Source organism: Chelonia mydas, chromosome 12 (genome assembly GCF_015237465.2).
Source record: "Chelonia mydas isolate rCheMyd1 chromosome 12, rCheMyd1.pri.v2, whole genome shotgun sequence".
NCBI lineage: Eukaryota > Metazoa > Chordata > Testudines > Cheloniidae > Chelonia > Chelonia mydas.
Genome location: NC_051252.2, coordinates 17694223 through 17838401, shown reverse-complemented (window position 1 = coordinate 17838401; position 144179 = coordinate 17694223). Strand labels below are relative to the sequence as shown.

The 144179-nt window shown below is 42.7% G+C and overlaps 2 long non-coding RNA genes across 2 annotated transcripts; one reads left to right on the top strand and one right to left on the bottom strand.

Annotated features, from left to right (window-relative positions):
* Nucleotides 1-25282: 25282 nt before the first annotated feature.
* LOC122462546 lies at nt 25283-36343 on the bottom strand. Its single transcript, XR_006285172.1, has 2 exons — nt 36313-36343; nt 25283-25436 (listed from the first exon to the last, which is right to left on the bottom strand). It is a non-coding gene; the product is annotated as an uncharacterized LOC122462546 (long non-coding RNA).
* Nucleotides 36344-44242: 7899 nt separating this feature from the next.
* LOC122462562 lies at nt 44243-124485 on the top strand. Its single transcript, XR_006285193.1, has 3 exons — nt 44243-44598; nt 57850-57931; nt 124067-124485. It is a non-coding gene; the product is annotated as an uncharacterized LOC122462562 (long non-coding RNA).
* Nucleotides 124486-144179: the final 19694 nt, after the last annotated feature.

Below are 144179 nucleotides of genomic sequence, written 5' to 3'. Positions count from 1 at the left end.
AGACACCAGGGTGATTAGAAGAGCACAGCTAGGCGTGCTGCGCATCAGAGAGGCTTTGAAAACCAGTTTCATGACTGGCCAGGCTATGGAGTGACAGTTGTGTGTGTTTCTCCTTGCTCCAAACTCACCCCCTTTGTTGATTTTAATTCCCTGTAAGCCAACCACCCTCCCCCCTTCGATCACAGCTGGCAAAGGAAATAAAGTAACTATTGTTTTGAAATCATGCATTCTTTCTTTATTAATTAAAAAAAAAGTGAGATAACTGACAAGGTAGCCCGGGTAGGGGGGAGGAGGGAAGGACAAGGCCACCTTGTTTATTGTAGCCACACTACAAATCAAAATTGTTTGAATAACAGCCTTCTGTTGCTTGGGCCTCTTGCCTCTGCTCATCGCGGTCACTTAATGCTTTCCTGGCCTCTGCCATTGAATCCCTCCATGCATTAAGCTATGCCCTATCAGTGCAGGAGGACTGCATGAGCTCGGAAAACATGTCATCGCAAGTGCGTTTTTTTCGCCTGCTAATCTGCGATAACCTCAGGGACGGAGATGATAGGGGGAGCATAGAAACATTTGCACCTGCGGGGGGATAAAAAGGGAGAGTAAAATTTAAGATGATACATTTCTGAGAACAAAAGGGAGACTCTTTCACAGTGAATCAAGCAATTCACAGTAGACAGCACATGAGCTTTAGGTACAAGTTCGCATTTTGTCTTTTATATTGAGCACCTGCTGGTATGGTGACACATCACACACGGCTGGGCAACAGAATTCGATTTCCAGGCAGCAATGGAAAGGTTGGCTTCTTCCAACTTCATAACATATGGGAATGGTTTCAAACTGCAGTGCCCCCCTTTCCTATAGCAAGCAATGCCAATTGGGTTTCACATTTAAAAGGAGGGGCTGCGGTTTTTGGGTGGATGTGCAGCACACACCTCCCCCAACCCCACCGCTTGGCTATTTTCCGGGATGGTCCCTTTTAGCCAAGCGCAAACAGCCCAGCATGAACGGGGTCCTTTTACTGTTCCCTTACAAAAATTCCCCTATTTCAACCAGGTGACCATGAATGGTATCACTCTCCTCAGGCTAACACAGAAAGATATAGACCGAATGTCGCTTGAATGCGACCAAAACCCAGGCCCATTCACTGCCATGCTTTGTGCTGCAATGATTCCAGACTGCTTTCTTCTGGCTTGGGGTGGTAAAGTGTCCTACTGTGGAGGACGAAATAAGGCAGCCCTCCACAGAAACCTTCTGCAAAGGCTTTCAGAGTACCTCCAGGAGAGCTTCATGGAGATGTCCCTGGAGGATTCCCGCTCCATCCCCAGACATGTTAACAGTCTTTTCCAATAGCTGTACTGGCCGCAAATGCATCCCAATTCTTCAGAGCAAATCAAACATTAAACACAATTGCTTTTAAACCCTGTGCTGTAGTTACAAATGTGCACTGACCAGAGGTGTCTTCTCTGGCTTCAGGGTCAGGGAATCCCGCCTTGGAAGGGTATTGGCTCTAGGGTGATGAAAAGGTCTTGGCTGCCAGGAAGAACAGATTCACCCCTTGCCTGCTGCTCATTCTCCTCGTCCTCCTCTTTCTCCCCCACAAAATCCTCCTCTGTGTTGCATGAGACTCCCCCCTTGCAGGTGTCCATGGACAGTGGTGGGGTAATGGTAGGGTCCCCCCCTAGAATGCCATGCCATGATCACAGAAGCAGCATGTATGGGACTCTGACCCAAAGCGACTGTTTGCCTCCTTTTTCTTTTGGCAGGCTTGCCTGAGCTCCTTAACTTTCACGTGGCACTGCTGTGCGTCCCTGGGGTAGCCTCTCTCCACCATGCCCCATGTGATTTTGGCATATATATATTTGCATTTCTTCTTTTTGATCGGAGTTCTGCCTGCACAGATTCTTCTCCCCATACAGCAATCAGATCCAGTGTCTCCCTTTTGGTCCATGCTGGGGCTCAATTGCGATTGTGGGGGGACTGCATGGTCACCTGTGCTGCTGAGCTCACCATGCTGACCAAAAAGGAAATGAAATTCAAAATTTCCCGGGGCTTTTCCTGTGTACCTGGCTAGTGCATCGGAGTTGAAAGTGCTGTCCAGAGTGGTCAGATTGGAGCACTCTGGGATAGCTCCCGGAGGCCAATATCATCGAATTGCGTCTGCACTACCCCAAATTCGACCCAGCAAGGTCGATTTTAGCGCTACTCCCCTCATCGGGAAGGAGTACAGAAGTCGATTTTAAGAGCCCTTTAGGTCGATGGAACGGGGTTGGTTGTGTAGACGCATTCATTTTAAAATCGACGAAACGTGGCTAAATTCAACCTAACCCCGTAGTGGAGACCAGGGCTCAGTTGAGCATTCTGGCCATATGGAACAGGCTTATCCAATCAGCAAACCAGAATCAATGTCATATGACTTATGACCATTATCAGCTAGGCAACCGTGTTTGAAACACAGGTCTTGATCCTGCAAAGAGTCTTGTGAGTAACTTTATTTATGTAAGTAGATTCATAGAAGTCAATTGGAAAACTTGCATGAGTCAAGTTAAGTTCATGCATAAATGTTGTCAGCATGGTCTATGGCCTGGGGTATGTTTTCCAGCACCCTATCCCTTTTACGTTTGGAACTTTACTGAAGAGGTCAGAGGGACACAGCTCTAGTGAGCAGCTGTCAGTCACTAGAGTTTGGTCTTTCCAGCAGTGGGGCTTATGCAAACTGTGTTTGGTCCTGACAAAAGTTTTAATAAAGCACTCCAGTTTAACACAGTACCTTAATCTTGCAGTGTAACATCAGGAACATGAAAATAGTGAACATATTTTTAAAGCATCTTTTTATGGTTGTCCTAATAGCTAAAAATCTTCTATGAATTTTTCATTGAAAAATATCTAATTTAAAAAATATGAGTTCCAAAAAAAATCAATCCCAGAAAATGATCATTTGTTGCTGAAAATACTTTACCAACATTTTGTCTTCCCTCAAATGAGTTGTCATTAGCCTTAAGAAGAAAAATGTTTTGTTTTGTTTTTCAGAATTAATGTACTGTAAATTTTAGCATCTTTGTGTTTGTAGGTGCTGTTCCAACACTCACTACACTCATCCTGCAGCTACAGCTGAAATTTACAAGAGTTCTAAAAATTCTGCTACTGGCCACCTTTTCCATGAAAAAAGGGCAATTTAAAATAATCACTGTTTTAAAACTTTCAATTACCTTTTTTTTTGCTGAGCCGATGTCTGTTTCTATGGAAACTGGAGTGGTAATAGTACACAGCTGCAGAGCTGTTAGAATTCTCTCTTGTACATTTTATTTGTGGCTATCTGCAAAGAGCTTCAAGGGCCATTTCCCAGATAACATATCTACAGGTTTTAGTGTATAATAGTGTGTAAGACTTATTTAGGGAAAAATGTAAATCTTTTAAATAATTTTTGTGAAGATTTACATCTAACAAATATGCATCTATACCAGACGCCTCGGAATGTATTACGATACTCGCTTTAGAGATGCGTACAGTAAAGTGCAGAGAGAGTGAGTTACCCAAGGCCACATAGCAAGTCAGTTGCAGCCCCAGAAAACAAAGATAAGCTAGCATCTGTACATATACCCAAGCAGAAGATTACACCTCCAGTTGCAGTGTTGATGTACCGAAGAATGGGATTTTCAGAAGGGTTCAGCATTGATCCTATTGAGGTCAATGGAAGTTTTGCCATTGACTTCAATGGGAACTAGAGCGAGGCGAATGGTGAACACATTTAAAAATCCAGTACAAAGTTTTCTAGATCCCAGTGCTCTGTTGTAAGTACTGAACCAAAATTCATTATGTGCTCATTTTAACATAATGTGAATATATTGGTGGTAATTATGTACTTTTTACCTCAGCCATAAAGGACTCAGTACCAAAGACTGCTGTTACCAAGGGGGCGACTTCAGTGAAATATTCAGTATTGACACGAGTGCCATGGACAACAGCATCGGGAACACCATTGGTGCTTGGATCAGTTCTGTTGTGCTGCCAGTACTTCAGGAATTCTGATATCTGAAAGACCTTATGATCCCAAATGAGTCTGAGTCTCCCCTCTTTGCGACCTCTGGAAACCTCTTGGTACCAAGGTCTGCTGGGTCATCAACTGCTCATGTTTTTGTGAGACTTACCTCTTCCCCATTTTCTACTGTCTATGAAGAGGGGTTGTCACCTCCTGTACAATATGTGGAGGAGCATCCCGACTCAGAACTTTCCATTCAAGGGTCTCCAATTTACTCCAGGAGATGTTATTCCCTGATGCAAGAAAGGCAGAATACCAGACCCCTACCTATTAACACTTGGGATGACCAACGCATAACCTCACCCTTATGGTCCTCCTTAGTGGCCTTATTGGGATCCATGACAATGTACTGCCAGCTATTTTTAAAGGCTCCGATTCAGTCCCATAAGGAACAAAGAAGGCCTCACTCCCTGGTACCCTCCATCCCTCCCCTCTGATCTCAGTCAGCAGACAAGACCTTTGAGGAGCAAGAGGCAAGAATAGACAAGGAGGTTTCCCTTTTTACAAATATATCTTGGTCATCACCTGACGAGGAAATAATGCCACCACTACCATTAGCTGATGACTTTTGGCAATTCCAGGACCTGATGAAGCAGGTCGCAAACACCTTGCAAATTCCCTTGGAAGAAATCTAGGATTCCCATTGCAAGCTCCTGGACATATTGCACACTTCTGCTTCACCACTGGTGGCACTGATAATTAATGAAGCCATTCTTGAGCCAGCCAAGACCATCTGGCAAACTCCAGCAGTGACTTCCCATACATGGTAGTGGGCTGATAAAAAATACTATGTCCAGGCCAGGGATTCTGAATTTTTGTTTTCTTGACCAGCATCAAATTATCTGGTCATGGATGCAGTCAATGAAAGGGACAGGCAACATTCCCCAAAAGCCAATCTATATATTAAGGACTAGAAAGATCTGGACCTTTTTGGTCATAAAAGCTACTCTTCAGCAACATTACAGTTTATGATAGATAATCACCAGGCACTTATGTCAAAATATGACGGCTTGAACTATGAGAGTTTTAATGCTTTTATTGACCATTTGCCACAGGAACACCTAAAACAATTTAACACCATAATAAAGGAAGTTAAGCTCTTGGGTAAGCTTCCTGCAGGTGTTACTTTATGCAGCAGACACTGCAGCCAGGTCTATATCCACCGCAATAGTAATGAGACAAGCTTCCTGGATTCAATCGTCTTGATATTTCCTCATTCACCCACAATTACATTCCTGAAAGATTTTATGTATCTTCTTCTGCCGATTAGAGCCCCTACACCACTTTGGGATCTCAACCTTGTTCTTAACCAGCTCATGGGGGTTGGATTAGATGACCTCCTGAGATCCCTTCCAACCCTGATATTCTATGATTCTTTGAGCCAAAAGCCTGTGCTCACTGCTATATCTGTCTATGAAGATGGCCTTTTTGGTGACCATCGCTTCTGCTCACAGGGTTGCAGAGAGGAGGGCTCTAATGGTAGGCCCTCCATTTACTGTATTCTCCAAGGAGAAGGTGTCATTATGACCCCATTCAAAATTTTTACCTAAGGTTTCTTTTGAGTTTCATATTAACCCAACTATCTACCTTCCAGTTTTCTTTCATAAGCAGCATCAGTTTACACATGACTCTGCCTTCGATATGCTTGATGTTAAGAGGGCATTAGCCTTTTACTTGTACAGAACTAGGCCATTCAGGAAGCTCTTTAGACTCTTTGTTTTTATTGCAGGTAGGTCTAAGGGAGCCTCTATCTCCACTCAGAAGCTTTTTAAACGGATCTCTGGATATATTATTTCCCGTTATGGTTCCACTGAGGTTCCACCTCCCCTGTGAGTGACTGCACACTCTTCTACATCACTAAGTCTGTAGCCCTAGTGAAGAACTGCTAGTTACGGAAATCTGCAAGGCTGCAACATGGTCCTTGGTGTATACATTTTTCACCCTTTATGCTTTGGTTCTCTCTGCAAGATCAGAAGTTCTTTCTTCTGAAACTCCCACCTCTTTAAGGGATTACTACTAGGGAGTCTCCTGAAGTGGAGCACCCACAGGGACACAACTGAAAGAAAAAGGCGATGTCACCTTTTCCTTGAGCAAATAACTGGAGTTCTTCAAGATGTGTCCCCCTTTGGGTGCTCCACTACCCGTCCTCCTCCCCTGTGCTACAGAGTTTTCTCTGTGTGACTTTGCAGTAGAGAAGGAACTGAGCGCAATTTACTCATGCAGCCCTATATAGCCTTGGTATGAGACACAAGGATATGTAGGGCACATACGCAGGCTGAAGAGGCACTGCTACCAAAAGTTTCCTATCAAAGGAGCAGGGTGCATATGCACCTGAAATGGAGCATCCATAGGGCGACACATCTCAGAAAAATCCAGTTACTGCACAAGGTGAATAACCTCTCCTTATCAGTGATGAGGCTGTTTATATAGGGAGTTGTCTTTATCTGAGAATCTACTCTTCTGCAAAATAAAATTGCTTTAAACATTTTTTTAGTAAGGGATAGTTCTGAATAATACAATCTAATTGCCTTTAAAGATCTGAATCTGAGATACAAATGAAACACACCAAGAGTTGCCAGTTGATTGATTGCAGGCATTTTTCAAAAAATGAAGCAGAAATTGAAGAACAGATTCAGGAATTATTCTTAGGCATTGTTCATCTCTTACACATACATTTATTCTTTCTTATAGATTCAGTATCTTAAAGGGCAAACAAATTAAGGCCTCAGTCCTGCAAGGACCTCCTCATGGGCGGATCCGTGCCTCATGCAGAGCCCCATAAGTTTCAGTGGGACTCTGTGCCGGGACAGGAATCTGCCTGCAAAGAACTCATTGCAGGATCAAGACCTGAGATTCAAGTTTTGCCTCTATAAGCACTATAGGATTGGGTCCTACAGTATGTGCAGTATATGTCTTGTTTTATAAATAACATGAATTGCTTATTTATACAGTCAAAAGCCAAGGATTTCATAGATTGCACAGAGGAGATATTTTCTCTTTCTGAGCCTGCCATTCCCAGATTGATCTCCTGTTAACATATTCTAAGTTGTTTATAAAAGCACTAGCATGGCAGGAGTGTTGCAATAATGACAATAAATAGACCCCAATGAACCTATTGTTCTCTATTCAGACTAAAATGTTATCTTTAAAGTAAAAGGCTAAATGTAAGGAATAGTGTCTCTAACCTCTGTTTGTCAGAGGGTGGAGATGGATGGCAGGAGAGAGATCATTTGATCATTACCTATTAGGTTCACTGCCTCTGAGGCACCTGGCATTGGCCACTGTCGGTAGACAGGATACTGGGCTGGATGGACCTTTGGTCTGACCCAGTATGGCCATTCTTATGTTCTTATGTTCTTTTGAATTAATATTAAAAAATTAAGTTCCAGCTCATCTTGCAAGGCATTTGTGAACTCTGAAATAAAAATTCACAAACTGTGGCACTGGAGGCAATGCTCTGAATAAACCAAGTTGGAAAGTTTTTAAAATTTAATTTCTCCTGACTATTAATAGATTGAGTTTTGGGTTTTCTGTACAGTAGGCATAATGAGGTTTTTGGGGGTTTTTTAAACCAATAGTTTTAGTTGACATTGGTCAACTGAATTTAAAATATGGTTTATACCCGTGCACCCAGTGACAATCAGAGAGTTGCATATTTAAATGTTTAAAAATAAATGCAACTCTTAAAACACTTAGGACCTGATCCTACAAGGAGCTCTGCATTGGTACCCCTGTAGCCAAACAATACCCCACTTAAGTCAAATAGTATAACACTGCAGTATATAACACAAAACAGTTGGGCACTATGGGGCACAGGAATCTGCTGATGGGGAGCTCCTCACAGGATCAGGGCCTTACTTAACCTTCCTTTGTAGTTTATGTTTAGGAAAGGCTAAACACTGTTATATATTATGTCATGAAGATTAAGTGAAACAATGTGATTGAACAAGACAAACTTTCAAAAGTGAACTATTTGTTTGTATGTACAAAATACACATGCAAAATTTTAGGGACCCAAAATCTCAGATTTTTGCACAGACATGGAGTAGTTAGAGAACTGTTTTGGGCATGCTAAAAATCTGCAGATCAATTTTTAAGTGACTAAAATTAGAGGTCAGGCTGAGGCCACTGAAAATATAGCCCCAAACGTTTTCAAATTGCTCTAATTTTTCTATTAGCCAACCAGTGATGGTTTGGTCGGGGATGATTTGGGGGATAACTGATTGATTTATTTAAAAATACATCTAAAGTCATTTGCAGTCATGAACCATAGCTGTGTTATGTAACCATGTAAGGTTGTTATTGTTACACTTGTCTTCCCTTCCACCTTTCCTCCTTTTACTTGTCATTCTAATTTGTTGCGCCTTATGTCAAATTAGATTGCAGAGTTTTTGGAGTAGATGTCTCTTAATATGCGTCTATACAGTGCCTAACAAATAGTTGTACAAGTCTGTTTGTGGCCTCTTGGTGCTAGTGTAATGCAAATAATAATTAGTGGTAATATTTCATAAGTGATTAAAAGAGGCAGCTGATATCCAAAAGCCATCTTATTTAAGTAGTGTCCCTATGGGTGCTCCACTGTAGGTGTAGCTGCATCCCTGCACCTTAGATTGGAGATTTTAGGTAGCACTGTCCATTTGGCTGGCACACGCACTCTCCCTGTCTTGTGCTCTGCCTTGAGGCTGTCTACCACTGTGTGGGTGAACCACCCTCAATTCCTTCTCAACCCTGCGATGGCACATTACCAGAGTTCGAGTGACAATTTATTTCTGAACTTTATTTCCGGTTGATAGTATAGCTAGTAGAGTTTCTTTTAGTTAAATTAATACTATCCCCTTTTCCTTCCTTTTTTTTCCTTAAAAAAAAGGGGGGGAGAGGCGGTGTTCGAAAACTTATCTCCTTGTCCTTAGTTGATTTTCGTCATCTCTTTCCCTTTGGAAAGCAAAACTCAAAAAGCGACATGCCCAGCTCCCCTGGATTTAAATGCCGTCTCTCCTGCAGAGAAGCTATTCTGGTCAGCGACAGCCATTCATGCTGCATTCACTGTCTTGGAGGGTCTCACGTACTAAAGAAGTGTACTTTCTACCTGAAATTAAAATCAAGGGCAAGAAAAAACTGAATTGAAGCTCAGACTCCTCATGATGGAAAGTTCACCTAGATCAGACTCCAGCTTGGGACCACTGTTCCCTCTAAATTGTGTGCATGTGCACGCGCACACAGATCCTAAACCCCGTACACACGGCGAGACACCGTGCACACAAAAAATGAAATACTATATCGGAGCCAGGCTGAAACATCATTTACGGGCGACTTTTGACATTGGTCGCCCACCATCTATCAACACAGCCAGATTCTACTAACTGGCAAGGGGGGGAAAGGGAAAGGAGGGCAATGAATTGTACTCCTCCACGCCAGCATTTCGAACGTGGAACATTGATCACGTCGGGACGGTCGGGACCTAAACATCTCCTTGTAGTCTGTTCATTTGGCTGTGTACAAACTCAAGTACGTGCGAATAAGTCAAAATACCTGGCCGTAGTTGCTAAGGAACTTCCCGTAGTTGCAAAGATTTGCCAGAAATGGACAAAGGTAAGTGTTGTTTTCGTGATTGAAATCTTTCAAAGGCATTGGACTACATACATTTACTCATGATGTTTTACCACTTTCCCGCTTTTTTTTTTGCTGCAGATGCATGGACGTGATCGGAGCTATACACAAACTTCTGGTATCCTGATCTGAATTATCTCCCGTTTGCCCTATATAGATGGTGTAACAAGACTTAGAAACAAAAACCCTTCCTTACCAAGCAGATTGCTTAGCATGATTCTTGAAAGTCCAGCTGAAAAGCAGAGGAGGCAAATTCATCTTGAACGCAAGCGCTCAAACCCAGAAGAAATCAAGGAACTTATTGACAGTGTGTTGTTGGCCATTAAAATGAACAGCTCAATGCTTTCTGTTCAGGATATGAATGATGATATGGAAAAGTATGTGCGCATGCCAGCGAGCTGGAGAAGTAAAAATTATGCTTTTGAATTTCTTGAAATTATCAACTGCATTGTCCAAAATGACCTCATGCATGAAAAAGCATTGGCAATGTGTCATACTCTAGTTGATGAAAGCACTGATATATCCATTAACAGATACTTGATATTCTACTTTAAATATAGATCCATAAATTCTGCGGACTATAAAACTTCGTTTGATGGACTATTACGATTGCAAGAATGTGATGCTGTTTCAATAGCGTCTGCAATCAAAGAGTTTTATAAAAAAAACCAACTTGATCTAATGAAAATGGTGATGTTCACATCTGATGGTGCCTCCATGATGTTGGGCAAACTCAGTGGCGTGGCGGCTCAGCTAAAACGTGATATTCCACACTTAGTCCAGCAACATTGCGTTGCACATTGGGAAAACTTGGGGATTTCCGATGCATGGAAAGAGGTCAAGCTGATAAGAGAACTGTCTACACGGTGTTCTGTCGGTCATCCAGGAGAAAATGCAAATTGCAGGAAATAGTGGATGCTTCTGAATGTGAGTCAGTGGCTTTCAAGGCACTCAATGAAGTGCGCTGGTTATCTAGACACTTTTCACTTCAAGCAATTATTCACAACTATAATCCTCTTCTGGAATATTTTGAGCAAGACAAAGATACTGATCCAGTTTCTAAATACTGCCACAAAAAGTTGAATACCATGGAATACCAAATAACATAAGACGTTTTGAATGATGTTTTGTCGGAGCTGGCTTCATTATCCACGCTGCTCCAAAAACGGGGCCTTACACCTCTTGAAGCATTTCACCTTGCCCAAAGTAAATTGAACAAGATCAGAAGACAGTACCTTGGAGATTCAGTCTTATGGAGTGACAAAGTTAAGGCTCTCTTAGATATGAGCTCTCAAGAAAATAATGAAATTGATACCAGTTCCATAATAACTTTCATAAACATCTTGTGTGCACATTTGGCAGACAGGTTTCCAGAGGATGAGGTCCAGGAGTGGTCCGCTTTTGATTGTGCAGCAATAGTTAAGTGTGACTTAAATTTTGGAATTCAACAGGTCAAATCCCTATGTTCAAAATACAAAGACTTTCTTGCTGAAGAGATTGTTATAGTCAGTCAGTACAATGACTTAAAGTTTGCAGTAGCCAAAAGAATCAAAAGCCAATTGGTTTTAAGTTTCCCGGATATGCTGACATTTGCTCACTAGAACGAACAGTTTCAGGATCTTGCAAAGTTGATGGATATTGGAGGAACATTCCTAGCACCAACTGCAAACTGTGAGCATGGCTTTGGCTTAATGAACACTCTAAAAAACAAACTACGGAATCATTTACAAGTAGATCATTTGGACATGCTGTCATGTATTAAGCGTTACCAGCTGGATGGAGGACTGATAGATCTGGACAGAGTTTATATTGAATGGGCAAAGGAAAAAGATCGCAGGGAAAAACAGTAAGGTTAGTTTAGCAGTCTTTGACATTTTGACCAATAAGGAAATTAAAATGCATTTGTAATTACATATCTTATTCTTGGCTGATAATCATTTATTGATATTTTTTAGGAAAATTTTAAATTTAAAACACAAACTCTTGTTTTTCTTTTTTTTACTTACGATATCTCTATCTGAAAACCCATATAAATTGACATAATGGCATACTTATTAAATTGTCTTTATTGTATGTTTATCAAAATCTTTTCAGACATGTATAGAATGAAAGGTGAAAGTGGACACCAGCAGGCAGAAGCCTATGGACTGATAATGATCATGTTTAATATGTGCTTGATATATGCTTGTGATTGTCTATAAAAAAGATCATAAAGTGTAATGTTTAAAACTAACTTCTGCTTCTTGAAGAATGGTTACATTTCCTTTTTCTAAGTATTTAAAAATGACATTTATAAAATAACATGGTGTAAAACTATTATCATCACAAATTGCAAATTAAAACTTTTTAAATGTATCAGCATTTTACTCGCTTGGGCACATTTGCCTCATGGTGCACAAATTTGAACTCTGTTTCAAAAATTTGCACAGAAGAATTTTTTTGGGCACACGGCCTATCAAAATTTAGAGGGAACATTACTTGGGACTCCTCCGGAACAATAGTCCGTGACACAACCATCAAAATCTGGTGATAACAGTATTTGATACCGTCTAATATTCATTTGGATAGGCGTTGTTTGGAAATGGCGTGCCCTTTGGATAGTTCGGTGATGTATACGAATAATTTTGGAGACTTACGAAAAGAAAAAGATTTTGTTCTATCGATATAAAAGGCGAGATCCCTGCAGATGTCCAAGGAGTGGAGTCTGTATTGTATACTGTCTGTATGTGGTTTCGGAAAAAATGGTGGTAAGTATATAGGTTGGTTAAGGTGAAAGGATGAAGCCACATTAGGCAAAAACTTAGGATGGGGTCTCAGAGATACTTTATCTTTAAAAAAGATTGTATAGGGTGGGTCGGTCATAAGAGCAGCTCCCACCCGCCTGGCAGATGTAAAGGCCACTAAAAACACAAACCTTCATAGAGAAATGTAGTAACAAGCTTGTAGCTATGGGCTTGAAAGGGGGCGCGGTGAGGGCGCAAAGGACTAGGTCAAAGTCCCATGGTGGGGCGGGTTTTCTCACTTCCAGATAGGAGTTGGAGAGACCCTTTAAGAAGTGTTTAGTAATGGGATGCGTGAAAATAGAGAATCCATCAACTTTATGATGAAATGTTGTGATGACAGACAGGTGTACACGGATGGAACTCATGGAAAGTCTCGTTTGTTTAAGTTCCAGTAAATAGTCTGAGGTAAGGAGGCTGACACAGGTGCCGGGTGCTGACACCATGATTTGAATAGTTTTCAGTTATGTCCGTATGTGAGTTGGGTAGTTGCCCTACGGCTGTTTAATAATATGTTCTGAACTTCTGTGGAACATGTCATTTCAGATTCCAAGAGCCATGTAATAACCAGGCTCTGAGATGAAGTTTTTGGGGATCTGGATGAATGATGAGACCTGCATCCTGCGATAGAAGCCAAGGCAGAAGTGGGAGCGTGCGTGGGGGACGAACTGACATGTGGAAAAGGTAAGGGTACCACGTTTGTCGCATCCATGTGGGGGCTATTAGGATCACTCTGGATCCATCTTGTTTTATCTTGTGGAATACATGGGCTAAAGCGGGGGGAAGGCATACAGGACAGGATCGCTCCACTGGATGAGGTAGGCACTGCCCAGAGACTGTTGACCGAGTCCTGCTCTGGAGCAGAACTGGGGGCATTTGGAGTTTTGTATGGTTGCGAAGAGGTCTATCGTTGGGAATCCCCACATCTGGAAAATATCTTGGATGACCCATGTGTTCATCTCCCGTTCGCGGTCTTGATAAAACTTCCCACTCAGGGCATCTGCTGTGTTGTTCTGGCTGCCAGGTAGGTATGAAGCTATAACATGGACATTGTGTTTGATGCACCATTGCCAAAGATGCATGGCTTCCACCCATAGCGAGTGTGACCACACTCCCCCCTGCCTGTTTATGTAGAACATAGTGGCTACATTGTCCATGAAGATCTGTTCTGTTTTGTTTTGGATTAGCGGTATGAAATGAGAACAGGCATTTTGAACCGCTTGTAGTTCCAGCAGATTGATATGAAACTGGGACTCCGCTGGAGACCAGCGGGCCTGTATGGAATATGCCGGTAGATGTGCCCCCCGGTCTAGGAGGGATGCGTCCGTGGTGCTGGTGAGTTCTGGTGGATTCTGAAGAAATGGCACGCCCCTGCAAATGTTGTCTGAATTGGTCCACCAAAGCAGGAAATCCTTGACTGCATTGGGCATGGTGAGGAGTTTGTTTATTCTGTGCCTGTGGGGAGCATAATTTGTCCACATTCAGACTTGAAGGCACCGCATGTGTAGCCTTGCATGTTGGACAATGAAGAGACATGAAAATATGCTTCTTTATAGGTCGAGGGCTGAAAACCAGCCCCCACCCAATGCTGATATGATGGTGCCTAGTGTGATCATTTTGAATCTTTGTATTTTTACAAACTTGTTGAGTTGCCATTGATCGAGAATAGTCTCCAACCTCCTGTTTTTTTCTGCATGAGAAAGTAGTGGGATTAGAACGCCTTCCCTCTGTACTCGATTGGTATGAGTTGAACTGCTCCCAGGGATAGGAGACGATTCACCTTTTCCCACAGCGGATGTTTGTGAGAGGGGTCCCTGAAGAGGGACAGGGAGAGGGTGTGGGAAGGGGGTTTGCAGGTAAGGGGGATGGAGTAACCAGTTTTGATTATTTCTAATACCCATGTGTCTGTAATGATGGACTGACAGATAGGGTAGAACGGAAGTAGGCGATCTCCAAAAATGTTGCCAGTGGCAGATGGTGCCAGCATTGAGAGAGATGGGATTCTCGAGACCTTGACCAAGGCTTCAAATCTGTTGTCTAGAGGTTGATGGCTGAGAGATAGTAGTCAAGGAAGTGGACTGCCTTCTCCTCAATGTTTTCTGTTTCCACCCTGGTTGGTCGTAATACCTATTTCGCTGAGTATACGGAGGGGGTTGGAACTGTTGAGTTTGGTAATTGGTCTGCCGTCTCTTGTTCCTAGGTGCATGAATGCCCAGAGACCGCAAGGTGATCCTTGAGTCCTTCAGGGTATGCAATGACTTGTCTGTTTTGTCCGTGAAGAGTTTGGCGCCTTCGAACAGTAAGTCTTCTACAGTGGACTGCACTGGCTTTGGGAATCCGGATAACGATCGCTGTTGCTATGGATCTCGCTGCAGAATCAGTGGAGTCAAGGGCAGTTTGTAGCGCTCTTCTGGTGATAAGTTGGCCCTCTGTGATGAGTGCTTTGTACTGATCCTTTTTGTCATCTGGAATAAAATTTATAAATTCCGAGAGACTTGCGTAATTATTGTGATCGTACTTTGCCAGTAGGGCCTCAAAGTTGGCAATTCTCAATTGTAAGGTCGCAGCTGAGTATGCTTTGCGGCCGAATACATTGATCTGTTTCCAGTCTTTATCATACAGGGCATTTCTATAGTATTGTTGCTTACCTCATTCGTTCATCACGTCAATAACTAGTGAATTCGGCGTTGGATGTGAGAAAAGGAAGTCAGTGCCCTTGGCTGGCACGTAATACTTCTTACCAGACCTTTTACAGGTAGGTGGAATCGTTGCTGGGGTTTGCCAAAGCAACTTCACGGGGTCCATAATTGCATCATTCATGGGAGGGGCAATTTTGGATTAAGTGGATGTGTGTAGTATGTCTATTAGCTTGTGGCGAGATTCCTCGACCTCTTTCAGAGAGATGTCTAGGGAAGTGGTCACTCTCTTGTAGAGATCCTGAAACTGCCTGAAATTGTCCACTGTGGTGGGAGGTGGAGGCATAATTATGTCATCCAGTGAGGAAGACGAAAATTGAATGTCAGCTGGTTTGTCTGGGTCCGAGAATTGCTCCTGTTCTTCGGCCCCTTGTTCAGAGCTGGCAGAAGGTGCCTTTGATGGCAATATGGGTGGTTGAGGTGCATCAGTTGCAGGCAGAGTGGTCGGTACTCCCTGTTGTTGCTGTTGTGGATATGGAGCCCATGGCTGCCAGAACGGCCATTGGGGTTGGAAGGGCATTGTGGGCATCCAGGGTTGGCTGCACCAGGGTTGGTTTGTAAAGTTTGCAGGGAAGCCCAAGCTTGGTGGGGCCTGTGTGGCAGGAATAGCCACAGGAGAAGAAAGCTGTGGCAAGTGTCCTATATCTTCCTCCCCATCGTCCTCCCCATTACAGAATTGCGTTGAGAGATGTGGAGAGCAGGGTTGGTTAAGTACCACGTGTATCGTCTGTACCGAGAAAAGGAGACTGCAGTACCGATGAGACAGATAATTCTGTGTGACACAGGAACTGCTATGACGTGCACAGTCTTGGTACCAGTGGGATGATGGAGCTCGGTACCATGTGCTGGAGTGTATTTATTGGCGCAGGTGTGTGGCTAGAATGCATAATACCAGCAGTAGGTGGCAGCATTAGCGCTGGGATGCTCAGTACCGATGGCTGGCTTGCTTGCTGTTGCTGGTGCCATGGCATAGGGTTTCACTTTCTCCTTAACACCGGTGGCAGAGCTTGACTGCTTCGGAGCTCTGGGTTTCTTAGTACCGTAGGTACCGGAGGGACCTGGTCTGTCAGCCGGTGCAGTCGATAGCGGGAGCGTTTGTCCACTATCGAAGCATCTTTTCTTGGCCAACTCTGGAATCGGGGATGTAGTGCCCCGTTTCTTTGCTGCCTTCTTGGCAGGTTGTTCAGGATCTTTTTCCCTGAAAGAGGGGCCTTTGTCCGAGGAGGCAGTCGGCAATTTCTGGCCAGGAGGGGTTCGTACCTCAGGCTCAGATGCCGGGCAAAGAGATTTCTCCATGAGGAGAAGCTTTATCTGTAAATCTCTGGCCTTTCTCGTGCAGGCTTTCAAGTTGTGACAGTGCGAGCACTTTTGCAGTATCTGTCCCTCACCGAGACACTGGACACACTGAGAGTGTCTGTCTGAGAGGGGTACTGAAAGCCGTCAGGTAGTGCAATGTTTGAAGCCTGGGGAGCCAGGCATGCCCCTGAGGCAGCATATTCTCTCAGTGATGTGGAGAGGAAGAAGACTATAGTGCTGCTGCAATCGGGGAGAACGGAAACTTACGGTCCTATGAGGATAAAAAATTGCTCCTTTCCCTGCTGCTGCCCCTCCCGGTGGGAAAAGGAGCAGAACCCCCAGCCCTCTCCTCTGGCGGGGCTGCTGCTGTGTCTTTCCGGTATGCTGTACCGGCTATAAATAGCTTGCTGGTATGGCCTACCAGAGTGTACTGGCCTACATGCACTGCTGCCTAAAGGAAAGGGGATTATTTCTAGCTGTGAGGCACTGCTGAGTGCTCTGACTCAAGCCAATGGCGGTAGAGAAGGAACTGAGGTAGGAGGGGTTGGTCGCACAGCGCCAGTTAACTGCCTGAAGCGGCGCAAGATGGGGACTGCACACGTGCAGTCCAAACGGGGCACTGCTACCATAAATCTCCAGCTACGAGTGCAGGGGTGCAACTACTCCTAAAGTGGAGCACCCACAGGGACACCATTCGAAGAAGAACCTCTGATGTACGGTATCTAATGTAAACTGATGACACACTGGTCCCAAAAATCATTGCATGATGTATGTATGGATGTGTACAAAGAGTTATAGGAGGAAATATGTCCTTGAACTGTGTTTGGAAGCACATAAGCTCCAGCTTGCCCTACATTGTCATAAATATAAAGGGAAGGGTAAACCCCTTTTAAAATCCCTCCTGGCCAGAGGAAAAATCCTCTCACCTGTAAAGGGTTAAGAAGCTAAAGGTAACCTCGCTGGCACCTGATCAAAATGACCAATGAGGAGACAAGATACTTTCAAAAGCTGGGAGGAGGGGGAGAAACACAGGGCCTGTGGCTGTCTGTATGCTGCTTTTGCTGGGGATAGAACAGGAATGGAGTCTTAGAACTTTAGTAAGTAATCTAGCTAGGTATGTGTTAGATTATGATTTCTTTAAATGGCTGAGAAAAGAACTGTGCTCAATAGAATGATTATTCCTGTCTGTGTGTCTTTTTTGTAACTTAAGGTTTTGCCTAGAGGGATTCTCTATGTTTTGAATCTAATTACCCTGTAAGGTATCTACCATCCTGATTTTACAGAGGTGATTCCTTTACTTCTATTAAAAGTCTTCTTGTAAGAAAACTGAATGTTTTTTCATTGTTCTAAGATCCAAGGGTTTGGGTCTGTGGTCACCTATGCAAATTGGTGAGGATTTTTACCAAACCTTCCGCAGGAAGTGGGGTGCAAGGGTTGGGAGGATTTTGGGGGGAAAGACGTGTCCAAACTACGTTTCCCAGTAAACCCAGTTAAAGTTTGGTGGTGGCAGTGGATCCAGGGGCAAAGGATAAAATTAATTTGTACCTTGGGGAAGTTTTAACCTAAGCTGGTGAAAGTAAGCTTAGGAGGTTTTCGTGCAGGTCCCCACATCTCTACCCTAGAGTTCAGAGTGGGGAAGGAACCTTGACATACATAAAGGAATGTCTTTGTACTTGTCTGACCAGCTTGATCACTAGCAGAGGACAATGAAAACGCATTTACACATAAAGTGAACAAAGCCATCAAGTTAACAAGCAGGGGAGAAGACTGCTTAACGATCACACCTGGGGACAGAATCTGTATTCTTGAAATAGAGACAATAGACTTTGGGTAATATAAGGGGGGCGAAGAGACATTTCAGTTATCCTTCACTTAGGGGATGATAGCACACAGCACCCTTTTAGCCTATAAAAGCTGAATCTTCTTGGACTGGAAGGCAAGAGTTGCTGGAGACTTAATGTAAGTGAGAAACCTGCTTACACAAAGATTGTAACTTGTTGAAATTACGTTTTAGTCACTACAAAGAGTATTTTGTTTTGTTTGTAACCATACCTGTGTTCTATTCGTACTTCTTGGGGTATCACATTAAATCTCTGTTCTAGAGAGAGAACACAAGGGCTCGCAATTCTGGGTACCCCAAGCAGAATGTCACAGCATTATTCCTTCATTTTTTACATTTTAATTGCCTCATCTCCCTTTTCTCCCTCCCTCTGCCCTTCTTTCCCATTTAAAAATAGTGCCTATTCCGTCTGTGTATTTAGAGTATAAAGACACTAATTTTTGCTTTTCATTTAAAATGTTAGAAAATAAATTCAAAAAAATTTAGAATGGCAGTATGAATTACACATTTCACATCAAATCAGTGTCCTATGCTAGGTAGGAAAAAAAAAGTTTGAGGCACATCTGCTTTTCCATTCTTCAGCTTGTTGAGCTAAACATGGAGGACCACATGGAGTACTTTGTTTACCTGAGTAGGGATGTCCTTTTTATCCTCTTGAGAGATCTCCGTGAAACTTTCATGGAGATCCTCTGAAATCCTCTGCTGAACATTTATAGGGATGGTAGCCTTGTTTCTTCCTCTGAAAGAGGAGACTTTCCGATGAAACTCTGCAATGAGTTCCGCTTGCGCCAGTGCAATAGTCAGGTTGGCAGCACACAGGCCCAGGCAGCTTCAGGATGATTTTAGCAGCTGGTTCTCTGCAGTCTGTCAGGAGTGAAATATCAGCAAAAATCACCACTACCTCTGAAAATATTAGCAATATTCACTGCAAATTCCTTATACTTTTACCCAAGGAGACCACCATCTAAACCTTGCAAATTGCCACTGCCCATCCACCTGATGGCTTCAGCTGCAGAGAGGTACTGTAGCAATGTGCTCCAAAGCTAAAGTGAAATTAACATTTCTTATTAAAGGTATTTATGGGAAGAACATAAGAGAGTTTTGAGATTTATCTTTCCCTTTCCATTGTTACTATAAATCTAATGGTATATCTCTGTGTTTTAATCAGCTGTGTCTGGCATAGTGCCCTTGAGAGGAGCCCCTGCCACCCCTGCCAAACATCTGACTCTGATCAAGTGGAGAAAGAAGTGGACCAGGAAGAATATGTTCTGTGTGACCCACCCGCCCTCTCTCGATGCTGATAGAGAATACAGGGCTTGTAGGGGCCATGTCTGTGATGACAGAGGACCAAGTTTGGAGAGAGCAATTGCTGCAGGAGAAGGAAATGGACTGAAAGATGCAGTGGGAAGTGAACCAGGGCATCCTGGGTTTGCTCAGGCAACACATTCAGATATTGCAGAGCGTTACCAAACTAAATGCCCAAAGACCCCAGATGCAGCCTTTCTAATCCATGGAAAGCTCCCTGGTTGCTGCTCCCTGTAATCCCCCAATTTATCAGGGGCAGCATAGTTTGAACTCTTACTCCTACCATTCCATGCCAGGGGAAAATGGGAACTATAACTACACACACCCTGACTTGTGAAAATCACAGGATTAGCCACAATGCACGATGTGCTTTGTAACATGACTGAAACATTGTAATATGTTTAATACATAAACTAAATATTTCTTGTTTACAGATGCTCCCCGACTTACGCAATCATTCCGTTCCGGAAAGCCTTGCAGAACTCGAATTTTGTGTAAGTTGGAAACGTATAACCAAACGTTATGTAAAAACAAACAAAAAAAACCCTAAAACCCTCCTATTTCTAGCTTACGCAACTTTTTCTGTAAGTGCAAATTTGAGTAAATCAGGTCTTGCATAACCCAGGGAGCATCTGTACTTGCATTTTATTGGGTTTTTAGTGCTGCAAAAATATTTTTACCTTGTGTATTTGCACTTTAACTTTGTTTCCTGTTTCTCTGTACACAATAAAGTTTTATTTTCGGAAACTCAGAGTTTATTTATTAGTTTACACCAAGCATAACTGTCGCATTAAATAATTTATAACAGGAGTTATTTAACATAAAATATTTAAGCTTCATACACACAAAAGTTCACTATTCATAAAAGCATCACATAACATTACTGTGGCTGACAGTTAATACAATCTTTTAACGCCTCCCTCAGTCATATAGCTTCATGGTTGGCTCTTCTAATAGCTTGAGTCTGGCTGTTCAATTCAGCAGATAGCTGGTCCACCTCTCCCTTCCACTCTGGCAGTAACCTTTCCTGCGTCACCTCACAGATATTATGCAGTACACAACATGCAGCTATAACAGTGGGTATGTTTGCCTCACTGAGATCCAATCTAGTCAGCCAATGACCCTTTAATCTATCAAATACACGTTCAATAGTCATCCTGACCTTGCAGAGTGAGTAGCTGACTCTCTCTTTGGTGCTGTCCATATAGCCAGTCCACAGCTTTATGAGCCAGAAGAGAAAGGGGTAGGCTGGATCCTGCAGAATCGCTACTGGCATTTCAACATCGCCAATCAGAGAAGAATGTGCCTACTTGGAGCTTTTGGAAAAGTCATATAATCTTAAAGATGTGAGCATCATGCACGTTCCCTCACTAGTCCACACTGATATTAGTGAAGTGTCCTCAGTGATCCAATAGCACTTGCATAATGATGGATAAGTGTCTCTTTCTGTCTATGTACTCTCTTGCAAGGTCGAAAGATGCCAGAATAGGATATGCATGCCATCTATCAGCCCACCACAGTTTGGGAACCCCATTGCTGCAAATCCATCCACCATTTCCTGACATAGCAGAGAGTCACAGTCCTGTGCAGCAGGGTGCATTTTATGCACACTTAGATGACAACTGCTCCACTGTGGATATTCCAACTCCAAAATGATTGCCCAATTACCAATGGCAATCCAATGTTGCAAGCTTCCAGACCATTATCGCCACTCACTTCTCCCCTGCCAATGAAGCTCTCATTCTGATGTCCTTGAGCAGTGGGGCAAGCTCAAAACACAAATTCAGGAATGTGGCCCTTCACATTCAGAAATTCTGTAGCCACTGCTTCTCATCCCAAACCACCAGTATGATGCAATCCCACCAATCAGTGCTCATTTCTCAGCCCAGAAGCAGCGATCCGTCATGTACAACTGTTCCATGAATGCTAGCAGCAATTTGGCAATTTTTTTTTTGCAGCCCATCATTGTGGTTGAACATCATCTCCTCCTCACCCACTCAGTTGCAATCATACTAATTGCATATCCCGTATTAGCAAAAGTTGTGATGACAATTGCGCTGACTCTACAAGGTCTGTGCTTCTGCCAGAAAGATGGGCAGAGATTGAAAAGCTGTGCACAGGATTGTGGAAGTTTTTAAAAAGGCACAAAAATTATGGCTGGAACAATTATGAGATTGAGAAAGTGGAATTACGGGAACTTCACCCAAGTTCAAATTGCTGGTATCCCCAAGAGAACTGCAAAAATGTCCCATAAGGGACTGTGCCGCATGATGGTCTAGAGCACATTAGGACACCTATCTTTTCATTGACACAACTGCTTGTGGTGAGCACAGGCAGTGCCAACATAAGCAGCCAAGTGTGTGTGTACCTGAGCAATATAAAAAAGTTGGCAGCCATACACTGACATAATTTACATCAATCAAACTTTGCAGTGTAGATATAGTCTGATGCTGATCACTTCCTTATTTTTACACATTGGAGTGGCAGTCATGGTGACATAAGGAAAAATTTTCAAAAGTGCCAAACTTATTTAGGAGCCTAAATCCAATTTTCAAAAGTGACTTAAGAACCTAACTCCAACTGAGTGACAAGTTTTTAAAATGCTTATATACAAATGCTAGAAGTCTAAATAATAAGATGGATAAACTAGAGTGTCTCGTATTAAATGAGGATATTGATACAATAGGCATCACAGAAACTTGATGGAATGAGGATAATCAATGAGACACAGTAAAACCAGGGTACAAAATATATCTGAAGGACAGAACAGGTCATCCTGGTGGGGGAGTGTCACTATATGTGAAAGAAAGCATAGAATCAAATGAGGTAAAAATCTTAAAGGAACCAAACTGTACCATAGAATCTCTGTGGATAGTAATTCCATGTTCTAATAATAAGAATATAGCAGTAGGGATATATTACTGACCACCTGACCAGGATGGTGGTAGTGACTGTGAAATGCTCAGGGAGATTAAAGAGGCTACAAAAATAAAAAACTCAATAATAATGGGGGATTTCAACTATCTTGACTGGGTACATGCTACCTCAGAACAGGAGGCAGAGATAAAGTTTCTTGACACCTTAAATGACTGCTTCTTGGAGCAGCTAGTCCTGGAACCCACAAGAGGAGAGGCAATTCTTGATTTAGGCCTAAGTGGAGCACAGGATCTGGTCCAAGAGGTGAATATAGCTGGACCACTTGGTAATACTGACCATAATATAATTAAATTTAACATCCCTGTGGTGGGGAAAACACCACAGAAGCCCAACACTGTAGCATTTAATTTCAGAAAGGGGGACTACACAAAAATGAGGATGTTAGCTAAATAGAAATTAAAAGGTACAGTGCCAAAAGTGAAATCACTGCAAGCTGCATGAAAACTTTTTAAAGACGACCGTAATAGAGGCTAAACTTAAATGTATACACAAATTTAAAAACATAGTAAAAGAACAAAAAAAGTGCCACCATGGCTAAACAACAAAGTAAAAGAAGCAGTAAGAGACAAAAAGGCATTCTTTAAAAAGTGGAAGTTAAATCCCAGTGAGGAAAAAAGAAAGGAACATATACTCTGGCAAATGAAGTGTAAAAATATAGTTAGGAAGGCCAAAAAAGAATTTGAAGACTCAAAAAGGAATTTTTTTTCAGTGCATCAGAAGCAGGAAGCCTGCTAAACAACCAGTGGGGCCACTGGACGATCGAGATGCTAAAGGAGCACTCAAGGAGGATAAGGCAATTGTGGAGAAACTAAATTAATTCTTTGCATTGGTCTTCACGGCTAAGGATGTGAGGGAGATTCCCAAACCTGAGCCATCTTTTTAGGTGACAAATTTGAGGAACTGTCAAAGATTGAGGTGTAATTAGAGGAGGTTTTGGAACAAACTGATAAACTAAACAGTAATAAGTCACCAGGACCAGATGGTATTCACCCAAGAGTTCTGAAGGAACTCAAATGTGAAATTGCAGAACTACTAACTGTAGTTTGTAACCTATCATTTAAATCAGCTTCTGTATCAAATGACTGGAGGATAGCTAATATGATGCCAATTTTTAAAAGGGCTCCAGAGGTGATCCCGGCAATTACAGGCCAGTAAGCCTGACTTTAGTACTGGGCAAACTGGTTGAAACTTTAGTAAAGAACAAAATTGTCAGATACACAGATGAACATAATTTGTTGGAGAAGCGTCAACATGGTTGTTGTAAAGGGAAATCATGCCTTACCAATCTACTATAATTCTTTGGGGGGGCAACAAGCATATGGACAAGAGGGATCCAGTGGATATAGTGTACTTAGATTTTCAGATTTAACGAGGTCCCTCACCAAAGGCTCTTAAGCAAAGTAAGCTGTCATGAGATAAGACGGAAGGTGGTCTCATGGATTGGTAACTGGTTAAAAGATAGGAAACAAAGGGTATGAATAAATGGTCAGTTTTCAGAATGGAGAAAGATAAATAGTGATGCCTCCCAGCAGGTCTGTACTGGGACCAGTCCTCTTCAGCATATTCATAAATGATCTGGAAAAAGGGGTAAACAGTGAAGTGGCAAAATTTGCAGATGATACAAAACTTCTCAAGAGAGTTAAGTCCCAAGCACACCGCAAAGAGCTACAGAAGGATCTCACAAAACTGGGTGACTGAGCAACAAAATGGCAGATGAAATTCAATGTTGATAAATGCAAAAGTAATGCACATTGGAAGACATAATCCGAACTTGACATATAAAATGATGGGGTCTAAATTAGCTGTAACCACTCAAGAAAGAGATCTTGGAGTCTTTGTGGATAGTTCGCTGAAAACATCCACTCAATGTACAGTGGCAGTCAAAAAAACGAACAAAATGTTGGGAATCATTCAGAAAGGGATAGATAATAAGACAGAAAATATATTGCTTCTGTATAAATCCACGGTATGCCCACATCTTGAATGCTGCATGCAGATGTGGTCACCCAATCTCAAAAAAAGATATATTGGAATTGGAAAAGGTTCGGAAAAGGGCAACAAAAATGATGATGGGTATGGAACAGCTTCCGTATGAAGAGAGATTAATAAGACTGGGACTTTTCAGCTTGGAAAAGAGATGACTAAGGGGGGATATGATAGAGGTCTATAAAATCATAACTGGTATGGAGAAAGTAAATAAGGGAGTGTTATTTACTCCTCCTCATAACACAAGAACTAGGGGTCACCAAATGAAATTACACCTCTACCCCGATATAACATGAATTCAGATATAATGCGGTAAAGCAGTGCTCTGGGGGGCAGGGCTGGGCGCTCCGGCGGGTCAGCGTGTCTGGCTCCGACATGCTGCTCTGAGCGGCGTGTTAAGGGTACCGGGCCTGGGCCGAGGGGTTGGATAAGGGGCAGAGGGTCTCGGGGGGCAGTCAGGGAGCAGGGGGGGTTGGATGGTTTGGAGGTTCTGTGGGCGGTGCAGTCAGGGGACGGGGAATGGGGGCGTTGGATAGGGTGTGGGAGTCCCGGGGGGCCTGTCAGGGGGCAGGGGTGTGGCTAGGGGTCAGGGCAGTCAGGGGACAGGGAGCAGGGAGGGGGGTTAGATGGGTCGGGGGTTCTGAGGGGTCAGTCAGGGGACAGGAAGTGACTGTTAATAACAGAAATGCTCGAGGCCAAAGCAAGGTGGATATGACGCGGTTTCACCTATAAAGCGGTAAGATTTTTTTGGCTCCCGAGGACTGTGTTATATTGGTCTAGAGGTGTAATAGGCAGCAGGTTTAAAACAAAGAAAAGGAAGTATTTTTTCATACAACACACAGTCAACCTGTGGAACTCCTTGCCAGAGGATGTTGTGAAAGCCAAGACGATAACAGGGTTCGAAAAAGAACTAGGTAACTTCGTGGAGAATAGGTCCATCAATGGCTATAAGCCTCTGTTTGCCAGAAGCTGGGAATGGGTGACTGGGGATGGATCACTTGATGATTACCTGTTCTGTTCATTCCTTCTGGTGCACCTGGCATTGGTCAGTGTCGGAAGACAGGATACTGGGCAAGATGAACCTTTGGTCTGACCCATTATGGATGTTCTTATGAGTTTCAATGACACATAAATTTCTAAGTGACATACATGCTTCTGAAAGTTTTACCCAGGTCTATTAAATTTTCCTTCTTCATTAGGACAGAAGGAAGCTAAAATAGCCTTTGTGTACTAAGCTGGGGTTCTCACTGCTGTGAAAAAAAGGAAGGAATGGATTCTTGGCAGGGTCTGATAAGGCTCCTTAGAAGAGGTAGCTAATACTAACATGACTGGCAAACTAAGGCAAAGATGATTTTTTTTGCCATGAATTTCAAATGCTCTGCTACCTATGGAACAGAGACATTGACAAAGTAGGGAATGTACTCAGTCCATGTGAGCACGCTTCTTGCTAGTGGTAGATACCAGTCAGGATACAAGACTATTATTTAGTGGTAGACAACAGTGATTCCTTTAGCTTATATGATGTGACAGGGTGTACCAGGCCTTTTAAGGCCTCCTGCTGGAGACTTTGAAATCCCACTACATCCCGCACCAGAAAAGGAGCAGTAAAGGTGGGTCCTCCAAGCCTACTTACAGAGGCTGCAGGGAAGCAGCCAATCAGAGCACAGCAGGCTCAGTTAAAAGGAGCTGCACGGACTGAGCAGACCAGTTGCTTGCTCGGACCAGAAGAGTGAGGAAGGACTGGAAGGCTGTTAGACTCTCCAGGTCAGAAGGCCTGGGAGAGACCCTGCTCAAGCAGGGAACAGATGGAGAACCATGAGGTAAGGGTGAAAAGTACGGCGCTATGTAGGAAGTGGCCCAGGGAATAGCAGCTGCAATTATTATAGGAAGTAACACATGGCTGCTATGTATAGGGTCCCTGGGTCAGGACCTGGAGTACTAGGCAGGGCTGGGTCTCCCCACCCATCACTATAGAAGTGGCATGAACCCTGAGAAAGGGATAAGGCTTGTTCAGAGAGCAAGTAAAGGGCAGGACTTAAGTCTACAGGGAGAAAGCTCTGGGGGCAATGCTCTATATCAGGGCAGAGACTTAAAGCGAGCCTAGAAGGGGCTGTGAATTGAGCCCAGAGACAGGGCTGCAGACACCAACAAGAGCACAGGGATAGGCCCTGTTGGACCTTTTACCCTGGTCCATGTTCGTTCATGTGTTAAGCTATGCATGACTTAGCCAGAAGACTGAGCCACTGAAGACCACCTGATAAGGTTAACAGCCGACAGAGGTTGCCAGGAGTAGAGAGTGCAAGTACACACCTGACTGACAGAAGGCACTTACAAGAGGTGAGTGGCCCCTGTCACAGGGCTTTTGATGCTGAAGTTCTCTGTTTCACTCCCTGATGACTCCTGTGATCTCTGTACCATATGGCAGCCACGGTTCATTAGAATAAGAAATGTTAGTTGGTCCCTCCAGTTGCTAACAAATATACCACAATCCAAAAGTGTGCATTGAATAGAATCAACACAAGTGCATTCAGTTGTTACAATACTAGTCCTCAATTATGTCTAGAAATTTACAGTAATCCTAACACACCCTTCAATCACCCCTATATTCTAAACACCAGTTAGGAAAAGCAATAAGGCACTCCCTTATAATCTATTAACACCTTAAAAAGAATGTAAAATGGGTACCTTGTCCTGAATATACAGTGTCTGCTGCCATTTAGGTGTCTTCTCTCAATAGACACGTGTAACTCTCATGAGCACTAAGGCAAGTTAAACATGTACCTAGTCAGAGGTGAATACACATCTGTACCTTCCAAGTAATGTCATATAAAATACTGACATGTCATATAAAATATTGTATATAAATTAAGTGTGGGTGGATTAGTTCAGATACAATAAGAATGTATCCGAAACTTTGCTCCAAACTCACATGAATCAAAATAATTTGAGATTAACATTTTTCTTCTGATAATTTTTCAGTTTCACACACTTTTGCACTTCCTGGTTCCATTAGAAAGTTCTGGCAGTTCTTGTGAAACATTTTCAGCCTAAACAGAAACAGGAGGTACCAGACCGTTCAGAAACAAGATTTTTCTCCCCATACTGCCAGCTGATTTAGCATACCCAAGATGGTCAGCTAAGATCAGAATTTTTAGGAGTGTACCACAGAACCTCTGACTTTAAGGTTTTGGGTTTTTTTTTAAACAATTTCAGTCCAATAAAGTATCATGAAATTTGAAGATAAAGCTTAGTTTGATTACATGTGAAATATAGTACATAAGTGCATTAACTTACCCTGGGTCTCACTTTGACTATGCTTCTGGGTTATTCCTAGTAAAGTGCACACCTATGTTGCTACCAAACGTGTCTCTGGGTATGTCTACACTACGAAATTAGGTCGATTTTATAGAAGTCGATCATTAGAAAGTGATTTTATACAGTCGATCGTGTATGTCCCCACTAAGTGCAGTAGGTTGGTGGAGTGCAGCCTCAATACTGTGGATAGCACTGACTTATGGAGTGGTGTACTGTGGGTAGCTATCCGACAGTCCCCGCTGCCCACTGGAATTCTGGGTTAAGCTCGCAATGCCTCATGGGGCAAAAACATTGTTATGAGTGGTTTTGGGTACATGTCTTCAGTCTCCCCTCTCTCCTTCCCTCGTTGAAAGCAACGGCAAACAATCATTTCGCACCTTTTTTCCTGGGTTACCCATGCAGACGCCATAGCACAGCAAGCATGGAGCCTGCTCAGCTCAGCGCTGCTGTTGTGAGCTTTGTAAACACATCACACATTATCCTGCAGTATGTGCAGAACCTGGAAAGAAGACGCCAGCACGAGGACGATTGTGAGGAGGACATGGACACAGACGTTCCTGAAAGCACGGGCTGTGGCAATTGGGACATCATGGCGGCAGTGGGGCTGGTTGATACAGTGGAACACCAATTCCGGGCCCAGCAAACAAGCACAGACTGGTGGGACTGCATGGTGTTGCAGGTGTGGGATGATTCCCAGTGGCTGCGAAACTTTCACATGCGTAAGGCCACTTTCCTTGAACTTTGAGTTGCTTTCCCCCACCCTGAAGTGTAGGAATACCAAGATGAGACCTGCACTGACAGTTGAGAAGTGAGTGGCGATAACCCTGTGGAAGCTTGCAATGCCTGACTGCTACCGGTTAGTCAGGACTCAATTTGGAGTGGGCAAATCTACCGTGGGGGCTGCTGTGATCCAAGTAGCCAAGGCAATCAGTCACCTTCTGCTAGCAAGGGTAGTGACTCTGGGAAATGTGCAGGTCATAGTGGATGGCTTTGCTGCAATGGGGTTCCCTAACTGTGGTGGGTTGATAGATGGAATGCATATCCCTATCTTGGCACCAGACCTTGGTGCCAGTACGTAAACTGCAGAAGGGACTTCTCAATGGTGCTGCAAGCACTGGTGGATCACAAGGGACATTTCACCGACATCAACGTGGGATAGTCGGGAAAGGTGCCTGACACTCGCATCTTTAGGAACTCCGAGCTGTTCAAGCAGCTGAAAGAAGGGATTTTCTTCCCAGACCAGAAAATTATTGGCATTTCAACATCCCCAACAGTAGTTATCCTTGGGGACCCAGCCTACCCCTTGCTCTCATGGCTCATGAAGCCGTACACAGGCAGCCTGGACAGTAGTAAGGAGCAGTTCAACTATAGGCTGTGCAAGTGCAGAATGGTAGAATGTGCCTTTGAACGTTTGAAAGCCCACTGGCGCTGTTTGCTGACTAGGTTAGACCTCAGCACAACCAATATTCCCTTTATTATTGCTGCTTGCTGTGTACTTCATTATATCTGTGAGAGTAAGGTGGAGATGTTTATGGTGGGGTGGGAGGTTGATGCAAATCGCTTGGTGGCCAATTTTGAACAGCCAGACACCAGGGCGATTAGAATAGCACAGCTAGGTGTGCTGCGCATCAGAGAGGCTTTGAAAAACAGTTTTATGACTGGCCAGGCTACAGTGTGACAATTGTGTGCGTTTCTTCTTGATGCAAAACCGCCCCCTTTCTTGAATTTACTTCCCTGTAAGCCAATCCTCCTTCCCCCTTCGACCACAGCTGGCAAAGGAAATAAAGCAACTATTGTTTTGAATCCATGCATTATTTATTAAAAAAAAAAAAAAGGGAGATCACTGACAAGGTAGCCTGGGTGGCATGGGGGAGGAGGGAAGGACAAGGCCACTTTGCTTATTGTTGCCACACTACAAATCAAAGCTGTTTGAATGACAGCCTTCTGTTGCTTGGGCCATCCTCTGGAGTGGAGTGGCTGTGTGCCTGGAGCCACCCCTCCCGCGTTCTTGGGTGTCTGGGTGAGGAGGATATGGAACTTGGGGAGGAGGGCAGGTGGTTATACAAAGGATTCAGTGGAGGTCTGTGCTCTTGTTGCCTTTCCTGCAGCTCCACCAGATGTCTGATCATGTCCGTTTGCTCCCCCATTAGCTTCAGCATCTCCTTCTGAGTGCTCACTGAATGCTTTCCTGGCCTCTGCCACTGAATGTCTCCATGCATTCAGTTGTGCCCTATCAGTGTGGGAGGACTGCATGAGTTCGGAAAACATGTCATCGCAAGTGCGTTGGGTTTTTTTGCCTTCTAATCTGCGATAACCTCAGGGACAGAGTTGATACAGGGAGCACAGAAACATTTGCACCTGCAGGAGTGATAAAGAGGGAGAGTAAAATTTAAGAAGATATATTTCTGAAAACAAAAGGGAGACTCTTTCACAGCGAATCAAGCAATTCACAGCAGACAGCACATGTACTTTAGGTACAAGGTCGCATTTTGCCTTTTATATTGAGCACCTGCTGGTACGGTGACACATCACACACAGCTGGGCAACAGAATTTGGTTTCCAAGCAGCCATGGTAAGCCAAAGCGTACACGGGCTTAGCTTCTTCCATCTTCATAATATGTGGGAATGGTTTCAAACTGCAGCGCCCCCCTTTCCCATAGCAAGCAATGCCGGTTGGGGTTGCCGTTTAAAAGGAGGGGCTGCGATTTTGGAGTGGACGTGCAGCACATTCCTCCCCCCACCGCATGGCTCTTCTCTGGGATGATCCCTTTTAGCCAAGTGCAAACAGCCCAGCATGAACGGGGTCCTTTTACTGTTCCCTTACAAAAATTCCCCTATTTCAACCAGGTGACCATGAATGGTATCACTCTCCTCAGGCTGACACAGAAAGATAAAGACCGAATGTTGCATGAATGCGAACAAAACCCAGGACCATTCGCTGCCATGCTTTGTGCTGCAATGATTCCAGACTACTTGCTACTGGCTTGGTGTGGTAAAGTGTCCTACTGTGGAGGACAAAATAAGGCAGCCCTCTGCAGAAACCTTCTGCAAAGGCTTTCAGAGTACCTCCAGTAGAGCTTCATGGAGATGTCCCTAGAGGATTCCCTTAAAATAATAAGTTCAAGTCCCCCATCTGCCTTACAAGGAGAAGGGATTTGAACAGGGATCTGCCACCTTTTAGCTAAATGGCCTAATATCACTAGGCACTATGCAATAAAATATTGTTATGTGGATCGCCTTCAATCTTTCCTACAGAGGTTGCCATTCCATCCCCAGACATGTGAACAGACTTTTCCAGCAGCTGTACTGGCTGCGAATGCAACCCAATTCTTCAGGGCAAATCAAACATTAAACACAATTGCTTTTAACCCCTTGTACTGTAGCTACAAATGTGCACTCACCAGAGGTGCCTTCTCTGCCTTCACAGTCCGGGAACCTGCCTTGGGAAGTATTGGCTCCAGGGTGATAAAACGTCCTGGCTGCCAGGGAGAATGGATTCTCCGCTTGCCTGCTGCACATTCTCCTCCTCTTCCTCCTCCACAAAATCCTCCTCTGTGTTGCATGAGACTCCCCCCTTGCAGGTGTCCATGAACAGTAGTGGAGTACTGGTAGGGTTCCCCCTTTAGAATGGCATGCAGCTGATCATAGAAGAGACATGTATAGGACTCTGATCCGGAGTGACCGTTTGCCTCCTTTGTCTTGTAGTAGGCTTGCCTGAGCTCCTTAACTTGCAGTCGGCACTGCTGTGTGTCCCTGGTGTAGCCTCTCTCCACCATGCCCTATGTGATTTTGGCATATATATTATGATCGGAGTTCTGCCTGCACAGATTCTTCTCCCCATACAGCAATCAGATCCAGTGTCTCCCGTTCGCTCCATGCTGGGGCTCATTTGCAATTCTGGGACTGCGTGGTCACCTGTGCTGCTGAGCTCGCCATGCTGACCAAACAGGAAATGAAATTCAAATTTTCCCGGGGCTTTTCCTGTGTACCTGGCTAGTGCATCGGAGTTGAAAGTACTATCCAGAGCGGTCACATTGGAGCACTCTGGGATAGCTCCTGGAGGCCAATACCATCGAATTGCACAACGCTGCATCTGCACTGCCCCAAATTCGACCCGATAAGGTCGATTTTAGCGCTACTCACCTCGTCGGGGACAAGTACAGCAGTTGATTTTAAGAGCCCTTTAGGTCGACAGAATGGGGTTGGTTGTGTAGCCGCATTGCTTATAAAAATCGACCTAACATGACTAAATTCGACCTAACTTTGTAATGTACACCAGCCCTCTCTGTGCTCTTTGCCTCCTGCCTGCACCACAACACAATAGTTCAATATCAATAAAAAGACCAGAAACATTCCTTTCAGCCTTCATGTATACAGAGCATGGACAGAGAAACACACACTATTGTTTACTTTAATTCAAACCACAATTCAGTTACTAAACTAGTGTAACTTACATTACTGACAAATAAAACTTTCCATCTGTTCATAAGAACTACATGCCTACCAGAAGAAAACCACCACATTTAGGCCACCTTATTAAACAATGATTATCCCATCCAAGTATTCAACATCTTTAATAAAGGTCAGCCATAAGTTCATTTTGACCAAATAAGTCTCTTTTCTTACCCAACTAGTCCTCCTACACCTGGAGACTTGAATAAGATACTAATTTGTATCCTCAAGTTACAAGTCATACTGGTAGCATATCTTAAATCCAGACTTCAGATCTCATTACACTAAGTTAGAAGTTTATAATTTTTCTGATAAATGTAATTTCCACTGTATGACAAACAAAAGAAATACTTTAAGACCTGACTTGAAAAACCAAACCAAACTATGAATTATGTAAAATGATTATATGGAGATAATGTATTCAGTATGGAAAACTCTCCCTTCTTTTTACTAAAGCTGCATCCATCAAAAATGATCAGTGCACTGAAACTTGCAAATGAGGATATACCACTGTATGCAGTATAGGTGTCTGGAGATTCAAAATAAACACGTAACTGTTGAGTCTATATTTTCTGTGGCCACGACAGTTCTGTTCTCTCTGATATTATTACACTGGGATTAAAAGTGGAATAATACTTACTATTTTTCATCTTCAAAGTACACTGCAAACACTACAGTAAATTCACCCCCTCTAGTACAGGGAGGGGGAGGACCAAACTGAACCCTATGCACTAGCAGGGGCTGCTATGCCTTTGGGGTGGGGTTCATTCTTATCCTCTCAATTTATGTTTACATCTTTGCCCTCATCAGGCTTCATGCAGATGAGAGAAGCTTGTGCACAACTGTACAGGAGGGTCACCAGTGATGATACATAAAGGATATGCTGAATCAGCACATTTTGGATGCCTTATCACTTCCTGCTCACTGGCTAGGGCTGTCCACTTTGGAGGTGCACTGGATGGCTCCAGGCCCTCTAGTGGAGCTAGGGCTGTGGGTACCTTCCACCATTCAGATCCCACACCTTCCATGACATCTCCACATTTTCATGTCTGTGTGGTAGAAGATCCACTCCTTCATTCATGTTCCCCAATCTGTCTGGAAATTCCTCCATGAATCACTGGTGATCTTAAACTCACCCCCCCCTTGTAAACTTACTCCTCTCCCTTTAGCTTCTTCATTACTAGGACTCTTGCTCTCCCTGCAATAACATTACTATGTTGTTTTTTTTAAACAACCAATTTGTTTGTCTACTACTTTGGGGGTAGGAAGGAAGAATGTTTAAGAAATGAGAACTGAGGGTTTGGTTTCGCTCTGAGAAACTGTAGTAAAGAACCTTTGAACATGGTGTTTTCAGGAGTAATACAATCCAAAAATCATCACTCAGGTGTAGAGGTAGACTCAATAGGCAAAATATCCAAAGATAGTCTCTGATTCAAATGCTGAAATTGAAATAAGTAGCACTTATCTGTGCCAAAAAGTGCTGCTGTGGGGCTCATTGTCTCCCCTCTTTCCACCTCTACCTCTGTCTTAAGAAGAAAACAGTACCTACTGTTCTAAGCGTTCTTTTTGGTAAATGCTCTCTCCCTTTCATCCTGTCTTCTCCTATCAGTTTACTTAGTACTCAGGCCCTATCTCACACATACTTTATCCAGGGAAGCTCTAATATGGGACAACATAGCATCATGATATTGTGATGACAGACAGATTATAAATATATGTGAGAGCAAAGAAACTAAAAAAAAAAGGGTCACAAGAAACGCTATGCCGCAGAAATGTTTAAATGATGTGGAATTAATTCCTTAAGCATGAATAATATTCTCTCTAGACTGATTCATCATTCCTTACTTTCACTCAAATATTTTTTCATTCTTAATATAAATAATTTAAAAGCACAGGCCCTATATCTGTTTTGTGTTGTAAAGAAGCAAATTTGGGCTTAAAAGGATAGATGCCTATAGTAATAAGAGATTTTTAAGAACAAAGCAGTAACAGCACATTGAGAACATGAACATAACTTAGTAATATCATGCTAGTACTGGAAGACTTCAGCCACTCCATGATTTTTATATTGGTAGCAATCAGAATTTCCCAGGATTTGATTGGTATGACTTTCAAAAGATGCTTTATGCATACTGGGTCTCATCCAGTAGCCATTGAAGTCTACGGAGAGACTGACTTCAGTAGGTTTTGCATTAGGCCCATTATTTATTGGGAATGCACTGGGCAAATGGTAATAACCTCTGGAAGCTTGAATGGAGTTGTTAACTATAATCTGATTCTCTTTAAATATTTTACTGCATCATAGCTTGTTTTGTTTTGCTTTTGAAAGACTATAGCTATATTTCTTCTATCATTTTTGCAACGCAGTTTTCTGAGCTGCTCATTTCAGCACTCTGCTACATAAATGAAAATACCAAAGCTCACAATCAAAACAATATCAATAATATGTTTTAGTCTGTAAGAAAATATTTTTTAAGATTAATTTCAGCTTTATTTTACTGCATCACTCTCATCCTTCACTTTGTAAGGTTCTTAAATCAGGATATTTATTACCAAGTAATAGCCTGCTGTTAAGAATTGTTTTTCTATGAGCCTAGAGCAATTCTCTGTGTACATGTGTGCACAAAGGAAAACTGGACATTTTCTGCACAACACAGAAGCTACAGATTTTATTTCTAACCCTCAAAAGAATTAAGTGAACAGCAGAGTCCCCCAGAGCTAGCATACAAATCTCCTCAAAATGCATCTGAGGGGAGAGGTACCTATCTTTAATATTAATAGGCTACTGTTTGGATCTCTGGAAGGATTTTTACAGGCTTGTTCCCTTAAACAATGTTTGAATCCTTCAAAATAAAATATTATGAAAACAAAATTGTTACTAAGAAGACAGTGCATATTTCTTAATTCTTTAAAATCTAATAAATATCAATGCTCCACATCTTACTATTTTTATTATACCAAACCCCCAAGAAAAGATGTTGCATGGAATATGAGCATATAGGGTTTGAAACCCAGGATTAGTTATGAAAACAACAACTAGAATATTTGGGGTCGAATGCCTTTGGCAAAACAATGGGTTCCATTAATCTTACATGTGATATGTATTAAAGGTATTTCATTATCAGTGTTTGCTTCTGAGCTCATCACAGTTCTGGACTGGTACTAAATAGCCATGGAACTTTCAAGTTTAGAAATTACTTCTTAAGCAGTACTCTTAAAAGTAATTGTTGCAAAATATAATAAGGCACAGAAGTATTTTGTATTCTTGCACGACGGAAAACTCCAAAATGCAGATACATCAATAGGGAAGGGGGGCAACCCTGTGTAATCTAGAGGCACCTCCTCTAAGGGTAAGAGGCACGAGTGGTTGAACTAACTACCCTATCAGTCAGTGGCATCTCTACTGAGAGTACAAACATGGTTGTCAGTGCCAGTTATGGAGCATGGTCTCTCCAGTTCCACATCATAGAACTGGACAGACCACCAAATCAATTTCATATACGCCACCATTTTGCATACCTTGACTGAACCCCTCCCTTGGGTAAAATGAAGCCAATCACATCCATCTTTAACTCTACCATGTATTCTTAAAGACCTCCCATCTTCATTTATATATCTTCTGTGAACCACTTCCAGCTATTTCATTGTTTCCTCCCCAGAAGGGCACATGCCACACTTGGGGAAACACTAATATAACCCAAGCAATGGATTACTACTTTCAAACAGTACTGATATGGGCTGGTGTGGAGAACATGGGAGATTTCTGCATTATTTTTATGAAAAATTCTGTTTCTCGGTTTATCTGTTTAATCTTGCGCTGCTCGTTATCTGACCTCGGGGGGTTAATGTCTTCCCAGGGACGCTCTTTGGGAGAAGGGAATAGGCCAGGGGTGGCCAAACTGTGGCCCGTGAGCCACAGGCTGCTCTTTTACCATTGAAGTGCGGTTTAAGGAGCCCCCCATGTCCCATCCCCATTCTCCACCTACCAGACTCGCGGGGTGGGTGGGGGAGCTCAGGACTTCTGCCTTTCAGCGGGATGGTGGGATAGGGGCTTCTGCCCACCAGGGTGGGCCCTGGTTCCCCTCAGCCACTGAGGAAGTGGCACCATAGGGCAGTAAATGGAAAGACTGCTGAAGAAAGACTTTGATTCCCAGGAAGGGGGAAACACACATAATGACCTAGTCATAGGGCCAAGTCATGAAGAAGGAGCAGCCAGAGTCACAGAGAGAGGGCATGCAGTGAGTAATGGTGAGTGGACCCCATGACGTGGATAATACAATTCTTATGCTAAAGAAAATGGTTAAGCCAAGAAAACTCCTTCTGCCAGGAAGGCTGATAACCGAGTAACAGATCATCTGATCGGGGACTATGATCATCAGAAACATCTGATCTGGGCATGACAGAGGCAACATGCATTTGATAAAAGGGCAGAAGTAGCTCTAGTCACTCTCTCTGGCCAATTCAAGCACCCCTGCTTTAGCTCGGAGAGCTTGCTACAGGAACCTGAGGAGACAAGGGAGGATCCTGCCTACCTGAACACAGATGGACCGCTCAAGAAAAGGTGAGCTAGAGCAATGCCCTTGGCACTTTGGTGTTTGAGGTTGTTTTCTAAATGATCTGTGACCTTCTTGTGCTGTACTGCTATCTATATGCAACGTGTGCATTTGGTTTAGAATTCCTTTTGCAAAGTCTGTCTCTATTTGGTTCAACTATAACATGTTCCTGAAGGGACAAACTTAAACCAGGGTGCCCCAGAAGTGGTTCTCTAGGAAGGTTAAGCTACTGAATAGTTAAGCTTCTGAATAGTTTGGGGGAGTCAGCACTAGTCTCAGGGCCTCACCAGTTGGACTGAGGAGTCCTAGCTCTCAGAAGGGTATGCTAGGAGAAGGATCTGTACCCCAAGAGCGTGCCACACAAGTTGAGGAAGTTTGTTTGCCAGCATTTGTCCTACAATACCCAAAGAGGCAGTGCCTGGACTCTGAGCACACTCAGCAAGCCACATACATATGGGTCCAGCATGTGGAACCAAACACACTAGCCTAGTGACTATCCAGCGAGGGGAAACCTGATCAGGGCTGTGAGAGCTGGATTTGATGTGATGAGCCAGAAGTGAGAAGAACAATGCCATTACTAATTCCTTCAGTCATCTAGTTCCCCATCAGCAAACAATTTGTAAAAGCTAAGTGTACTAGAGTCTATAGCTTAGGTAAGCTTAATTTAAGTGTCAAAAAAATGAAACACCAAAATCAGTCCTGGAGGAGCCATAGATGATAGTCTTCAGTGACTGAAGGGATAGGATGTTTCAAGGATACAGAATGACATGCAGGGACTACAATGAGGTAACAGGACTGGTTTACAGCTCACAGAACAATCCTCAAACAACAGAGCAAAAATAATTATAGACGTCCTGCTTGATAGTCTTCAAAGGAACACCAAAAATAGTCTCTCACTGGTATTACTTACAATTCTTCACCACATTCCTGTCCAACTTAGGCTTCTTAAAAGTAGTTAATTTTTCACTGATAAAGAATCCTAGATATGTATTTTTTTTAAATAAGCATCCTAAACATATCGTCTTGCACGGTCTCCACTGATAAGGACAAACACAATTGTCACCACCAATACTTCCTCTAGTACCCTTTCTGATGAAGACACTACTCCTTTATGGTGCATGACTTTCCTCCCACTCCTCATCAGAAAACAAAGCTCAATACAGTGATCCTATTCTGAACATAACCTTTCATTTCAGTAGCACTGTTGGCTCTGATGCTTTCAAAAATGTAAACGTAAAGCTGGATCTATGCCTGGAATATTAACCTTTTCCCCCCTCGTCTTTGTTAAATGTCCCTTCGGTCTCAAGCTGAAGATGTAAACATCTGCAATCCTGTGACCTTTCAAGACATTATTCACCTAGGCATAGTGAGTGATTAAAAAAAGAGTGTTGCAGTTCTAATCAGTTATATGGAGTACAAGCTACCCTAGCGGCCTGGTGACACTCACTGACCTTAACAACTTCAATGAGCATATAAAGTTTTTAAATGACTAGGAGATGGACTACTAAGCATGTAGGCTGCTGAAGACTGACACTGCTAATCAGTCCCATGTTAGTTGTGGGGGAAAATGTATAATATTTTTGAGGACAGGGACACTTGATTTGTTTTTCTGTTTTCACATTAAAGAAGTAAAATAAGTTTTCATCCTTGGTTTCACTCAGTTCTATTTGCTTTAATGTAATTGTCTGTTCGGATCCACTGATGTTGAAAATTGCATTTGTCCTGATCAGTAGAGGTAGTCTAAAAAAATAAAAATAAAATTGAGAATTTCAAAAGACATACAGCTTTAATCCAAATAAACTCAGTTTATCATCTTTAAACTGATACATCTTACAAATCCCCAGGAAAAGGCAATAATGCATTTTTAGATGTACTGAACTGGTTGTTTATAAAATAACATATTATATGCAAGCCACAAAAGTTTAGGAAGTTGTTTGTTTGCTTGGAATACTACATTTGTCCTACAGCACAGAAGATGCCACAGGCCCAAAACTTTATGGTACCTGTTCAAGCATGGACCTCTTCCTGTCCACCTGAGAGGAGTGGACATGAAACCATATACTTGCCAAGGTGACATAATGTCTCTTGTACTACTATAACTCCTGCAACATTATTATAATTTTTATTTTAGTAATCCTGGTCACGGACCAAGAACCCAATGTGCTAGGAGCATTAAAAAAAGAGTCAGTCTCTGACTGCTACAAATGACTTTATACTTCAGCAGATAAGGGTGAGAAGTTCAGAAGGAGTATGTCAGATAAATAGAATGGCATTTTTTCCACTGTTCTATCTGTCTATTGATTTGCTTGGCTCCAAATATATATGATACTTCAGAGGTAAATGTTTTGTGTGTTGCAGTATTGTTTCCTTATCTGGTATCTGATACCACTGTTATTATTCATGTGGTTATTTAAACAGCTTGTACTGTGTCAACAGTTCAGTTTTATTTTTAATAAAATATTAGCTACTAAGAATGCAATGCTTCCTGTAGGGGGAGCTACTCAAATATCTGTATTAAACCAAATCCTATAGGGCTTTAGTAACTCCTGTGATTTGTTTATGGTTGAATTCATATTGTCATTACACTTTTTCCAAGTCATACTGAGTTCCACTTGTAATAAAAAAAAATTTCCTAAGGCTAAATCAGTTACTCTGTTAACGTCGTTCAAGTGGAAAAACAAATTGCTTAGATGTAAGCAAAAGAAACTCATTCTTTAGTTGACTTGCAGAAGGTTTGTTGATCCTTGTTTTGCATAAGTATTGTTTAGCAAAATGATTGCCCCATAAGCCCATTATATTTTCAAGAGAATGCCCCCATTTCTCCTTAGGATAGATTCAGTTGCAAACAGTCATGTGAAAAATTCATGCACCGTCAGCTGATCACTAGGTATAAAAGCTCTCCTTTTGTTAAAGATCTCAAACTTTATAGTCTCTTCAATAAATCGTTTCAAAAGCTTATTAAGATGGAAAATAAGGATTTCTCCCTGGGCTCCTTTGCCAGCACTCTTAAATAGTGGTAACTTATTTCTTGCCTTTAATTGTTAACAATTGTACGTCCAAGACAAAGTGGATGCAGAATGACCATTGTGCAGAAGGAATCATCGCTGTAAATGGGAAAAAATCGAGGAGGTTGACAAATATATTTACCTGGGTAAGCAGCTGAGCAGAAACAACTTGTTTGAAGGGGAATGCAGTAGGAGGCGAAAGGCTGGGTGGGCAAGTTTCAACAAAATAAAGATGTCTTTAACAGATGATGAACTGCCCATGAAGAAAAGGAAAGAACTGTTCTGCCAGCAATGATATACGTAGCAGAAAGTTGGTCAACGACAAAAGCGGAGGAAGAAAAATTTGCTGTCACCCAGAGAGCAATGGAAAGGTGAATGTGTAAGATATTGCTCCGTGATCATATACCGAATGAGATCAGAAGGTGTAGAGGTGACCGATGTAGTACAGGCAATGTACGATGCAAAGCAAAGATGGGTGGATCATGTAGTCCGCAGGCAAGACAATAGGTGGACCACCCTCATCAGTGACTGGATCCCCAGAGACCACAAGCAACCACTGGGCAGACTGAAAACGCACTGGGCCGATCCCATGACAAAACTCTTTGGCCAGAAATGGAAAGAATGTGCTCGCAACAAAATGGTGTGGCGTTGACTTGCATTCATGGACAAGGACAAGCTGGACAAAGGACAAATTGTTCACAAATATTTTACATGAGTATTTATGAAATCTACGGTCTGAAATAACTCTCTCAGCTTTGACTAATTATTTACATTTAATTTGACTGGAATACATAGGTTTCATTATCTTAAACTGAGACATGCATCACAGGCTATGCTGGGAAGATCTGAAATTAAAACCTGTATCTCCAATTGAAGACTTCCTCTATAGTAATCTAAGGCACAGCAGGCATACTCTATCGCAAAATGACCTGGATCTCCCTGGGAAAAAAGTAATGAAGGCTCCTAAACATGGATTGGAGATTCAGAATTAAGCTGATTCAGAATAAGCACTTTTCATGATCATCCCATCTATTTTGGCACTTTGCACCCTGGAAGGCCAGTGGAACTTTCCATTCCTGAGAGCACTCACAAAAATGTACAGCTCACTGTTTGGAAACCATACAGTTACTTTCTGTGTAACATCAAGAATTATCAAGAAAAGGCTTCACTGTCTGTTTAAAATCCAGGTTTGGGGTGGTGGTCAGGAGACAGGGAGCAGGGGGGGGTTGGATAAGGGGTAGGGTCCTGGGGGGCAGTTAAGGATGGGGGTCCCGGGAGGAGGCGGTCAGGGGACAAGGAGTTGGGGGGGGGGTGGGGTTGGATGGGTCAGGGTCCTGGCAGGGGTGTGGATAGGGGTTGGGGCAGTCAGGGGAGGTTGGATGGAGGTGGGGGGGCGGTTAGGGACGGGGGAATCCCAGGAGGGGGCGGTCAGGGAACAAGGAGCAGGGGGTGTTGGATGGATCAGGGGTTCTGAGGGAGGCAGTCAGGGGGCAGGAAGGGGGAGTGGGAGGGGGAGGGGGAGGGGGAGGGGGCCAGGCATAGCCTTCCCTACCCAGCCCTCCACACCGTTTTGCAACCCTGATGTGGCCCTCAGGCCAAAAAGTTTGCCTACCCCTGTGCTAGAGGCTGTGTGTGAACAGCCCCCGAGTGGGGGTTCTCACAGCAGAGCAGAGTAAGGCTGGCTCCCTGAGTCGAGGATTGGACTGACCTAGCAGATCACCAGTCCAGATAACACCAGGGGAACGTCACACTCTCCTCTGGATATGAATCTGCACCAAATATACCTTCACTTCATAAACTACTATGCATTACACAAGGTATCAATCAGGTAAAAGAACAAATAATGAACTCATAAAAGTTATTCAGCCGTAGAGCTCCAAAAGCCTTGAATAGTCAAGAGTCTGACATTATATGGTCCTGAGAGGGGCATATTCCATTTGCTGAGAGTGACCATGACAGAGTCAGATTATATATAATTTAAAAAAAAAAAAAAAAAAGACTGATCTATGCACTCTGGGCATGAAGACCATTTGGAAGAACCACCTTGGAAGTGAGAGAGGGTTGTTGTTTGTTTTTTTAAACAAACATTCGCTTTTCAATGCCTGGGGGAGGGATGGGGATAGGAAACAGGGTATTTTTCAAGTTTGTTCCATTGGTTAGTGTTTCTAGAGCATCCTGAGGTGCCTCAGTCTCTTCTGCACAACAGTCAGAAAAACATTCACTCTTTTAATCTTAACTAATGTACTAATAACGTTGAATATAACAAAAAATTTGTGCCATGCTTTTGCTTCCATCTGTGACTTTTGTCAGTCTAGAACCTGTGGCTTGATTGCGGACACATTTATTATCAGAAACATTTAGCTCACAGAATGACTCTGACAACAAATGATTTCCTAAACTGGTGAAATGCTTGACTTGTTCGTTTTTAAATAGTTTGGTTGGTCTGTGACTACGCAGCACGAATACTGTCCCCTTTAGCGGGACCAAACTCTGGCTGCCTGGCTGAGGCAGCTCGGAGAGCATTTCATGCAAGTGACTTGAGCTAATTTATAAACTTGCACTTACAATCATTCAGCTTATGGTCAACACACCCTGCCCCACACATGGTGCGGGGGAAGGGGGCACGACGGAACCGCGCGAAGCATGGCGAGCTGTGGGCAAGCTGGCTGAGGCAAGCTGGCGGTTGCCCTGGACAGTTGAAGTGGAGGCTGGGTGGACGCCGGGCTGTCGGGGGAGTCACTGGGTGACAGTTGGTTGCGTGGGGCTGGTGGCTGCTGAGGGACAGCGGGGCTGCGTAGGTAGGTGGCAGTTGGAGAGTACTAGCAGTTAGTGTGCGGCGGGGGGAGGGAGTCCGGGTAGGGGAGCGACTGCCCCGTGTTGGCGGGCTTGGGGGGAGCTGGGGCTACGTGGGTAGGTGGCAGTTGGGGGGCACTGACAGTGTGCGGGGGAGAGGGTAGTGCGGGTAGGGGAGCGACTGCCCTGTGTTGGCATGCTTGGGGGGAGCTGGGGCTGCGTGGGAAGGTGGAGAAGCCTGGCACCGCTACGCCCCCACCTGAGGCGGCGGCGGCGGCTGCTGCTGTTGCTGCTACTACTACCACCACCACCCTCCGACCGCTGCCGGCCGCTGCCCAGGGAGCAGCACTAGCGAAGGCGGCGGGCGCCCGGCAGCCTGCTCCGCAGGAACCACAGCGCCTTCAAGCGGCCAGAAGGCTCAAGCACAGCTCAGAGTCACCCCCAGTTTAGCCCAATGCTGGAGACTTCCCGGCGCAGCCGTGGGCCGGCTGTGAGATGAGTGACGTTTAGCGGCCCCGCCAAAATGGCTTCCAGGGGCTCAAATTCATTTTTCTGCTACACCGGGCCTCAACTCCAGAGTATCTGAAGTTCTGTGCTCGCGTGTGCACAGCTAAATGCCTTAATTTGCACCTGCATCTTTGGCTATTTGCATGAGCAATTTGCCTGTTAGATGCATACTTTGTCCTTTCCGCATACAATTACTTGTTTGGCATATACACCTGTGATAATTACACAGGCAAATTAGACACAACTGGATGTCATTTTTACACATGCACAATTTACAGAATCCTCAGCTCATTAATTTCTTAGCAAACTCAGTACTCATTGCTTCCTTCTAATAGCAGCAGCACAACGAAAAAGGTGTGCCACTCCCATCCAGCAAACTGGAAAATCTAGCTTCTATAGACTGAGAGCGCATAGAAGGTTCTGTGGTTCCAGTTCTGTTCTTCCATCTAGAAGCAACAGAAAAAAGGAGGAGTAATGCAACGTTTTTAGGGTAATAACTTCTTTCCACCAATAAGAAGTATCTGACAGACAAACTAACACCCCCCCAAACAAAAAGAAAAGTTACCAAGATCTGGGTGCAGTAGCCATTATTATGTAAAGTTGTGGTGCAGGGGTATAAAGACAAAACAATAGCCTCCATTTTGGAAGGCTGGGTTCTGGAGAACAGAATGGAGGGCAGCTGGCTGCTGTTAACAGCAGGTGTTTATTGGTATGTTTTTCACTGACAAACAAAAATCTTAATTAACACAGTTTATGTTTCTCCAGTGGTGCTACATGCCCTTTGAGTACACAGAATTCAGCTGAACTCAAACTCCAAACTAGGAAATGAAGAGTTAAGGTGATACAAGCCTAAATCTCTGAAAAGCAGAACATATGTTAGTGGACATGTCCTCCTCCCTGGCAACACAATCTTATTTCTGCCCCCTAGAGATGACTACAGTGCACTTGTGCCCCTAGTCAAAGGTGGTCACAGACCCCACAAATGAAATGTCCACAATTCCACCTAAGCTGCTGAGAGGTGCACATTTCCTCTCTGTCTTGGGGAAACCTCCTCTGATTGGCAGCCAAGGGGAAAGCAACCAATCAGGACTGCAGCAGAGGAAGGGGCACTGATTGCCACTGGCTACTGCATGGGTATGCAAGAGAGGGGAAGAGTGCAAAGAGCTTTACCTCCCCCTGTCTTGTGTCCCTGCCCACAGACTAATCAAAGCTGCAGGCTCAGTGTTTTCCTGAGTGGAGAGAATGAATGTTCTCTACCACTGCCCCTCAAGACAGGAGGCACCATTTGTACAGAAGGCAGGAAGGAGTAGAAAGAGTTTCAGTGGCTTGGGGTTACTTTGCTCTTCCCCTTCTTCTGCTCCTGTGACAAAGGGAGGGCTCTTGTGTCTCTCCCCTTCTCTTCATCCCAGCACTAGGGCCATCCTTAGGCATACAAAGTATACTCAGCTGTATAGGGCACCCGAAAATTTGGGGCACCACTGGGACAGCAGGTAAGAGCGTGTCGGCTCTCGCACACCCACCGCACGCTGCAGTCTCCTTGGGCAGGGGCCGTATTCACAGAGCCAAACGCGCTGGTGCAGCACATCCTTCGTGAGGGAGAGGGTATGGGGCTCTCTGCGGGGAACTGTGACTCTCCACGGCAATGAGGTGTGCCGGGCAGCTCAGTATCCTTTGCTGCCTTGTCCCTTTCCCCCTGGGCTGCTGCAGCATCTGCTGTGTACGAAGCTCGATGTATGTCAGCAATGGGGATGGGGGTTCTTCTGGGGGTCTGTGGGCGGGGGTGGTGACCGTGCCCCAAGTCAGACATAGGGGCACCAGTTTAATAATACTGTGTAGGGCCCCATAAATCCTAAGAATGGCCCTGCCCAGCACCCCCTCTCCCTGACCTGTGAGTGGGGGGGTTAAGAGCCCCAGGAACTGCAGAAGGAGGAAAGGTGAGATAGGATGAAGAACCAATGTGGGATAGAATTGGGAGGGGCAGAACTGATGTGGGGGCTGAATTGATGGAGGTGGAGGCACAGAACAGATATTATATTGCCTTCATTTCTGTAGAAAGTGATAAGACTCCCCACTTCTTTAAGGCCCCTTTTAGCAGTAGCTACTGGGTATGGTTGAGGAAGGAGGGGTGCCATTGTAATTGCTAGGACAATGTATGGTATTTGGCTTGTGTTCCACAGATTTGAATTGCAGCCTTTATTCTTATACACTTCTGCTGTTATTCACTATGTTAAGTGCAGCTGTATTGAATGATAGATTAGTTGGAGCGTGTTGGCAGAGATGTTACTGAGAACGATGAGTCACCTGTGTATATATATATAAAGTCAAACATTTCCTTATTTCAGTATGCTTTTTCAGTAGAGGCACGCAATCGTGCTATAGGGATTGTCAGTAGTCTGGTGGTATACATGATAGTGGTCTGTGGGGCTTAGTGAAGGATAAATGAAAGCAATATCTCAGAAAGAATTCTCAGGGCAAGGGTGAAGTGGTGATACAAACCACCCTCAGACATGCAAAATCTGTGTAGTGAGTTCTGTGTTTTGAGTATTGGCCAATTCCTGTCACCTGACCTAACTCCAAGTTTGCCATAGTAAATAGAAAGGATTGTAGTTATTTCTATACTATAGCTATGGTGCTGCAGTAGTGCCATAGCATATGCTTCCCACAGCAATAGAAGGGTTTTTTCCATCGCTGTAATGTTCCCTCTAATTTTTTACATCCATGTGCGGAATGAATTTTGCTATGTGCACCAATATGGAGGTGATGTGTGGCAGGGGTGGGGCCGAGGGGTTTGGAGTGTGTGTGGGGGTGAGGGCTCTGGCTGGGGGTGCGGGCCCTGGGGTGGAGCCAGAGATGAAGAGTTTGTGGTGTGGGAAGGGGCTCAGGGCTGGGGCAGAGGGTTGGGATGCGGTGGGGCGGGGGCTCTAGCTAGGGGTGCGGGCTCTTGGGTGGGGCCGGGTTGAAGGGTTTGGGGAGCAGGCTCTCCCCAGGCTGCGGCAGGCAGAGAGTACTATACCCAGCCCTCTCCTCCCAGGGGGAGAGGCACCTCTTGCCACCTATGTGGCCCTTGATAGCCTGCTACGCGGCTGTGTAGCTTAGAGGGAACATACTATTAATTCACTTCTCCAAGAGGAGGTAACTAGGCTTAAGGCGGTAACTGAGCTGATGGGAAGAATTCTTCCATTGTCCATCTGCATCTACGATGTTAGGCTGTTTAACTAAGTTGCTCAAGGATGTGAATTTTTCTGAAATTTTTGTACACCTGAGCAAGGTAGCTAGGTCAAGCTAACTTTTAAATGTAGGGAGGTCTCAGACTTTGGTACAGTGCTCATGTGTTCTGTAGCATCTGTAAGGGTAGCGTGCTAGTACATGTGTTATTGGCGTGTTGGGGCATTAGAAGGGGTGGCATGTACATTAACTCTATATTTTCTGTTTTTCAGAAGTTTGTGTTCAGCTGAACTCATTGTTCTGGAAGTGCATATGGCACCACTGGGCAACTGTAGTTCTGTATTAGTGACTGTCCAAGAGTTTTGTTGTTGTTATTATCATTTTGTGGTAGATAGATATCACGTAGGTTTGCAGGTGTAACTGAGGCTACATAAAAGATGTTATGTGGTTCCTACCGAACCATGTCCATAGCTGAATCTCTTGATCCCATATCAGCTCTATCAGGAGACAGCACCTCTTCCTCCCACACCCAAGAGAATGTAGAAGGGGTCCCTCCTCTACTGTCAGTAATTAGCCACATGTCAGGACATAGGATAGGTTATGTCTCCCTTACCTGCCCCAAACAGCCTGATGCCTTTGTCTTTATGTCTCCTGTTTCCAATCACTTTGCACTATTCTGGAGTGGACCTTTTCAGGCTTTGTCCTTTCCTAAAGCACAGCAGGAACAACAATACCTTGCCCAGTTGTGTGAAGAGCACACTTTTTTCATGTCCTGGGCCTCTGTCCTATTGTCCCCCACCCACCTCCAGATTTTCACCAAGTTACTATTCAGTATAAGAATCTTAGAATTTAATGAAAATGGACAGAAAAGTGAAAAATACAAAAGAAGGAAAGTCTTGTTTTTGGAGATCAGGCAGTTATTGAGATTAAAGAAAGAGGCTGCCTGGTTGGCTTTGAAAATGCCAAAGGTTCAAATAGGGTTAGCCAGTTTACCAACTACTTGAATTTTTTTCTTCTATGCTCACAAAACAGAGCAAATCTTTAATTCAGGCTCAACTGATTATGAATGAATCTTTCACGCATTTATAACTCGTTTCAGAATCTACTGCTGTTTTAACTTTTAAACTTGTGGTATTTGCACTAATAGTGAACTACAATGGATGTTTTCTGAGTGGCCGTATTCCCACAGATAGCTGCCTCCTCTTCCCCTCCCCTCCACTACAGCAAATTAATACCTACCCATACCTTTTCAGGCCCTAGTCCAGCAAAGCACTTAAGCATATGTTTATAGTTAAGTACTTGAGTATTTTACTGAAATAAACAGGATGGTTTATCTTCTTAAACATGGGTTTTAGTGCTTTGCAGATTTGGAGCATTAATGAGTCATTTGCTTGACAATTAATTATCACAGAATTTCATACAACTTGTCACTTGGATTATTCTGTCAATTTTTTTTTTAATGAAATGCCTACAGCAAGTTTTTCTGAGCCAAAATCCAGACTTGCTAAATGGCTCTTTTAATCTCAGCTCATATATAACACATTCATTACTGTAGCAAATATAACTGAGTAATTTAGATATCACAATCTGCAAAGCAGAAAAGGATAGCAAACTTAGAGGACATATGTCAAGATCATCCAGGGTCATAATCAAACAAAAGAAAAAAACCACTAACGTTCAAACCGTATTAAAGGTGACTATAATATGGGTGTTATTTGTACCAAGAGTAGCCTATCTCTACCTCCATAATGGTTTTAATAGCATATAGACGTCTATAATTTAACTTGCTTGAGCATGTTATCGTTCAAAAACAAGCAAATTATGCAAATAAGAATATTATTAAAATGGTACTAATTTGAGTCTTCTAAGAATACAAAGGTACAGCTCAAATGTTATGTTCTCATTAGTCACACACAGTAGAACATGATGCACAGTAGGTATTTTCTCTCTCACAAACAAAACAGCTTGAGCAAACAAAAGATTGCCCATCAGTTCATTGGAAAAAAAACTTGTCAGCTTAAAGGAGTGGATCCTATTAAAAAAAATTAGTGATAAAATGAAAAAAAAAAAGGTTGCTACTGGAAAGGACAGTCACTCACACTCTCTCCACAGAGAAAAACCCAAGTGCCTCTATGCTCAAATAAATTTGTTAGTCTCTAAGGTGCCACAAGTACTCCTTTTCTTTCAGCTGTCTTATTATTTTACATCAAACATAGAAACCCAAAACTTGCTATAAAGATAGCCCTGCTTTTATAAGTACTCCATCACTCAGTGCAAAACGAATGCAGGCAGACTCTCTGTAGCCTTAAAGAATAGCTAATTTACTTCAAGCCCTAAAATTAACAGCTATGACTGTATCATTGCAATAAATAAGTAGGAAACTACAGTGACTATTACATCAAAAGTAAATAAGACCATAGACATCTACTATAGAAAACTATGAGCTTGAAATGGCACACCATTATTCTCTTACTCATATCTGAAAAGTGGCTCATTAGTCTTCCAGTGGGAATCTTATTTTTTAAAAAAATATTTCTCTATATTGAATTCTGAGCTAAAAAATGTTTTATTTTTGAAGCTGATTGTCATATTTAGCAGCGTTTTAGTGAAATGTTTCATAAGACAATGTTAATTTACTGAGAATTGTTGCAGATGTTTGGGAGAAATTTGTGCAGATGTTCAAAAATAAAAAATTATTATTTTAGGAAGAGAAAGTAATGGATTTAGCACATCCATGAAAAAACTGAAAATCTTTTGTTCTCTGGTTTTGCTTTCTTGGCTTATGCTATTGCACAAGAGGTGCTGTGGTGTTGTTTCAATATAAATGACTACTTGCCTCACCATTCTTTTTATGTGAATTAATGAGAAAAATACATGGAAAGAGTTATAAGTCCTCTTTAGAATGATGTTAGTTCTTTATTAAATGTGATTGCAAATGCAGAGGATCTGCTCCAGAGCCCTATGGAACAGCTCCAGAATGGAAGAGGTTCCACAGGCTAATATAGATTATCAAGTATTTTGCCTTTTCATCCTGTCTTTGAACTAAAGACACATCCCTTTTGTTTGTTGTCATTCCCAGAAGAATAACTCTCCATAGATACACTTCTAGGAGTAGCATCACTTCATCTGCGGGCCACGTGACATCCTCTGGAGATATAATGCCTTCCATAGAGTTGGCATGCTATACCAGGGCAGGGCCACAGGATATTTCCAGTGCGATTAGTGAGAGAGAGTTTAGAGCAGGTCCTATTTCCAAGAATTAATTTTTAACTCAGTTAATGAACCTCTGGCATCAATCAGTATTTATTTAATATAAGTACAGCATTATATGAGTGCTAAGTATTAATAATAAAGTTGTGACCAATCTAGGCAAATTACATTGGTGTATGCAGGTCTGCTGTCACATCAAAGGCAGTAATAACCCTTAGCATGTATTCTAACACAAACAATTACATTAAGGTGAAGTTAAGGTTGCAGGCACATACCAGAATGGATGTTGCCCTTCCACAACAAACCACAGAACTGCACTCAGATAACTACCACATCCTTAATTACCCTAGTAGAGTTAAGACAGTATGGTATTCTCAGATAGATTTAAATATATTCAGGAAGATTTTGTGTTCAGTTGGGTATCTTTAAGTGAGAGAAGTCAGTTAAAGAAGTGCTGCTGAAAATATTATGCACCAGTTGTCCAATTCTAGTTCATTAATATCTGGCCTGGAAGGTTATTTGCAGTTGTTTTCTGTGGGTTAATTCCAGTATAATAAGGCCCACTGATGATGACTTTAGACATCTGTAACTGCTAGCTTATGGAGATTGGAGAAATGGTACTATAAATCGTTTCTGTTTTGTTGTATGACTCAGTCATGCATTTATGCACGTGAACCTTGTTTTTAAAATTATTTCTTACTACTTAAGAAAATACCTAATTTTAATTAAGAATTCACACAGTGTTGCTCCATTTGAACTTTTAAAAAGAGGACCAGAGCACGTTTCTGCTTTGTATTTTAAAGTGGTTTTCCCTGTGTGCACCTTGATGGAATGTAACATAGTTTTTGGATGTGTGTATGGAAAGTGAACTGATTATGAAGTACATCTTAAAGTATGTTTATTACAGTTACTCTTCAGAGAACCCAATTTCTAATATATGGTTATAACCACTTTACTTGCACTTCCGGCTATTAGTTGTAATGGCATGCTGTCTCCCTACAGCTGTGAGTTTTAGCTTTTGTTGTCTCTGCTGTTAATGTTCTGGTGGTTATGTGAGGGTGAGTGTAGCTTTCTGTGAAAATGCAGTTGTGACACTTCCCAGGCATACTCATGATTTTGAGAAACCGCACCACCACCTGCCCTTAGTGTGAAGCAGTCTTGCCTGATGCTTGCTGTAGCTCTACTCCCTGAAACCAGAGTCTCTGGCCACAGATAAACACTGACTTCCAGGTCTCCATAGACCTTGCCCTCTCTCATGCATGCTAGTGACACACACTAACTCATGAGCCATTCTGCGAGCATCCCCCCTGTGTAGTATCCACTCCCTGTCTCTGGACTGTTACAGAAATAACCAGGTAAGCTGTCTCTGAAGAGACAGTATAAGCGAAGCTTAGCTGGCATAACTCAGGATCAGGTCACTTATAACAACATAGCATTCAAATCTACTTATAGTGAAAACAAATATAACTTTATTTGCAAAGATTAAGATTTAAGAGATATTGAGTAAGGATAATACCAGGTTATGTGAAAAACAAAAGGAATATCATGATTCTTAGATCTAAACTTAATGTTAGCAGGCTAAAATCCTTGTCCAAAACAGTTTCTCACCTAAAGCAACCTCCCAGCATCACTAGCCCTTCATGTCCCAAATCCAACATTCATGAATGCAAAAAGCACTGTCTTTTTTCTTTTCTCAGTGAAGGATAAGAAAGGGGTACTCTTTCCTTCCTTTTATATCTCAATAAATCTTTCAAGTGCCCCTTCTGACGTATCCCCAGATAACTCTTCTCCCCCATTGCTTGTTCTCTGGTATGCTCCCCTCTGTTGGTTTCACGTCCCCTGTCAACCTGTTTTTCCTGTGTTGGCTTAATTTACATGTGGCAGAGAGAGGTCTCTTGTCTAAGGAAAACACTGTTTGTCAACTCTGTCTATCTTTCAGTAGGTGCAGATAACTCCTTACACACCAACCATACATATATCACCAATGCTTATGATCAGTAATATATAAGCTTTCATTTGATACCTTAAATGACATTCTTTAGAGATAGCAATGTGTTAAGTAGGGCAAGTTTGTTGAGTAGGAGTTGCTGTAAAAGGACACTGAACCCTTTGCAGTTGGCACTGAGGCGTTCTTAAGGTCACAGCAACCTTAACTCTGAATTTTCTGGCTTCCTAAATATTCCCTTCAGCTATCAATTTTCCAGTTCTGGTGCCTTCTGCAGTATTATCTATCTTTCTTGTTCTTCATGGTAATACCAATTAGGCAGTGGTGAGCTGGAGCCGGTTGGTTGTTAAATTTTGAAGCAGTTTTAGAACCGGTTGTTAACCCGCTTCCCTGCAGGGGGTGCTGAGGCTTTGATGGGCTCCGGCCAGGAAGTGATGTAATTCCTCCTCCAGCCGCCAAGGGCGCTTTGCTGCGGGAGCCATGTGGGCTGCTGCCTGGCCCTGGGCACGAGCCCTGTTGCTGCTGTTGCTCCCCTGGCCCTGGGGCTCCCGATGCTCCCTGGTGGGTCCCCGGCTGCTCTGCTGGGCCTGGGCTGCGTCCTGCTGCTCTCCCTGTGAGTGCCCACCACCCTGCCCGCAGCCAGCCCCTGCCTCCAGCCACCCCCGCACCCCCTACCTGCAGGCAGCCCCTGCCGCACCCCCTGCCCAGCCCGCACCAGCCCCTACCGCACCCCTTGCCCTGCCCGCAGCCAGCCCCTGTCTCCAGCCAGCCCTGCATCCCCCTGCCCTGCCTCCAGCCAGCCCCTGTCTCCAGCCAGCCCCTGCCCTGTCTCCAGCCAGCCCCACACCCCTTTGCCTACAGCCAACCCTGCACCCTCCTGTCTCCAGTCAGCTCCGCACCCCCTGCCCTGCCCGCAGCCAGCCCTGCACCCCCTGCCTCCAGCTAGCCCTGCCCCACGCCCCTGTCTGCAGCTGGCCCCACGTCCACTGGTGCCCTGCAGTTCCCAGGGCAGTAACCCTGCACACCTGCTTCAATGAGGGGGGCAGTGAGCAGCTGGGACCCACACATGTGCACATCCTAGGGTGACCAGACAGCAAGTGTGAAAAATCAGGACGGGGGTGGGGAATAATAGGAGCCTATATAAGAAAAAGACCCCAAAATCAGGACTGTCCCTATAAAATTGGGACATCTGGTCACCGTAGCACACCCCCAGGTAGTGGCGGGGACCCACACATGTGAAATGGAGCTCATTTCTAGTTCAGGCCCATCTTTTTAAAAAAGAACTTTAGGCAGAGTTAACGTACATCCGTATTTTCCCGGACAGGTCAGGCTTTTTGGTTCTTAAATTGCCGTCTGGGAGGAATTTATAAATTTTAAAAATTCCTCCCAGGAAAATACGGACATATAGTAACCCTGTTGGTACAAAAAATACATACTGGGGCACATCCCTTAAATCAGAACTTTTTATAGAGAACCGGTTGTTAAGATTTTGGCAGCTCATCACTGCAATTAGGTAAGAAGTTTCCAAGAAGGAAAGGTCTGTTCTCTGCAAGCTATGAGATGTCAGGTATAATTCAGACAAATGGTGGTGAATAGAAGCCACAGAGGAAATATGTCTCTCATATTTAATTCTTACACCAAGTTTCTTCTTATATTGATATATCAAAGGTTGTTCTTTTTAATGTGGTTGCAGATTTGGACTGATTATCCAGCAATCATTGCATGGACATAAATCAGTTGTTCATCCTAATAATCTCATCTATATCTACTTGACAAAAGCTTCATCAATATTCCTAAACAAGGTCCTGCAAAGAACAGAATATTTCAACATCGATGTTCAGACTGTCTTGGGCAAGATATTTTCATAAATTAATTCAGCAGAGTCAGTATCTTATTTGTCATTTGGACATATGTAACTTGACATTTCCTCTGCATGTCTTCATCAGCAACATATCTGATATCAGGCCTTTTGACTTTATTTAGGATTTTTCCTAACTGGCCTTAGATATGGGGTGTTGGCTTTTGTTTAGTACAACTCAGGTGCTTGACCTGTCTCTGTGGTTTTTTTTGTTTTTGTTTTTTTTATTACCATTGCAGTAAAGTTGTTGCCTTCCTTCATCCCACAGATAAGGGACAAAATCTGATTTTAATTAAAAACAGTTCAGCTCAGATCCAGATTTCTTTGTAGCTGTCTCTGATAAATTCTTGCCCAGTATGCTGTCATCTATATACATGGTCTATCTACTTTTGGTGTAAATCTATGTATGTAAAATCTCACCTCCAGACTTACACCATCTGTTCTGATTTGCTTTTGCCTTGACTACAAGGTATCTAAGATTACTATTGCGGTTATACTGGCAAACCTGTCAAGTTAGGGAGTGCATGCTACCCCTGAGGCCATGGAGCCAAACTGCACAGAATAGAGCTAACCTTAGATTAGTTGTCAGAGCTATTTCATTAATTTCCCTTATTCCATGTCTTAAATGTCTGCCCTGTGAGTTTTCTCTGAGAGTCTTGTTGTTTTAGTTCAAGTACTCTAGAGGCAATGCCATCATCAGGGTAGACTGGCTCAAGGTGCTTAGCATACTGAAAGCCTCCTGACCTGTTGTGTAAATGGCCTGAATTTTCTCCTGTGTGGGTACAATTTTAACTTAATTTTTTGATTGTTTCCAGTCCGACAAATATATAGGCCATTCCCTGTACAAGGAAAGATGCCTTTAGGGGAATCGGTATCAGGGAGAAGGCTTGTTAGAGGTCCGAAAGGGTGAGGATCTGCACTATGAAGAAGACATTTTCATTGTGATTTGTATTTGTAGCAAGCATCCTAGCCTGTGACACAGACAACCTGCACTAGCCCACTATCCAAGAGATGAGGTTTTGGTAATGAATCCGTCTTACTTCAAATTCTTTAGGGACAAAGAATAACTTATTTAATTAAATGCTATCTGAATTTCATATCCTGAAATAGTAATACTATTGACTTCAATTCCACCCTCTCCTATATCACTTAGGTCTAGAGAAGAGCTGCTGTTACACAGCTTGGATGCTTGCGGGAGTTAATTTTTCTATAATTCTTAGGAAGTGACATGTAAAAATTACTACTTTGTTATTTATTTTATGAAAATTCTTTAGAAGCAAACTGATCAGTGTCTAATTTTGTTATGCCAAAGGACAGTAAACTTTTGTGTAATGCTGTGTCTTATCCTATATAGTGGGGGTAGTCAATTGGATTTGGCCTGCGGCCCCCTTGACTGCCAGATGCTTTTGAACGGACCCCAAAATCATTGTATTTACTCATTATTGTTGTTTTTTCTTCTCTGGAGTCTGGACCTTGACTATACCTTGGCCAAGAAATTTGGACCTTGACAAAAAATAATTGACTTCCCCTGCTATGTAGCTAAGCTCCATCTATAGCAAATTGTTGGTATCATTTTTATCTTGCTCATGTTTTAATATTTTATTTCTAAAGAAGGGAGCATTTTGCATTCTTTGCTTCCTTCCGTATGCAATGTGAATGCACATTAAATGAAAGCAGTGCATTCTGTATTATGTCACGGATTCATGACCTAAATGCATATTGAGTAGATCCATTCACAGTACATAACCTTTATGATATACATTGTCATGAATATCTGTTAATAATTTCAAATTCAGATACATTTTAATGGATATAGTTCCCAAAGGATCTAATTACTTGAGGATAACAGGTATGTTTGTTTATATAAAAATATGTAGCTTGCTATCTGTCTCTCTTAATAGAGAGAGATGGTGGTATGTAACAGTTTTATTGGCACAAGTGTGGGATGGCTACATTACTCAGTTAGGCCCCGATCTTGTGTGATCCTCAACTCCTCATGAAATGGTTGGAGATTCTTAATATTATGCAGATTATCCAGTACAATTGCTAATAAAAACCTTTCTTATCCACCACTACACACAACCATGTATTGGGGTGGGGGAGAAATGTTTTTAGAAGGTGCTTATCATTTTAACACTTTTTTTTTTCTGTATGCCTCCACCGGTAAAACCACGCTGTTTTTGTTACTGTGGGTTCAATTCCTGCAAAAAACTGAGCGCTCCCAATTCATATTAGATGTCAGTGGGAGTTGAAGGTATACACAGTGCTCGGGTTGAGCCACGTGTGATGGCATCACAGCGAAGGAAAAAATATTCCTTATACATTTGTAAAATCTCTTTATTTTATTGATTTAAATATTTTGAGTACCAGGGTGCTGCAATTTTACTGTTTGATATCTGAGAGGACTGGAGAAGGGCATGCATAGTACATGTTGTTAAAAAGCGAAATAAAGAGGACCCGGTCAATTAGAGACAAATCAGCCTAACTTGGATACCTGGAAAGATACTGGAATAAGTTATTGCATAATATGCTCATAAGAAGCTAGAGGATAATAGGGTAATACAATAGCCAACATGTAGTTGTCAAGGACAAATCAGACCAAACCAACCTCATTTCCTTTTTTTGACAGGGTTACTAGTCTAGTGGCTATGGGGGAAAGCAGTAGATGTGACATATCTTGATTTTCGTGAGGCTTTTGACACAGTGCCATGTGACATTCTCATAAGCAAAAAGCAAACTGGGGAAATGTGGTTTGGATGAAATTACTATACGGTGGGGGCACATCTGGTAGGAAAAAAATTCTCAGAGGAGGTTGTCAATGGCATGCTCTCAAACTGGGAGGTCATATCTGATGGGGGCCTGTCTTGGGTCTGGTACTGTTCAATATACAGAATTCATTAATGATTTGGATAATGGCCTGGAGAATATGCTTATAAAATTTGTTGATGATGCCATGTGGGAGGGGGTTGCCAGCACTGTTAAGGATGAAATTAGAATACAAAACAAACTTGACAAACTGGAGAATTGGTTTGAAATCAACAAGATGAAATTAAATCAAGTGTAAAGTACAGCACTGAGGAAAGAAAATCAGATGCACAAATTCAAAATGGGGAATAGCTGGCTATGAAGTAGCACGGCAAGAAAAGGATCCAGGGGTTATGAGTCCAAATTGAGTTACAATGTTGAATATGAGCCTACAATGTGATGCAGTTGTGAAAATGGCCGATATTTCAGAGTACATTAACAGATGTGTTGTATGTAAGACATGGGAGTAACTGTTCCACTCTACTCAGCACTGTTGAGGCCACAGCTGGAGCACTGTGTCCTGTTCTCGGCGCTACACTTTAAGAAAAATGTGGAAAAATTGGAGAGAGTCCAGAGGAGAACAAAAAAATTATAAAATGTTGACAAAATTGACCTATGAGGAAAGGTTGTTGTTTCTTTTTAAAAGTGGGTGTATTTAGTCTTGGGAAAAGAAAACTGGGGGGAAAGGAGCAGGGGGTGGGTGGAGCCTGATAAATCTTCAAATATGTTAAGGGTTGTTACAAAGAGGCTGGTGATCAATTGTTCACTATGTCCACTAAAGGTAGGACAAGAAGTAACTGTCTTAATCTGCAGCAAGCAAGATCTAGGTTAGATATTATAAAAAAATGTTCTGGCTATAAGTACATGTAAGTACTGCAGTAGGCTTCCAAGACAGGTTGTGGAATCCCCATTACTGGAATCTTTTTAAGAACAGGTTAGAGAAACACCTATCGGGGATGGTCTAGGTCAGTGGTCACCAATGCGTCGATCATGATCTACAGGTCGATCCTGGAGCCTATGCCAGTCCATAGCAATCTCCAGGCTGCTAAAAGTCCAGTGGTGCAGCAGGGCTCAGGCCAATGGGAGCTGTAGGGGCGGTGCTTGTGGGTGCGGGCAGTGCATGCAGACAGTGCATGGAGACCCGCTGCCCCTCTCTCGCCACAGAGGCATGTTAACAGTCAGCCACTTCCGTGAGCGGCGTGGGGCCATGGCAGGCAGCCTTCCTGAGCCCCTCTGCGTTGCTGGCGGGAAGCTGCCTGTGATAAGTGCCTCCTGGCCGGATCCTGCACCTCACACCCCCTCCGGCACCCTAACCCCCTGCTCCAGCCCCGTCCTGCACCCAAACTCTCTCCCAGAGCCCTCACCCTCTTCTGCACCCCAATACTCTGCCCTAGCCTGGAGAGACCTCCTGCACCCAAACTCCCTACCAGAGCTTGCACCCCTCACTCCTGCACCCCAACTCCCTGCCCTGTGGACCAAAACAGGAACTAGAATTAACAATGGCCAGGAGTCTCGGTCTCTGGTTCGCCTCCCTTCCCGAATCTATCAGTGGGGGTTTGTGTTCCCAGATATGACTCAGACAGGATAAAGGTACAACAAGATTTATTAATGGGGTGGCAGGGACTCCCCAACTACCAAGGTGAGACACATAATAAAACAAGGCAGGCTGTATCAATAGGGATCTATACACAAGGATCGAAGTGACAATGACAGTACCATCTCTGGCAGCTTGATTCAGTGGTGTCTTCTCCTCTTCAGGATGGATGCAGCATGACAGGACAGCCGGATCCCTCAGATGGGGAGAGGACCTCAAGGCAGGAACAGATGAGCATCCTCTCAGGTAAGACGAGAGTATTCAGGTAGTTAAATCCCTCCCCCTCCCTGTATCTGCGTCGTCGTGCGTGGAACAAGCGATCACTATAGGAGATGGATTAGGTGTGTGTAGGTAAGTATATTCCCTGCTTAAAATGACCCTTGTGGGGTGAATGGCCTACCCTCAGTCATTTGCTCTGCCTCAAACAGACAGCAACAAGACTCTGCCACTCAGGCGGGCAGCCCCGATCTAATCTGAGCACCCCCTTTTATAGATATAGGGTTGCTAGGCAGATTACCTGATTGACAGTAACTATCTTTTCCCGCCTAAAGGTAAAAAGGCGCCAAACTCAGAGTGAGGAGGGGACAAGAAGGGCTTACAAAATGGATGCTTAGTTGTCTTTTAGGGGATCCAAGATGGCCTTGATATTTTTACCTCTATAACCCCGGGCTCAGCCAATGCACACCCCACAGTTGAGAATGTTACACTGATTTGTGATGACCCCTGAAGGATTTTGGCTCTGTAAACCACAAACGACGCTAATAAGTAAAATTCATGAACTGTCCAGTGAATTCTATGAGATTAGGTGAGGTGTGACCCTATGACCCCTGCGCCCAAACTTCCTCCCAGAGCTTACACCTCTCACTCCTGCACCCCTGCCCCAGGCTCAGCCCGGAGCCCCACCCATACTCCAAACCCCTCAGCCCAGCCCACAGCCTGCACCCCCCTCACACCCCAACTCCCTGCCGCAGCCCATGAAAGTGAGTGAGGGTGGGGGAGAGCGAGCGACAGAAGGAGGGGGAATGGAATGAGCGGGGCGGGGTCTCGGGGAAGGGGCAGGATGGATCCTGGGTTGATCTTAAATTCAAAAAGTGATCTTCTGCGTAAAAAGGTTGGAGACCACTGGTCTAGGTATACTTGGTCCTGCCTCAGCCTGAGGGGTGGGGGATGGACTAGATGAAATCTGGAGGTCCCTCCCAGCTCTACATTTCCATGTTCTTGTCACACATCAGAGCTAGAAATACGTACTGCTGCTTAAAATTGGAAATCCAGTAATTTCAGCCTTCCCACCAGACAAGCAGATGTTTGATTTTTCCCCGCCCACTCTCCCCAAAAGATCCCACACTAAAATGGAATTCAGGGTGAGATTATGTATAATTTAAAGGCAAGAAACTTTGCAGGGATGTTGTAATTAATCCAAAACCCAAGTGCTGTAAACCAGGAAATTCAGAGTAGAGATTACAGTTCAAAGAAATCCAAACGTGTTCAGGTGAGAAATGCACAATTTAAGGCAGCCAAACAACCTTAATTCTGCCCCATGGAAATAACCATACCATTATGATAAGGTATTTGAGGATTTTTTCATATTTTCTTCCCTCATGGGATCATTGTGATGAGTCCCAAGGTGTCTCTGCTTTAAGGGCTCCCTTTGCACTTCTGCCTGATTCCCCGTAGCAGTACTGCCTATGTGGAGCTGAGGAAGCAATGACATAGGGAGCCTTTCCATCACTGATTGATGCCTAAACAAGTAGGCACCCACAGAATCTGTAAAGGATATTGATGGTAGGGTCATATAATTGTAACCCTTCTGCCCGTCAGAGTTGGCAGCAACAAGGGCCGGGTTCAATATCTAGGGGATCCATTCCAATAACACAATGCAAACCGGCTCGAGCCCCCACCCAGTGATCTGGGACAGATATATACCACCCCCGCTGGGCGCCTTCAAGAGGCAATACTTCCCCTCTTGCAAGCACATAGTCTGAGTGTAGCAAAAAGCCTTTTAATAACAGAGAGAAACAATGTGGTATTATGTTGGGGAAACACCACCAACAGGATTCATAACACAACCCATGAGCAAAAAAACCCCACCCCAAGCAAATTGGGGCATGCCCCTTTCCCTTTGGTTCTTGAGTCCAGCAACCCCCAAATCACCCAAAGTCCCAAAAGTCCAGTGACCCAAAAGTCTCTGTCCCTGGTCAGGGCAGCCCCAGAGTTCGAAAGTTTATCTGCGGAGCTTTACCTCCCAACCTGGGTGGAGATGGGACGGGGGTAAGAGGCACCTTACATGATCTGAAGCTGACTGCCCCACAGCTCCATAGGCCTTCGCTCCACTCTGCTCTGCTCCGCTCCGCCAGCCGCCCCACGAACTCCTTCGCTCTGCGGCCCACAAGCAGCTCCCGCCGTCCCACGAACTGCTCCACCAGCCGGTCCACAACCTGCTCCGCGTCCCACCAGCAGCTCCCGCCGTCCTACAAACTGCTCCACCAGCCTGTCCACAAGGCACTCCAGCCGTCCCGCAAACTGCTCCACAATATATCTTCAGACTCCCCCACTACTTAACACAACGCTCAGTGATTTCAGCTCTTAGGTGAATTCAGCTTGTAGTAGGGGAGCCTCAGTGCTGGTGCACTGTTAGCCCAAAGTGAGCTCAGCAGCCTGTAACTAGACTTCTAATGAAATCAAAATTAGCTCTGATATTCCACAGTGGAGAGAGGAGGAAGTGCAATTAGCATGTAATCACCAAGGGGCCCATGCCACCAAGTATTAATACTTGTCCCCAGCCTCTCTCAATTCACAGAGTTTTGGAACCCATGACCCTTGCCTAGCGAGTGCCACTTAGTTGACGGTGAGTCCCCCCATCATAAGAAAAGGCCCAGTACAGTTCCAAGCACAGTTCCCATAATCAGGGTAATAACAATTTATTCTTCCTGCCCCAATAACAGAGAAACTGGGGATCCCACAGCAGCCAAAGTGACCATTTGGGCAGCTATGGCCTCATTCTAGGCGGGGTGGGTGTGCCTATGCAAATGAGATCGGCCCCTGAAGTTCTTTTCCATAACTTGCCACACCTCACCACCAGATGTCAGGGTGGAGCTCATCCTGACACTGCTTACATAATCTACCAGTGAAAACACTTGACACACATTTCCAGTCTCCATCATAACACTAAGTCAGTGGTTCCCAAACTTGTTCTGCCTCTTGTGCAGGGAAAGCCCCTGGCGGGCCGGGCCGGTTTGTTTACCTGCCGTGTCCGCAGGTTTGGCCGATCATTGCTCCCAGTGGCCGCGGTTCGCTGCTCCAGGCCAATGGGAGCTGCTGGAAGCGGCGTGGGCCAAGGGACGTACTGGCTGCCACTTCCCGCAGCTCCCATTGGCCTGGAGCAGCGAACTGGGGCCACTGGGAGCCGTGATTGGCTGAACCTGTGGACGCAGCAGGTAAACTGGCCCGGCCCGCCAGGGGCTTTCCCTGCACAAGCGGCGGAACAAGTTTGGGAACCACTGCACTAAGTCATTACAACTAACACAATTGTTACATGCAGATTAGTTGCTTCTGAGGATATAAGAATGGTTATACTGGATCACACCAATGGTCCATCGAGTCCAGTATCCTGTTCCAACAGTGACCAGTGCCATGTTGGTCAGAGAGAATGAACAGAGCAGGGCAGTCACTGAGTGATTCATCCCCTGTTGTCCTTTCCTAGCATATTGGCAAGTAGTCATTGATGGACCTCTCTTCCATGAACTTACCTAATTCATTTTTGAACCCAGTTACAGTTCTGGCCTTCGTAACATCCCATGGCAATGAGTGCCACGGGTTGATTGTGTGTTGTATGAAATACTTCCTTATATTTGTTTTAAACCTGCTGCCTATTAATTTAATTCACTGACCCCTGGTTCTTGTGTTATGTGAAGGAATAATATTCACTTTCTCCACACCATTCACAATTTTATAGACCTGTATCATATTTCCCGCTCCCCCAAGTCGTCTCTTTTCCAAGCTGAAAAGTCCCAGTCTTTTTAATCTCTCCACATATGAAAGCTGTTCCATATCCCTAATCATTTTTGTTGCCCTTCTCTGTACCGTTTCAAATTCTAATATATCTTTTTTGAGATGGGGTGACCAGAACTGCATGCAGTATTCAAGGTGTGGGCGTACTATGGATTTATATAGTGGCATTATGATATTTATTGGCTTATTATCTATCCCTTTCCTAATGGTTCCTAATGCTCTGTTAGCTTTTTTGATTGCTGCTGCACATTTGAGCAGATGTTTTTAGGGAACTGTCCACAATGACTCTAAGATCTTACTTGTGTGGTAACAGCTAATTTAGATCCCATCATTTAGTATGTATAGTTGTAATTATGTTTTTCAATGTGCATTACTTTGCATTTATCAACACTGAATTTCATCTGCCATTTTGTTGCATAGTCAGCCAGTTTTGTGACATTCCTTTGTAATTCCTAGCAATCAGCTTTGGACTTAACAATGACGCCAGTTGTGAATTACCTGGGATGTAGACCTGAACATGTCTATAGCCTACACTAAAGTGACACATGCTTTCTTGCTCATATAGACCAAGCTGGCAGGTAGTAGGAGGGGCAGGAATGCAGTCTCTGTCCCTGAATTTGTAGCAGTTGTATAGGATATTGCTACTACATTTAAATTTAGTAGCATGTCATCTATTCCACTTCTCTTCTTCTCTTTGTTGTTTTATCAATTTCATATTAATTTCTCCTTGACAGTGCCTGTTTGGTGCTGCAGAGAGAGGAGCTGGAGCATTGTGACATGTGAAGTATCTCAGCCAATCATCCATCACTCCCCCAGTAACACTAACCTTCACTTTAAACTGTAACTCTGCATCCTTGTTGTCTCTCCCCTTGACAGTGCCCGTTTGGTTCTGTAGGTGGAGGGATCTCTCTGCATGCAGCCCCAAATTAGTGCTGTTCACATTAACTAAAATAGATTTTGCTGGGGAATGATCTTGCCTGAATCAGGAGTAGCAAGGAGGGACACACGATGCAAATCCCTAGCCTTGCTCCTACTCAGCCAATATAGCTCCTGATCTGAAATGGCTCTCATTATTCTAATCCTGAACCCTGGCTCTCCCCAACGCTGTCAAAGTGCTTCAGTCCTGACCCACAACTCATTTGCTGACTCATTTCAACCAATGGGATTGAATCACACAAATGAACTAGAGGGAATGAGTAGTGACTGGATGAATTACCACTGATGTTGCAATGGTTCTCTGCCTGCAGTACCAAATGGGCACTGTGAGAAAATCAGGCTTTTCTGGTGTTCTGGTTTTCCAGTTGTTTTCTTATTGATGCCCTGAAATTCCCTAGAACATGCCCTGAAATTTTTGAAGTGTTCAGATGCAACTTTAAAAGTTGTTTTACAAATAGACAAACAGAAATGCCATTGAGTTGATTGTTAGGTCTCACTTTGCTTGGCCAATATCACAGCAATTACATACAATAATTAGTAATAACTTAGTGTAATGACACTCTAATTTCTTCAAATATGGACTATGCAAGATTTAAATTATTTTTAAGTATGTGGAAAATATAAAGTGTCTGTTCCAAATTAAGGTAATTTGGGACACAGAAAAAACTGTAGTAGTCAAATTTCTTAAAGGACCGTTTAGCTCAAACCGTCAAATTCATTTGGTACTCAAAGAGTAAGTGCTTCAAATCTTGGCAGGATAAATTTTACTGTTCATACAAAACAGAGGTTGAATCCCTGCTTTCAGTGCACAACTTTAACTATGAAATGATAACATCAGACCTTCAAATTGTCACATATCTATATGAGAGTTCTGGTTACTACATATGGGTATATTTATGGAATGTCATTCTGCAGAAAAAAGAAAAGGAGTACTTGTGGCACCTTAGAGACTAACCAGTTTATTTGAGTATGAGCTTTCATGAGCTACAGCTCACTTCATCGGATGCATAAGATTCTGCAGAAAAATAACTTAATGGAGAGAGAGTCTGGTAATAGCATGCATACAACTTTCATTGATATAAACTCAAGTACAGCACAGAGACTGAGGTTCGAATATGGCTCCAAAACTGAAACCCCTTTCCATCCCCACTGAATACTGTGGTACAACTTAGATTTTTAGACAGTGGGTAACTGTCCCACCCCTACTATTCCATATTGTTGCCTATTAACTTACACATTTCAAATTCTAATTTGTCTATCTGTTTTGTAACAGTAAAATTTTCTTGGCTCCAGAAATACTCTGTTCTGCCATATCACTGTTATAACATTTTCTAGTTTTCTTATTCCTCATTGTTTTACATTTCTACTAAAGAACACATACAAGTAAAAACTCAAGGCAGAATGATTACCACTACAGGCTTGATTCTCTTTTCACACTGGTTTATACATCAGGGTAATTGCACTGATGTCAATGGAATTATACCTGATTTTTACACCCATGGGAGATCAGAATCAGGCCCTAGGACCCAATCCTGGTCCCCTTTGTGACCCTTCCACTGCCTATTTCCACTGTGCCAGCTATATTGGTCACAAGTCACACCTCAGCCTGTCCTTGACTGACTTAGCTATGCTGGCAGAAGTTTGTAATGTAGACCTAGCCAAACTCTCCAGCTTAGTAACAGTCATTTTGGCAGAAACGCTGACTTTAGAGCCTCATCTGTGATATATCTCAGGCTTCAGACTCATTGCCATGCACTGAATATGTTAATCTCTTAGCTTTCTATACAAATCCTCCAACATTAAATCATACACGGAAAGACAATAGTTGCAAAATAGTGATTAAAAGGTTTTTACTTACACAAACTATATTATAAGCATTTTATTCCCACAGGACAATGTGCTCCATATGGGAAAATAATAAGAATGCCTTTCTTTGTACATCAGAGAAACAGCTCAATAAAATTCAAGTATACAGCTATTGACAAAAACAGCTCCTACTGCATCATTTTCAGCTGCAGGTTCCATTTAATATATGCTAACAACAAACTCAGTTAATTGTAATCAACATGCATGCTACATCAATTCAGCTCAGATGTATTCTTTGTCCATTCAGCTTTCTAGCTGTTTTGACAAATGTCTTCAAACAAAGAGTTTGAATGAGATAATTAGAAATTATGCTAAATGCTATTTTCCTCAATACTTATGCCTCTTTACATCTGTAACAATAACTGTATACACTAGATAAAGTAACAACTGATCACGTTAAGCCACAAAAAATATGTCCACAAAGAGAGGAAAATTCATAATTAAGACCAAAACTTTCAGTTCACTCCATCATGCCTAGAATTTACAATACACTGAATGTGTCTAGTTACCCACTGTCTAAAAATCTAAGTTGTACCACTGTATTCAGTGGGGATGGAAAGGGGTTTCAGTTTTGGAGCCATATTCTAACCTCAGTCTCTGTGCTGTACTTGAGTTTATATCAATGAAAGTTGTATGCATGCTATTACCAGACTCTCTCTCCATTAAGTTATTTTTCTGCAGAATGACATTCCATAAATATACCCATATGTAGTAACCAGAACTCTCATATAGATATGTGACAATTTGAAGGTCTGATGTTATCATTTCATAGTTAAAGTTGTGCACTGAAAGCAGGGATTCAACCTCTGTTTTGCATGAACAGTAAAATTTATCCTGCCAAGATTTGAAGCACTTACTCTTTGAGTACCAAATGAATTTGACGGTTTGAGTTAAACGGTCCTTTAAGAAATTTGACCATTACAGTTTTGGGTAGTGGGGGACAGGAACTCTCCAGCAATCCTCGGCTCCTCTAACAGCCCCTTGGGGTTGTGGGCAGTTGGCACAACTTAAAGGACCCCTGAGTTTCCTCTATATTGTGTCTCAGGATTGGTTCCCAGGCTTGGGAGAGCATAGAATTGTAGGACTGGAAGGGATCTTTTAGACAAGTCTCCTGCACTCAAGGCAGGACTAAGTATTATCTAGACCATTGCCTAACATGCTCTTAAAAATCTCCAATGATGGAGATTCCACAGTCTCCCTAGGCAATTTATTCCAGTGCTTAACAACCCTGAGAGAAAGTTTTTCCTAATGTCCAATCTAAATTGCCCTTGCTGCAATTTAAGCCCATTGCTTCTTATCTTATCGTCAGAGGTTAAAGAGATCAATTTTTCTCTCAGCTCCTTGTAACAATCTTATGTACTTGAAAACTGTTATCATATCCCCTCTCAGTCGTCTTCTCTTCTCTAGACAAAACAAATCCAATTATTTCAATCTTCCCTCATAGGTCATGTTTTCTAGACCTTTAATCATTTTTGTTGCTTTTCTCCGGACTTTCTCCAATTTGTTCACATCTTTCCTGAAATGTGGCGCCCAGAACTGGACACAGTACTCCAGTTGAGGCATAATCAGCGCAGAGTAGAAATAAAGCATAAAGCCCTCTTTATGCAAACATCCCTTCTGAGCTGTGCTGGGCACAGAAGGGCTTGCCCTGAGGATCTGGTCCATGAAAACTTCCAATAAATACTGTTCATTCAAAAGTTACTCAGTAACAATTACATTATTAACCACAAATCCTGTATGTGTGCTTGTTGGGAATTAAACTGTTCTACTACAAAAATGCTGGCAACTTCATATTAATAAGTTTACACGTTTTTATAAAATTAATATGAAGTCTTAACATAAAAATGATTTTTGTAAAGCTCATTTGCAAAACACCATATACATAGTTCCCTAAAAGAGGTCACATAGGCTTTGTGTAGTTTTAATAGTCATCATCTTTTGTTTTCCATTCCATTAGATATTTTAATGCATCCAGAAATGCTGATGGAGGAAAAGAATGCCTCTGAATGATATTGGAAATAAGTGTCAACAAATTAGAATTTGTATTTTCTCACACATGCTGCATACAAAACAGGGTTAGACAAAAAAGTGACTTCTGTAATAATACATGCACAGTTAAAAAAAAATAAACATGCATAGTCATTTAAAGGAGTCTTATACAAAATAATTTACTTGTATCCTGCTTTGTAAAATTATACATAAATGGTACATAAGCCTTAGAATCCACTAAGGTATTTTTTTCCTGCATGCTGTTCCAAGGGGAAAGGCAGGAAATAAAACTCAATATAAAGGTAATATTTAATAGAATTGTCTGTTAATTCTGATGATTGTTGTTCCAGATAGGAGGTTCTTTGTGCATTTAATGAGCAGAAAAATGTTTGTGCTCTGCAGTTGATGGATTAACCTCTAAACAAGCAATGTCTGGAATTGTCAGCTTTTTCCTTTAAAAAAATTATTTCTCTATACACACCAGAAGTCGTACTACTGTACTGCTGATGAAAAATGTTGCAGAAAAAGTTTTCTTGTCTTTTTAATTTGCTTTGCCCAATATATTACACTAAGCTGTAGATGCTGGTAGAGACATTAGATTAAGGAAGGTTGTTGTTTTTTTGTTAGGTTTTTTACCTGTACAGGTATAAAACAAATGACTGTCAGTCCAGTGGCTCAGCATGGCATGATTTCAAGATCATTTTCTTAGTTTTGGTATCTGTTTGACAAGCAATTTGATTATTCCCTTCTCCCACTTACAGAAAATTTGCTTGTCCCCGAAAAGTCAGTTCTCAGAGCAATTGTTCCAACAATGGCTCATCATTGTCAGGGTTTCTCTGTCTGAAAATCTTCAGTCTTACTACCTTTCCACTATAGCCAGTGGATGATGATAATGGCAGATAGCACAAGAAAGTGGAAATCTGAAAAAATAAGATTAGAAAATCAAATTATATGAACAATACATTTGTCTACTCATATTGAGCCAAATTCAATCTTGGTATGACTCCCTTGACTTCAGTGGCCTTACACCGGGTGGGAATTTGGCTCATTAAAATCTTCTTAATACACTTTTCCCTTAAATATACCTTTGTCCTACAATTTACTCATAATTCCAGTATTGTTCATCTTGTGAAGGAGGTACAAAGACCAATTAGGGAGGAAAAGAAGATGCCTCGCAAACCTAGTTACCAGAAAGCAGTGCCCTTTCAGGATTATAGCATGCCACAGTTATCAAGGTTATGTCAGAAATTCCATGACAAGCCCTCCGTTTTTAAGAATTAGTTGTAATGAGGTTGTAGAACATTATTATTTATATAGCACTATAGCCGTCCATGATACTTGACCCATATAGGTCTCGGTTCCGGGGTCTGGCTGAGTTGTCTTTGGTGCAGGAGGCTGGTGGGATGGAGGGAAAGGTGATGCTAAGCCACCTTTTCATTTCCTGAATCTTGGAGCTGTTCAGTGGGAGATTGAGCTCTCAGAGTGATTTAGAGTACCCTGAAGGCCAATACAAACCACCTGCCTGTCTGCTAGGAGTCACCAGGTTGCAGTGCCCTCTGGCTACATCCCTACTTTACCCTCAACATGCCTAGTGTATTCAGGGTGGCCAAGGTCAGATGATACAGAGATGGTTATGCTCACTTCACACTATCCAAGGATTTCCCTACACCAGAGGAGTCTCTAGATACCCTGCTAGGGCAGCTTAGCAATGCTTCGATAACATAGAGCGATTGTTGTTTGTATTACCAGTGTGTCTGGGAAACCTAGTCATGGGCTGGGACCCCACTGGATTAGGCACTGTACAAGCAGAACAAAAAGGTGGTCCCTGTCCCAAAAAGCATACAGTCTACGTATAAATAAGGCTGCAAGTCTGTCACGGAGGTCATGGAAGTCACGGATTCTGTGACTTTCCATGACGTCTGCTGGGCCAGTACCAGCAGTTTGGGTGTGTGAGTTGGGGCTAGGGCAGGTGTTTAGGAGGTGCAGGGAGTGCTTACCTGGGGTGGTTCCCAGCCAATGGGAGCTGCAGCAGCTGGCGCTCGTGGTGGGACCAGCGGAGGAGCTCTTGTCCTGACCCCTGCCTCTGCCACCTAGGAGCTGCAGGGACGCGGAGCCAGGTAGAAAGCCTCTGCCAGCACTGCCAACCCCCCTAGTGGGGGTCCCAGGTCACCTCCCGCAGCGCCCCCGGACCGCCCCCATCCCCCTCCGCCAAAGTTTTAGTCACAGTGGGTATTTTAAGTAAAAGTCCTGGACAGGTCATGGGTCTCTGAATTTTTGTTTATGGCCCGTGACCTGTCCATGACTTTTACTTAAAATACCTGTGACTAAAACATAGCCTTACATATAAGACAACAACATACAGAAAATCAGATGGGGTAGTATAAGATCACAATGAGACAGTATTGGTCAGCATGATAGGCAGTGTCATCTCTGCACAGCAGTGGCCCAACCATTGTCAATTTTTTTTCTTTGGGAAGCATCACAGCAAAAGATAGTTTTTAAGGTGGGATTTGAAGGAGAATAATTGAGCTCCTCCCATGGCTTAGGGCAGCATGGGAGAACACATAAAGGTGCTTATTTGAAAATTTAACAAGTGGTCAATGGAAATTGGCCTGACTGGAGGTGGGAACTGACATTTTGAAACTGAAAGAGAAGTTAAAACTAAGGTGAGGGTAGACAACAGAAAGGCTTGAAAGTGTAGACAGGGCTGGAGGACCTGGCCCATATACAGAATATACGAGATCCCTGTCCTGAGGAACTTACCATCTAAATAAATCTGCAGTGAAACACAGCCAGGCGTGAAAGTAACATTGAACACTTACTGGTACGGAGGCCGGCTCCAGCCCCCAAAAGGAGCAGGGCCTCAGGTAGAAGGGGCTGGGCTGGGGTGGGTCCATGTACCCCAGCCAGCGCATCCGCACCGACCGGGGCTCCAGCGTTGATTTAAAGGACCTGGGGCTCCGGCCGCTGCCACAGCAGCCTGGGCCCTTTTAAATCGCCAGCCCCAGGGCAGCTGCTCCTTTTGGGCCCCGCCGCATTGGTGGCCCAGGCGCAAAAGGGGCAACAACATTAAAGCGGCAGGCTTTAAGCAGGGTCCTTTGCTGTGACAGCACTTTAAGGTTGCTGACCCTTTTGCCCCCCCCCCCCCCCCCCCCCCCGGTTGCTTTAACATGGGCTGAGTACGGGCCGGTACCAGCGGCCGCTTTTTACCGGTACACCGTACCGGCTTACTTTCAACCATGAACACAGCATATATGATTTCAGGTTGATGACAGTCATTTGTTTTAATTTTATGTAATATATAGCCACATGGTGATAGGTACAATATAAATAAATGTTTGAATCTAGAAGACAATATTGAAACCTTGTATTTCTAATTCACTTCCCCTTGAAGTAATTATAAAATCAACTACATAGTATAGTATATCACTACAAGAAACGTTTCAAAATAATATAGAAGGTTTCATATAACTGTCCCCTTTCTATTACTGATGGTTTCATATTAGTGCTGCAATATCAAGACATACTGTATTTTCAATCTCTATTTAACATTTTCATTTTTAGTTGTTTTTGATAGTTGCAAAACTCCTATATTTTTCAATATCTGCTATAATACTTTTAGGGCCCATGGTATGACAATCCCAAAATCTCTTGGCATTATTTTAAACAAATGTATTTGGTGTCCTTGCAATCAGAACCCCATATTATAGCAAATTAACATTATCAGGTGTTGGTTTTATGCCATTTAAAATTATTTTACTCTCTGGGCTGTCTGTAGAATAGCCCAGGCAATCCTGGGCCATATATAGTCTTTTCTTATTCAGAAGGAGATTTTTGTTCTAACAATAAATACATTTTATTCTAAAAATAAATTTACATTCACAATGGAGAGACGGATACTGTTGACCTGACAATCGATGCTCTCAATCTCCAGTGCCCCATTAATAAAGAAAGGCAAGAATGGTGCTGGTTTATTGGGCTCTCAAATAGAAATTATGGGTGAAAACTTAGTGTTCATGGCTCTTAGCAGAAGCTGTGCTACATTTATTTTTCATTTTATCCTCTCAGCTCCTTTGGAAAGACCTTCTAAGTCAGATTCAGATCTGAGTTAAAGTGATGTAAATTTACTTCTGTGGGGTTACTGCAGTTTACACAGCTGAAACAGGCTGCACAGTATGGTCCATTATCTTCACATTGCCCCCTTTCATGCTGTTAAAATCTTCCTATATGACCAAACATCTGATGTTTTTAGGTATAAACAGAATAGCTGGCTGCAGAGATAATTATTATTTGGGGGACAGAGCAGTTGATATTTCCCATAACTGAGAGGGGATCCCTTGCAAGAGTAAGCTATCTGGCTAGAAACTCTCCATACTCAGGAAGCCCATCTCCAAAGCACAGGTTGCAGGAAGAAGCATACTGGTAAGGAGACAAGCTTCCTGCCTAACCAGCCAGAGAGGAAGGCAGATATGACCTAAGAAATTGTAGAAGTGGACCCAAGAAAGGAGTAGGAAAAGATTACTTTTCTTTGACTCAAGGTGAGGGTGGAACAGGGCTGAAAAAAGCCCTTTGTCCAGTGTACCATCCAGGACTGGCTGTGTCAAACATTCTCCTAAATAAGGACCAGAGAGACTGCATGAAGAGAGCCTGTGTTTCTGTTGCATCTGTGGCACTGTAAAGGACAATTAATATTTTGTTGGTGTTTGACTAGTATGAATGATTCAAGGGAAAGATTTCTTGACTGTATTTTCAGTTGTTTCTATGTACAGTTAATCTGCTGTATGTAACTTCATTAATATTTATGAGCAAGCAATAGGCTGCCCAAAAGGAAGAGCTCTTAGTGGTGTAAGTAATGCAAATGGCTAATGCGGCTGATTGTTAAAGAGCAGAATAGAAATAGTGCTTTTGTTTTCACAGTCTGGCTCTGCAATGCAGTATGAAGTCATCTTTTCTGATCACCAGATTGACATTAAAAATTGATTCATTTGACAGTTTATCGTTGCTACAACCTCTAGAAGCAAAGCAATTGAATTTGGGTTTTGATTATTTTTTTAATTATAATCAGTGAGCAGTATGAGGATGTTTTTAAGCTGAAATTTCATTAGGGATGGGAAAGATGTTTGTTAGTCTTTCCTATCTGTGAAGCATACCATAGCTATGGTGCTGTAGTTATGCTGCTGTAATCCTGTAGTGCAGATCAAGACTGTAGTGACAGGATTTCTCCATCACTGTATGGATTTCACCTCCTGAAGTTGCAGTAGCTAGGTCAACAGAAGCATTTTTCTGCCAACCTTGTTGTATCTATACCAGGGGTTTGGTTGACATAACTATGGTGCTCAGGGGGGGTAGATTTTTTTTATTTTGCACCCCTGAGTGCTGTAACTATGTCAACCTAAGTTTTAAGTGTAGACAAAACCTTACTAATGAAAGCTGCCTATGTGTGACTTTCCCATTCTTCTCTGGAGACTTACAGGTTGCAATTGTTCTTACTTAATCGTTAAAACTCAGCCGAATATTTGAACTCTAGATAGACATAAAGAGATTAGGTTAGTTAAGAAATCCTTTTGTCGGTATTAAAATCTCCAAGTAACATAAATTTGAGTTTCTGGGAAGAAGTATTGGCAATTTATGAATAATGAAGACTGGAGCTATAAATGAAAATTAATTCGGAAGTCCAATTCAATGTTAAATATTGTTAATTTGGTGAAAGGAGTGTGTATTATAGTACTGATATTCCTTTCACTTACATTGGTGTAAATCAGGAGTAACTCCAATGAAGTCAATAGAGCTACAGTTTTGTAACTGAATGAGAATCAGGAGTCAGTGTTCACAGGGGCTCTGTCACACTTGAAACTACATATTAATTCTCCAGAGTTCTGGATAATTTTTGAGGCAGGAGTTACCTTTTATGTTGTTCTGCCTCTTCTCAGTTGCTGCCTCGAAAAAATATCTCTATAACCCTGCCTGCCTTATTTGTAATCTCCCTTGAAATGGTTATCAGTGTTGTACATCAGAGAGATACATGAAGGAATCAGTGAAACTTTCTAAAAGGTCCTGAGAGAATATGAACAAAATAGATTGGACATTGGAGCCTGTCTGTGTTCAGAAGAGCCCATCTAAGCCCTAAAACTGATGTCTCAAGGGAGTGCTGCAAATTCTGGAGTTTGTCTAATTACCATTCTTTATAAAAAGAAAAGGAGTACTTGTGGCCACAAGTACTCGTTTTCTTTTTGCGAATACAGACTAACATGGCTGCTACTCTGAAACCTACAATTCTTTATGTAATTCATATTTTATTTGAAGGGGGACGTTTATCCTCAGGAATGCACATTAGTCCTTGATCTCCCTTCTCCTCCCCCTTAACAAATTTTGGAAAACTGGATAAATGCAGAGTTTAGTGACAATATAATCTGTGAGTTTCCAGTAGGAAATGGAAGGGAGACCCCATATTCTGACTTTGTGGTTGTGTTTTGTTTGTCTTCTGGAAAGGAAGTAGGAAATACATTGCAGGAAAATTGGAATGCTTTTAAAATTCTTCAGAACACAGTCTTATTAGTGAAAATAGGGCAGCTGGCAAGCTGTCCTTTCAAGGAAAAGGGCTAACATTCTTTTTTTATATTTAAATGAAAGTTGGGGTTTTCCGTTTTTATTTTAATCTCCCCAGAAGTTGGGAATGCCAGTGTGGCTTTGTGGGCATATCAAGGCCTACTCTGGTTTTAGATGAATAGTGGCATCTGCATATTGGATTCTACTGTCTACAAGATAGTCAATATCAAAATGACTACACACAGTGGAGTATCGGGGGCAACGAAACAAAAAGAGACTTATCCTAGTCAACACTATAGTTTCCCCAGAAATGAGCATAATGCTGTGCAATGTCTTTCCCCTAGCTTTTTGCATTTTTCATAAATGAGCTTTTTAAATTGCTGTTTTTCAGAAGTGAGGTTTGGGTGGGGAAGGGGGTTGTTTTTGTGTGTGGTGTTGTGTAGTTTTTATTGGGTTTTTTGGTGAGCCTGACATACGGTAGACAACATAATGAATCAAACTCAGACTTGGAAAATGTGAGTGAGAATTCATTGGCCCTCGGTGGAGTTTAAGCTGCTTACACCAAGCCTAAATTTGGCCCATTATTGTAATTACATTTTAAAAACGTTTCTTAAAAGAATACTTACATTGCAAAGTCAAGCACTCAAAAGTTAAAAAATTCAAAAGTTAAGGTTACCCTCTTTGTGCGTATGCATTATGACCATCTTTAATTACATGATCACATACCACTTTTTCTGCAGAAGGCACACCCCAGACATCAGGGCGCACTGCTGCCAAATTTCAAGTTCCTGCTCCAAAGCATGGAGGCACTAAAGCTTCTCAGTGAAACAGTTGTAAGAGTTTTTTTAACATGGGCAAAGATGTGGCTGGACCACTTTAGCTGAACCTTTCCAAAAAAGTTCAGCCTGAGGCAGACAGCATGGAAAATTTCAGCCTGAATGGTTTGTTTAGCAAAGTTGTAAGTAACTGCCTTATAATAAGTTCCTGTTTTCAATCCTAGCTATAGACATTGCTACCTGCAAAGCCTATAATTAAGGACTAAAACTGGCCAAACACTGGAAGCTAGATTCTTGTGCTGCTCTGGCCACTTTGCATGGCTAGAACGCAGTTAGATCTGGAAAGCTGAGGATTGCCTCAGAGTAGAGGAGCTCTTAGTTGGCGCACAGCTGATGTGCAGCTTGCAGCACCTTCCCACACAGCTGCAAAATAGGCTGCTTATGGGGTGGGATAATCACTCCAGCTATCCTGTTTTAATGGGGTCACCAGGGCTGGTGTTAGATTTGCTGAAGCACGAGTCCCACCGCCTGGGGCCAAAGCCCAAGCCCTACCACCCAGTGCTGAAACTGAAGCCCAAGGGCTTCTGCCCTGGGTGGCAGGGCTCAGGTTACAGGCCCTCCACCTGGGGCTGAAGCCCTTGGGCTTCGGCTTTGGCCCCTCTACCCGGAGTGGTGAGGTTTGGCTTTTGGCCCCCCAACCTGGGGCAGCAGGGCTTGGGCAGGCTCAGGTTTCGGTCTCCCTTCCTGGAGTCATGTAGCAATGCAATGAAGTTTGAGAACCCCTGCTCTAAGGTGATATAGGTTTGGGCTTATGGCATTGTTTTGGAAAATAGTACAGATGGCCAGAAGTAGAAAAAGAATTGCAAATCTGCTAAGTCTGGGTTCTGATGTTCTGCAATAAATGGAAATGTCCAAACTTGCAGAACCCCAGTCCTCCAGTCTTCTCCTCTTAGTAGCTGTCACCAGCCCCAGAATCTCCTAATTTAATGTAAGCGCCCTTTGACTGATCCTTCCCACTGCAACACTCCTTTACATTCTGCCACCATCGTCACCCCCTGCTTTGATTTTCTGCAGGATCTCACAAAATTCTTCGCACAGAAGTTTGTATAAGTGCCAGATCTTGTTCCTATTTTAATCAATGGGAAAACTGCCACTGATTACAGTGATGAAGGATTGAACAATCTAATCCGTATACTAAGACCTGTGAAAATTAGCACTTTACAGGTATAAGACCATATGAAGAGAATACTAGAACAATAACAGTCACGCTGTCTGTATTAATAGTAGGCTAGCTGCCCTGGGGTGACATGGGCTGGCTGTGATAGGTGCATCACATAGTAAGTGTTAAGAAAAAGGTCTTGACCTTGAGGGTCTGAGAGACTGGTAGCTGTGAGAAGATACAGCTTGTGGAGAATAACTGGAACACAGTTTGGCTGCTAACAAAGGGGTATAAAATTGGAAAACAACTGGGAAGCAATTTTCCACAATAAGACTATTTGACAGAAACACTGAGTATAATATACCTGTTGGAGACATTAGTACATGAACTCTGTACTTCTGAAACTGCTTTTGTAGGTAATTGAATGTGGAGATTAACTATTGTTAGCTTACTGTGTCATTTCATGGATGAGATTTGATTTTTAGCCCAAGTTATTGAGGCATTTCTTTGTACTGTCAGGATTCTATTGAACTCACTCTTTCTTACATGTCATCTTCTATTTCTGTAATCACTCTTTTGGAATGCCTGCAGTACAGCACCATACAAAGGAAACCAAGTTAGCATGATGATGATTTTGGACTTGCTGCACTTACTTTTATCTTTCAGGAAGGAACTTTGCATCTGAGACATCTACGTAGGTGTCCAATACTGTTGTCTAATAGAATTTTATGTTAAACAGACAAGCAAGTGAATGGAGTGAGAAGAATATTATTTTGGATTTTAACCCTAAGTATCCCCAAAAGGCAATAAGCCAGATCATTTATCTAAAATATTGTCCTTTATGCTGCCAGTAATGCAAGATGATGGAACAGCACCAGGGGACTGGTACAGCCAGTGTAAGTAACAGGAGCCTTGAAACTACTCTGAGTTATGCTGAGGGCTAGTTTGACCCCCAGTAGCTCCAGGGATCAGGGAATGCAAAGATAGCATATAGCCACCTTTGTGGCAACTCATTCTTTGCAGGATCAGAGACAAAATATCAAAGTATACTGAAAACTTCAAATAAAAAGGGAATATCGTATACAAAAATCCTGCTAGACTTGTGAATCTGCCATTCCAGTCCAGGAGAAACTTCATCTGTGACTAGAGCTGGTTGAAGTATTAATAGTAAACAGTTGATTGGCTTTGACCCTCTTTTCTATTCACTCTTTGTGAACCAGTCATTACTTTTATGTATTTGTCATTGTAATTGTTTGAGGAATAGTTTTGATGAACGTATTTAGACCTGTGGAGTTGTTTCGTGTATTTGGCAAACTACACATGGTGCAATCTATTTGATAGTTGGTCTGTGTGACTGACTAAGACATTTTATATATTTTCTGTTCCATAAATGGATGGCCAAACGTTGTAAATAGCAACAATATCTAAAGAAGCCATTAGAGGTGAATGTGGGTACCATTTTAAAGTGAGAGCGACAGAGGAGATAAGTGAGCCTTGGAAATTTTAGAACACTTCGTATTTCTTCCTATACTCTTCTGCATTAAGGGGATAAAATTTGGGAGTATACATGGACACCAGAGTTAAAAATAGTTGAGTTCTTTGCTGGGGGGGGAGGGGGGAAGCAAGAAGCCAGATTTGTTAGCTGTTCAGATGACTCTGTGTTCAGTTTCCTCTTGTCACATTCCTTCCAAGTGCTACAATTTATGTCTGTATGGTGAGTGACTGGGCAAGCACTCCTGATGCAATCAGTTACACTTAAGGCTATGTTTTAGTCACGAGTATTTTTAGTAAAAGTCATGGACAGGTCACGGGCAATAAGTAAAAATTAATGGCCCGTGACCTGTCCATGACTTTTACTATATACCCCTAATTAAAACTTGGGCCGGGGGGGCCACGGGTTCTCTGGGGGGGTGAGCCGGGTAGGGGGCGGCACCCAGCCCGGGACCCCTGCTGGTGCTGGATGGCAAAGGGTTGGCAGGGCTGGCAGGCTCCCTACCTGGCTCTGACCGGCATGTCCCTGGAGCTTCTAGGCAGAGGGGCAGCCACGGGGGCTCCGCGTGCTGCTTCCGCCACAAGATATATAGTGTGTGTTATACAGAAGACAAGACCCCCTTGCCTATTCTGTCCCCATATCTACTCTAGTGACACCATCAGAGGACCCAACCGCATCAGCCACACCATCAGGGGCTCATTCACCTGCACATCTACTAATGCTTTATATGCCATCATGTGCCAGCAATGCCCATCTGCCATGTACATTGGCCAAACCAAATAGTGTCTACGTAAAAGAATAAATGGACACAAATCAGACACCAGAAATGGTAATATACAAAAGCCAGTAGGAGAGCACTTCAGTCTCCCTGGACACTCAATAACAGATTTAAAAGTAGTCCTCCTTCAACAAAAAAACTTCAGAGAAACTGCAGAGCTACAATTCATTTGCACACTTAACACCATTAATTTGAATAGGGACTGGGAGTGGCTGGCTCACTACAAAAAGCAATTTTCCCTCTCTTGGTATTGTTACCTCCTCATCAATTATTGGGAGTGGACCACATCCACCCGGACTGAATTGGCCTTGTCAGCTTTGGTTCTCCACTTGTAAAGTAACTCCCTTCACTTCATGTGCTGGTATATTTATGCCTGTATCTGTAATTTTAACTCCATGCATCTGAAGAAGTGGGGTTTTTTATCCATGAAAGCTTATGCCCAAATAAATCTGTTAGTCTTTAAGGTGCCACCGGACTCCTTGTTGTTTTTGTGGATACAGACTAACACAGCTACCCCTCTGATATTTGACAGAAGACAAGATTTCCTAATGAAAAACTATCATAGGATATCAGCATTAGATCTTGCAGAGTTTGTGAGCTGTTCTGGAAAGAAATGCCTCCCCAACTTCAGTTCTTTACAGAGAAATCTAATTCATTGTCTTTAAACTGATGACCATTGCTGAGTGATGCCATCCATTAAAACTCTGGTTTGCATGAGATCTCTTAAATCAGAATTACTCTCATTAAAATAAGAGCTATTTCATCAGACCAAAAAAATCTAAATATGATCTTGCTGCTCACAGCTTAAATTGTTGTTCCCATTTAGTATTCAATACTAAGTTTGATTTTTATCATTAAAGCAGGCTCCATTTTGTCTATTAGGCATTTGGAATGGAGCATCATGTCCTTTCTGAGAGTCAGAGGGAGAATCCATCTGAGAGCACAAAAGCACCCTGGCTCAAATAGATAAATACCCCCTTCCCAGTGATGTTTTGAATTGTTTCCTTTTGTTTTACTTGCTGCGGTTTAATGGCTGAAAGACATAAGTGGCCTGGGATCCTAGGCTTTGAGGTGCATGGTATGTTTTTTTTTTGTTTTGGTTTGGTTTTTTGTTTTTGTTTGTTAATCCTGTTGTTGGCCTGCAGTTTTGTCCTTCTTTAGGCTTTAACTTAACTATGAAGTGTCTCTAAGCCAGGGGTCTCAAACATGCGGCCCGCGGGGTTCTTTTGTACGGCCCGCCAAAGCTCCCCGTGCCCCCCGCCCCTCTGCCCACCTCCAGGCCAGGGGTGGGCAAACTACAGCCCGCAAGCCCCGCGCCGCTCCCTGAAGCGGCTGGAACCATGTTCCTGGGGTGGGAGGGTAGAGGCTCTGTGCGTTGCTCTCGCTTCCAGGCACCGCCCCCCGCAGCTCCCATTGGCCGGGAACGGGGAACCGCGGCCAAAGGGAGCTTCGGGGGAGGTACCTGGAGGAGCGACAAGAGCAGCACATGGAGCCCTGTGCCAGCCCTCCCAAAGGGACATGGTTCCGGCTGCTTCCTGGAGCGGAGCAGAGCGGAGCGGGGCTCCAGGGCAGGCAGGCAAGGAACTTGCCCTGGCCCCGGTGTGCGCCGCTGCCACCCCGGAGCCACTCTAGGTAAGCGGCACCGGGGCGGAGCCCGCACCCCTCACCCCTCCTGCACCCCAACTTCCTGCCCCGAGCCCCCTGCCGCACCCTGCACACCTCCTGCACTCCCTGCTCTGAGCCCCCTGCCGCATCCTGCACCCCAACCCGCTGCCGCACCCTTCACCCCTCCTGCACCACACACCCCAATTCCCTGCCCTGAGCCCCCTGCCGTACCCAGCACACCTCCTGCACCTCAACTCCCTGCCCTGAGCCCCTGCCACACCCCGCACTCCTCCTGCACCCCCTGGGGGCAGGGAGGGGGCAGAGTTGGGGTGGGGACTTTGGGGAAGGGGTGGGAAGAGGCGGGGCAGGGGTGGGGCCTCATGGATGGGGTGGAGTGGGGGCAGGGCCAGGGGCAGCAAGGGTGGGGTGTCAGTGATGCAGCCCTCAGTCCAATGCACTAGTCCTCATGTGGCCTTCATGGTCATTTGAGTTTGAGACCCCTGCTCTAAGCCATCTTGACTGAGGTATATCATGCACTTAAGAACCCAAATCACTATGGTGATAGTTTCAGAGTAACAGCTGTGTTAGTCTGTATTCGCAAAAAGAAAAGGAGTACTTGTGGCACCTTAGAGACTAACCAATTTATTATTATTTATTGGTTAGTCTCTAAGGTGCCACAAGTACTCCTTTTCTTTATGGTGATAGTGGAAATATTTCTGGGGAAAAGTGTGATCAAATGTCCCATTTACGTCTTAGAGGTCATCTGGTCACTTGCAACTACTCCATGTTTCTCTCTTCTACCATGTGCATCTCTAGGTTTCTTGAGATCATAACTAGGAAAAAAAACTGGCAAAGTGAGCAACGTATCAGATTTAGCTGAATGTGGTGTTAATATATGGAAGGAGGAAGAAGCTAGACCTGACCTCAAACTAGCACATGAATTAGAACAGTAGCTCTCCACCTTTCCAGACTACTGTACCCCTTTTAGGAGTCTGATTTGTCCGACATACCCCCAAGTTTTGCCTCACTTAAAAGCTACTTGCTTACAAAATCAGATATAAAAATACAAAAATGTCACAGCACAATATTACTGAAAAATGGCTTATTTTCTCATTTTTATCATATAATTATAAAATAAATTAATTGGAATATTAAACTATACTTAACTTTCAGTGTATAGTATATAGACCAGTATAAACAAGTCATTGTCTGTATGAAACTTTAGTTTGTACTAACTTTGTTCATGCTTTTTATGTAGCCTGTTGTAAAACTAGGCAAATATCTAGATAAGTTGATGTACCCCCAGGGGTACGTCTACCCCTTGTTGAGAACCACTGAATTAGAATACAGGACAGCATACATGTTATATTAAGAAACTTGGTCTAGAAACAACTAGTTTTGAAGGGTTTGTGGTTTTGGCTGAAAAAGACTTACTGTTAAACTATGTTTTCCTACTTACAGCATAAATTAATGCAATATCGATGCTGCTGTTACAGCAGAGAAATTTAGTTTTCAAAAAAAAGTTGAAATTCTTTGCATGACTAAATGATTGCAAAATATCCAGATAAATTCTCTGGTGGTTAAATGTTCAGGCATTATGCACAGATTACCTTTTCCTGGTAAGAACACTTAAAAATATTCAATTTAATTGTAAATTCATTGACCAAAGATCTGTGTGTATTTCACTGAGTTACTGTAAACACTGACAGACTGTAGTCATTGGCGGGCAGGATTGAACTCTGAGACCCCTGGAGCTTAGTGTATGAGCCTCTACTGTATGAGCTAAATGGCATATGGCTATTAGCTAAGGCTGTAGAACAGATTCATAATCTCTCTAAGTGGTGTCAGTGCCACTAGATGGGACAGAATACCACAACCAGGAGGTGTGTTGGATACATAAGCACATTTGTTTATATATCAAGGGTGAAATCCTTACCCACTGAAGTCAATGGCAGTACTGCCATTAATCAGTGGGGCCAGGATATCATCCCATGCCTCCTTAGTACCCATAGCTCTGTGTCCTGCCTCTCTATAATGCACTTATAAGTGTTTCAAGGAGCAATGTGGTAAACAGGCAATCAAAAGTCATTTAGAGAGTTTGGTGTCACGATTCATCCAAAACAGCCCTACAGATATTTGAAGTGGCTAAACTAAGTAGAGTTCTCAGGAAGATATTACCCAAGCTCTTTCAAAAACCTGAAATTTAAGTGCTTCCTGCTTATTATCGGTCTTATATGCGAGGAAAACAACAATCCTAGTTCATTAGACAAAGAGCAATTATGTGATGAGTCATTAAGTGACTGCCATTTAGTTGCAGTCTGTGTGTATGTGGGGGGAATCCCTCTCAAAGATTTGGAGTCTAATTCAGATGCTTATCCAAATCTTTGAGGGTTGTCATGGAGCCCTTACCTGCTCCCTGTGTTAAGGCAGCTATTGCCTCAGTTCCTGTCTTGGTATTCTAATTGGTTCATATCTCCAGCTAAACTGAAACTTGACCCTTTCTAGATTAACAGAAATCCAAATGAAAGTCCAACCTTTCATCCATTCTCTCCATTGGTCACAGCCCTTTCTTCAAGAGTCAGTGTCTGTCTTCAAAACTTCTCCTCGCTCTTTGTTTAACAGAGACCCCCTTCCCCCCCCATCCCCCCAGCATCTGTCCCAGCGGAAGGAGAACTTCTGCTTTCCCTGTTCCAAAGATTTCAGTCTTGAGCCTTAGACAACAAAGTAGATATGAGGTCTGAGAACTGTCCCCACTTTTCTTCCCCCTCAGCTACTTCCTTTGGTGCGGCTATAAATCATTAGATTCCTCCTGGGGAACCAGGAATTGTCTACGTCTATATCCCTGTCTAGTGACAGATGTCTCATTAGGGCACTTTACCCAGCATCTGGCTGTTTCTTAGGTCCCTCCTATGCCCTTTCATTGGTGCTATACATTAGAGTACCTCCTCCCTGTACTGGGCAAAGTGAGCTGCTTATATACAGTCTCTCTTTGCAATGAGGCCTACAAGTCCCAGGAACCCTCCTGGACTACAGTCCCAGTGTGCTTTGTTGCTAGAGTTGCCAATTTTGGTTGGATGTATTCCTGGAGATTTCATCACATGACATAATCTTTAATTAAAGATTAATCTGTAATTTCTGGAGACTCCAGGAGAATCCTGAAGGATTGGTAACCCTACTTGTTGTAGGAGCTAGGATTGCCCCCTGGGATCTTTTTTTTTTTTTTTTTTTTTATTTAAGGTAGGCTCTCCTGAGAAATGTGTAAGTGTGCTCAGTACACACTGCCAGCAGGGTGGATAAAAATCAATGATTTTTTTATTTAAATCGGATTTTTTTGATAAAAGGTTTTTTCCTCAAAAAGCATATCTAAAGATAATTTTAATTAAGATACCTTATAGCTCAAATATATCTCATCACAGAATAGGGATTATAAATTCTAATTCTATAGTATGAGACAATATATTCATGTAATGTTTAAGAAAAGTTTTGTAAATGAGTTCTAATATTCATGGATTAGGGACCCAATCTTATGAGGTTCCAGGGGCTTCTGTATAGATTATTTAGGTTAATCTTTCTATCTACCCAATGGGGCTCAGTGCTCAGTCTAGAAGATACCATCAGAGATGCTTAGTTTTGCAGTTCTCAAACTGTGGATTTGTGTCTCCAGAGATAAAATGCTTGTTAACAGCAAAAATGTTTTTAAATAAATAATATATAGAGGTGAGAAATAACAGACCTCAACCCTATTGTCCCTCTGCAAATTTGTGCACACAGAGTCAAGCCCTTACCTCTCTCTAAAAGTGCAAAGTTTCAAAAAGTTAAGTGAATAGAAGATTGTTGGGGGCGGAATAGATCTGGACAAGGAGAAGAAGTCTGGAGATAAATGTGAGAAGGGAGGGACAGGCAATAGAAACAAAAGTGAAACTGTTTGAGCAGCATATTCCAGAAGTCTTGAGGTTTTTCTGAGTGGAGCCTTCATTGATTTGAGATCTACCATACCATTCTCTCACTAGAGGGAAAACCTATAATGGCAGCAGGCGGTAAAAGAGACCCAGTGTGGGAATATTTTAATTAAGTTCCTCTACCTGTGAGTAAGACAGACATACGTGCAAAATGCAAACACTGTAACAAAGAAATGCAAGGCCTGGTTGCCCGAATAGAACAACGACATGAGAAGTGTTCCTTCTCAGGAGGAAGCTGCATTGAAGATGATGAAAGAAACATGTCTGAACATGTAGGATCTTCAGGTTGGTAAACTTTTTTATTTCATACTTCTTTCTTAAGGACTGCCTGTCTTCCTTCTGGGCTGTTCTTGAATTCTCATGTTTGAGCAAAAAATATCATTGTTACTTTATGGTACTAGCATTTTAGATGCAGTTGTGATAAAAAAATAAAGAGCTGAAATAGGCAGATCTTCGTTTTACAATTTCACCTTTAAAGTAGTACTGAGTGTCTGTGAATGCAATGAGTAATGCTAAATGAGCAGTATGGTGGTAATAATTAAATAACTGCATTGACTTATTTTGTTAGGAGAATCCATCTTCAACGTACAGAATTCTGAAGCTATCCACCTTCAAGATCACCATCATTTTCTATAGTTTCAGAGTTATCTGCCAATGATAGTATTTCAGTCACACCATGTATGTCACATAGCCATAGTATATCACCTGTAGCGAAAAGAAAAAAATATCTCCATCATCCAGAAACAACCATAGATAAGTTTGTGATAAGAACCAGCAGATTAGAAAAAGAGGTAATTGATGAAAAAATTGCCTGGTTTGTTTATTCAACAAACTCTCCTTTCTGTATGATTGAGAACCCACCCTTCATTAACATGGTTCAGCCATTAAGTCCAGGATACAGTCCACACCACAGAGCAGATGTTGCAGGCAAATTCCTGGATAAAGTGTTTTGAAAGAGAAATTGAGTAGTATGCAAAAGGTCTAGAGGGTGAAATTGTTAACCTGAGTCTTGATAGGTGGAGCAATGTCCACAATGATCCTGTTGTATGTGCTTGTGTGACAACAGAAGAAGGGAATGTCTTCCTTATAGAAACAATTGATACATCAGGAAATGCACACACAGCAGAATACTTACAAGAAGTAGCAGTAAAAGCTATAACAAACTGTAAAAAAAAATGCAAATATCTAGTACGCAGCTTGGTTACAGACAATGCTGCAAATGTATCCAAGATGAGAAGAAATTTAGAAGAGAGTGAAGAGAGTCCCAAGCTAATAACATACAGTTGCAGTGCTCATTTGATGCACCTCGTAGCCAAGACTTCCGTGTTCCAGAAATAAAGGCTAATGTTGTTGAAATTGCAAAATACTTCCATAACAACTACTTTGCAGCAATTGCTCTGAAAAAAGTGGGAGGAACAAAGCTAACTCTCCCACAAGACGTGTGATGGTCGTCAGTAGTGGACTGTTTTGAGCGCTAGATCAAGAACTGGCCTAATCTGATGACAGTTTGTGAACAAAATTGTGGAAAAATAGATGACACTGTCGCAGCCAAAGTTCTCAATATTGGGCTTAAGAGAAATGTTGAACACACGCTGAGGACCCTGAAGCCTATTTCTGTAGCCTTGAACAAAATGCAGGGAAATAGCTGTTTTATTGCTGACACTATTGAAATTTGGAAGGAACTGAGTGAAATGTTAAAAAGAGAAATATGTAATGACCGAGTTAAATTACAAGCATTAAAAAAACGAATGGGACAGCTCATTTTCTTGCAAATATTCTCAATATTCGGTACCAGGGTCAAACCTTAACTCCTGAAGAAGAGGAGTTGGCTATGACATGGACATCCAGCAATCATCCCTCCATAATGCCAGCTATAATAAACTTCAGAGCTAAGGGTGAACCATTCAAGAAATATGTTTGCTGATGATGATTTAAAGAAAGTCACACCAGTGAACTGGTGGAAGTCACTTAAGCACTTGGATTCAGAGACTGTTGAAGTGATGATCTCACTTTTTACAGCAGTAGCTTCTTCTGCCTGTGTAGAAAGAATATTTTCTTCCTTTGGACTAATTCATTCTAAATTGAGAAATCGTTTGGGACCTGAAAAAGCAGGAACGCTTGTTTTTCTTTTCCAGATTATGAACAAACAGGAAAATAAAGGTGAAGACAACTGAGTTAGCTGCAGAAGCCAATATTTTAAGTTTATCATGTTGACGTGGCTGATATAGTCAATTTGAATTTTTTAAAAAAGTTTCATTTAACTCTTGTAGTTTAAAAACAATTTTAACAAAAAAACCCCTGATTTTAAAAAACTTGAATGTTTAACTAAATTCAAAAATTCATATACTTGTTTTTTAAAATATTATATGTTTGCTGTTGAAGAAAAAAATCCAGAATACATAACGTTGTTGCTTTAGTTAAATAAAACAAATGTCTGTCTGGTGATCTCCTCCTTATACAGCATGGCAAGAAAATCCTCCAAATATTAATGATTAACCTGTTGAATTGGAGATAGTTCACCTCCCAATGACTTCATAAATATCTGCTTGAATTACCTTTGCTAAATGAAATAACCAAACAATCATTCGTTTTCTCATATTGCTGTAAAACTAATCTGAAAAGTTTTTTCAAAATGAATCACTTTAAAAATCTATAGTGTGTACCTTCTAAAAATAAATCCTACATCTATCTCTGAGTTGTAAAGAATATGTATATGTTATAACAACCAACAAGAATACACTTTTATGTCAAAATCCATGATTAAATTGAGTCTTCCTGACTAGTGATTTAAATCAATTTGATTTAAATAGTGATTTAAATCAATTTGATTTAAATGAAATCCACCCTGGTTTTAGGGGCTCAGGATCATCCTGGATGTTCAGGTTTTTTGTACCTCAGAAGTGGCGGCCCTAGCAGACACATGATAGTGCTGGACTGTAAGCCTGTCTTAAAAAGCCAGAGCACCCTGTTACAAAACTCCAAAAGAGACCATATTGACTCTGTTGTCCTTCTGTTGGTGAGAGAGACAAGCTTTCTAACTTACATAAAACAACCCTCGTTTGTCTCTCACCAAAAGAAGTTGGTCCACTGAAAGATATTACTTCACCCACTTTCTCGCTCTCATTACATTGAATAGTTATCCCAAGAGGAGTTCCGAGCTTATTTAAAAAAATTTTTAGCACCTATAAAACATTTACACTTCTAGGATTAAACAAGAGATGGGTTCACTCAATAAAATGTGCTGCTTTTCCTGAAGTAGAACAGAGACGGTGCTTTTCTTTCTTTCCTTCTTATTGATTTATACAACTATGGTTGATTCTTTTTTTCCCCCTGGATCATTCTTGTTAACTAGAAAAACGCGACCCAGCAATCTAATGGTGCAACCTATATTTTTGACTATTCCTATTAGGAACTATGCTGTACTGCCTGAAAAGTAGTTCGATTTCATTTTATGCTTAGTTGCTTACAGATTTTAATAAAGAGCCCATAATATCATTATATTCAGCAAGGGATTTTAAGAAGCTTGAGGAAATGTATACAAAAGAACAAAGATGAATTCTATTCAATGGACTGTTAACTTTTGCTAGTATACTAATGAAAAATGACAGCCTTACTTGAAATTTCAGTCCCTTGTGTCCTTTTTACTTTAAAACACTAATTTAGTTCATAGTTGAATGTTTCTGTAATTCTGTACCATTTGTCTTATAGAAGACAATGAAAGGTGTTTATAATTGTATGCATGGAGTAAAACCATTTAGCTTTTAATAAATAACAGTACCCTATAGAATATGACAATTGTGGGTGTTCAGGCAAGCTTATATAATACTTGCTTATGAATCCTTATCTATTTATCTAGGATACTTATATGGCTTGCCTTACCATAGTATTGGAGTGTTTCATAATCCTTAATGTATTTATCCTTACAGTACCCCTGTGAGGTAGAGAAGTGCTGTTATCCCATTTTTACAGAAGGGAAAGGAAGGCCCGGAAAAGCTAAGTGACTTGCACAAGGTCATGCAGGAAGTATGGTGCAGCAAGGACTAGAATGTGTGCATCCCAGTTCTCAAGCCCTAACCAATAAACCATTCTTCCTCTCGTTACCCAACTGGAATGCAGTGAGATTACCTGAGCTACCTGTGATATGCTGATCTTGAAATACTGTTCTAGAAATGACAGGTTTCAGAGTAACAGCCGTGTTAGTCTGTATTCGCAAAAAGAAAAGGAGTACTTGTGGCACCTTAGAGACTAACCAATTTATTTAAGCATAAGCTTTCGTGAGCTACAGCATCCGATGAAGTGAGCTGTAGCTCACGAAAGCTTATGCTCAAATAAATTGGTTAGTCTCTAAGGTGCCACAAGTATTCCTTTTCTTTTTGTTCTAGAAATAAAAGTCCTAATTTGTGTCAGAGTCCATGCTACAGGTGTAGTGTGTTGCATTAAGCCTTTAGACCAGGGGTCTCAATTTACATTAGTACCAGTCCTCAAATCCTCCCAGCGGGCCAGTGACGTCACTGAAGATGGTGTTCAGGAAATAAAATGTTTATATTGTATTTTTTATTTAGAATTTCTTAGAAATAATAAAACTGTCATACAACTTTATACAATTCTTCACCTGCCAGAGAGTTTTTAGTGTTTGCCAGACACCTGGCAACGCTTCAGTTCTGTCAGTTTGTTGATGTTTGGTCTCAGTGACTGAGCAGTTGAAACCTTCAGGATTGCAGTAAGGTATGCATCAGATAGTTGTGTTCGGTATTTTGACTTGTTAAATTATATTCATTGTAGAAAAAAGTGATGCTGCCTCCATGGATGGCTTGGCAACTAATGATGGTGCCTCTATGGATGACTGTGCCCGGCAACTAGTGATGGTATCTCTGTCCCTCTCCACCAGCCAATGGGAGCTGCGGGGGGCAGCACCTGCAACAGAGATTGCCGGCAGCGTGTCAGCCGGAGTCTCTCCTCCGTGGGCCGCAGTGGGGAGGTTCTCGTGCTGCAGATGGCCCGCGGGCCGGGACTTTGAGACCCCTGCTTTAGACCCCAGTCTTGCAAATGCTTATGCATGTGCTTCTCTTTACACGTGTGAATAGTGCCATTTATTTCAGTGGGGCTACTTAAGTTAAACACATGCATAAATGTTTACAGCATCAGGATCTTAGTGCCATTCAACGTACTGTGTACCAAAAGAGCACTGTGGATGGATACCATAACTTATATGTAGAAATAAACCTGAATGCCTTTAAAAGCCATGAGCTTAGGAGCACTGTAGCATAAGGATTTGAGTTGTACAGTAAACATGATATTTCCGTAGAACATCCAGCTCTCAGAGTGGAGGCATGTATTGTGTCCAGGTGGGTAGAAGTGATGGGGACTCCATCAATAAAATAATTTGAACCTGAGAACATCTGCCAGAGAAAATCACTTGGTTGAAGGATTGTACACTTTCTGATCTTTACTTGTAAATGCTCATCTATCCAGTGGTATGTTTTTTTCCCAAAGCAGTGAAAAACTCACTGAGAAGGCAGGTACCAATACTGGAACACCAGCTCTGCCTGTTTCTTGCAATCTCAGATCTGCATCCCTCCCTCTCCAGGCTCTTTGCTATCTACTGAGAGAGCACTGCTGCTCACCAGGGAAATGTTCAGCTGCCAGAACTATGTTGCAGCACATACAACTTATCACTTGACATGCATCCCCCAACTCTTCTGTGTCCGGCAAGTTTAATTTATGTGAAATGAAAAACCAGTTTTTACTGGCAAACCTTACTGTCCACTAATGGTGAAAATCCAAAGCTCCTCTGACCCAATGTTTGTGGGTTTGGTTTTTTAGCATTGAAAAGGTGTGTGTGTGGGGGGGGGAGGAGAGAATATCAGGGAAAAACAGAGAGCTGCATTAAGATCTGTGAGTTTTCCCTGCTGCATCTAGCATATTTATGAAAAAATCTTCATTTTTGCAAAGTAGTAAAATTCCCTATTTATTTGTTCCAAAATGAAGGCCCAATTCTTCTTTCACTCTGTTCACTGTTGTGAAGTCCCGCTGAAGTCAAAGATTTGTCTCTTGCTTTGTTAGGAACAGGATCTGGCCCTGCCTGCTATAATTTCAATGAGACTCAGGGAAATTCACATTGCATTCCACAGACGTTTTAGTTCAGTTGCAATCATGCAGTCATAAAGAACTAAAGACTGGAACGGACCCTTGCTTTATATTTTGTTGTGGCATGAAAGGAGGGGATAAGGAAACATGACTTTCACCAAGCATACCTGTTTTCCCCTTATAGGAAAGAGAGATGCTATGTGTACCCTGCCACTAGGATTGGGGGAAGGGTGTTTTTTGAGCTTTTCTGGATGGGAAGAAAAACACCTGCCGTGCCCAAAGAGAGTCTGGGCTGTTATTCCTCGAGGGAGGGGCTGACAACTGTGCCTCATTAGGGAAATAGACCTTTAAATGAAAATGTTTTGCTCTGAGAGGATCATCAGGCTATGCCAGGATTCTAGGCCAAGGGGACATTTCCCCCTGAAGTCTGGGCCTGACTGCTTAGAGACTGAGAATCCACTATCAGCTATAGTACTGTTGGTATAGAGTCCCTTGAGTGTTCAGGAATGTTCATGAGTAGGGCCCTACCAAATTCACGGCCATGAAAAACTCATTACAGACTGTGAAATCTGGTCTCCCCTCGTGAAATCTGTTATTTTGTGTGCTTTTACACTATACTATACAGATTTCATGAGGGAGACCAGCATTTTTCGAATTGGGGGTCTTGACCCAAAAGGGAGTTGCAGGTGGGTCACAAGGTTATTTTAGGGGGGTCGCAGTATTGCGACCCTTACTTCAGCGCTGAGTTCAGAGCTGGGTGTCTGGAGAGCTGTGGCTGTTGGTTGGGCGCCCAGCTCTGAAGGCAGCACCCCACCAGCAGCAGCACAGAAGTAAAGGTGGCAATACGATACCATGCCACCCTTACTTCTGCGCTGCTGTCTTCAGAGCTGGGCAGCCAGATAGTAGCAGCTGCTGACTGAGGGCCCAGCTCTGCGGGTAGCAGCACAGAAGTAAGGGTGGCAATACCATACCATCCTTACTTCTGCGTTGCTGCTGGAGGTGGCTCTGCCTTCAGAGTTGGGCTCCCGGCCTGCAGCCATCCCTCTCCAACTGCCTTTATCTGCAGGCAGTGCTGCTGCGAGCAGTAGCGCAGGAGTTACGGTACTAGTACTGCAACCCCCTCCCTCCGAACACACACACACACACACAATAACCTTGCGGACCCCATGCACAACTCCTTTTTGGGTCAGGACCCCTACAATCACAACACCGTGAAATTTCAGATTTAAATAGCTGAAATCATGAAATTTACAAGTTTTTAAATTCTATGACCATGAAATTGACCAAAATGGACCATGAATTTGGTAAGGCCCTATTTATGACTTAACAGCTGTTTGGTATTCCATACATATAGCTGTGCAGTGCCTGGGCATGAACGCTGTATCAGATGCACCCAGAGACCATGGTAGGGCTGCCACACACCTTTTATCCCACAATAATTCATTGCAGCAATTCCATCAGCGTATGATGGATATTTAAAGTAATAGTTGTCGTATACAAGTATGAGACACTGTGGGTAATTCAGTATACTTTCAAACTAAAGACCAGTCTTATCATAATTTCTCCTGGTTCTAATAATTTTCCACTCATTTTCTCCACTTCTGCTTTTTGCTTTTTTTTTTTTTTTGGTAACAGTTTTTTAAATTCATATTACTGCTGCTTTCAGACCATCTGTCTCCTGGGCATGGAGTCTGTTCTTCCAAAAATACCATTTCCCATCAGTGTATGATTTATGATCTTACGAAGGGGAGATGGTGATTTCAGGACTGCAGGACCAGTGTCAACACAGACACCCCAATGAAATATGCCAATATATAAATAAAAATATTTGCATACCATGACAACTGGCATCACAGATTTAAAAAAATATCTGCAATGACTTATTCACACAGAGCCTTAATGGGAAGCTAGGCAACAGTAGTAATGTCTTTTTGTGGCCACCCTCAGTCATCAGTGTTAGCATTTTTGCTTAGCTTGCTTTACAGTGCGCAAGTTGGGTTTATCTGATTGTGCACAAGCTCTCATCCTTGCTGGTGTGCTTCCCAGAATGGTATGAAAGGGTGATTAACCGGATGGGAGCCTATGCAGATGCATACTTTGAGCTCCCACTGAATTCTGTAGTTGCTGTATAAGAGCCCTTCAGTCTGAGGATAGAATTAAGCCTTTTCTATGAAGCATATATTTTATAGTTTTGTTTTTCTCACTTATTTTTAAAGCTAAACTCTCTCCATTATCATCCCCTTGATACAGCCAAGTAACACAACTTGATGTAAGAGACTCAATGTCAGGGAATCCATCAAAGACAATAGTCTCCTTTACTAGTTCCCCTCCACTCTACAAATGCCAATAACCTCTGGATTCATGGAGCAGATGATCTACTGGCCTCACCTTCACTGCTCTTTGTCTTAGCCTTCTAAAAACCAGCAAGATCTCTTGGAACTGGGCTCTATACACCCAAGTGGACTGGAACCTCTCACTAAATCTTATCTGCCCTTATTCAGGGGAACAATGCTTTGTTCTGCTTGTGCTGTATCTGGGGCCCTTGTTGTCATGGAGTAGGTAGAAGGATTCTGCAGCTTTACATTATTTCTGAAGCTTCTTGATCACCTTCTTACTCATAAACATGACCCTCAAAATCAGGATCAGCTGTTGCTTTCATTGGCACTTCTCCTGCATAGTACATGCTCTGGTTTTTCAATTTCACTTTTATTAAATCAGCAGCATATGGTTTGTAAGGTCCCGGTAAGGAGCTACTGCACAGTGCAGCTGTGGCAACATCACCTGTCATAGTGCTTTAATTACATCCCTTCTAAATCAGGAGATATTTAAATATGCTAAATGTAGGTGTTTGGATTCAGTAATCCAAATCCTCCCTATTCATGAAGTTGTCTGAGTTTGTTTTACAGTGTGCAATCTGATCTCTGGTAAATAACCATAGAGGTCTAACAACATTGAATAAATGCTAGTTAGATAAGGAGCAGGTGTGGGATTTTATTATGTATGTAGTGTGCTAGGGGCTTTACAAAGAAAAGACTATTGGGCCAGAGTCTCAGCTGGTTTAAATTGGCATATTCCATTGACTTCAGTACCGCTGCACTGGTTTACACCAGTTGAGGATTTGACCCACAGTCGCTGCCCTCAGAATTTACAGTCTAAGGGCCTGATCCTGCAAAAACTTTTGGGCATAGAGTTTGCCTCCACCGTGAGTAGTTCTGTTGAAGGTGTTAATGTGGGACTAAGGTTCAAAAAGCATTATGTCTGATCCAGAGAGACTTTTTCACATGCAATAGCCTGATGGCTAAGTTACTGGCTTGTGGAAGGGCCGTGCTCAAGTATGATCTGGGATGAAAAACTGCTTTGAATACGTGAGAGCTGGGACTTGAACTTGAGTATCCTACATCCCAGGCCAGCACCCTAACTTCTAGGAGAGACATGTGTATGCACGCTCTTTCTCTCAGGCGTGTTGACACTTTTTCCCAAATCGAAAATGGACATTTCAGCAGCATTCTTTTTTCACAAAAATGCTTAAAAGGTTTTGTTCAAATGAATTTCTGGATTCACTCCTGTGATTTTGATACTTTCCGGATGGTCCCATGCTTCATTCCCCCAGAGATCAGTGAAGAAGGGAGCGAAACAATAAAAATTGCCATAAGATGAGACAAAAGAAAAATGGTTCTCCAGCATGTCCTCAGGGAGGAGCACTATAGAGGGTCAGCAGAGGCAGGGACTAGTAAAAGGCACAGATTATGCTGAAATACAGAAAGCTCTTCCAAGATGTCACATACACAAACAAAGGTGCTATTGCTGTCACTGATGGTTTGCAAAAAGCTTTGAATTTTTGGAGACTGGTTTTGTTTTTACCACTGACCAAAAGCATTTCACAAAACACTGAAAGGCTGTGTGTCCAAATTTATATGATAATAGAAAAGATGAGATGGTAATTGGGTATAAGATGGAAAATTGAGGATGTTCTTGCACTTCTGTTTATAAACAGCAGGAGAATGTCCACTTTACAGCAGCTTTTGTTTCACTAACACTGGTTTTCACCTTTTTTTCATTTGTGGACCCCTAAAAAAATTTCAAATGGAGGTGCGGACCCATTTGGAAATATTAGACATAGTCTGTGGACCCCCAGAGGTCTGCGGACCACAGGTTGAAAACCACTGGACTAACAGTTCTTTAAAAAATGCTTTCAATGAGTCATTTATACATACTGATAGGTACACAAATCATTTAAAAAAGGGTGTATTTGAAAGCCAGTGTGCCTCATCATGGCATAATATAATTTTTTTGACAAATGACATGGCATCACGTTGCCTTTTTGGTGCATCAAAATTTAAAGTAATCCAAGCCATTATTTGTTCAGATCATGGGATTGTGCATGCTCCCTAATTTAAGTTCTTTCCAAGCTGTTTAACTTATCTCCATTCAAAATGTTAAACCTTTAAGCATTTCACAATAAATCCATCAGTACTATCTTTTTTAGAGATTAATTTAAACACTCAATCTTCATCAGCTGCGAAAAGTTATGTTTGGACAACATTTGATTAAAAAACAGAAGAGGGATTTTGGGTTTTGTTTTTTTTTAAATCCATTGTATTTTCACAAGGCTTTGGAGGAAATTAACATTGACAAATGTACCTCAGAAAAAAATTTGGATCACAAAGATTATGTAACTCACTCTTTCCTTTAATCTTCTTATTACCTTTTTTTTTTCTTACCTGAATTTCTCCTTTAGGGAAGCCCCTGGATACTATGTGTTAAGCAATATCTGCTACTCGTGGGAATTTGTGGGAACAATGCTTTATTCCTCAATAGGGTTGCCAGGTGTCTGTGTTTTCAACCAGAATTCCCGGTTGAAAAGGGACCCTGGGCGCTCTGGTCGGCAGTGCAGGAGGGGGCCAGGGCTAAGGCGGGGCCAGGGCTAAGGCAGGCTCTCTGCCTGTCCTAGTTTCATGCGGCTCCCAGAAGCGGCCGCCAGATCCCTGCAATGCAGCCCTTAGATGCATGGGTGGCCAGGGAGGCTCCGCACACTGCCTCCACCCCTAGTGCCGGTTCCGCAGCTCCCGTTGGCCCAGAACCGTGACTTACTGGTAAGCGTTGCTGGGACCCCGCAACCCAATCCCTTCCCCCAGCCAGAGTCCCCTCCAAACTCCCTCCCAGAGCCTGCACCCCCACCAACACCCAGCCTTAAGCCCCCTCCTCTCACCCCAAATCTCTTATCCCCAGCCCACACCCCAAGCCAGAGCCCTCTCTCCCTGCACCCCAACACCCTGCCTCAGCCCAGAGCCCCCTCCTGCACCCCAAAGCCCATACTTCCTGCTGCACCCCAACCCCCTGCCCCAGCCTGGTGAAAGTGAGTGAGGGTGAGGGATAGAGTGAGTGAGGGTGGGGCCTCGGAGAAGGGGCAGAACATGGGCAGACCTCGGATCATGGGCGGGGCCTTGGAGAAGGGGCAGGGCAGGGGACGGGGCAGGGGTGTTTGGTTTTGTGTGATTAGAAAGTTGGCAACCCTATTCCTCAACCCAGCTACTGTGCTTCAGTACTGTTGTTTTAGTGTTCACCTCTGTGCTTGGACTTGTGTCACATACTGTGCTTTCAAATAGCAACTTATACTTCTGTTTCTAAGTGCAGTCTAGTGTTTCTAGTTACATAAAATCACTTTTATTGAAGGAGGTTACTTGGTGGCAGTGATAAAATCTTAGATCTTTTCAAGGGAAGAAACTTTGAGAGGCAGATTCTCAATAGATATAAATTGATATATTCTGCATGGAAGTTAATGGAGCTATGTTTATTTACATCCACTCAGAATCTGTGTCTTAGCTTTTATGGCATGTCTAAACATTATTCTGTTCAAACTACTTATTTCATTAAATTGAATAAAAGAAGTCTGCTTGCAGAAGGAAGCTGTGTGGCTTCTGTGTTTCGAAAACAATATAGTATTCAAAGTGAAGAAGGGAATTATAAAGGTTTAATTTAATCTAAACAGAAAACACAAATGCACAATATGACAATAATGGAGAAATCAAGCAAGATCTTAGTTCACTCAGTCAAAGTTTGCACCGAATTATCAAAGTGAAGCCTGGTTTTTCACCTTGGAGAATGAAATTCCTAAAACTATAGAAATGTGAATAAATTCAAATTCCTCATAAATGTGCATTGAAGATATTTTTCAGTTTGAAACAACTTGCCATTTAAAATAGATAGCAAGTGCTTATTTTAAAAAAATCTTGAAATTAAAATGACAGAAGCTATTGTCTGTTGTAGAGCTTGTTAGTAGGAGGTATTTCTGTACTTGAAGGAATTAAAAACAGGGTCAGGCCCCCAGGTGGTGTAAATCAGCAGGGCTCCCATTGCATCAGTGGAACTATGCTGACTTACACCAGATAGGGATAGGTCACCAGATCATTACACTTCTCTATAACAGATAATTGAAGAAGAAATCATAAAACTATGAACTTCTAATGTCACTCTGTATGTATAGTTCTATGAGAAACAGCTTCTGAGATACACCTTTAAACAGTAATTTAATATTGCAGTATCTGTCTGCAGAAGAAAAAAGATCATTTCAAATATTAGTATGTGGGTGCTGGCAAAATTATATAAGATATAAATCTTGAGTTTTGTATTCTATAAAATGATGAAGGGCCAGATTCTCAGTTGGTATAAATCAGCATTGCTGCAGTGACATCAATGGCGCTATGCTTGCTTACACCAACTGTTTTTAATTACTTCAAGTACTGGAATATCTCCTTACTAAGAGATCTGACTAAGGGACATATACTGAGCCCTTGTTACTGCCATAGAGATAAAGTTGTTGCAGGGGAAACAAATACATATATATTTTTAGGTCATCATGTCAATAAAATGTATATAGGTATACAACAGTGGGAAAAATATTACAAAATGCTACATGTACATTAAGTAGCAGAAAAATATAATATACTATATTTGAGAAATAGTATAATATACTATATTTGAGAAATAATATTTGCTTTGATGATTGACTATCATCATCCATACACAAAAAGGGGTAGAGTTAAGTTCTTCTTCGAGTGATTGCTCATGTGTATTCCACAATAGGTGTCCATGCTCGCCACATGCACCGGTGCCGGAAGTTTTTCCCCTAGCAGTACCCGTAGGGGGGAGCGCCCCCTGCGACCCCTGGAGTGGTGGCTGCCTGTCGCAGTATAAGGGGAGCTGCGCGCTCCCCCCACCCTTAGTTCCTTCTTGCCGCCAGTGAAGGTGCGTCGGAACTGCTCTGCTCCAGCTTTGCTCTAGCTCGTCCCCAGAACTGTTCATTCAGCATTAGTACCTGTAGTTAGTTAGCTGTTCAGTTAGTGAGCCCAGGCCGGGGCATGCCCCGCACCCCGGGGTTTAAGTCGTGCGGCTCTTGTAGGCCTTCTATGCCAAGAAGTGACCTGCACACAGACTGTTTGCGCTGCTTGGGAGAAACCCGTATCAGTGAAAGGTGCAAGATTTGCAAGTCGTTTAAGCCTTGGACCAAAAGAGAAAGGGACATTAGGCTCCAAGCCATCCTGATGGAGTCAGCGCTGACCCTGACCCCGGCATGCCACTCCGAACTGGTACCCGGCACCGCGGTGTCAGTACGTGGCATACCTCCAGTGCCATCGACCAGTCGGCACTGCTCCCCATCCACGGGGCATGTCAAGAGGGCCAGGAAGACTCCCTCTTTGCAGCAGCACCGAGGGAAGTCTGGGATAGACTCATGTCGGGCAGTCTTCAATCCCCACCGGGCCCCAGGCCTCCGACTCATGTTGAGCGGAGTAGCCCAGCCCTTTTGGAACAGGTCTCTCCAGATGTCCAGATGCCATTCACACCTGAAGCTCTCCAGACGGCTCAGGATGTTATGTCCATGCCGGTGCCCGGAGTGCTGGTCGGCCCTGCGCTCCAGAGGCAAGCCGCCACTGGGATCTCCACAGTCGCCTCCGGCCTGGTACTGGTCTTGGTCAAGGGACTGTTCCCGATACCTATCATTGCCCAGCGATCGCTCAGGGCAGAGTCCAGGTGGATCACCCTCGATGCCGACCAGAATGTCTGGCTGGGTTCCGTCCGGCCAAGGAGCGAATATCGGCGGGACCGCAGCAGGCGTCGCCATTGGTCCTCGTCTTGGAGAGGGTACCGCAGTCGACCACGGCACAGTCATCGATGCCATTCCCACTCGGACTCCCGCTCCAAGTCTCCACCAAGACATCGCAGCCCCGGGCATCGATCACCGGCATTTCGTCGTTGCAGGTCCTCCCGTCGAGGCCCTTCATGGAGCAGCTGTTACCACTGGTACTAGTCCTCCCGGCACCGCTGCTCCTCCCGGTCCAGAGACAGCAGCAGATCTTACACCAGCCCAGTCTCCATTCGTAGCCGTCCTTTGATGGGCCAGGCCAGCCAACCCAAACAGCCGACTCTGCCAGTGCCACAGCAGGTGCAGTGGCACCGAGTGTCGTGGCTGGCCTAATGGTACCAGTGGGCACCGTGGCCTCTGGCACAGCTCCCGGTGGGAGCTCGCTCGGTGCCTGGAGCTTCAGAGGCGCTGTCGGCTTCCCTCTTCAGACCCCTGAGAAAGGAGGCGGTGGGACGTGTGTGCTCAGTACTGTGCCCGGAGTCCGACCAGGTGGTGGACCCTCCAGTGCCGGTCGACACCCAGAGCACCGCACCAGCCTCTTCGCCCTGCCCGAAAGAGGCGATTGTGGCCCCGCATCCCTCCGTCCTGCAGGAGGACTTCAGGGCCCACCAAGAATTCTTAAAGAGGGTGGCAGCAAGTCTCCATCTCCAGGCAGAGGAGATGGAGGATCCCTCCGACTCCCTGTTTAACGTGTAGTCCCCATTGGCACCGGGTAGGGTGGCCTTGCCTCTCCATGAAGAGGTGGCTAAGATTTCAAATGCCCTGTGGCAAACACCGGCCTCGTTGGCCCCCATCTCTAAAAAGGCGGAAAGCAAGTACTTTGTACTTGCTAAGAGGCATGAGTACTTGTATACCCACCCGGTGCCCAACTCCCTGGTGGTCGAGTCAGTCAACCACAGGGAATGGAAGGGTCAGCCAGTCCCGACCCCAAAGAACAAAGACTCTTGGAGACTGGACTCTTTTGGAATGAAAGTTTATTCATCTTCAAGCTTCCAGTTATGAGTGGCAAACCATCAGGCTCTCCTGGGCTGGTACGAATTCAATCTGTGGGGCTCCCTGCGCAAGTTTGAGGACTCCCTCCAGGAGTGTGATAGGAAGGAGTTCAAGGTGCAAGTGGAGGAGATGGGCGTCATAGCTCCTGCTCTCTGGGCTGTCCAGCGAGGAGCAGTCTTCCATGCAGGATCTCCCATTTTGACAGGAAAGCTCTGTTTGTGGTGGAAACAGATACAAGGCTGCACGGCATGAAAGACTCCCGCGTGACCCTCCAGACTCTGGGCCTCTAAATCCCGGCTCTGGCAAAACTAAGTTCAAGACTCAGCAGACTCCTGCCCAGGCCACCCTCCCAAAGTACGAGGCCAACCATAAGAAGCAGTGGGACTATAAGAGACTACCTCAGAGGCAGTCTCGGCCTGCCCCCTAGCCTGGGTCCTCCAAGGGCAAGCAGGCGGGGGAAAGGCGTTTTTGACGGGACACTCGGGGGCACCCCACCAGTCCTCATCAGGGATCCATCCCCAATAAAGCTTCCCTTCTCCAACTGGTTGTGTGCTTTCCTCCCAGAATGGTCATGGCTAACCTCAGACCAATGGGTCCTCAACACTGTGGCGGAAAAAATGTCCTTGTGTTGTGTTTGGATCAGAACCAGTTTGAGGCCTTTTATTTCAAGCAATGCGCATTGCAAGGAGAGACAGGCAGGGCTGCTCTGCCAAATACAGAAATACAGGAGCTTATATAGTTTAAAACCACAACTGGTTACACATACTTTTGCACTGATATTTTGTCTTGTTAGGAATCTATCAAAACAAGCTTCCTTATTTGCGGTATAGAAAAACAAGCTTTTTCCTGTTATTCACAGGTGTTTCTTTTGTGGTTTAACACTACTGTTGTGGTTACACTTTAACATGCCTGTCTGTTACAAATTGTTCTGCTTAAAACTTTCTATTTTGCCTTCCCTCCTGCCCCTTATACACAGAAACAAGCTTGACCATTATCTAAGGCCTAGACAGGCTTGACCAAAGTCTGAGGCCTATTAAATTTTCCTTCACAACACCATCTCCTGGGGTTACACCATCCAATTTACTTCCTCCCCGCCCAACCACCCCCAGCCCCCTTGGGGGACCCCTTGTACGAAGATCTGCTCGAGCAGGAGGTCGGGCGGCTCCTAGGTCTAGGAGCGATAGAGGCAGTGACTGAGGAGTTCATGGGCAAGAGGTATTACTCCCATTATTTCCTTATCCTGAAGGCCAAAGGGGGGCTCAGGTCCATCCTGGACCTCCGAGGTCTGAACCTGTACATGGTGAAGCTCAAGTTCCGCATGATCTCCCTGGCCTCCACCATCCCGCCAGACAGATTCGAGACGCTGAAAGATCTCATCAACTCTGTCACAAGGTTCCCTACAATTCTTGGGTCACATGTTGGCATGCACGAATGTGGTCCATTACACCAGACTCAGGATGAGGCCCACTCTGATTGGCGTCGAAGTTCTCCCAGGCCACAGACAGGATGGACAAGGTCCTCACCGTGCCGGACTCTGTGATCACCTCCTTACGGTGGTGGTCCGCCTCAAACAACATGCTTCAAGGGGTCCCGTTCAGGGTCAGGGCCCTGTCGTTGGAGCTGGTGTCCAATGTGTTGGACCTGGGTTGGGGGGCCCATGTGGGGAACTTTCAGACCCAAGGCTTGTGGTTGGCTCAAGACCTGACCTTACATATAAATGTCAAGGAGCTCAGGGCAGTGTGGCTGGCGTGTATGGCCTTCCGCTTGCACCTGGAGAGCAAAGTAGTCAGGGTCCTCACGGACAGCACGGCCTCAATGTTCTATATCAACAGGCAAGACGGGGCCCGATCCTCTGCCGTGAATCCCTCAGGCTGTGGGATTTCTGTATAGCCCACGACATCCACCTGAAGGCCTTCCACCTACCAGGCACCTGGAACGAGAGGGCAGATCACTTGAGCAGGGACTTCTCCTCGCAACACGAGTGGTCCCTCCACCCAGAAGTGGCCCACCGGCTCTTCTGAAGGTGGGGAACTCCCCAGGTGGACCTGTTCGCGACTTGGCAGAACCGGCTGTGCTCCCGGTTCTGCTCCGGGGGGGGGCCTGGGGAGGGGCACTATCTCCGATGCCTTTCTCCTGTCCTGGTCAGGTCAGCTTCTCTACACCTTTCCCCCATTCCGTCTAATCAGCAGGGTCCTGGAGAAGATAAAGACGGACAAGGCCCAGGTCCTTCTGATTGCTCCGGCGTGGCCCAAGCAGCATTGGTACGGGACCCTCACGGGCCTGGCGGTAGCTCCGCCATGGCCGTTGCCACTCTGCCCGGACCTGCTCTCTCAGGACCAGGGCCGCCTCCTCCAAACCAACCTGGCGGCTCTTCACCTCGCAGCGTGGCTGCTCAGTGGTTAGGTGGAGAGGATAGGGCGTGCTCAGAGCAGGTTCAGTGCGTTGTCCTCGAAAGTAGACGGCCCTCCACTCACTGCGCTTCTTTGGTAAAGTGGTCCCGGTTTTCTAGGTGGGCGGTGGACCAGGGTGTCTCCCTGGTGACTGCCCCGATCCAGCTTATCCTTGATTACTTCCTCCACTTGAGGGCCCAGGGCCTGGCACCCTCGTCAGTCAGGGTGCACCTGGCAGCCATATCGGCCTTCCATCCACCGGTGCAAGGGCACATGGTATTTTCCCATGCTATGACTGGCTGGTTCCTTAAGGGTTTGGACCGTCTTTTTCCATATTCCATATCCCCGGTCCCGCAGTGGGACCTAAACCTGGTGTTGGCTCGTTTCACGGGGCCCCTGTTTGAACCACTGGCCACGTGCTCCTGGTCTCACTTCTCGTGGAAGGTGGCCTTCCTGGTTGCAATCACATCAGCCAGGCGAGTCTCGGAGCTCAGGGCGCTGACCTCCGACCCGCCATACATGGTCTTTCATAAAAACAAGGTCCAGCTCCGCCCACACCCCACGTTCCTCCCGAAGGTGGTCTCCCCCTACCACATGGGTCAGGACATTTTTCTACTGCTCTGCCCCAAGCCCCACGCGTCCAGTGGGGAGCGCCGTCTCCACATGCTCGATGTGCGGTGGGCTCTGGCTTTCTACCTCAAGTGGACCAAGACATTCAGAGGGTCCTCACAACTGTTCGTCTCCTCGGCTGAGCGCGCTAGGGGTCAGACGATTTCCACTCAGCTGCTTGCCAATCAGATCACTTTGTGCATCCGTTCCTGTTATGAGCTGGTGGGTGTTCCCCTGCCACCCATTGTGAGGTCACACTTGACTCAGGCGCAGGCCTCATCGACTGCCTTCGTGGCCCATGTCCCCATCCAGGACATTTGTAGGGCCGCCACGTGGTCTTCGGTTCACACGTTCACCTCACACTATGCAATCGTCCCCCAAACCAGGGATGACGCCAGGTTCGGCAGGGCTGTCCTCTGTCCTGGGAACTTGTGAACTCCTACCCACCTCCAACAGATATAGCTTGGCATCACCTATTGTGGAATACACATGAGCAATCACTCGAAGAAGAAAAGACAGTTACCTTTTCCGTAACAGATGTTCTTCGAGATGTGTTGCTCATGTCTATGCCACATCCCACCCTCCTTCCCCTCTGTCGGAGTTGTCTGGCAAGAAGGAACTGAGGGTGGAGGCAGCGCGCAGCTCCCCTTATACCATGCCAGGCAGACGCCACTCCAGGGGTCGCGGGGGGCTCTGCACCCTACAGGTACTGCTAGGGGATAAACTTCCGACACTGGTGCACGTAGCAAGCATGCTCATCTATTGTGGAATAGACATGAGCAACACATCTCAAAGAACACCAGTTACAGAAAAGGTAACTGTCTTTTTGCAGAAACAACCTTTACATTGTTATTTCCTGATTTTGCATGTTTTAACAATGCAACTGTAAAGTTCTATTAATGTAGGGGGGTTTGTATGGAATGAATATATATTATACATATACATATTACATTATGGAATATATCAGGGAATTATTTTTGAGAAACTATAAAAGACATACTCTGACTTCTTGAGAATCTGCTGTTATATTATAAAAGTGGAAAGTTTTTATTGCTTTCCAAGTAGCAAAAAGGGCAGTATCTTTAATAAAATTTCCATAGAACGAACTTTATCATGCATGAAATATTTATCATTTACAAACTTTAGAAGATTATTTTTTTCCTCTAGGAAGTCATGAGTGTCGTCATTGGAATTCACATTATTGTCAGAAATTATGTTACTGTTCATTGGGTACTTGTTTTTATCATATTCCTTTTTCATTAAATATTCAAGTTTGACAAGGCACGAAGGCAAATGTCACTTAAGTAGCTAATGTTGTCAGATGCTAGAGAAGTGGCTGAAGCAAATTAATATAAACTGGATCATTAATGTCCTTTCTCTTTTGATAACCAAAAGGCAAAGTTCAGTACAAGAGTCAGGCTTTGCAAATATAGCCTCTTTGGATAATTCTAATTAGCAGTGTGATAATTAGGTACACATGGTTTAGAGGTGGGAGATGGCAGTGGTCTTTTTTTTAAGGGTTATGCAAGATGTCATCTACTTTTTCCATCCTAAAGAAATGCTTTGGGGGACTGAGCCAAAGCCCATTGATATCAGTGGAAAGATTTCCCTTGACTTCAGAAGGCTTTGGCTCAAGCCCTAAATTCTGTCACTATACATAGTAATATTTTTCTGTACAGCATGGAGGAAATAATACGTAGGATTGAATGTTCAAAGCATTGTGAGAACATTAAGAGCCAGATTCTGCTGCCTAGCATGTAGGTGCTACTTAAGATGAGTATGGTTTATGGAATCTAGTCCTTATTAATTAAAGGCTCAGTCTGCCCTGCTTACTCACACTTAGTAGATGCTATTGTGTCGTCCTCAATGAGTCCCAGAGTAGCACCAAAATGCTAGAACCTGACTATAACTGGCTAGTCACCAGACTATTACTGAAATTCTAGAGTCAGACTTTCAGATATATAACCAGTCAATTTTAAATATATCTGTATATTATGTAGTAGAAAACACTGACAACTGTGTCTGATGGTATTTCCTATATCAGATCTCAGTAGATGTGTACCTTCTCATAAAAGTGTAAGGAATTAAAAGAAAAACAAGAGTGAACAGTTTTATCTGAATGGAGTATGCGTGTGCTTCTGTTACAGGGATATACAGGCCATGTATGAAAATAGGATTCAGTTAGGAACATAACACAGCCATTTTCTTAAATCCACTAAACCAGACTGACATTTGTTGGGAAGGTACGGTTAAAATATATGAAGTGATACCAAAGAAGTCTGTCTCTGACAGAGCAACAAAAATACATTATCTATCTGATAAGGCAAACTGAACTCAAATGGTTGGGTTATCAATAACGTATTTGCAGATATGTACCTGACTTGTGCATGCAGTTATTGAGACTGCAGTTGCACTTTTGCATGCACAATTATGCATGCTTCTCTTATACTCAGACCCCAAATGTCCATCCTTTACGTAAACAGTTTTCAGCTTTTATCTTTAGAATTTAAGACCTAGTGTAAAGAGAACATATCCATATCCATAATTATACACAGTGAGCTAAGATATTTGGGGTCTTTTCTCACATTAATCAGATCAGGTTATTTCCCATTCATACAAAACATGGGTAAGAAAGAGACTGAACCCTTCCTCCCCCCCCCCCCCCCCCCCCCCCAAAAAAAAAAAAAAAAAAAGTATTGCATGAATTATGTCAGCTGGCAGTGAAATAGTGGTTATTAAACACGTTCTTTCTGATCCTAAAGGCCATTTGCAATAAGGCATCCTGTAAACACTTTTCACATGTTTCACTTTACACACTATGAGTAGCCCCCCCTGAAGTCAGTGGGGCTATTCACAATGTGTAAAGTTAAGTGTGTGAGTAAGTCTGTGGGACCAGTCACTAAAGGTGTTACTTAGCTAGTCAAAACAGCTGTTAGGAGAATTATATACAAAATCAGATTCCATTCTCATTTACACATGTGTAAATTAGGACTAACTCCATTGTCAATGGAGTAATGGGTGTAAATAACTGGAGATTTAGGCTCACAGTATCATTCCCTGTGTTCAATGAGTAAAATATCTATTGAATTCAGGAGTTGGGTGATATCTTCACTTGGAAAAGTATCTAAAAATGTATCTGAGCTTGGAGTTTCCATAAAAATGTAAAATAAATTCTTCTCTGAATAGCCTGACTCCATTCTACCCCCTGGGCACAACTGTAAAATGCAAAACTATAAAGTAGCTGCTCCACTAAAGCACTTTAAATATTTTTGTAGGAACTTGTAGGAAAGCTGAGAAGTCGTCTACGCTATCATTAAGAAGCAGCTACATAAATCTGTGCCAAATGAAAAGCTTTTAAAAGGAAGCAATTAATATTATACTGTAGAGTGTTTCATTCCTTGTATATAAGTCACTGGGGGATGTAGGCTTTTTGTGGATTGTATATCAGTTTGGAAAGATTGATCTAGGTTGGAAAAGCATCAAGGTTAGAAGAACTGTTTCATACCTTTATAGTTTTTACTATCATATATTTACTATATATAAAATTCACATTGAAAATAATTTGAAAATATTTATTCATAAGTAACTGGTTATTTTTTAAATTAACTGCAGTTGAATTTTAGCCTGATCAAATGTGTAAACTTCCTAGCAACTTTATACCTAAAATACAGTATAAATTGTTAATACTAGGATACCTGTCAATGCAGAAATTTATTTTACAGTAATGTGGTATTCTTCAGTAGAAGTCACCCTGCAAGACAGATATAATGTTAAGTCTTTCTCAAAAGCTTCCAGAGAATACTTTTTCCAATTTCAGTAGACCAATTAAAATAATGAATGGCCCCTCAACACACGCACTGTATTTCATGAGCCAAATTCTGCTTTCAGTTACACCTGTCATATGAAGGATATGTTGATGTGAGGAAGTCCTTCTATGGAGGAGATAGCAGCACAGCTGTGCTTCTAGTATCCCTGGCTAAAGGGGCCTCACTGACCTAGAAAACTTGAGTCCTGCCCCGCACACACCCACGCTTCTGTTCAGGGTGACTCAGAGGCATACCACAAAATCTGTCATTTTATAAAGCTTTCTCCCATAAAACAGGATTAATAAAAAACCTATTAAAATAATTAAATAGATTAAACTTTATAATACCTGATCCATGGGGTTTAATTTTTTTATTTTTCTTTATAGCTGAAAGTGTCATGGCCTGGGGAGCAATGTTTGGCAGTGTCTGTTACTTTATGGGCCAATCCTGCAATTCTCATGAACAGATCCATCGGGCCAGATACAGTATAAATGAGCGAACTGCAGCCCCATTGAAAACTGGGATTGGGTTCTTTGACTTTAATAGAATGATAGGTACAAGTAAGGCCTGGTAGGACTGGGACCAAAGTGTGGAGACTGTTTTTAGCCCAGACTTCATCCGCCCTCTGCTGATCGTCCGTATCCTTTTCGATAGAACTGAGCGAATAATTGATTTTTTTTAAGTTCGATGAAAAAAATGGCTTTGAGTCTACCCAGAATAGAATTTTGTCAGTTTTGCTTGCTGAAACAAGAAACTGAAGAAATTTTGTTTCAGGTTGAACAAAACATTTAATTCAACCTGAAATGTATTTTTCTTTTATTTTTCCTTTCCTTTTTTTGTTTTGTTTTTCAGGTGTGCTTTTAAAATAAATCTAGCTAAATTTCTAAATGAAACATAGGTTTGAAATGAAAAGTCAATGATTTTATTTTAAAAAAAGTCACCATAATTTTTTTTTCTAATTTTTTTGAGCTGAAACAGTTTGCCAAATTCAGCTCAAATATGCAAATAGTTTCAATTGATCCGAAACTGCAGTTTTCAGTAAATAAATTATTTTTCAAAAAAACTTTCACCGAGCTCTACTCTGAAGTCCTTGTCTATACAAGAGAGTTGCACCAATTTAACTTAAATTGTTTTTTAAAGCAATTTAATTAAACTGGTGAAAACCCCTCTGTAGACACACTTATTTCACTGCTCAGTTTTCACTGTGCTTTTATCTTGTGATAGCTCATGTCCATTCATTACTCTGAGGTAAAAAAATACACCTTTTTAGAAGTGTAGACAGAGCCTTAGACTCCAGTATCAAGATGTATCCACTATTGCTGATGTGGGCAGGGCAGGCCGGACCTGATCTTCTGACACTGACATGTCTCCATCGTAGCAGCAAAGATTTCTTGTTTAAAATTATAATTTAACATTTATGAAATATCCTGCGCATCCCCAGTGCTTTACAAATGCAGAGAGGCTTTGGGCAGATCCTCAGCTGGTATGAATTTTCATAGCTCCACAATGGAACTATGACCATTCACACCAGCATGGGATTTGCTCCTTTATGTCTGTCCTGGGGACATCACAGGATAACAATTCAAACACATGATGATTAGGGGCTAAATGCTGAAAATGTAACTTAACAAATGCACCTCATCCCACCCACGGTGTTGACCTGACAAACAGAATGCAAATGGTGTTATTGTTTTAAAATGTATCTTTGATAAAGACTTTGCTGCACAGTTACATTCTGACAATGTCTAATCAGAAGTTTTGAGCTCTCTGCTATTCCTTTCTCCTTATCTTCTGCTGCTTTCCTTCTCCTCTCAAATTCTGTCTTATACAGTGAATCCATATACTGTTAGCTACTCCTCCTATCCCCCCCCCTTCTTTTCTTTTCTTTCTTTTTCCTTAAAGAACACTTTGTGCTGTTACCTATTGTCTGTCTTCTAATATGTGGGCATGCTGCGGAGTCAGTTTGGGATAGAGTTTGTCTTAACTGAATTGTCTTGCCTTTGAGGTTGTGAGTGTGTGTGTGTGTGTATATATATATATATATATTTTAAACTTATTACTTTGTCAGTTTCTGTGGCTTAACACTAGTATGTGGAAGATTACACTTTGCTTTGATATTTATAATATGCATGCAGTGACAAAATGGTCTTGTCACAGCATATTTTAGCCAAAGAGATTTTTGTTCCATGTTATTTTAACAGATGGACTTCTCATTAAATATTCACATCACATGTACTGTCATTTTTGGATCAAGACTGAAATTTGATTCTAGCTGCAGATAATTACTCTTGGACTAGCCAGGACCCTCATATCAAAGATCAGCACTCAAAACATATCAGATCCTCCTCCTCCTTCTCTAACACTCCCCCTCAGCATTGTTGAGAACCCTTGGAAAATATGCTGAATTTCTCATCCATTAACATCTATACAATTTCACATAAAAGTTTATGTATAGATTAAAAATGCAGAAGCACAAAAACTTGGAATCTATATGGCTCAGTGAACAGAGCATTGGACTGGGAATCAGAAGACCTGGATTCCATTTTCCACTCTGGCTTTGGGCAGATCACTTTTCTGTGCCTGTGTTCCTCTCCCACCCTTAATCTGTCTTCTTGGTTTACAATGTAAACTCTCCAGAGCAGGCATGGTCCATTATTATATTATATAACAAAATGTGGAGCCACCAGAGAACATGAGTTTGTTCCATCCCCAGAGTGGCAAATTCAAACCCAAATTATTAGTCATGCCCCCATGAAGGGAGCATAATTTATTTCCTCAAGCAGCATCATAAGTCACAATGCATAGCTGCCCTGGTCAAACTCAGATTTATGGAAAGTCTGGATTCAAATGGGTACACATGGAGCCAAGTTTTCAAATATGGGCACCAAAATGAGATGTCGAGTTCCTTTGTTAGAACACATCAATGGGCACCTAGACATGTAAATGCCCATTTTACCTTCCAAGGGTCTGTTTTAAGCATTGCAGTTAGAGGCTGGAATGTCCCACTAAAGTACCTATATTTGAAAACTGAGCCTTATGTCAGTTCTTACTACTTTGATGGTGATTCCGAACTGTGTGAAGGTTAGTGTGCGTGTGTGTGTGACTGATGTGCTGTTCTGGTGCCAGTCGGAGTTATAGAATTGTTTTTTTTTTAGTTTTAGAAATTTTCAGAAAGGAAAGGAGTGTCATTTAAAGCAGGTTGATTAGAATGTGGTTTTTTTCTTTTTTCTTTTTTTTTTTGGAGTGAAAGTGTTCCATGCTGAATGGAAGGGAGGATTGAAAGGAAACACTCTCTTGACAAGCTGAGCACAACATTATTGCAATGAGACTGAAACAAACCTTGGCATTAACTTTTCCTGGTGTTCATTAACTTCTTTCGGGATAGGTCTTCCTTCTGTACCTACCCTTGATTGCCCTAACTCCCCCTCTTTCCCTCCCCTTTGCATTAGGCTTTTCTGACAGTCCAACTGTTTACCTAATAAAGGGGAAAAGTCCCTTAGTTATATTGAGAGGTCCAGTTTCACCAGCCTCTGCATCTCATTCCCTCCTTCTTCTTTCCAAGTCAGCTTTCCCTGTCCCAGAATGACACAGTTGGTCTGCCAGACAGCTTCATCCTTTCCCCCATCCTCCCTATAGTCCAGTTTGGAGCTACATATCCCATTTTTAACTTTCCCTTTGAACAAAACACTCATCCTAACACTGTTTTAAATTTGTTTCTAGGATATGATTAACTCTTTATAAATAAATAGCACGGCCTTATAAGAATCATGTCCCAGGCTTGTCTACAGGCTGGACCTAAGGCATGAGCCTATAATAAAAGCTCAGTAGTCCCTCTCCTAGTGTGAATAACAAGTGAGACTGTGGGTTGGTTTGTTTGAGGCTACAAAAGGATAACATCTCCATCCTCAAGGTAGGGAGACAGTCACAGTTCATGAGCTTAGTTAGGGACCAGGTTACTGTTTACAGTCCAACATCATAAAGTTCTGATATGTGATTACATGTTAGTTCTTATGAAAATATATCTATTTGTTCTTTCAAACCTAGTTTATTTTTTCTTTTTTGTTTGCATGTCTTTGTATTACCCATTACAAGTGTAGATAAATTTGATCTTTTAGTCTGTTTTCCCCTATCATATGGAGAATTTCATTTAAAAAAGTCTCCGTATACTCAGTTTGTTGAGCGGTGAGGGTATGCAAGAAGTGTCTGCAGTAACTGCCTTCAAAGTGTGCTAGCCCGTATTATATGGGGATCTAGGGAGATACCATTAATCTTGGAAAATGTAACAGCTTAAAAATAAGGGTTAAGTTGGCAGGAGTTACATTCCAATTTATTTTATCCTGCACTAAATTTCATTGTGCAGCTGGCTGATTAGCTGTGGCCAAATTGTGCCTGAAAGGCACAGTACTACACAGTGGGCCATATTTCCATCTTTTCTGTGCTTCTGCTATCCCCCTTTGGGGTGACTTGCACTCCAAGGGGCACTGAAAGAGGGATCAGTCTTTGTATTCTGGAGAATGTGCACTCCTTTCACTCTTGTTACAGGGGCCAGGCACCATCTGGCCCTTAGGAATCAGAGGATCTAACATGCAATGTTGCTGATAAATCCTTAGATCATCCTAATTAGTCATGTCCTAAGTGTGAGATAATCAACCTTGGGCTCTTGCCCACCTCCAGAGAGGGGGCAGGTATAGGAGATGCTTCTTTGCCACTTCGTTATCACTACCGCAGTTGTTAGGAAGACTCTGTGGATGTCTCCCAGTTGCTATAGAAACACTGTTCTTGCTTATCTTTGTTTCTCTGGTAACAATCCCCTACTTTCTGACTGCAGTCATGCTCTCTGTTGCTGTAATAGTCCCTAGTGTGGCTTAAGTTGTATGTTAATCACTTATATTGGGTCATCCCATAGATTCATGCTCGTAGCTTCTTCCTTGTACTGTGGATTATGGGGCTGCTTGTTTAGTGTTATTTCAGAAGCTACTGAGACAATAATAGGAAAAGTTACCTTGCTACAGTTTACAGAGGAGTCTGGCAGTAGAGCTATTAAAAGCTAGATTTCACAATTTCTTGTGGTACGTGGGTCTAGGATTCATTTAGGAGAGTAGCCTGACTTGGGGCCAGAGAGCCTGGAAGCCTTTAAGGGAGTATTATGCTTGAGTTCTGGTTATCTGGGATTTCATGAGGAGAACATCCAGACTTATGTCCTGAGGTCCTGTGACTCCTTGAGGAGAGCAGCCAAAATTGAGGCCTTAGGGCTTGGGATTCTGTGAAAGGTGTTTCAAATACAACTTGCTGGATTTAATTGAATGTGAGGATAATGGGATTATTGCTGGAAATAGGGATTGTTGTACACGTTTGTAGATGGTTACATGGCTAGTTTTTCATAGTGCTTTCCATGGTGCTGAATTTTCAATTCACTGAAATGCTTCTGACATGCTTCATTGTTAGAAACAATAGACCAGATTCTCAAGTGTTTGTGGTGTCTCTCCACATTAGTGCCACTAGCAGAATCTGGCTCTCCAGCTGTTCTAAGGAGCCAGATTCTGCTAGTGGCACTAAGGGGCCACAAGAGGGTTACCCTACTCAAGGGAGATACTTTGGTGGCAAAAAGTCAGTGTACAGATGCCTATCTCACCCACCTCTGAGACTGGTATAAGAGGCATTCCTTACATTCCCTCCCCACAGTCCTTAGTTGCCTATGGCAGATGATGTAACACTGGGGGAAAAGCCTTGCAAAAAAAGCCAGGATGAATGAAAAAGTGAGCACTGTGTACTCCTTCCCCCATCCTTTGCTGTGTACACCTCAGCTGTAGGTGAGGATCTGGTGCAAGGGGTTTAAAAGGAGAAGGAAAGAGATCTTTTGATTATGATTAGAGTTAATGTGGGCCTAAACTCTTCAAGACAAACTGAAAATTGATTAGCCTATAGTATTCTCATGAGTTTTAGATAAGGAATTCATTAATGAGTTGTTATGAATAATTTGGTAGTTTAAGAGGATCTGGAGATTTTTTTGTTGTCTTTAGTTAGCAGACATTTTAGTGCCCTTACAACATCTCTTACTTGGGTTACCTTTTATGGAGTTCATATTTAGGTGACCATTGTTAATGTTTATGGGAGTCATTTGTATTAATCTCAGTGTTCCATTCACTGAATTTACCACACTATCCTGAAAGTAAAATACAATTTACTCTTCATGTACCTATAGAGAAAGGCATGTTTACCTTCATGTAATTCATTGAAATGTTAACCTTTGGAGAGATTAAACCACTATTTTTAATGTTTATATATAGTTTCTCTATTAGCCCTTTTGGAATTTATGGGTGGATAGATGCTGAATATTTATATATTACTGCCTCATAGCTCAAACAGTTTATCATTTAACCCTTTTATCTGAATTAAGAGTAATATGCTTCCTCTAATATCAAATCAAACTTGGTATCCACTGTATATGTAATATAATTGTATTAAGATAAATTTGGGTGAGTTTGTGAATTAATTTCTTCCATTTTCACAAACTACTTTATCTTCTCCATTATCACTGTTGTCTATGCTGCTGTATTGGGTCTGTGTCCGGTACAATTATGTAGACTGAATGGGGAAAAAGGTAAGAAATGAACTAATAGAGTAGTTAAATTTGTTGTTCAAATAGATAGATGCTTGCCACCAGTATATTCATTCGATGCTACAGGACCATTGAAAACAAGTCATGTAGGACAATTTGGCTACACTTACAGCATTGAAGCTGGTGGCACTATTTGGAGAAGTGAGGATTGCTTACATACGTTTTGCAGAATTGTGTTGCTTTTAGGTTTTATATATATTGGTTTAGGAGAACAGAAAATAGAAGAGATCAGCATATTTGCAGATTTGTAATACTAAATCAGATTTATTCCGTTATAAATGAAAACATTCTTCTGTCATTCTGTCAGGCATTCTCTTCTTATTTTCCATGACACACAGTACAGTATTTACCTGCTGCTGTGAACTACCTCTGAGCATATCTTTTTGTGTCATCTTTGCCTATCTACTTTCCCATGTCACCAGTCTCAAGTGACATTGATTCATTAAGTAGCAAATCCTGGGAGGATGTTCTGTCAACATGTAGGGCCCAAAAGTATCTCAAACGATATGTTGGCTCTTCAGTGGGCAAAAGCAGCAGATATCTTGTGAAGGTCGCTGGGTGCTGCAGGTGAGATCTCAATGATGCAAGGTATAGGTGGAGTGTGGGCTGGCCAGGTGCATGTGCACTTTGCAGATCTACTGGGCCATATCCATTATTTTCCCCATTACAAGCTCATGGTAACTGCAGCCCTTCTGAATGGACTTTCTGGCTAGCTGGAGCTGAGGATTCCATTTCTCAGGCCTGAGACACTTTTACACTGAGAAAAGCCCTTATACTGAGGTTTGTTTCCGTTATCCAAGATCTGCCCTTACATGCAGATGAATTTAAGTTATTCTTTATACAAGAGCAGCCAAAGATGCAATAGCTGATAATGCTGTAGTGTCATCAAGATGACATTTTACAGCCACTGTATATTTTAGAGCACACACAAATCACCCTATTCATATTGCCACAACTTCAGTCTTCAGTAAAAGCAAGATCAGAGCATAGCTATTGAATGAGACATGAGAGTCACAAAATGCCACTCCCATGATTTGAAATAGTAGGACAATTAAATTTAGCCCTCTCCCCCAGGAATATGTTTGCCTGTCCAATCCAAGTATCTTAAACATGCCCAGGAGTATGGTTTCTGAGCACAGACCATGTAAAATGGCAATGTTTAAAAAAAGACACTTGTTTAATATTATGTATTGTAAGAGACTCTTAGAAAAAGGTGCAGCTGTCACAGTGGTTCATATGAATTTTGCAAGATTTTGGAGAAAGACTCCTAGCAGTTTATGAAATACTTTTTTTTTTTTTAAAGTAACGGGGTCAGGATTTCACTTTGTGTCTTACTGGGAGCATCTGCAGTGATTTTGCCTTATCTCCATTCTTCATCAATGTGATTTTTTTTCTTTGACAAAATGTTTTGTTTACTTGCAGAGATCAAAAAATACATAGGCCTGATTCTTCTTAACACTAAGGCTCCTTTACACTGCTCTAGCCATGTACAGAGACCTTACAATGGGTGCAGATCTAACTTGTGACCACTTTAAGGTCCCCTTACACAGCCAGAGGGTATAATGGGTCCTTAATGCAATGAGATTAAGGTTTATATATCTTTTTCTGATCCTTATGGAGCAGGTTGTTCTAGGCTCCCTGTTGTTCTAGGCTCCTCTCTTCTATACAATGAACTGTAGAATACCTACCAAGATTCACTTGGCAGATAACCCAAATTTCATATTTCACAAATGTCAAATCTGTCCCTATACTTAACAAGTTTTCACTGTATCCTCTGATAGGTTCCAAGCTTACATATACCAATTGCAATCTCTATTGAAATCTCATTGGGTTTTTAGGCTTGTTTCAATTATGCAAGTGTTGTTTCTAACATACTCTCCTTGTTCCTTGCTGTCTATAGTTACAAGTCCCAGTTTACAAAGAATAATGGTTTTATCCACTGGAAATGTTTGTGCTGAGTGCAGCAACAGTTTTTTTTTCCCCCTTGCCCGTATAGGTTTTAAAGCCAGGTGACACAAGTCACTTGTAATCTTAGTCGTGTGATTTTTGCAGACTATCTTTCTTCAGAAGGGGCATCAAGCAGGAGTGTGCAAGCAAACTGTTGGGCATGGTACTCTGTATACAAGTCATATAAACAAATGTTATGTGTGGGATTGCCATGAAAAGTATTTACTGACCTTATGGATGGTATTTCTCACCTAATTTTTTTTTAATGCTAGTAATTCAAAGCACTATGTAATATTGAGTTGTCACATGTACCAATCACCCACTTCCTTTTCACTGATGTTTTGGGTTGGAAAAATCCTTTTTTAATATGGATAGTCATCAGAAAAAATCAGAAAACCACAGGGCTCAACTCTCAGCCTGGCTCTGGTCCATTTGCACTACTCCTAGAGCACAGAGAGGCCAGAAAGTATTTGGATCAGGCCAGTGGGGAATTCCTAAACCAGTATGTCTGTTTACTATTAATTTTACTGCCCTGATGGTCCACAAATCATTTATGGTAACTAACTTCACTTCTAATGATGATAGCTCACTAAATAATATTGCTCTTTTTATCTCACAAAGTCCCTCATGATGGTTTCCATTGTGTAAATTAGTGGTTCTCAACCAGGAGTATACATACCCTGGGGGTACACACAGGTCTTCTGGGGGTAAATCAATTCATCTAGATATATGCGTGATTTTACAACAGGCAATGTAAAATGCATTAGTGACGTCAGTACAAACTAAAATTTCATACAGACGATTACTTGTTTGTAGTGCTCTATATACTATACACTGAAATGTAAGTACAATATTTATATTCCAGTTGATTTATTTTATAATTATATGGTAAAAATGAGAAAGTAATCAATTTTTCAGTAATAGAGTGCTGTGACACTTTTGTATTTTTATGTCTGATTTTGTAAGTTTTTAAGTGAGGCGAAACTTGGGGGTACGTAAGACAAATCAGACTCCTGAAAGGGGTACGGTAGTCTGGAAAGGTTGAGAGCCACGGGTATAAATCATCCAACAGAGCTGTGATTTCCCTTACAGAAGAATCCTACAGAATTTAATAGTGATTAAATCAAAAGGATTCTATAGAAATTAATTGTAAATTTGTAGAAATCACTCTAAAACCGATAGAATGGCATCCTTTCTATAAAATGTATGTCAGGGTATAAATTTATAGAGAATTATACCTCTGCAATACAATCTATAGATATTAAATTCAGTAGGATTTTTCTAGAAGGGTTTACTTTCTATTGTATATTGTTTCTAATCCCTTTCATTGTCACTTGGTGTCTTCAGGGTACAGAACAGCTCACTTTGTTAATCAACACTGGGAAAAAAAGACTCCTGTGTTCCACATATTAAGGTTCAGGAGTATATGTCATCTTCTCTCATTTTAAAACCATGTTCAGGCAAGAGGCATCAAAATAATCTTTAAAACAAGTTAAATTCCTAGACATAGAAGGCATATTTCTGTAACAAGTAGCAAACTGAAAGCATAAGTCATTACCAAGGACAGACTGTCAGTCGCTTAGGTCGACAGTACTTGTAATATATAACCAGTACTGACATTATTGCAGATTGGAGTCTGAAATTGATTTTTTTTTTTTAAATCCAGGATTTCTTATGATGGAACAAGTCTATAGTGAGGCACTTGATTTATTGCAAAAATTGTACTGGATAATAAAAATGGAAGGGTTTTTTTTGTTTTTTTTTAAGAGCGATATATACTAATTGAAGTATTTCTCCAGAGAGCTTAATTAACTGTCTCTTTAACTTTTTATTATTAAGATGCTGATTCTGCAACTTGATCCACATGGGTGGATGCCATGGGTGGACACCTGTTCAGGTGCAGAGCACCATATACTGCAGTGAGAATCTGTGTAGGGGATGAGGGGCTCATCTGCATGGATTGGATTGCAGGGTCAGCCGACTAATGAGGCTGAAACACACTGGAAGAAAGTGGCTTATAGAAGCCAATGGGCATCTGACAATGACATGAGTGAGATGCAAATGTATTAATGATATTACCTGGAGCTTGTTTGTAATTACTTTTCAGCATAGAGTTGGAGATTTTTCAAGGGCACTCAGTGTTCACCTAACTCTGCTCTCATTGAAGTTGAAGAGTTTTACCATTGACATCAGTGGCAGCAGTTAAACAAATGCTTTTTGAAAATTATGAAACTATATGTTCTGTGTAAATGCCACAACCTTTAGAAATGATCAGGAGTGTGAATCAAAAGGGGAAAACCAAAGAGAAACTTTAAATATCAACTCATCTGTTTGCTAAGCATGTATGTTAGTGCAGGACCTTATAGGGAATTATTTTGAATTTCAGTTAAGATCTATTCATTTGGCTTTTTCATTAGGTTTCTTTGATAGACAATCTGCAGAAATTCAATCTAACTTGAGACCTCCATCTGTGATTCATTTGATTTAATGTTTTGAAAGAGACTTATTATTTTGACCGGAATGATTTTAAAATCCAAATAAGAGCAATTGAATGAGTCAAGTTTGGGTCTCAATCATTTCAAACAGCCAACCATAGCATTCAAACAGCTGAAGTAGCATTACTTGATGTGCTGTTTTTGGCAATTTAATTCTGATATCAGCTGAGTTTAATGCTGGTCTTTCAATACATTTTTGTCTTGCTTTTTAGAGGAAAAATATTAAACCAGGGAAATAACATTAAAAGTGAGCAAATATCCCTATATGTTTACTAAGGATGTATCTAATCTCACTAACTGTACTTCTCTAATTCCATCAAAGGTAGCCTACTGTAAAGTGTTCCTATTAAACATCACCCCAACTACAGTATATAGTCATAAAGTTTAAGGCTGGAAGGGCCACCAGATCATCTAATCTGATATCCTGTATATCACAGGCCAGCAGCACCGCCCAGCATCCGGATCCCAACAACTAAAATTAAACTAAAATATTACCTCCCACAAGAGACTAAACTATTATGTGCCACAAGCAGAGAGCAGGCAGGACCAACATGCAGCAGTGCCTGAAGCCTCTGAAATGGCTGGTAATTAAGTGAGATATACCCAGATAATCCTGACAAGTGACCCACATTCTGTGCTGCAGAGGAAGATGGAAAAAGCCCCAAGATCACTGCCAGTCTGACCTGGGGAAAAAGTCCTTCCCAGCCCCACATATGGCAATCAGTTAGATCCTGAGTATCTATGCAAGAGCCAGTCAGCTGAGCACATGAGAGACAGAGAATGCTCAGTGTAATTTTGAGCACTGGCCCAGCCCGTCCAACGTCTCATGTCCAGCTGTGGCTATCTCTGATGCTTCAGAGGAAAGAGACTCAACTCCCCCCCTCCCCCCCCCCCCGCCGAATACATTGGGTGGGGTTAGCTTGCAGTAACTTTACGCAGCCTGAGGATCACTTAGTGTTCCAAGTTCACACAAACTCTCTAAAACTCAATGAAAATAGTCATTTCCCCCCCAACCCACAGTTTCCACACCCACCTTATATCAGGCCCTAGGATCCTCTGACCTACTTACGTCTTTTGGAGGGAAGTGATTGCCTGCAATCCCCTTCCCCTATGATGTATTCAGAGATCTGCTACCTCACTTCCTTTCTCTATCAGATTTTTAAGAAAACAGACAACATAGGGATTGGGACATGATCTTCTAGTAGCTGCTGCTGTTCTAAAGCTTATTACCTATTTACATGTCAGGGAAACAACTGTGGGCATGGAGGATGAGACGACAGCAGTACAATGAAAATGTAGCTGTGAACGTTCTTGTCATAAATATAAAGGGAAGGGTAACCACCTTTCTGTATACAGAACTATAAAATCACTCCTGACCAGAGGCAAAACCCTTTCACCTGTAAAAGGTTAAGAAGCTAAGAAAACCTTGCTGGCACCTGACTAAAATGACCAATGAGGAGACAAGATACTTTCAAAGCTGGAAGGGGGGCGGGAACAAAGGGTCTGTCTATCTGTGAGATGCTTTTGCTGGGACCAGGTCAGGAATGCTCTTCAGAACTTCTGTTAAGTTAGTAAGTAATCTAGTTAGAAATGCGTTAGATTTCCTTTTGTTAAATGGCTGGTAAAATAGGTTGTGCTGAATGGAATGTATATTCCTGTTTTTGTGTCTTTTTGTAACTTAAGGTTTTGCCTAGAGGGATTCTCTATGTTTTGAATCTGATTACCCTGTAAGGTATTTAACATCCTGATTTTACAGAGGTGATTCTTTTACTTTTTCTTTAATTAAAATTCTTCTTTTAAGAACCTGGCTGCTTTTTCATTGTTCTTAAGATCCAAGGGTTTGGGTCTGTGTTCACCCATGCAAATTGGTGAGGATTTTTATCAAGCCTTCCACAGGAAAGGGGGTGTAGGGCTTGGGGGCATATTTGGGGGGAAGATGTCTCCAAGTGGGCTCTTTCCCTGTTCTTTGTTTAACACGCTTGGTGGTGGCAGCATAGGGTTCAAGGACAAGGCAAAGTTTGTACCTTGAGGAAGTTTTTAACCTAAGCTGGTAAGAATAAGCTTAGGGGGTCTTTCATGCAGGTCCCCACATCTGTACCCTAGAGTTCAGAGTGGGGAAGGAACCTTGACAGTTCTCATGATAGATTTTGTAATGAAAAACTTCTTTATTGTGGGAAGATAATCTGCATGCATTTTATCCGAAAATAAATGACCACAGTGCTCCACAGATACATTGTGCCCCAACAGTACAAACTTCATAATGTGCTAATTCTACCACCTTTTACCCAGTAAACTTATTTCTTCGCTGTTGGTCCGCAACATTTATTTTGTCTGCAGTATTCTCCTGTCAACTTTTTATCAGATTCTTTCCAGTCCCCATTACCTGTAGATAATATTCTCTATAGCGTATTACATGTTATAGTGATTTTTAGGTAGATTCATTTGTGGATTGTCTGCCTTTCTAAAGGATTATTGTAACCTACTTTTTTAGATAATATTTTTTTATTATAAATAGTGTTTGACAAAGTTGATAGTAGTCTCTGGTGATTCCCTGTAGTGGCAGCCATATGGAACTCTAATTTCAAAATCCCACAGATCTCATTTAGTTTTATACTGTGTTGGATTACATGTCAAAGTTGTTTTTGTGCCATCTGTAAGATTTCTTACACTCAGAATGGCATTACTCTAGATTCTGTTATCTGGAGATTCATTCTTTACATCAGTTACCAAAATTAGATTTCTTGTGAAAAGATACTGTGCAGCTTAATTTATTCCCCTATCTCTAATCCTGCAGACTGGGTTCTGGAATTTATGTGAAAATCAGAGTGACTCCAGAGATGAGTTAACAATCAAGTAAGTGAATTTGGTAAAAAGCAGCAATTTAGTCATTTTAACGCCAGAATATGTGGGCGGGTGGGAAGGGAGGAAATGTCATTTTGGCGTGCTACAGTGCAGCAGTATAGTGGAAGTTCACTTCCCCTTAATGCGTAATTGCTTGGCTTTCTCCATCTGTGGCAGTTCAGTCTCAATGGGACAGAGCTAAAAATAACATCACCGTGCCCATACTGAAACAGAAGAAATGCTTTCTGGTGGAAAAAGAAGTTTAATTAAATAATCTAAAAAAACCCCCAACCAATTGCTTTACACTTTGCCTTTAGGAAGTGAGTGTTTGTCAAAGCCAAGTGGGTCACAGCTAATTTTTTGTTTGTAACCTTCAGTTTTGTTTAATTAATCTGTCTTTTCTCTTAGTGCTAGTGCCCACAGGGTCAGCCATTGGGATGACTCAATAGCACTTGAAGCCTGTTCCTGCAGGCTGTGCTAGGCAAAATCCCCATGGCAGTCAGTGAGATTTTTGCCCAAATAAGGACTTCAGGACTGGGCCGGGCATGTGGGAATGCCATGGTGTTTTGTAAATGTTTAGAAAGTTTTGGAGGAAGGAAAAATACCTCTGGGTGTTTAGCAAACTTTCAGGAGAGTGTTTCTTTTTTACAGTGGCTTGTGAAGAGTTCTGGAATGAAAGGTCCAGAGCCTGTCTTCCTCTGTATGTTCTCGGAACAGGTACAATTCAGGCAGTGGCAATACATCTGCTATAAATATCCAATTCAATGCATCTTAACTCTCCTGGGGTGAAAACATAGTTTAGCATCTGGTTCCATGCAAATTAAATCCCTGGCCTTTCTGCTGAGACACCAGAAAGGGGGCCATTTGTCACAGTAGGTTTTGTAATATGTATGCCTGTGCAGGTGTGAGACCACAAGCTCATTTAATGTGAGCCAATGAATAGCTGCCAGCTGGGAAAGATTTTTTTTTTATCTCTGTCAACCCTATTTTTATGTGAAGTGCTAATCTACAAGTTACCACCTATCCCATAAACCATACACTGCACTGGAAGAGTACGAGTGTCTGATAGAAAATTACTCAGAATGCAATAAAGATCCCCCCCCCCCCAAAAAAAAAAAAAAAAAAAAAAAACCCTTTAAAACTCCTTCAGGATTTTACAAAACAATTGTAGCAGGCCCATAGGCACTAACAGTTGCCAGCACATGCTCATATCATTAGTGTTAGAAACTCAGATTTTTGGCTTAAAAAACATCAGGCTTGTAGTTTGCCTTATGGATAAGGAGAGGCGGGCTTGGTTACAGTGAATGCAAATGGATTACTTTATTGGACATGCACAGTTTTTGGCTCTCCAGTTCTTCCTGTCTGTCTAACTAAACACATCCTGTATCCTTAGTATCACATAGTGTATCCCTAACAGAGGTGGTGCCAGCCCATTGGGGACCCTAAGCAGGAATATTTTGGCCACCCCAACACAATAAAAAGCAAATGGGGGCCTCTTGGAGCTGCTCAGGGCCCTGAGCAATTGCTTAGTCTGCTTATGCCTAGTGCCGGTTCTGCTCCCTGAATCCTAGCCTGGGCTATGCAGTCATGAAAGGGGCGCTTCCTTATAGTACAGGCCTCTGTTGTTGTTTTGTTTTTATTTAAGGACAGACAATGTACTTGGAACTGAACTGGACACAAAATGAGACCGTTTCTCTCCAAGTAACTTACAATCTGAAAACTTGAGTTAGGGCTTGTCTACACTGGCACTTTACAGCGCTGCAACTTTCTCGCTCAGAGGTATGAAAAAACACCCCCTGAGCGCAGCAAGTTTCAGCGCTGTAAAGAGCCTGTGTAGCTAGTGCACCAGTGCTGGGGGCTATTCCCCTCGTGGAGGTGGGTTTTTTTTTTAGAGCGCTGGGAGAGCTCTCTCCCAGCACTGTGCTGCGACTACACAAGCCGCGTTAAAGCGCTGCTGCGGCAGCACTTTAACGTTGCCAGTGAAGACGTGCCCTTAGTTAACAGAGAAACTACATTAGTTATCAGCACAGTAGAGCCCACTTCTTTTATGGGCCAGCCTCTAGAGAATGACATTAGCCAGTACACGACAATCTCTGCAGAGAGACTGTGCATTGTCATGGGAATATCCACACAGACTTTGAAGTTCCTTTGCACGATTCTGTTGGGAAAATTCGACTTTATCTGCATTAATCAGAACCTAGTTTTCATTGTCTGTGTTGTGAATAATCCATTTTTTTAAAAAGGAAGATTATAGCTTTGATGGTTGAATGAATCTTACTGGGTTAGTCTCTGATTTTGGCCTTCTGTTTTGCTAGTTGCATCTCTTCTTTTCAGTACTCAGAGGTTCATAGGAACCTTTCTGTGGTCTTGATTCATTGGAGTTGTAACCCTCTCAGTTTTGCTTTGAGTTTGGTGTTCAGACAGTTTCCAAAACTTCTAATGTGACCTGGTCTATACGGATGAACTTTTTTGACACAAACCTAATAATCAACTTTGATTCATAAACCTGTCAGTGCACCTGTGCTGAAGTTTTTCCAGTTTGTAACAAAATCCAATACCAAAATATCTGCATATTGAACTTTGCCACGGAGAGTTCTCTCCCTGCCCCTAACCTCAGGCTCAATGAGGCCTCTCTGTTTCTTAAGTAGTTTTATGTGGTGTCCATAGTATCCAAACTCCTTACAAACTTTTATATATTTATCTGTACAATGTGCTGTGAGGTAGGGCAGTGCTATTATCTGCAGTTTACAGAGGGGGACCAGAGGCACAGAGAGGCTAACTGACTTGCACAAGGTTATACAGGAAATCTGTGGCACAGCAAGGACTTGGACCCAGGTACCAGGATAGTTCCCTAACCACTGGATCCTTCCTCTCCCCTAGCCATGTGAGCCTGGGGAAAAAAGAAACTCCTGGGAGCTGACACTCAGACAGCGAAAGCAGACACAAGCAGCTGCAGTGGGGACCTTCAGATGCTGATGCCTGTGCTGATTGGCTGTTTGCCCCAGTCTCCCTCCCACATCATCCTTGCAGACTGTTCAACTCCCTCCATACTTCCCACCTACCAATACTCAGCTCCCCTGTTGCTAATTCCCCCTCCTCAAAATCTTTTCTCCCTTCCTTTGCCTTTGTTTCACTACCTCCTCTCAGCAATACCCCACCTCTCAAAAATTAAAACCAACCAGCAAGCCACTCAGACAAAAAATGATGGCACTAACATGACTGTTGCAGATCATGACACTGTTCCTTCTGCTTATATTATATCCTCTCCCTCCCACCCTGTGTCTGTTTTCTCTGTTTAGATTGTGAGCACTTTGGGGCAGGGAATGTCTTACTCTATGCTTGTATGGTACTGTAACGCTGCTGGCAGTGACTCTAGAGCATGAGTACCAACCTCAGGGCAAACTGTGAGGAACCAGGGTACAAACCCCAAATTGGTTGTGAGTTCTATACTTAGGTTTCCCCAACTAATTATGAAGTGTAAACTCCTCAGGCACTATAACAGCCTTAACATGGAGTCACAGAGAGTCCCCTTGGGTATGCCGATCTATCTTGCCACCCAGGTGAGCATATCTTTGTGATAGATGGTTCCTTACAACAAGAATCACAGCAATGCATCCGATGAAGAGAGCTGTAGCTCACGAAAGCTTATGCTCAAATAAATTGGTTAGTCTCTAAGGTGCCACAAGTACTCCTTTTCTTTTAGCAATATCCAGGTTACTCTCAGTTTTTATCCCCCTCCTGCCAAGTGCTTTTAGCTGCAAGCTCAGCTGATGGGAGGAGTCCACTTGCATGACTCATCTTCACAAGAAAGAGGGCAGAACAACAAAAGTATTTTGTCCTCTTGTTGATGGTATGAAGGGAAATTCCAGTTGCAATGTCCCCATTTCCGCCCCTCCCCCTTTGGGAAAGGTCCAACACCTACTGTTGAAGGTTAGCCCTTTATACTAAATAATGTCTCTCTCCTCTCTGGTGATTCTCACAGTCACAGAGGCACAACCGCGCAAATATTATCTTACAATATGGGATACAGATATTATAAGTGAGATTAATGCATGCAGCAGCTCACAAGCATTCAGTAAAATCTAAGCACATTCTTATACTTCTAATACCTATTTTAACAATACTAACACACAAGTGAGCCAGTCTGATTCCACCTATGTATTTTTCAGTGTATGTTTGAGACATGGGAACCTTGGCATGAGTGGGCACTTGATCTGCCAGCATCACTGGTATCTAGCACTGTGGGACCCTGATCTCAGTTAAGGCCCTGAAGCGCTACCATAATACAAATGAATAATAGTATTTGGCCCATATACAATTGTTGCCTTTCCTTTTTTGACTAAGAATCTGGTGCGATGATTTGAAAAACACAGCCCAAGTCATATCACAGTATTCATTGTAAAGTAAACTTCAATGGTGTTTTTAGTCACATCCCCCCCATGGAGACTTCTCACTCATTAAGATTTTAAATGACTTTTCACTTCTGCACATTGTGCTCCTGCCTCCATCTTTACTTGGTATTATTTCTGCTACTCTCAAATCCCAATATTCTTTTAAAATACTTGAGAGCTTTTTCATGCTTGTCTGGTGCAGTTTTAAATTGTTCAAAGCCATATCTATCAGATAAGCAGCAATTTATTCTATGGGCTAGCTTTTTGTTCTTCTGTGAGGTTACTCTATGCTGGCTGTTTCACAGGAGTCCATTCAGGACCTATTACTACTAAATATTTACAGTTTACGCTGCCTTTGAGACAGGCTATTCACAGGCACAACGTTTGGTTGCAATGTTGTGTACTGATATGGATGAGAAATAGATTCATTGGTCTGTAAATCAGCTAAACAAAATCATGCATGATTACCATAATAAGTGGTCAGCTGGCTGCTACCAAAGTATGGATGACCACCAGTATAGGTTATAAACAATAAAAAATTGGGATAGTAGAAACTTGGTCAGTGCTAGAGCCTTTGTTTTGGGTTTTGATTGTTATGCACGATCTCCAAAAATAACAGCCTGGAACGCTGATGCTTTGTTCTGGAATTGAAGTGTTCTTCTAGAATTGGGTGAAATATGGTCTTGTGGTTAAAAAGTAGGCCTGGAAATCAGATCAAGTGATGTTCCCAACAATAACATAGACCTCCTGTGTGACTTTGGGCATGGAACCAAGTGATTCAGTTTGACAAACTACACTGCACGCTGTGACAACTAGGGGGATATGTGTGTGTCAGCTTAGGAATTCCATTCTGGTTTTGTGAATGACATGTTATACTTCACCATCCGTTTTGTATGACTTTAGCATTCAGTAGTAAGCTTTGGTGTGACTTGTAGCATTTATTTTGTAGCAGGAACTTGACACCCAATGGAAAGACTATATCGAGGAAGCTGTGACAGAACAATCAAGGGCCTCTGATGTTGAAATGGCTCTACCTGAACAAAACAATGGGCTTGTTACCAGCTGATTCATTGATTTTGAACAACTCTGTTCCCAGAAGCCGACATGCAGGCAGGGAGGATGGTGGAGTCTGGAAATTCCCCAGAGAAAGTTCATGGGTAGAAAAGGTGGCAGAGGAATGCTCTCTAATCACGGAAAAAGAAGGAAGCCAGGCCAAGAAGGTTAGAAGAGTTGCCTGGCCTAAAGGAGTCTGACCACATCGTGGTCTCATAGGGTTGGTGAGGGGACAGAGGGGTGAATTCATTGTTTTCTGTAGATCTGTAACTGTCTTGTCCTTTTGAGAAGTAAAGTGTATGTGTTTAAGAAATTACTTTACTAAGTCTATGTTCTTTGCTTTTATGCCATGTTGTCCATGAAGGGTATAACTAGGGTACTAGACTTCACCAAGTCAGGCAGACTGTGGGGGGAATGGTGGCTTAGGAGGGCTGTTCCAGAGTCTAGGCAGTTCGATTGCAGGGTCCCACTGCCCAAGAAGGATGTCAGATATGGGGTCAGCACCTGGGAGTGCTCTTAAGAGACCCAGAGCTAGAAATAGTGACTAGTCTCTACCCAGATCCAGGGGACTTAGAAACAAGTAAGATTCAGTGGTTGGATCCAATCATAACACACTGGTGTCCATGAAGAGAGCAGGACTGGAACCAGCTGTGACGCATTCAACAGTGATTAGGTAGTTGGTGTACTGTAACCACAGCCAATTATGCTAACCATTTTTGTTTCATCGTTGCCATGTGCTTTCTTCTATCTGTTATAGCCATCTGTTGTTTCATCTGTTATATGTGGCTTGTAAGTTCTTTGGGGCAGGGACTGTCTTTCTGTTCTGTGTCTACAGCACCTAGCACAATGGGGACTGGTCCATGGCCCTACCGCAACACAAATGAATAAATAACACCAAATTTGTAATTAGTAGAAGTATTATCAGTCAAGCACTTCTATATTACTGTGGATCGAAAAGCATTTTACAAATGTTAATGAACTTAGTCTTAACATATCTGCTGCCAGAAATAAAATGCATTTCCATGGCTATGTCCCTTAAATGGCACATTGCCTTTGAAGTGGCAATTTCCAAGTAGAGAGCCCATTCTTAAAAGGAAGACGCTGAATGTGCCACCCAGGGGTAGTACTAACATTAGCAATGAAGAGGCTAAACCATCTCATCATGCCAGCATGGTGTTCATTTTCTGCACTGCCACAGAGGAGACTCTGGTTTGATTTTTCCAGTCTCCTGCCTTGCAGTCGGAGAGTGCTTTGGAAACCTTATTTACTCAGGAGTGTTATCTCCTGCCAGTTAAGGAATGTCATTAAGGAACTCATTAGGATTGGGATCATGAGGCAGGGTCCAAGATGGGGAGGATATTCAGGTATGAGAGAATTTCAGTGGGATGCAGGGACCCTTTGTAAGAGAAATTAACCCTTTCCCCAGCACTTGAAAGATGTGGCTGTTCTTCAATTGCATATATTCGTTTCAGATATTTTGGAGAAGCTTATTCATGCCTTTTTCTCCCCTAGATTAAATTACTGCAAATGCTCTGCTTGCTTGTATACTAAGTAGCTTGATGATTAATATTCTGCTTGTGCAAAATTCTACTGCCAGGGTAGTATTTCATGCAAGAAAGCACAGGCATATTTTTCCAATCTCTGTGCTTGCTGCCTGTAAAACAAAGGATTGATGTTAAAATCCTTTTATGAACCTCAATCTCATCACAGCCTGAGCCTTGACTTTCAGTACATTGTGTATGTAATTATAAGAGAGGCCCATTCTAAGTCCCCGTGGTCTGCAGCTTCCCAATTATTTCAAATTACAATTACTTGGCAATGAACGTAGGATGTCAGGGCTTTCTGCCATCTGCCCCACAACTGTGAAACAAGTGGTACATCTGAGGGCTGATAGCTCCATGCCTGCTCATGAATGTAATTTGAAGACATTTCTTTATTAGTATTACTGAGCCTAGTACCCTTCAGGTTGTTCAGCCCTGTTTCCACAAAGGTTCTCGCTTGCCTTGCTGCAGCACTAGTCAGGGAGGAAGACTTCATCTTGAGTTCTTATGTGGGGGAAGGGTCTTGGTTAGAAAGAGTGGGTGTCTGTTAGGGATCTGTGAACTGAATAATAAGTCTGCTGAATAGCACAAACATCGGTGCTCTTCAACAAGTTCAGTATTACCCTGATATCGAACTTCTGGCCATACTTGGTATGAGAACCTTTGTGTGAGGATGGGGTATGCTGCTGTCCTAGAAAGCATCAGATTAAGGGTTGGTCAGTGAACATCCGGCTCAATGGATCTAGCAAAGGAGGGCAAGCACCATTCAGCTCCAGAACTGACAACCAATCTCAATGTCCCCCTCTCCATCCTGAACTTTCAGGGAGGAGAAAACCCACCTGCCTGTTATCCATCCTTGTATGGAAGGACAGTAAAGCTTCCAGCACTGTTGCTGGCCTTATCTAGAGGAGGGTAAGTAGAGCTTTTATGATGGCCACTATCTTGACTGAAATACTTGGGATTGAAGAGGGGCCTTCAGAATTAAATATACTAGTGTCTACTGCTTGTGCTATACAGTCCGGGCTTTTTAGCTGGGGCTGTAATAGATTCCTATCCTCTGTGGATTGATAGAGTCCAATGGGAAATGGGGTAAAGGTCCTGTGGATCTGCGGGTGTGAATGGCACCTGAATATTGGAATCCCTTAATATGAATCTTCTCCCAACCTGACTAAAAGATGATCTGCTCATCCTACTATGTAAATGGGAAAGAGAGAACGAGAAAGACTTCCTCCTACCATTTTAAAGTAGCTTGTTAATGTTTCCTTTCTTATGGTCTTTGATTGGATAGTTATCTCTTAAATATCTCTAAACTATGGGTAAAAATACCTACATGTATCTCATCCATATGTGCACCTGGAGCTAAATGCATTATGAATTCATAGCTGTTGTCCTTGCTCACAGTCATTTGCTCCTGTGATATAGAAAGTACCTGTCACTGTGTTGTAATGTGTGACTTGTGGGGTCCCTTACCTTTTTCATCATTATATGTGTTTGTTGTTTTGATCCTTATATAACTTCTGTATGCTCTTACAATTATATGCACAATGTCTTTAAATTCTGTTTTGTCGCCTTTTAGAGGGACACCATAAAGGTTGCTGGGTGTGAAACTTTACCTGGTGCAGGATTTTTACATTCCGTTTTCAATGCCCATATATGTCTTCACGTATTTCCCCCTTTAGACAGACACTGCCACGCTCATTGCAGAGCCAGAGAACTATCATATTTTGTAACAGTTTGAAAAAGCAAACTCTTGAGTCAGTATGTTAATATCTTTCATGAGCTTGAAAGCAGATTTCACTGAGGTATTTGGAGTGGCTGCAGATTCAGATTTTTTTAATGACTAAAGCCACTGAGAAATTTGGGGGAACATCAATTAAGTTTTTATTGTAATGAATAGAACTTATTTTAAAGTAGAATTTTGAAGTAGTAGGGTTTGCAAGATTATTTATGCATTGTGTATCTCTCTCTACTCTCATGCTACTTGCTGAGTGACCTCTAGACCCTGCTACTCCCTCCTACTGCTTCTCTTCTTTTCCCTTCCTCCATTTCATGTTCCAGCATGCCCCACTAGCTGTCTGTGTGCTAAAGCTGAAGAGGTAGCTGAATGGTTGGCAGGGTAAAAGAAGGGCTGGGGAAAGTACTGTGTGTGTTTGCACCTCTCCGAAATGTATGGATTTCTGCACGCAGCAACTCCCGCTGTCTTGGGTGGTAGCTGCTGAAACCTGAGCTCTTTTGAACATCTAACCCTGTATATGGAACATTGTCTTGAATGTGGATGTGTCTGTTGTAAGAAACACTGAACTGAAAACAAAAGGCTTTTGGTGGGGGCGAGGGGAGACATTCACTTTCTGAAAGTGAGTCCTTTCTTTTGGAATATGTGAATATTTGTGAAAAACTGACTGGCAAATGACAGAGGAAAGCCCATATTCCCCATTCTCTGCATCCAAACACACATTTAACACAAGAATTTCCTAAGAAAACGAGATATAAACAAACCAAAAGTATCAGGGTCAAATGCTGCCCCCTCCCCACTCAGCAGGCAAAAAAGGCACTAAATGTGGCTCAAGCGGCACTGTTTCTCCATATATAGATCCAGGTTGTGGGAACGGTTTACATGTGCCTGTACCCCTGCCTTTGAGCCAAGGAGCACTACTCTGCATCAACTCTTCTGCTCCAGTTTGTGTGAAGAGGGCTTAGGCCCTGGGTTAACCCATACCAGATGAAGGGCATAGCCTTGGCCTGTTCATCCACCAGAATTAGCATGTACTGGCCAAAACCCTTATACACGGGGAGGATAAAGAAAGCACTGTGAATAGTCCATGGGTTAGTGTAGCAGCTGTGACGTGACTTCGGGTATGTCCTCGTTGCAAGGTGAAGGTGTGATTGTAGCATGGTAAAAATAGCAGTGTAGACATGTTGCTTGGCAGCTAACATGTGCTGAAGCCCAAGAATACATATTCAGGGTCCCTGGAGAACTGGGATACACATCTACACTGGTATTGTTAGCTTTAATCTAGCTGGCACAGGTAACATTGGTATGTCTACCGGTGCCACAATCACACCCTTACTTTGCAGCGTTGACATACCCTAAACGGGTGCTCGGCAGCCTGGGGGGGGACAGGTGAGTTCTAGGATAATCCTCTCTGCAGAACCTATTGGTGAGAAACAGGATTTTGCCTTTAATTTTAATGACAGCTTCCTGACTATGAACACTTTTTTTTTTGTCTATTAGCTTTCTTACCAATAAACCAGAACTGCATGTAAACAATAAAACTGTCCTACCAACTCCTTTGAAACCAGCTGTCTTCATGATTTTAAGATTTCTAGGGTCACTCTGTTATAGTAGTTCAGACACAGTCTTTGTTCTCAGCATTTTTTTCCCTTCAAAAGAATCATCACTCTTTAGTATTATAAGGCTGGCCCTTGTGAATCTTCCCCACAAAAAGTCTCCCTTTAAGATCCTGTAAACTATTTTCTTCTGATCCCAAACAAACTGATAGTGTAAATCTCACAGTCTTTCATATAGATTGTACTTTGTGCTCAAAGACCATGTATTTGTGGATTAAGGCCATATATCCTCTTTTATCTGGAAAGAGTTGGAAGTTGGAAGGTGTACAGTAAATTAAGCAGGGAACTGCAGGAAGAGGAAGGAGGGTCTTATGGGACAGTTGGATACTGCCCTGAAGAGCTGGATTCTATCCTTGCATCTGCCACAGAGTTCCCACATAATGCTAGGCATGTCATTTAAACCAAACTTTTCACAGGTGGCCACTAATATGTGTTTCTCATTTTCTTGGTGTGTGACTTGAGGCCCAGGCGTCTAATTTGCAGAAGTGCTGAGTGCTCACAGCTGCAGCTCAAGTCAATGGGAACTGTGCTTTGATTATATAAAGTCTATATAATACTAAGTACTCTGATGAATCAGGTCCTAGACATCTCAGATTGGGCACTCAGAAATGGTGGATTCTTTTGACCTTAATCTCTTAATCTCTCAGTGCCTAAATTGCCCATCTGTAAAATTAGGATAATGCCACCCCCCTCACTTCATAGGGGTGTTACAAAAAATTAATTAATGTTTGTGAAGAACTTGAATACTGCTGTGAGGAACACCATGGAAAAGCACAGAAGGAAATTAATAATTATGTCCTCTGTAGCAGGATTTTGACTAGTGTGCAATGACTAAAGTGTGAGGCCATAAATGTGCAGAAAACAAAATATTAAGTAAGCACAATCCATCCTGTGCACTGAATGAGGCAGGGGTACTGTAGAAAAAATGGTATGTGATCATGTAATTAAAGATTGTATCGTGATGCATATGAAAAAATGCGTGGAACTGAGGTTGCACAGGGAACTTTACATCTGGCTTTTCCTGACTTTTGAGTATCTGACTTTGTAACCATAATAATGTTCTTTTAATGTAGGTTTTTAGTGTAATAATTATATATGATGGGTGAAATTCACACTGGTTTGCAAGGTTTTTTACAACACTCGAGCCCCACACAGCCAGCTGAGCAGCCACACAGGCAGCTACATAGCCCTTCTTTGTCCTGCACCTGTCTGTGTTGGTCTGGTGTGGAAGATCACTTTGGGAATGGGTCACAGAGGGTTCAGGGGCAAGCAAGAAGAAGAGATGAAGATCTGCATTTATGCAGATCCATAGACCCCTGAAATATAGTCAGCCAGCATGGAGTTCGGCCACTATCCAAGCCCCACAGGCTGAGGCAGCAGCTGCAGTGAGAGCTGCAATGGCAGCCGTCCACCCTGGCACTGATTTGCAAAGTGACTCTTGTCTCCCCAAACTCTCCAGAGATTATAGGCATATAGCTTGAGCATTCTGGTTTTATCCACATGGAGCGAAATTCACTCTTACTGATATTCATAGTATAATGTTGCTCCTTCTTCTGACATCAATGTCGCATTCTGGCACCACTGTCAACCCTTTGCTGAGTGATAGTAGTTGTCTATGGCCTGGCAGGTCAACTTCTGAGTGGAGGAGAAATCAATGATGTGGTATCTGGATATATTCTAAATGTACCTTGTTTTATTTACACATGCATGCCAGTCCTGGGACAATGGTGGTCAAACAGCATGCAGAGCAATCTCTTCTTGAAGAAATCCCAGCCCAGTACAACTGCCCAGTTCCCATAGCCTCACTGATACCAATCAAACTCTCCTGTTACACTCACAGCTTCCCTCTCTCTAAGGACCACTAACTCTACACCAACCCTTGCATAACCAAAATAACAACGCAGCTTATTTTTTCAAGACTGAACATCTGCTTGCATGTTGAGACAAAGAATATAGAAGACTGTTAAGTGTCACCTGGTGGTGCCTGTCGTCATAACAATATTATGGGCCGTTATATATAATGGCCCATAATATATCTGTATACACACACAAATACTAGCCATAAAACACTTGTTGAAAATATAATGTGAATGATTACAGACAGCTATGGAATATTGTTGTTTATTGGAAATCATAATGCAAGAAGTTCTGTATTGTTCAAGGCTGCAGCCTCTGGCACACAGTCCTTCATGTGTCCACAAATTGAGGGGAAAATTTTCCACGTGAAGAGAAGGTGGGGGGAAGTGTCAGAACGGTCAATGTGATTGCACAGTGATTCATAGCACTAAATCATAATATAGCTACATCTGTTACCCAGTGACAGGAGTCACTGCTCAGTCAGGTCAATGCATCCTTACAATATGAACACCCAATTTTCAAGTGTTAATGTGTCTCAAACTAAATGCTTCAGAGACCTGTAAATTAACATTCTTGGCTGAGGTGAATCTGATTCCACATGATTAATGCAATTAATGGCTTCACTGGGCTACCCACTGGGTAATGCAGGCTTCTTATTTTATTTATTTATGTATGTATTTCTACATTTACATTAGTTGGTAACTGTTTTAAATAAAAAGGCTTTTTACCAGGATTGTTTTGTTCCTTAGTGCTTGCTATGCCAGACAATGTTACTAATTCTATTTCTCCTGTAAAATGTAACAAAAATCAGGAATAACTTCTGATTGCCTGTTGTCCTTTTCACCCTTAGGGAAAAATCAACGCTTAAGAAATTCCAAAATGGAAAAAAGTTAACCCATGAATTTGTTATGAGACAAGTGCAGAAAAGGGTGGGTAATAAAATAGCTGTTATCATCTATGCAGGTATCTGTCCCTCATTTCTACACACCAATCGATCACACTGATATTTCATTTGAAGGTAGGACTGCGAGAATGGAAACAGTTCTGTACAACAAAAGGGAACAGAGTCACCCTTCCAAGTAAGCAATGGAGTGGTAAGGCTAGCACTCCATTGTACACAGAAAGTGGCTGGAGTTTTCAGGTTTGCAGGTCACAAAATGGTTGTTAGTACTTCTAGAGTGTAACAGTGAAGCAATCCTCTGTTGTGTGCTGTATGCATAGAAAGTGCATGAACATCACTAAAAATATTTATTCAAGAGAGTGGAAGTGAATCAGATATGAAGTTTATTTTAAAGCACCTACCTACACCTGCCCCCTCAATTACCTGATGAACTGGCAAAAAAAAAATTATTGGCTCACCATAGAGAGGCTCTTCTCTTGTATCAAGCAGAGCATGAAGTAGAGATACTGCCTATGGTCTGAGAGTCCCCTTTGGAGTCTCACCTGCTTTTATTTACATATGCTTATATAGTGTATCAAGTCAGTTCTGCACAGCATTGGTAGGAGAGTGAGGAAGAATGATGTGAAAAGGATGCAGAGAAACACTATACATGCAAAAAGAACTAGGAGTATTTGTGGCCCCTTAGAAACTAACATATGTATTTGAGCATAAGCTTTTGTGGGCTAAAACCCGCTTCATCGGATGCATGCAGTGGAAAATGCGGTAGGAAGATTATATCTATCTATCTATCTATCTATCTATATCACATCACACACACACACAGAGAACATGAAAAAATGGGTGTTACCCACTATAACGAGAGTGATCAGTTATGGCAAGGTAAGCTATTATCAGCAGGAGGGAAAAAAAAACCCAACCTTTTGTAGTGATAATCAGGATGACCCATTTCCAACAGTTGACAAGAAGGTGTGAGTAACAGTAGGGGGAAAAATAAGCATGGGGAAATAGTTTTACTTTGTGTAATGACCCATCCATTACATGACATCATTACACAAAGTAAAACTATTTCCCCATGCTTATTTTTCCCCCTACTGTTACTCACACCTTCTTGTCAACTGCTGGAAATGGGCCATCCTGATTATCACTAGAAAAGGTTGGGGTTTTATTTGTTTTTTTTTCCCTCCTGCTGATAATAGCTCACCTTAACTGATCACTCTTGTTATAGTGGGTATGGCAACACGCATTTTTTCATATTCTTTGCGTGTGTATATCTATATCTTCCTACTGTATTTTCCACTGCATGCATCCGATGAAGTGGGTTTTAGCCCACAAAAGCTTATGCTCAAATAAATTTGTTAGTCTCTAAGGTGCCACAAGTACTCCTCATTCTTTTTGCTGATACCTACTAACACGGCTACCACTCTGAAAACTATACATGCAGTTACAGCATTAGATCAAAACATTAATGTTTCAGTTTTGTCATGTTACTTAGCAAATTCCACAGCCTGTAGGCAGCTTTGTGGTATTGGGGTAGAAGGTGGCACCATCTTGTCCAGTAAAGAATCAAGATGGCGGTAGCATCCAGAGTCTGCAAGATCACTTATACTGATAGTAAGGTTATTTCAAGATGCTCCTCAATTGTCCTCCACCTACTGTCCCTCTTCTGCTTGAAGTGGGTCAGAAAGTTCCAATAGAGCCACCTTCCTTCAACCAAGAAGAGATCTGAATTGCAGATTGTAACATCACCCTGAGTTGATGAAGACAGGTGAGAGTATTGTTGTACCATGGCTGCATAGGCTCTTCCAAGCCATCTGGCACACTAATAATATTATCCCCGATGATAGGAAGAAGGGTGCTGTTCTGCCACTGTTCAAAAAGGACAATAAAGCCAAATTTTATTGAGGTATGATGCTGTTGTCTGCCCCAGGGAGAGTCTTTGCTTTTGGGTTAATGTCTCAAATCAATGACTTGCTTCATAGCAAATGTTAGGATACTAAGTGCAGTTTTAGACCTGTCATTTCACTGTCAACCAGATCTTTACCTTGAAACAGCTTTTGGAGAAGATGGCTGAATTTAATAAGCCCTGCACACAGCAATTTCTATAGACTTTTTTGTTAGGCCTTTTATACAATGCTTTGAGAAAGTTTGTGAGATCTGATAAGGCAACTCAGCAGATAGCGGTCCGTTCCATTGTGCAGCTCTTCTATCAATGACACTATTTTCTAGCTAATGGTAGATACACAGAATGGTTTCCTATTTTTACAGGAGTTAGGCAAGGCTGTGTATTGTCAAAATTATTGTTCAATAGACACATTGATTGGTTGATGGATAAACTTGAAGAGGCAGCTGTTGGTGGCATCAAGCTGAACCCCATTTTGCTGTGAGATCTCAGACACACTGATGATGTTGTCTTATTGTCTCAGTTTGGTAAATTGCTGCAGCAGATGGCCAATTTGCTCAGACAAGAAGCAGCATGTATTGATCTGGTTATTAATCCAGATAAAACTAAGTCCGTGGTCATTACTATCAAGAAGCCCCCTACTCTAGATTACAAACTGATTAGTATTAACCTGTCTGGATGGATATTTAGTAGGCATCAACTGTCAAATACTTGGGAAGCATCATAGACAGTGCTGGAGGATGTTTGAAATATGTGGATGCTCCTAGAGCAGCAGCCACTGCCATGTTCCTGGCCCTTCAGTAGCCTCTGTGAATACATGGTGACAGGTTTCAGAGTGGTAGCCGCGATAATCTGTATCAGCAAAAATGACAGGGAGTCCTTGTGGCACCTTGAAGACTAACAAATTTATTTGGGCATAAGCTTTCGTGGGCTAGAACCCACTTTATCAGATGCATGGAGTGGAAAATACAGGAGCAGGTATAAATACATGAAAAGATGTGATTTACCTTACCAAGTGTGAGGTTAGTCTAACTAGGTAATTCAATTGAGAGCAGGATACCAAAGGAGGAAAATAACTTTTGAAGTGGTAATGAGAGTGGCCCATTTCACACAGTTGACAAGAAGGTGTGAGTAACAGTAGGTGGAAATTAGTATTGGGGAAATTAGGTTTAGATTTTGTAATGACCCATCCATTCCCAGTCTTTATTCAGACCTAATCTGATGGTGTCCAGTTTGCAAATTAATTCCAGTTCTGCAGTTTCATGTTGGAGTCTATTTTTGAAGTTTTTTTGTTGAAGAATTGCCACTTTCAGGTCTGTTATTGAGTGGAGATTAATTAATTAACAGGGAGACTGAAGTGTTCTCCTATTGGTTTTTGAATGTTATGATTCCTGGTGTCAGATTTGTGTCCATTTATTCTTTTGCGCAGAGACTGCTCGGTTTGGCCAATGTACATGGCAGAGGGGCATTGCTGGCACATGATGGCATATATCACATGGTAGATGTGCAGGTGAACAAGCCCCTGATGGTGTGGCTGATGTGGTTAGAGCCTATGAATAAAGACTGGGAGTGGTTGTGAAAACATTGTGACATCAAGCTTACTGTGAAACTGCAGCTCTATGGGTCAACAGTTTATACCTACTCTCTCCTGTACAGCAGTGAAACTGTGCACTGAGGAAGGCTGAAGCGCATCAGATTGACGTTTTTGATTCTTCTTGTCTTTGTCAGATGCTCCATAATAAGTAGCAGGATAAGATCAGCAATAAGCATATTTGAAGCCAAACCAACCAACCTCCTCCATCAGTACTGGTTTCGTTTTGGTGACTTCCTTGGTACAGACATATTTTTGGGGACCAATAAATTGCACAATGTGTTCACCAAGGAATGCCTCGAAGTCGTCCGTGATCATATGGTGATCACTGTCTGTCATTGGCAACCTTAAGAACCTAGCTAGAGATCGATTTGGATGGCGCTCAGTCTTCCAGGAGGTTACATGCCTTTTGAGATTTGCCATGATGATGTTGATGAGTAGCTACAGTTGTATGTCCCCAAATGTGTTAATGCCAGTAAGGGGGAATGTGTCTTTTGCCTGAAATCAGGGTAATTCTTTCAAGCTCATGTTCTCTTTGTAGAGCTGGGATTTATTTTGACTGTATCCTCCTACAGAGCAGCACTCCCCCTATTGGACAAGGACAGAAATACACTGGGTTGACTGTGACTGTATGAATCCTTCCTACAATCACAGATTTGGTGCCACATCTCCCTTTTAGTTCCAATGGGAACTGCACTGCTGGAAAGGAGAAGGGAATTTGGCCATTCATCTACTTCTTGAAGTTCAGATGACTAGTTTTCTCCCAGACTATCATTCCCTGCTTTTAAAAAAAAAACATAGTTCCTGCCATGTCTTTCTGTGCAAAACGTTCCCTCTGGTTGAGCGCACAGACTGTAACTACCTTCTTGGATTTGCATCAAAGCAAATGAGCTGTGATGCTGCTTGCCTGTGTTAAATAAGTTAAGCGTTGTTTCTCTAATGAAATGCTAAAGAATGCTGTGCCCATGGGAAATATTCAGGCTTTGCATGGAAGGATAGCTAAAAAGAAGAATATTTTAAAATAAATATGATGTCCAAAACGTAGTGGAAGTTGGTGTAGGCACGCATGGTTTAGCTTTGGCAAAGCCTAAGTAACTGTTTTGGTTAGAGCTGACAGAGGTCACAGCTTCTCATAATCAAGTCCTAGATGTCTCCAATGCGATACTCACAATTAAGGGACATCGCTGAAAATGTTGGCCTTAATCTCACTGCCTTAGTTCTCCCATTTGTGAAATGGGGAAAATAGCTCTTACATAACTCGCGCGGGGTGTCGCTGGGTGAGGATTAATAGGTTAATGTTTGTATGAAGCTTTGAGTATCAGCACAGTTTTAGTAAATATTTTTAGGGTCTATTTAAATGTCATTTTAATCAAATGAATTGAAAATTCGTTTTATTGTGTAAGCTCTGGCTGCTGACTTTTAGTTGTTTAATGCTGGTGCTAGTGTCCTGATGCTTCTATATTCTCCTCTGAACTAGAGTCTCATTTTTAGACCACTTGAGAGGTTTGCTTTATTCCTCTACATGTGTTTGGAAACTGCTCATTCTGGTTTTACATTTCTCATTAATCTTTCTACATTATTTGGAGGTCTCCTGATAATCTGCTGTAGAGTATCAGCTCGTTTTTCTGCATGAATACAGAATACGATGTAGGCCTGGCGTCTCATTAGCAGGGATGAAGCAATATTTTAGGACTGTAATTGATACAGCTGACTCCCATAATATGCAGGTGATTAGTGTGTAATGGCATCTTGGAGGTTACTCTCTGCAAAGCGATGTGGCCATATTAATTCTCATGGAATGTGTCTTTGCATTTTTGGATGTATGTCTTGTCTTATGTTTCTTCTGCTCCTGGTGATATTGCCTAGAGCAAGTGATATTCTGCCCCAATAAGGAAGAGGGATGCAAATAATTAATTCTGTGCCAGTAAGCGTTCTTAAAGTTAACTTTGTCATGGGGTGAGAAATGGCCTAGTTAAGAATATAGAAAGTGTGGGAACCTATCTATTCATTTCTGAATATTTTGACTTTGTATGTGTACTTTTCAGAGAGATCTGCAGACAGAAAGCACCAGGGTAATACAAATTCTCTTCTATCCACAAATTAATTAAGCCTCGCACTAGTCCTTTGTGGGAGGGCCCCACTTTATATGTGGGTTAACTGAGGCACAGAAAAGTGAGGTGACTTGCTGAATGTCGCACAACAAATTGGTGCCAGAGTTGGGAATAGAAACAAAAGGCCTTGCTCCCAAAACCCTACAGTAAGCAAAACACTACACTGCTGTAAAATATCACTTTCAAAAAAGATAAAAAGACAGGAATGAATGATGTGGGAGGGTAGAAGCGTAACAGGATTTGGGAATCCAGCATCTTTCATGGATGAGTCAGATGAGTAACTTTGAGAAAACATAAGAGATTATGACATCACTACATTATAGCGTGACATAAGAAGTGGGAAGATACCTCAGGCAGCCCATATAAAGTCTGTGGGATTAAAAAGGTAAATTTTGTGTCTAATCAGTTAAAACTTTTTTTTAATTGGTTGTAAGGGGGTTGGAGATTGAATGTAAGAGAAAGGGCTGTACCCATGCCCCTTTGCCTCATCTGTAAATGGGGAGTGTGGCATAAGCACTGATAGACACAGACCCTAGGAACTGATGAAGTCAACAACAACTGGAAGAGGACACAGAGAGGCTACTGTGACCTACCCTACTTGAGCTCAAGCTCCCTGGAGAGACCCTTCCAAATAGCATTAGGCTCACCTTTAGGTGGAAGTAAATTCGATTGAACTATGAGGAATATGATAGCAATTCTGATCAATTCCAAAAAGGAATTTTGTCTTTTACATGTGTTGTATAGTCAGAGACTGATTTTTAAAATTGTGAGTGTGCAAGTGAGCATGAAAAAAGTGCATGGGTAACTGCACACCTAATTTGCATTTCTTTTTGCCACAAGTATATGCACTCAGTGGATAACGGCATAAGTGACCATTTATGTGCAGAATTATAGAATTTTTTGCATACCTAGTTGTTAATTGTTCATGGAAAACTAGGGGTGAACTTTTGCCTGTGCATATTTAAAAATCAATCCCATGGTGCGTAATGGGCTTCTTAGACTATGTGCCATTGCCCCTGCAGATCAGGGCTGAGGTACATAGGCAAAGCAATGTACAATAGGGACGGAGTAATGGAATAATAGTGAGGGTGTTGCAGGTTACACTCTTCACTTCATTAGCACCTTTCATTCAAGCACCTCAAAGCACTTTACAAACATTAATTCACACAATATCACTGTGAGGTGGAAGAGCAGTGTTATCATTTGCATTTTACAGAAGGAGAAACCAAAGAAGAGAGAGGTTAATCACATCACACAGCAAGTAAGGGACCAAGCTGTGAATAATTCAGAATTCCTTATTCCTAGTCCCATTCTGTAGTGTGATACAGGAGGGCCAGGGAGCAGTGGTAGAGTGGTCCTTTTGAACGCCGGGACGTGGGAGAGTGCTCACTGCTAAAAGCCTCTCCCCCAGCTTAGGGAGGGGCTACTAAACCCAGAACCCAACTGAGTTTGGGGGAAAACAAATGCAATAACGGGAACAGGTGTGGGGGTCAAAGGGCCAAAACTAGGGAACCAGAAGGGGACAACGAGCAGAGAAACCCGGACAGCACCCACTGCTCCTCGAAAGCATCGAGAGAGCCGATGGACGCTGCCCAGAGGAACTCTGCCTGGATACGTGAACGGATAAAGGAACGAAAAACAGCCCCACAGTCGCAGCCACTCCCCTCTCCCCCGCCAACCTCCTCTCCCTGGTGTTACGAATGGCCACCATGGCCAGGAGGAGGTTGACTAGGTGGTCCCGTGACTTTGTGGGGCCTCGAATCAGGTGTGCATAAATAAACAAGTGCGGGGAAAAGTGTAGCCAGAACCTCAATAAGAGGTTCTGGAGGAGCCAGTAGAGGGGCTGCAGCCTGGTGCACTGAAGATACGCATGCGCCACGGTCTCCCTCACACCACAAAAGGGACAGGCTTCAGGGACAGAGGTGAACCACACCAAGTACACGCCCATGCTCACAGCTCCATGGAGGAGCCACCAGCTGATATCCCCGGCAGGCCGTGGGACTAAGATGGAATATAAACTGGCCCACCGGGTTTCCCCACTCTCCACTGCTGGTAAAAGGTCTCGCCACTTCGTATCAGGGCGGGACACAAGGGTGGGGTAATGGAGCGTGTGCAGCATGAGCACGTATAGATTGTCCCTTAGCGCAGTGTGGAAACGAACCGGCTGCATAGCATGCAGCTGGCTTGAGGTATGAGAAAGGGGAGGCTGGGAAGGCTCATGGAGCAGGGGGCCGACGGAAAGATCCGGAGGGCCTGGAGTGAGGGACGGGCAGGGTGCACCCTCTCGCAGGAACCGCTTGAGGAAAAACCGAGCGCTGGAGGCAGGGCTGCCTCCACCTCCTGGAGTATACGCCGGTGGAGAGGGTGGAGAGCCCCATGCGCCAATTGAGCACCTGGGGATCCACCCAACGCCCCCCGGTCGTAGTCCAGGAGGTCTCCGATCTTAGTGACTCCCGCCATTGGTAGAGTGGTAGAGGGGAAATATATAAGCCCTAGTCTAATTAAGGCATGGTTCCCTGTAGATTAGGGAGGGTTGCTACAGGTTAATTGGAGCACCTGTAGTCAGTTAAGGCCCTGTCAGGAACTTAATAAAACCCCCTGCTTCAGGCAGTCAGGGAGGAGGAGGAAGGAGACAGGACGGGAGCTTGGAGGTGTGTAGTGAGATTTGAAAGATCAGAGAACCGAAGTAAGGGAGACCCTGCCCTGGCAGGGCAGGGAGACTCCCTCCCCCAGCGTCTAAGGACTAGGGGTAACCCCACCCAAGGGGGAAGGGGGTAAGAAACCTGCAGGGGTTGAGAGGGGCTGGGACTCACAGTGAGGAGCAAACCCAGATCACTCCTCGGCTTCCCTCCTCTATCACCTTCCTGGGCCACCAGCGGAGCCCTCGGCACCCAAGAGTAGGGGTAAGGGGTGGCGTCTTAGGCCCTTGCAGCAAGAAAAGTGCAGGACCCAGCATACGAACATTGACCATCTTGTCACAGTAGCTACTCTCCTGAGATACGTTGGCAGAGCTAATTTGTGGGGATGAGAATAGGGACTTCGGAAAGCAATGGGTCCTGTGAGAGAAAGGGTGGTGCACTGGGAAATCTGAGAGGGTGTGTGAATTACAGGTGCTGCTGTCAGGCAGGACTGAGATGCATTGGAAGAGCTGAATTTTCCTTTTTTTTAAGAGGTGGGCATCCACTAGCATTAGGGGATGCTGCAAGTCAGAGTTTGCTTTAGAGTTCTAACATATTTACAGGGTTTTACCTCTGACATTCCCCTGACAAACCTCCAGCCTTGGATGACACTTTGATATAAATAATCCAGCTGTCAGACACTAAACTGGAAAACTGAGGGAGTGGGGGAGAGGGAGGAGAGAGAGCAAAATTGTGGTCTCACATAAGGCTCCTTATAGGAATTCCCTTCTTTCCCCCAGTCTTGGGAATAAGTCAGCTCCTCTGCCCATGCGATAGAAGGTAGGGGGGAGTAGAGAGTGCAGTTGATGGGTGTCTACCTTTTTAAAAAATATGGTAATTAAAAAAATGTCCTCTGCAGGGATGAAGACTAAAATCGCTTGCTTGTAGAGTGATCAGAGATATAGATGGGACACAGTAGCAGGACACATGTAAAGGAGAGTTTTGAGATGCCTTTAAGAGGGATATAAATGGATATTACAGATAATATTGAGAGAGCAAGAGTCCACAGGTAGAATTATGGTTTGTCACAGAAATAATGAAACTCATTCAAAGTGGATAAATGAAAAAAGAAGGGGTGTCCCTTAAAAGAGCATTGGTTCTTGGGGAGCCTGCTAGTTGGAAGAAATTTTTCTCTCCTTCTTGATGTTACTCTCTAATAAAATAAGGAAATTAATACTAGAAGGAACGGAGCGTATGATTCTATGGTGACTTGATTGTAATATCTTTTGTTTTCTTCGTCTACATTCATCTTCCTTGACAGTAGAAATGGTTGGGAAAGATCAAAATAGGAAGATTGGAGCAAGTCTCCTTGCCAGTGTGCTTTTCTGACATCTGGCATGGAAATAGGAGGTCACGTCTTGACAGCCACTGTGTTTGAACACTGAGAGGGAGTAAAAGGTTGATCTAAAGTGACACCGCTTGTTCCTGTGAATGTTACAACAGAAGTATCCCCTGTCAAAGAAAGAACTAGAATATAAAAAAATTGTTTGCTCTGATGAGCCCCTTGACACAGATCTGACTTCTGAATACTCCTAGCAGGTAAAATTTTCAGAAAGGGCAGAGATAACTCTCTATGCTGTTTTTTAAACTCTCATTTTCTGAGAGATCCTCTGCCTCACCCCCTAATTTGCAGAATGCCATTGTCTTCACTGGCATTAAACCCTTTAGCTGTGGCATTCTTGACTGTTGAGTGGGTAACTGATTTAAATTATACATTAAGATTAAGCACTTATTTCGTATTTTGCATTTAATTTCTTAGATTATTTTAAAAGGGGAAGCAGGAAGTTCATAAGCATAAACATTCATGTGTAGATTGTAACGAGAATTTTTACAAAACATTACTAGTATGCAATTTTTCATAACTTTATTAAATCAAAACTTTTTTTTACTTAAACCATAAACTCATGCCACGTATCACTTTTCAGCTGGGTTGGTTTTTTTTTTTTTTTTGGAGGGGGAGCCATAGCCCAATGCAAAACCGGGTCGTTAGAATTTTTCTACAGTGGAAAAAAAATACTTCCCCTCCACTCTTTCGTTGCGGAAAAATGGATGAAGGGACTTTGCTCACGGTTCCCCAAAATAATAACCTTTGGGAAAAGATCAAGTTTGCAGAATTTCATCCATAAAAGTAAATTATTTGGGGACATATAAATGTGTGGAAAAACAAGGGATTTGTACCGAAAAGTCTTGCAACCTTAAATGTAGCAGATGCTGTTGGCACCCATCCTAATAATGCTTTTATATAGTGTGACAAAGTTCCTCCTCTGCCTTGGTGGGTCCTACGCTTACTGGCAGATTTGCTCGCCTCAGAGGTTCGCGACAGCCCTCAGTTTGGCTACATTCATGGCTCAAATCTGCTGTTCGCTCAGTTAACCTCATCACTGGCCAGCATGGGGAAAAGGAAGAAGAACAATCTGCGCAGTCTCTGCTGATCCACCTAGTGGATTGGGGAACAGGCCAGAGACCTTCCCCTCTGGTGGAACCCACAGTCCAGGTCAACTCCTCCGGTATCAAGTAGGGAGTTGGAGGGATGGGGGGAACCCGGGCCCGCCCTCTACTCCGGGTTCCAGCCCAGGGCCCTGTGGATTGCAGCTGTCTACAGTGGCTCCTGTAACAGCTGTGTGACAGCTACAACTCCCTGGGCCACTTTCCCATGGCCTCCTCCCAACACCTTCTTTATTCTAACCACAGGACCTTCCTCATGATGTCTGATAATGCTTGTACTTCTCAGTCTTCCAGTAGTACGCCTTCTCACTCTCAGCTTCTTGCGCCTCTTGCTCCCAGCTCCTCGCACACACACCACAAACTGAAGTGAGCTCCTTTTTAAACACAGGTGTCCTGATTAGCCTGCCTGTCTTAATTGATTCTAGCAGCTTCTTGATTGGCTGCAGGTGTTCTAATCAGCCTGTCTACCTAAATTGTTCCCAGAAAGTTCCTGATTGTTCTGGAACCTTCCCTGTTACCTTACCCAGGGAAAAGGGACCTACTTAACCTGGGGCTAATATATCTGCCTTCTATCACTCTCCTGTAGCGTCGCGGGACCTCCTGGTCAACCTCCTCCTGGCCCTGGCTAAAATGGCTAGCTATAAAACCAGGGTGAGGAGGTTGGCTGATGGAGTCTCCTGTGACTGTGGGGCCTATTTCTGATCCTTCGTCCGTTCACGTATCTGGGCAGAGTTCCTCTGGGCAGCGTCCACTGACTCCTTTGACACCTTTGAGGAGCAATGGGCGCTGTCCGGGGTTCTCTGCTCGGTGTCCCGATCTGGTTCCCTTCATTTGACCCTTTGACCACACTCCTATCCCTGTTATTTCATTAGTTGTCCCCCGTACTTATTTGGTTTCCAGGTCCTGTGGATCCCCCTCTTAGGCTGGGGGGGGATCCTTTAGCAGTGGATCCACTTCCTGGATCCCAATAGGGTGACTCTCCTATAGCCATCTGGCCTGACCCTGTCACAATAGAGAAAAACAGATCATGTTCCTGCAGTCACTCATATGTTGAATGTCATATTCAGTAGGCAAGACTATTATTATTCTTTTTTGTTTTAATTTTTTTTGAAGTATTAAAGAAACTTTGGCTATAATCCAATGAGATAGGCCAAAAGTCTGGCGTGGAAGAATTTGATGGTATTCAGAGAGATTAAGGGTAAACATGTTATTTAACCATATCAACTACATTTTATGCTGCTACTTTGTTGTTTTGATACAGCAGATTTTGGGACATAAAGAGGAATGCTGCATAAACTATAATGGGATAAGGCAATGTGGGTTGAAGGGGGAACAGACAGGAAATGGAAACTGCTCAGTGAGAAATTGTATTCCCAAGGGTTATGAATAGCAGACTGCAATACATCCAGCAGGATCAGCAAAGGTCAATGTGAATGAACAAGGACCAGAAAAAGTAATCAAAGATAAGAAAATGGGATATGAGAGGTTAGATATAGAACATCAGGCATAAAGAAAAATGGGGAAATGTACAGAACCAAGCTAAGAGAGTGTAAAATGTGATAAGCAAGTTTAAAGTAGATAATGTAATGAAGATTGCACAAAAAGTAATAAGAATGTTGAAATACATTAAGAATAAG